This window comes from Pseudorca crassidens, chromosome 16, assembly GCF_039906515.1.
Source record: "Pseudorca crassidens isolate mPseCra1 chromosome 16, mPseCra1.hap1, whole genome shotgun sequence".
Taxonomy (NCBI): Eukaryota; Metazoa; Chordata; class Mammalia; order Artiodactyla; family Delphinidae; genus Pseudorca; species Pseudorca crassidens.
This window is the reverse complement of record NC_090311.1, coordinates 34555715-34684915: the sequence shown is the minus strand read 5'-3', so window position 1 is coordinate 34684915 and position 129201 is coordinate 34555715. Positions and strand designations below refer to the sequence as shown.

Genomic DNA, 129201 nt, shown 5'->3' with positions numbered 1-129201 from the left:
CTCCCAAAAGGTATGAAAGAATCCTAAACAAGTCGGAAATTATCTGTAAAGGGGTAAGAACAGGCTGGACATTCCTGGAATGGTGGGGGCGGGGGCGTCAACGAGAGGACCAGACGTCAAGAATAGCATTAAGGCGCCAGTAAATAAGTGTAGTAATATTGGTGCAGGGATGGATTCATCTGACCAACTGAACAGAGTATAAATGGGATTTTTATATACACCAGAGGTAGCACTACAGATCATGTGGGAAGAGGAGCTGTTCAATAAATTGTCAGGAAACAACTGGTTATGCATATGGGAAAAATTTGTATATCTGGATGCATACACAAAAATCACTTCCAGATGGATTTTATATGGGACTTAATATGAAAATCAAAAAAAAAGTTTTTTTTTGAAAATCAAAATATTTTAAATGTTAAGAAAATACAGAAGAAGACTTTCTGATTTGGGGATAAGAAAGAGCTTTTAACTGAGCTTCAAAGAACACTTAACCCTAAAAGAAAAGATTGGTAAATTTGTATTAAAATTAAGAACATCTGTTCATCAAACGACCTTTGTGAAGAAAGTAAAGAGGCAGGTCACAAAGTGGGAGAAAATATTTGCAACACATTTAAAGGGCAAAGGATTCATATCCAGGATATATTAAACTAAGGGGGGAAATGAGTAAAAAAATAAACAGGCATTTCTCAAAATGGGAGACCCCAGTGACCACTAAGCATTCCAAAAAATGCTCAGCCGTATTGGTAATCAGGGAAATTCAAATTAGGTAACATGGTAATACCATTTTACACCTGCTGGAATTGACAAAAGTAAAAAACTTGAGACAATGCAAACTATTAGAGGATGTGGATCTCTTACACATTGCTGTGGGTCTAAGTGCTTTGGAAAACAATTTGACATTACCAGTAAAATGAAAGAGCCTAATTCTGGGTATATAAAGAGGAAGCAATAAAAGCAATGAAAATAATGTCACGTAGAAACAAAATAGGACTGGCACAAATAGGATACTATATGCTATTCTTGGATAGAAAAGTTCAATATTATAATGATTTTGGTTCTCCTTAAGTAAGTATATAAATTTGCCATGACCTAGTAACATACTGGATTGACATATACACACTACTATACATAAAATAGATAACTAATAAGAACCTACTGTACAGCACAGGGAACTCTACTCAGTACTCTGTAATGACCTATATGGCAATAGAATCTAAAAAAGAGTGGATATATGTATATGTATAACTGATTAACTTTGCTGTACAGCAGAAACTAACACAACTTTGTAAATCAACCATACTCCAATAAAAATTAATTTAAACAAAAAATACCAACCCTTTTGAGGGAAGAGGTGGGAACCTATGCAAACTGATTCTAAAGCTACTGTGGAAAAATAGATATACAAGGATTCTTATAAAAAGTTTCTGAGAAAAAAGTACTGAAGGGCTACTAGCCATATCACATATTAAAAATTTTTTTTTAACTATTAAACAGTAATACTGGCACATAAGCTAATTACTGGAATGGAATAGGGAGTCCAGAAATGGTCTCAGATCTACGGTAGGAAAGGTAGGATATTATGAAACTGTGGGGAAGATAATGGTCTTGCAACAACTGAGGAGCCATCAGGACAAAATAAAGTTGGACCCTTGTTTCATGCATCAGAATACTTCAGTTGAGTCAAGTATGTAATGATAGAAAGTGAAACTACAAAATTACAAGAAGAAAAACAGAACAATGTTACCAATATTGGTATAACAAAGACCTTTCTGATTATAACAAAACCCAGAAGCTTTGAACAGAGATTGATAAATCCAACTTCACACAAATTTTGTCTGCAAAGTTAAAAATGGCAAACTGTAAGGAATATTTGCAGCATGTAAACGAAGAATTTAATTTTTTTAACATTAAAAGCTCTTCAGAATCAGGAATCAAAACACCAACAACCCAATAGAAAATGAGCAGTATACAGAGAAGGAAATTTTTTAAAACGGCATTTAAAGAGGAGAAATGCAGCTTAACTATGTACCGTGGTGCCATTTTCCGCTTCTCCTCCTAAAAGAAAAGATGGAGTGATATTCAGAATATTTAACAGCCAGACACTGACCAGGCAGAAGAGACTGAAGACCGCCTCTTCTGCCTGCTGTTAACCCTTTAGTTGAGGGATGGTGGGAGATTGTGGGGGAAGTAGGGCCTCTGGGCTGTCTTGGAGGCTCTAGATAGCAGGGAGGAGCACTCAGGACTGGGGGCAGCAGGTAGTTACCAGCGGGCGCAGAAGCATGCCGATATTTAACAGCCAGTACAGTCCCACTGGTGGAGGAAAATACCTCTCTTGCTTCATCGAGAAACAGCCTCTAGAAGGAAAACCGAGCAGTACTTGTCCAAATTTTAAATGGGGATACCCTCTGAGAAGGGGACCTGTGGTAAGGAAATACATTACAGCATTATTTGGAAAGACAGAGTTATAAGCAGCACATCTCTCCATCAATAGGGGACTGGTTAAATAAATTACAGCGCATTTATACACCAGAAAGTCTGGAACCATGAAGAGAATGAGCCAGTCCTACATGTACTGATCGAGATACATTATTGAGTGGAAAAAACAAAAGCAAGGTTCAGAACTGTGTATAGAGTCAGTTACCATTGTAAAATATAGAGAGGAAATACCAACACACAGGCATAACTTGTGCTGAGGAAGAGATCCAGGTGGCAGGAGACATAGGGGTGGAATGAAAGCCAACTTTCTATTCTGTATCTGTTATACTTAGAATTTTGTACTTTGTGCACTCATTTAAAAATATTTGTCTAAAGATGAGATTTGAGTTAGGTAATATCTAAGAGGTTTTTTTAAGCTGTAAGTCTGGAAAAGTGTGACCAAAACTGAACTGAGAAATCCCCCAAGGGGGGTTGGGGGGGTGGGATGATTTGGGAGATTGGGATTGACATATATACACTACGATGTATAAATACATAACTAATGAGAACCTACTGTATAGCACAGGGAACTCTACTCAGTGCTCTGTGGTGACCTAAATGGGAAGGAAATCCAAAAGAGAGGGGATATATGTATATGTATAGCTGATTCACTTTGCTGTACAGCAAAAACACAACATTGTAAAGCAACTATACTCCAATAAAAATTAATTTTTTAAAAAAAGAAAGAAATCCCCCAAAGCTGCTGTGCCTTCAGTCTTCCTCTTCGTAGTGAAAGACCTCTCCGTCCGTCCAGTTGTTCAAGACAAAAACCTTGAAAGTCAGCGTCCTCTTTCCCTCACAGCCTACATCAGCTCACCTGGCCTTCCTGCTTTCACCCTTGTCCACTACCGAGCCCTTCCGAACCCCACGCCCAGGTCCCTTAGTCTACTTTCAATTCAGGGGCCAGAGTGATCCTTTTGAAGCATAAGTCAACTATGTCACAAAACCCTGTAGTGACTCCCCATTTCACTTAGAGTAAAAAGCTTAAAATACCCAGGTTGACCCTACTCGATCTGCCACTGCACCCCTGTGATGCCATTTCTCACTCGACCCCTGGCCACTCCAGCCTTCTTAGCATGGGCATGCCCGCACCCTCAGGGCCTTTGCAGGGACTGTTTCTGCAGCTAGAATGCTCTTCCCCAGCATTCTCTGTAATTCGTTCCTCACCTTCTTTCCTGGTTGTTCAGGTATCACCTCAGGACGTTTCTCCAGAACTACCTTATTTTATTTTATTATTTTTTTTTGCGGTACGCGGGCCTCTCACTGTTGTGGCCTCTCCCGTTGCGGAGCACAGGCTCCGGACGTGCAGGCTCAGCGGCCATGGCTCACGGGCCTAGCCGCTCCGCGGCATGTGGGATCCTCCCGGACCGGGGCACGAACCCGTGTCCCCCGCATTTGCAGGCGGACTCTCAACCACTGCGCCACCAGGGAAGCCCCAAAACTACCTTATCTTAAATGCCACTGCATACTCCCCATCTCCCTTAACTCACTCCCAGTCCTCCCTACCCTGCTCTATTTTTCCCTATTAAACTAAAAAGTTCTAAATTCATATAATTAACATATTTATTTTCGGTCTCTCCACAGTAAAAGGTAAACTTCACAAGGGTGGATTCCGCTGATGTAGCCCCAGTGCCTGGAACAGTGTCTGGCACATAGGTGGTGCTTGATAAACAATTGTTAAGTGAGTGAGTGGGCTTATATGATCTTCACTCTGTCCTTTTAAAGTCTACTCACCATTATATGGAGAAATGGTTAGTACTGGCATTACCAGCAGCAACAGTAAAAAGTTGTTTATATCAAATCCACTACCAGCAGTAACACCAATAATCATAGCTGTCATTTTTTAAATTCACTACCGGTAATATCAATAATCACAGTTCTCAATTCACTATCAGTTGGATCAGTAATCACAATTACCATGTATTAAATGCCTGCATCATAAACCAGATAATCCCACATGAAGGGAACTGGAGCTCCAGAGTTAGAAACTTCCCCAAAGCCAAGGCTGGTAAGTCTTTTCCGATTCCCTTTTGCCTGTGTTTCTCAGCCCTCCTAAGTGGTGCTGTGCTCTTAGCGAGCAGTAAATCAGCCCTGGGGAGACAGGAGTCTTTCATATAGGCTCTTTGGGAGTGTCACTGGTTGCCTCTACCATATGGAGATTCAGGGTGGGTAGGTCTTTCCTGGGACGTCCAGTCTCAGATCAGGGGAATTAACGGCCGCGTGCCTGTCCTGGAGCCAGCACTCCTCCTCACCTCAATCGATGTGCAGAATCTGTCAGAGGAGCTTCATGACTCTAAAGGCAGAAAACTGCACTACCATGCTTGGAGGCTTGACCCGAAAAGGAAGTTGATGAAAATCTAACTGCCTGCCTCAGTGCCTCCCCTTTTGACGCAGATGCTGGAAAGTATGCTTTTACTTAGAACTTCTAATCAGCTGAGTTGTAAACTGAACAATTGGAGGAACAGATGGATTCGGGATGGAGCTGTAATCTAGAGGTGGAAACTGATTTCTTTTGATAGTTTCAACCCTACATTTTTGTCAGGAGGAAATAGTGGGAACTCTTCTGGGGGAGTGTTCTGTCCCAGAAAGAGGAGAATGTTTCTGTTCTGACCACTGAATAAAGGGAGAATTAATCTAGGCAGAAATGACCTGCCTGAAGTTTAGTAGATTTCATTATAAAAAGGCTAGCAGATTCCAGTGGAAGCGAATGTAGGCAGTTTGTATTTATAGACAGGGATTAAATAAACCAATCTGACGGGATTCTCTGCAAGCAGTTGTTTGGGAATAAGGTAGATCCATCTGCATGCAAAGAATTGTGAATGAATAAAGATCCATGGCTCAGTGGGCAGGCGGGGCATAGGGGAGACCACCAGTCCAGATAATCAGACATTCACATTTCCCACTGTTTTGTTCTATTGTATCAAAATGTGAGAAGCTGCTTGCCAGGCCCCCACATACAAAGCTCTTTACTGAACTTTACTGAGGCATGATCCTGGCTGTTTTACTCAAACTGCCAACCTCAGAAGGAGCTTTGCTTGATGGCGTCTGACAGCTCAGCTGTGCCCCCAAGTAGATTTATGAGCTGAGAAAGATGGTCAAATTCACACCCTAAGCATTCCTGATAGAATTAGAAGGTCGGAGATATGCCAGCGTTTGTATACCACCCTGATGGAGCACACCATCTTTGTGTCTTCCCAGCCCTCCTGGGTGGGGTTTGGAGAGGGAGAGCAGGAGGTGACACCCACAGCCCTCTCCCAGCTGGCAACACAGAGGGTCACCAGGAGATTCCAGATGATGTTATTTGGCATTTAACATGTTCTAATGGCAGCATCTCTCAGTCAAAAGGACTGAACTCTTTCAGGGCTGAATACCTGTCCATGACTCCCTCTGGAGAGAAAGAGCCAGTCTCTTCTCTGGGGTGGGATTGACTCCTCCAACCGTCCTGACAAGTACTGGGGGTGGGCCTTAAAACATCCATTTCAGTAATATTAATTACTGATTGTTGTGCTTATAACAGTAAAGAACATTCACTGCAGAAAATCTGGGAAAGGCTGAAAGATACAGCTAAGTAAAAATCACCCATCATCCCATTACTTAGAAACAGCTTACCATTAACAATTTTGTGTATTTATTTACAATCTGTTTTCTATGCATATAGACAGGAAATTTGTTGGTTGTAACAAAGCCAGATCATATTGTTTAACCTGAATCTTTTAATATTATATGCAGAGCATTTTCCCATGTTGCTAAATATCTCCTTTTGGAAAAGCTTCTTTTTAATCACTGCATCCTGTTCTACCATATAAAGTATCTCAACTTAGGTTGCATTACCCAAAGTAGTATGTTTTAATTCAGGGGACAATGTGCATGAACAAGTGTGTGACACACAAGCAAGATGCAGTATCAAGACTCTCCCCCCGAATTTGCACTACCTGATTCTAAAACATACTACAAGGCTATAATAATTAAAATATGTGCTATTATTATAAGAAGGGACAGTGAAAGTTATTGAAAGAGAATAAAAATGGTATTTCCAATCAATAGGGAAAGAATGAATTATATAAGTGTTCCTAATAGAAGTAATTAATTGTTTAGGAAAAATTAAAGTTAAATCTTTACATCATAGTCTAAAATAAATTCCATGTGGATCTAAAAGTCAAATATTTTTTTAAATAGAACTAAAAGATGATAAAGGTGAATATTTATATAATCTCAAGATGAAGAAGCATAAAAGCAAAAGTTGTAAATCAAAAGATTGAGATGTGATTACATTTTTAAATTTAAAATGTAAAAAATACATAGATACCAAAAAAGAAATACAAAATAGATCAGAAATATAACAGGAAAAAAGTTCAACACTAGAACTAATAAGATGAATGAAAGTTAAAATAACTTATACCAATTTTATCTATCAAATTGGCAACTTTTTTTTTTTAAGAATGATACTCTGTGGTGGAGGTGCTAAAAATGAGTATTTTTTTAAACTGCTGGTGGGAATGTGTATTGGTGTAACCCCTTTGTAGATTCATTTGTAAATCTGTAAATCATAAAACAGCATTTTCCAGCCTTCCTTTTCAGACATTAAAAGAAACAAATACCACCTACCGTGTAGTGTTACATATCAGACTCCTTACCTAAATGATAACCATTAATTTTCGTAGCAGACCTATGAGGTTTTATCTATAATGATGCCCATTTTATAGATGAGAAAAATGGGGGTTAAATATTTGTCAGCTGGGGACTTCCCTGGTCGCGCAGTGGTTGAGAATCTGCCTGCCAGTGCAGGGGACACGGGTTCGAGCCCTGGTCTGGGTAGATCCCACATGATGCAGAGCAGCTAAGCCTGTGCGCCACAGCTACTGAGCCTGCACTCTGGAGCCCGTGAGCCACAAGTACTGAGCCCTCGTGCCACAACTACTGAAGCCCACGCGCCTAGAGCCCGTGCTCCACAACAAGAGAAGCCACCGCAATGAGAAGCCCGCTCACCGCAACGAAGAGTAGCCCCCACTCGCCGCAACTAGAGAAAGCCTGCGCGCAGCAACGAAGACCCAATACAGCCAAAATATAATTAATTAATTAATTTAAAATATATATATATATATATATATTTGTCAGCTGTATTTCATTGTTCTGACACTAATTCCCATGTGTTGTTATTTTTTCTTTTGGTCTGATTAGACCCCAGTAGAGATAATAAAAGCATTATTCCCCACACCCCCAAATAAAGTTTAAAGGAAAATCCTTATGCATAGTCCTTCACCTGCCTTCTGAAATCTTCAGAGCTGCCCACTAGAGAGGGTGTGGGAGGAGTGATAACTCTGCACTGTGAGGCCCACTGACTGAAGAATCATCATCATCATAGCAGCACACACTTGGGCCCCCAGTCATAGAGACAAGAAATGACTAGACGGTTATCTGTGTAGTTGAAATTCCACTGGAACCCTCTAAGGAATGGATGGAGGCTATGAGAAAACCCTGTGATTTAAGAAGTTTGGAAAATACTTCTTGATTCCCCAGGACTCTTACCACCAAGGTATTCCATCCTGTCTCGTGGATAAGCCCTGATCACTTTATGGCATGTTTTGATATTGTATGCCTGCCACTGGATATTTTTTAAAGCATGTATTCAGGCTTCTTGTCATTTATTTCAGGATTAAAGTGTTGTTTGTGGTATGAAATGGGGTTTCAGAACAGTGCCCTAGTTCCTAGCCTTGTATCTATAGAAAATACATTCCATTTTTATGATTCAATTAAGGACTGTCATCTAGGAGTCATTTAGATTGTATTATCAAGTAGGAAGTTGTGTAACTCTTGTGTTAGGGGTTCTCAGTCCTGGTTGCCATTAGAATCACCTGGGAAGTTTAAAAAATGCTGCACGGTCCTCGCTTCCAGATTCTGATTCAGTTTGCCAAGAGGGGACAATACAAGAATATTGGCATTTTTAAAAAAGATCCCAAGAAATTCTAATGTGCAGCCGGAGTTGAGAGCTGCACTATTTGATCCCTTGTTCAGTTGCCTTTCCAACTGGGCTACTGGCTCCACGTAGACAGGGACCATGTCAGTCTTGTTCGTGACTGTCTTCCAGCATCCTGCCCAGTGCCGTGGACACATGTTTGAAATGAATGCAGTGATATCCTTGGGAGTTCATTGATTCAAGGCCTGAGTGGCTTTTGGGAGGATGCTGGAGGCTCTGAGAACCAGTTTTTGCCAAGCTTGGAGGTAACTGGAGGAAGCAGGTAAAGATAAGCACATGATGGGTGACCAGGGTATGTGGGGGGTTTACCAAGGGTTGGGGGCAGGCTCAGCTAGCCTTGAGTTTGAAATGACTGATTTAGTGTGAAAGGCAATTATTTATCCCTTGAAGGACCTGGGGACGTCAGCTGTGTGAGGACGTTGAGATGTGGTGCCAGTTACGAGCTTGCAACAGAGACAGGAGTTGGCCAACCCTAGGGAGCTGTTGGGACACCCCCGTGTTCAGAGCTGTGCTTCTGCTTTCCTTTAATTCCAAGCACGAAGTTGTGCTGTAAATCAGAGCTCTGGTGGCTACAGGCCCAGGGAAGATTGATGAGACGAGTAAGGGGGACAGATAAGAAAAAGGGGGGATTAATGCTAGCATGGAACAGTTCTGAAGACTAGGAAGCTAGAGGGAAGAGATGCTGCTTTGGATTTTCTGCAAGTCGCTATTTGAAAGGATGAAGGGAGGCCCGAGGACTGGCTTCTTTAAAAGAGTGTGTTGTTCTGGCCCTGAAGCAAAGCCATAATGGCCATGCTGGTATAAAGGAGGGTGAAGCCAAAGTGTAATTTTTATATGTTTGTTTTAAAACATTATTTATTTAATTTGAGGAGGTATTATATTTACATGGTTCAAAAATATTAAAGTATAAAAAGATATTCAATAAAATCTCTCTTTTATCCCCATTCCCGTCACCCAATTCTCCCACGTTAGGTAAATGCTATTATTTGTCTCTAGTGTACCCTACCAGAGATTTTAATACATACACAAGCAAATATGAATGTATATATGTATGTATACATTTTAACCCCCTTTTAAAATTCATATTATACACACTGTTGTGCGTCTTCCTATTTTCACTCAACAATGTATCTTGTGCATCTCTGCATGTCAGTACATTGAGAGCATCCTCGGTGTACTAATATGCACAATGCATGGCTTTTCATTTTGTAGGTGTGCCACAATCTGTTTTACCAGTCTCCTACTGGTGGATATTGACAACGTTTCAAACATTTGCCATTACCCAAAAAAAAAAAAAAAAAGCTTCAGTGAACAACTATATGGTCATGTCATGTTTTGAATGTGAGTATACCTGTTTGATCAATTCCCAGAAGTGGAATTGCTGGTCAAAGGGTCAAAGGGAGTGATGGGGGATGTCCAAGGGTAGTTTAAAAAAGTAAAATGCACATAGTGAAAATCAAAAGGTAAGAAAAGGTATAGCATGAAGAGCAAGCCTCTCCCCCAAACCACTCCCTGCCACCCAGTTCCCTTCATTGAAGTAACCAGCATTATCACTTTTCCATATATGTATATGGGTTCCTTGTTTCTCTTTTCTTTTTTAACACAAATAGTAGTACACAAGACACCTTGCTTGCTTTTCTCTCTACAGCATTTCTCCAAGATACTTCTAAGTCAGTATCGTGTTCCCTCAATCCAAATTGAGGAATTTAGAATTTTCTAATCCTACTCCAGTGTGCTGCAGTTGTAATCATTCTTTTTTTTAATTTCTTTTCTCATCCAGCTAGAAGGCAGTTTAGCTCAAGTCTGAGATTCTCACACCGTTGAAAAAACTCTTAGAGGTTACATCTGTTTTTAAGACGTGTGTGATTTGGGAGTTGGTTTTATTTGCATCTCCATCTCTGTGAGCCATGGTATCAGGGAAGAAGGGTGATTCAAGGAGGTAAAACTTCAAATGAAGCCTCACGTGTGCTCTGCACTCTCTGACTTTCTAAGTCCTGGTGGACACCTGTCATATCAGACTTCCCCTGTTCTACACATTGGTCTCCAGCATAACATATTGTTAGAAATAAGGATTTGGATCTGATATACCTTCTTGGATTTCAGAAGAGGGTAGTGAGGCCAAGAGAGTTTGAACAACTTATTTAAGTCCACCCAACTGGTAGGTGCAGGAACAGAACGAGGGTCTCCCAAGCAAGGTCCACATCCTCCTCTCCTCATGCCGGGACCCTCATCCACCTTCTCAGGACAGCTAGTGTCCTAAGTTGACAGCAGAGTGTTTAACCAGCTCCTCCAGATAACACCTGTGCATGTTATCACCACACCACCCAAACCTGAAGAACTTCCTAAAGAGTGGACACGCTAGGCATTCCAGAAGAACCACTGGGAGGACTTCGGGGGAAGGAGGCAGTAGGTAGACATCTGACCTGTCCAGCAGCACACAGGGCTAGTCGGTGCAAGGCCAAGGAAACACTAGACCCAAGAGCTCATAGGAACCACGAATCAAAGTGAAACACTCCTGGGTCTTGTCTGGGTAACAAGTTACCAAACGTGATTCTTACCAGAATCGCTTGGGCAGTCTGCAGGTTAAAAATAGTCTCCCCGGTGCTGCCCCAGATGGTCACTTTCGGAAGATCCGAGTGTGGTCCAGAAATCTGTATTTTTCATGAGCTCTGTGGGTGGTTTAAGTGGTTTAAGTGTAGGCACAGCTTGCCTACACTTACTTAAAGGAATATTCTTTCGAGTGGCCTCCTCCTTAGGCTGTTCATGATTAATCTACTTAATGTGATTATTAATAATTTTGGCAGATGTTGTGCTTTTTTTAATAAAGAGGGGGGAGCCATTTTCAAGATAGAAACGATAGTCCTTTAGCTGTTGCCTATGAAGCGACAATTACAGCATTTTTTCCCCAGTTTCAAAATGTTGCATTTTACCTTCTCTTTAAGGAAGGACCTGCCATTGTAAGTTTCAGACCCCAGTTAGTCCACCGGCATTCCTTAGGAGGGCCTGGTTTTCTTATACATCCGGATTTTGATTTGCTTTTTCTCCAACTTCAATAGACATTTCCTGAATGTGTCCTAGAGGCAGGCAGCGCAGAGGAGAAGATGGAAACAAGAACAATGACTAGCAACTACTACATGCCTGCTGAGCAAATGTTTTCCTTCAGAAAACGAAAAAACATCAGCTTCCCTCCCTTTGCTTTAGTAATTCCCCCAACTTTGCTATACATTGGGATTACCTGGGTTTTAAAATAATTTTTTTTTAACATTTATTTATTTGGCTGCGCCCGGTCTTAGTTGCGGCACGCGGGATCTTCCTGGAGGCATGTGGGATTTTTAGTTGCAGCATGAGGACTTCTTAGTTGTGGCATGCATGCAGGATCTGGTTCCCCTACCAGGGAACAAACGCGGGCTCCCTGCATTGGGAGCACGGAGTCATACCCACTGGACCACCAGGGAAGTCCCTTAAAATACTTTTAAAAAACGCTGTTGCCAGGCTCTCACCCCCAGACATTCTGATGTACGGGAGTGTGACCTGGGCCACAGGGATTTTAAAAAGCTCCCCAGGTGATTCCAATGTCCACGAAGTTAGGGAACCCCTGGCCTAACTACTTTTCTCAGGTTTCAGCTCAGTATTTCTTCCTTCAGGAAGGCTTCCTGATTCCCCCTCTCTGACACCTCCACACATACCCATGACCCTGACCCAGTCGGGTGTCCCTGCAGCACCCTGGGCTCCTGCAGCACCTGGTACTCACTCTTTCATAATACTGGCCACCTCAATCAACGCTCTTCCTCAGGAATACTGGGAGATTCTGGAGGGCAAGACCGGTGTTCCACACACTCTTGAATCCCTGGGGCCTGGGGCATTGTGGGTTCTCTAAGTACTAGTTAAAGGAGTGATTTAATTTTCTATTGGACATTTCCTTTTACTCATTCTGTACATGCCAATTTACTTTTTCTGGTGATAATGTCATTTTGTATTGCCCACTTAATCACACTTTCTCTAATTTTCATGGTAATTGGATAGGTGATAAAAATAAAGGATTTACATTATTTTATGTTTTATATATTTTATAAAATAGTTTAGGAAATATTGCCAGCTGAAGCTATTTTTAAAATATGGTTTTTACAGAAAGAAGAATAAATTATTAGATTTGGTGGAGCATTATTTATGAAAATAATATATTCTTTTCATTTAGGTTTCTATAAACTTAAAACCCAGTTCTATTATTTAAAAAAAAGTTTATATTTTATGAGAGGTGCTTTATAAGATTAGACAAGGGCAAATCAGGAAAAGTGTCTCTTTTTTGTTTGATTCATAGGGATTTAATGAAAGGGCGTGCGCACACGCACACACACATTTCTCAAGTTGTACCACGCTTTATTTCCAAAATTCAGACAAAGGAACAGATCTGCAAACACAGGCCCCCTGTCACATCACGAAAGGGGTCAGATTACTAGGCTAGTCGACGACGGGGGCCTTAAGAATCACGGTAATTGTCTCCACGTTCCTAGCCCATCATTTCTAGATTCTGCGACGACGTCCATAGACTTCTTAATGTCCCGCTTTGTAACCCCCGTCGGGCCGCGTGAATGGTGGGGAAGGTAACGTGACTGCAGAGCGCAGGGTCGGCCCCGGAGGGGCGCGAGCTTGGCCAGTGGGAAGCTTGGATGCGGAGCCGCGACATCACCCCACCGGCATCAGGCCATCGCCTCCATTCAGCGGCGGAATGTGGGCGGGCAGAGGATGCGCGGGCCCCTCGGCCTGCAGTTAACCCTGTGTGCGCCCGCGGTGGAGCATCACCCGGCGCGCGGAGCACCACCGGACGCACAAAACATCACCCGGGTCGCGGAGCACCTCCCGCTCCCGAGCACCGCGCGCAGTGCTTTGGCTTGCCAAATTCATTTTCCTCTAAAATATACTTGTGTTCGTGGCTCTTTTTTTTTTTTTTTGCAGTACGCGGGCCTCTCACTGTTGTGGCCTCTCCCGTTGCGCAGCACAGGCTCCGGACGCGCAGACTCAGCGGCCATGGCTCACGGGCCCAGCCGCTCCGTGGCATGTGGGATCTTCCCGGACCGGGGCACGAACCCGTGCCCCCTGCATCGGCAGGCGGACTCTCAACCACTGCGCCACCAGGAAAGCCCCGTGGCTCTTTTAGTGTTGTCTTTTTTTTTTTTTTTTTTTTTTTTTCAATCTTACATTTAATCACCACGGTTACATTCCTCAGGACCACATTTTCTCACTACAATTCAAATAATGTAGAAAACATTTTAAGGTAATCGTGGGGCCTGGGAAGCTTCCATTGCACAGAGCCCACAGGAGAGAAGCCAGCAAGGCAATGGCTCTGTCTCTCTTACTCTCTCTGTAACTTTATTATATTCCTAAGTAGAGGCGTGATCAGTTTCCAGTTAGTTTTTCTTCAGACTTTCTATTTAGGAAATATTCAAAGCTACAGAAAAGTTGTAAATGTAATACAATAAGACAGATGAATATTCCTCTACCCTTCATCTACGTCCACCACTTGTTAGCATTTTGCAATTTAGCTTTATCATATATCTGCATAGAGAGATTTCTTTCTCCTGAATTACAAGAAAACTGCGCATCTCATAACAGTTTGCCCTGAAATAATTCACATGCAGGAACTAGGCATAAGGACGTTTTTCTTCATAAACACAATACTGTTATCACACCTCGGATAATTAACTCTGCTTAAATATCATTTAAAATATAGACCATATTTAAATGTTCTCAGTTTTTCCCAAAATGCCTTTTAACTAGATTTTTTTTTTTTTTTTTTTTCCGGTATGTGGGCCTCTCACTGTTGTGGCCTCTCCCGTTGCGGAGCACAGGCTCCGGACGCGCAGGCTCAACGGCCATGGCTCACGGGCCCAGCCGCTCCGCGGCATGTGGGATCTTCCCGGACCGGGGCACGAACCCGTGTCCCCTGCTTCAGCAGGCGGACTCTCAACCACTGCGCCACCAGGGAAGCCCTAACTAGATTTTTTTTAAAAAAATCCAGAATCCAATAAAGTTTCATGCATTGCATCTAGTTATGTTTTTTCTTTTTATAGTAATTTTGTTATATATTATTATTGTTTTTATTATTTTCAGCCTCCCTGGCATATTTCTGGAGTTTAAATTTGTGCACTGTGACCTACAGTGCAATATGGATCTTGAATATAGTTCCCTGTGCTATACAGTAGGACCTTGTTGTTTATCCATATTACACTTTATTTTTTAATCCCTTAGATCACTGAGAATGAGTACTAGTCAAGATTGTAATAGAAAATATCCAAATGGAACTCATAGCAGAAAAAAAGCTGAAGGGAAAAAGGAAACAGAACATTTTCAGAGTGATCTGTTTATTTTTTAAACCCTAAACTGTAGGACATGACCATATAAAATGTGCAAATATGACATTAGAAATTCTTTAATGAATATTTAACTACTTTTCAAAACAATGAAATCCGGCTAGAAAATTACTCTCATCAAATCTACAGCTCGAATAAGTAGATGAAGGTCTCTGCGCCTCCAAAGTCTTTACTAAGTGGAGAAGTAATGACTAATCAAAGCAATGAAAAATTTAAAAGAATTATTCCTTTTAAATCACAAATCAAAAACTTCAAATGCTACTCTGGACTATTAGCTGATAAAGAAAATTACATTTAAAATATAGGCCATGAAATCGGCAAGCCAGATGAAAAAGAGGAGACCTCTGGAACGATTTTGGGGGGTTAGGATCCTGGAAAATGGCCCTCACATCCTTCCAGCATGAGGATGTTCCTAGCGCTACCCCCCAAAACAGGTTAAGTTCAAGTAAATGATTATCCAAGTTTAATATTTCATTGTACATAAAAATTTCTTCAGATGGAGAAACTGACTTTTAAATTCTAAGCACAAATGCAAAGTATTCTGTAGCTCCTCTTACATGTTTCACAATCATGTCATAATTAGCTTTGACCAATGGAGGGACTTGTGAAAGGACACATTTAGATGCTCTATTAGAAGAACATGACTGTCACTTGTGCATTAAAAAAACAGACACACACAGACATGCAAACCCTAGAACTGAAAAAAAAAAAGCTGAATAAACAATTAATAGTATTTCAATAGCTGATTCACTTTGTTATACAGCAGAAACTAACACAACATTGTAAAGCAATTATACTCCAATAAAGATGTTAAAAAAATATTATTTCACAAGGACAACTAAACACCAATATAAAACATCCACATAATAGTCATAAAATAATAATACATATCCAGTATTCAGCTAGACATGATATTTTTCATGGCACTAACAGCACAACATTTACAGAAAATAACAGCAGATTTCTGGATTTGATTAAAATGATTTCAAAAGTTATAGCCAGAACAGTCCAAACTAATGTTTCATTAGTTTCACACCTGTTGTAAAAAGCACAGGTTTTCACTCAAGAATTGAAGAAACGAAAATAAAATGTCAACTGTAGGTATTGATTTAAAAGGTTGTTGGGGACTTCCCTGGCGGTCCAGTGGTTAAGACTCCATGCTTCCACTGCAGGGGATGTGGGTTCAATCCCAGGTCAGGGAACTAAAATCCACCCCCCCCACCTCTCCCACCGCATGCCGCTCCAAGAGGACTAAATAAATAAATAAAATAGGCCTATACCATCTTGGTTAAGGGAAAGATGTGCAAACCAGAATTTTGGACAAAAATCCAGAAGCATTCTTGGTGTTCTACACCAGCACTGTCCAATAGAAATATAATGCCAGTCACATACGTGATTTATTTTTTAATTTAAGGGGTTTTTTTGCCTCACCATGTGGCATGCAGGATCTCAGTTCCCCAACTGGGATCGAACCCGTGCCCCCTGCAGTGGAAGCATGGAGTCTTAACTACTGGACCGCCAGGGAAGTCCCACATATATGTGATTTTAAATTTTCAAGTAGTTATATGAAAAAACATAAAAAGAAACAGGTAAAAGTAATTTTAATAATTTACTTTCTTCAACCTACCTAATATCTCTAAAATATCACTTCCACATGCAAGCAATATTATAAAATTTTTTCATGTAACATCTTACATTTTTGTGTTGTAGGGGGAGGGGTACCAAGCTTTTGAGACCCAGTATGTATTTTATACTCTCAGCCCATCTCAATTCAGACTAGCCACATTTCAAATGCTCAGAACCTCATGTGTCTAATAGCTGCTATATTGGGCAGTGCAGTGCATAGTTTGACTTTATTTCAGGAGACAGGGTCTCAACTGTGCTAGTAGCAATGGCATTCTTTGGAACAATTCAAAGATTATATGCTCTATTTTCTGGATCTGCCCAGAGATGTCACATCTTGATGAAGTACACATTAAAATTGACCTTTCTGACACACAATGTGAGAGCCTATGAAATGGTGCTAAAGCAATGGGACTTAAGCTAGATAAGACAGAACATGTGTGAGATGAGTTAAGTGAAACAGATCTTCAAATGAAGAACAAATTGTAGTTGGTGATAGAAAATGAAATTAATTTAAAATGTGCTCTCTCCGTACTTATTTTTGGTATATCACTTGCTATTAATAAGGTTATCAAAAGCTTATAAGAACAACATATAGATTCAAGATTGCCTATTTCACTTTTAAAAAAATTAAAAATACTTTTTTAATTTTAGTGAAAAGTGGTTATTTAAATTGAATGAAACCGCATGTGACATATGAACAAAAGTGACATTCTAATAAAACATAAGGAAATCAAAATGGAAAAGAATGTTTGCATGACTTTGAAGGAAAAGATTTATTCATAACTGATTCTAAACTAATTTCAATAGAGCCTATTTTCTGGCCTTTGTAGAGCAAGGTATCCTGTCAACTGAAGAGAGATTTGAACAAATTGGAAACTTTGAATTTAATATTGAATGGTTCTAGATATTGCTTTAAGAGATGAAACACTGAAGTATAAGTGATAGCAATTTATAGGATTAAATTAAAATGTTTTACAAATACATTAAATATTTTATGCTACTTTCTGTAATAATGTTAATTATCATTTGCAATTCCAACACCAGTGCTTGAATGTGATTTATAAAATTTCGGGTTCATTTCTGAATCTAAGAAATTCATTGACAAATTCAGTTGCTACTGCCTCAGCAGAATGAAGTTTCTCAAAATCGAAATGAATAAAAAGCCACCTAACAACTAAGATGACTCAAAAATTATTATGTAATTGGGCATTTCTGGCACAAATCTTGCCGTTATAATCCAGACAGCATAATTAGCAATTTTGCTGAAATGAAGACAAAAAATTACAATGTAATAACTTGTGAATTATATAGGTCACTATTATTCATCCATCGTTCACCGGCCCATCAAGAGGACCCCAAACACGCACCATGATCATTAAATTTCATTGTCTTTGACATTTTACCACTTTCAATCGTATAAAAATTATAGTTTTCATACGTATATATTTAAAATTCTGTTGTTCAAAGGTATAGCCAAGATAGGAGGATAGACTATATTCATTAGCTTGCGTTACTATTATTTAATATTTAGACATACCGTATGTGGACTTCCCTCCACTGGAACTCTTGCCACAGGCCCTGCAAATATTGGAGGAGGACCTAAAGAGGGAAATGCGACTTGGAGTGATGTCTCTGCCTAAATAATCGTAGTATTCCCACCCCTATTTCTATAGCTCTGAGAATCAATCCCTTACTCCCAAGGGGTCCCCTGGTACATTTCCAGAGAGACTCTAGTGGGACAGACCTTCTTTCAATGTGCTCCTGGGTTTAGTGCAACCCACCCCTCCCTGGGGACCTGGCACGTTTCCTGGGGGTTAGGTGGGAAGTCAGTTTGAGCAACACCATGTAGTGCAGTGTGCCTTTGATCCCCACCAGCTGTTCCGCCTGGGAGGTTAATAAGCAGCCATTATTCCCCAACACATGCAGAGTTCAGACTTGGGAACAGGCCACCAACACAAGTTCACAAGCTCATTAACCCTTCTCACTCTTAGATCTGAGCTCTCACTTTCAATATTTAACAAGGACCAGGAAGTCTATGAATTTCAATTAGGATCTAATGGCAAACTTTGAGATAAACAACAGAATCGTAAACAAAGGGACTTTTATGTTATTGATATAGAATTTTGTGAAACTGCATTCGTTACCAAAATAACACACCAGTCATGTCTAAATGGTTTTCTAAGTTATTTTCAAAATTCAAGAAGATCATTGACATTAAACAATAGTTATTATTATTTTTTAACGGCAAATGAAACTTCATGACTGTTAAAAGAGAAGGCCTCCTCTACTATTTTGAACAAATTTACCATTAAACAGTAGCCAAATTTCGAGGCTGCAGTCAAAGGGGCTCAGTCGAGGCCCCTTCTGGCCCATCCCCTCTTACATCCTACCAGCTGGTCTCATGAGGCTAATTATCCCTCCTGCAAATAACTTGAGCTCTCCAGCCTTCAATCTGCCCCCAGCCTTCCTAAGGCAGCCCACCTGCTTCTAGGCATACGTGCTGTCCTCTTACACTGAGGTTCTTCATTCTCGGTGACTCAAAGTTTTTGTAACAGTGTAGGTGCCAGCCATTCACAGTTACTCAAAGTGATTTCACCCTCCAGATTTTCCTGAGGGTTTATGTTGTGGATTTTAACAGGGTTTTGCAGGAACATCCAAACCCATCTGAGAAGCTGGTTGCATACCCACATGGTGGAGACTGCTGGTGTGAGCTAAGGAATGAAAGACGTGACTGTCCTAATCAACTTCTTTCCTCTGGGCATACTGCAGGCAGTAAGTTTTCAAAATACTCCAATCCTCTGTGTGTGTGTGTGTGTGTGTGTGTGTGTGTGTGTGTGTGTATGGTGTGTGTGTGTTCTGTTGTGTAGTGTGTTCTTTTGCTTTGCTTTTTTAAAATTTAATCGAGAGCCCTCCCAAGCCTTAAGTAATAATAGGAAGGGAGAAAAGAGAGAAGGTAAAGAGCTACCTCTAAATGCTGGCAAACATTTCATCCTGTGGCACTCCCAAGGAATACTAACACATGATTAAACATAAACTGTGACATCTCACCCTCCTGGGGATCCCACACTGGCCATCTTCCCTTCACCTCTCTCCCCACATCTTAAAATCAATGCATAAGGGCCCTCTCCCTGTCTCGATTTGGAGAAGAATCGTTCTCATTGTGATCGTTATGCCTGGGAACAAAAGAACATATGGATCAAAGGTTTAGGGTCCTCAGCCCCGCCACGATCACATGACCACCCAGCTCAGAGGCGGCAACAGTCAACCGAAGCGCTGGTTGGAAGCTTCTGGCCTTCTATGGAGAGTCCCTGTGGTTACCTAGAAACAGTCCACTCACATCATTTACATTGTTTTGCACTGTGCTGCCAGCAGTCCTTCGGGAGATTCTGTATTTAACCATTTCAAATTGTACCCTTAACCTCAATGAAAGCATCCTTTTTTTCTCTCTCTCTGAAACATACAACCCTGCACCCCTCCAGTCCCCAAATTCGTTTTGGTTTTCCTTTGGAATTTTAGAATCAGTTTGCCCAATTCTCGCACCAAAAAATCCTTTTGGTAGTCTGTTGTTATCATGTTTAAATGTATAGATTATTTACAGATTGACATTTTTAAATGTTAAGGCTTCTTTAATCATAATCATAATCATAATCCACGCATGTTTTCATTTACTCAAGTCTTTCTGTTCTGCCCTCAGAAGTATTTCTGTGTTCTTCACATAGCTCTTGTATATTTTTATTGAGTTTATTGAATTGGATTGCTATTATTAATGGCACCTTACATTATCTTTTTCTAACTGCTGTTGTCTGTATATAATGACCACCTAATAATTTTAATATGGCTGAAGCAGCTGTCTTGCTTTACAAAAGGGAAAGGAAGGCTTTGGTCTGCTTTTATGCCTGCTTTTAAAAATTGAAATGGGGAAGAGTTTGAATGTGGTGAGCCAGAGGTCACAGGAGGGACAAACTTGGGGTAAGTTCATCAAAGCTCTGCAGCTGTAAGCCTCGGGCAGGAAGTAAGGAGAGATGCTCTTTGAAGTTGTAAGAAAACCATGGAGCTGGGAGGGCAGCTGTGGTCCCCAAGCCTCCAAGACCAGAAACATTCTCATCTCCTTTCAAATCGCTGTCATCGAAGGACATCACACATACCCTCTTGCTTACGCGTCAGGGATACGAGCGCTGTATTTTGTTCTCCTCATCAGATAATTCTCCCTTCTACAACTACACATTTCTTGCTTATTTCTTTTTATGTGGCTCCCAGCGGAGATGGAGAGTTTCTGATCACCATTTTGTGTAAGTGCCCTGTAAGACTGAATCCCTTTGGATAATTCCCTGGCAGTCTACTGCAGGGGGGCCAAGTTCGTTCCCTGGTCGGGGAATTAAGATCCCTCAAACCTTGCAATCCTATCTTTAGGGGGTGGTCTCAAGCTACTCTGAGCTTCCTTTCCTTGGCCAAGATGAATTTTATCTAATGGTCAATGTTACTCAGAATGTGATTCATAAACGTGGCATGAAACTATGGTCAATCTGAATGTTTTGCCAATTGTGTGAAGAATGTACAGAATAGGTAAAAGATAGTTTACATTTTCTAGGGGCTGGTCAAGGAGGAAAAAGTTCAGGAGATCTTCAGTATCTGTAAGATTGTTGCATTTACCATTATTTTAAAGGAGAGGAGGTGAGAAAAACAGAAGGTCAGCCAAAAACACTTATATCTGGTGGTGGCTTAAATGTCTCATGGGTTCAGCCCTGTAATATAAATGAATAAAGTCAATTTATAAGACGTGCAGCAGCAGTGGGAAAACCCAAGAAAATATATCTACTCTAAAGAGGTCAGCCAATATTCAGCATCAGCCAGTTGTTGCAATGTGGAAAGATGTGTCCAATGTCATTAGATCTAATTTTACAAGAGAATTCAGAAATCTGGCTTTTTATATGAAATTATCTAATTTTTAAATGCTAGCAACAAATCCCAATTGGGAGGGAGGGAGGAAGAGTGGAAAAATGAGAGAACTGCATGCAGGCCAAACAGAGCAATGATAGGGCCCAGGGTTTGTCAGTTTGTGATTTTTCCCTTATGCAGACTTGTTCTTGTCTTTCCCCAACAATTCAAGATGTTTTTAGGAACTAACTTCAAGGTATACTCAGAACTAGATCAAATGCAGTCAAAATTTCCATTGTCCTGCCAGTTCTTTAAATCTAGCCGTACAGTTTTTATTGAGCACCTAACACATGCAAAGTCTATCATTTCATCTTATTTAAAATGAAATATGTTAACAATTAATTACATGAGACAGAGAAATGACTTCCATAATGGTCCAAATGACTCTGAGATATGTACTTACATTTTAGCTTTTTTAAAAAATACGATCAAATACAAAGAGAATTGTTTTTTAAAACCTACTGGAGCACTCAACTCTTATAATTCACTTCTGAATTTGGAAGGTTAATAGGACAGTTTCAGAACACTAGGCATCACTCTGTTTAAAAGCAGCACTTCTAAAAGAATTCAAAGGCAATCATGCTGAAAACATTTTCACTGGAGTCAGTTTTGAGCTCTGAATGGCTTCAGATCCATTGATCCCCTATAGGGATCATCTATGACAGGAGAGAGCACCCAAGTTCATACTAATTCCTAAAGAGAAAAAAAGTTGGTAATCTTGTCAGCTGAGTAGGTGAGATGGCACTGAAAATTCAACCTGGCTCAGGTTATCAGCTGCTCATGAGTATATTTTAATAGAAATGCGTTAAACAGTGTACATTGTATCCTGCTTCCCACACGAGAGTCACATCATTTTAGTCAACTTTTCCCACTCATTTTTTCAGCCTCTCTCTGTACCCGTCTCTCTCCCCAGTCTACAGTTTTTACACATTTATGGTATGCGTACTTCTGTTTCTACTAGTTCTTCTGCTCTTAAACAGGGTCGACTCTTTATAAATTTTAACTTCCCTGCTGTCTCAGACTCTCCATAGCCTTTATACTCTCATCCCAAGCCCCACCTCCACCCCCCAGACCCATTCTAGAACCTGGACTCTTCCCCACTCTCTATCCAGTATCTTGTGGCCTAGGATACCCTTAGCTTCCCCTCCCGGGCTGCGCACAGATCCCCTCCCTCCCTCTCCCCTTCCCTCCCCAGGCCCGCACCCTCAGCCATTCCAGAAATTGACAAAGAAGTTGCAGAGGGAATGCCACTTCTCAGCACAGTAGGTCTCCGTGAGCTTCGTGTTCTCGTCCAGCTCGTCGGGATCGGGCCGGGTCCCCAGAGATCGCTCCTCGTCTGGGTTCCATGCAGCCTTTCTCTTGCCTCCTTTGGTCTTCTTCTCAGAGGGCTTCCCTTTGGGCGGCGCGTTCGAGGGAGGCGGGGCCCCTACGGTGGGGTTGCGCGCGGTCTCTCGGGGCTGCCCCCGGCTCCTGGCCCGGAGCTTGGGATCCCGGGGAAAGCCCGCCCCAGTAGGGCTGACGAATGGGGATGCATGGGGCACCAGGCGCAGCTCCGCGCCCTGGCCCTTCTTGCCCGCGCACAGGCGGGCCTTGAGCGGCGCGGGGTCGTGGCAGGGCCGCCGCTTCCTGCGCAGCCCACCCAGCACCTGCTTCCAGTAGTGCGAGCGGCTGGCGGCATAGATCGGGCAGCGCCCCGGCTCCCCGCGGTAGGCACACTGGTGGCGCGCCCCGTCCGGGCCCTGGCAGCGCAGCGCCAGCTCGCTGCCCGCCGCGGGCCCTGGGGCGGGCGGCAGGAGATGCCAGCTGCAAGCATGCCGCTCGGGGCTGACGAAGCGACCGGAGGAGCCGCCCGCGGGGCCCGGGGCTGACTCGACCGCGCTGCCGACCGCCCCCTGGTTTCTCCCGGCGCCCTCGAGGAGGTAGCCACCCAGCAGCAGCAGCAACGAGAGAGACGCTCGCAGCCTCAGAGGACTCATGGCTCGTGGTGTCTGCACTCAGGTCGGCTTTCCAGGTACCCCTGAGCGCTTCAGTGGTAGCAGGGCCAGGATAGCAGCATCCCTTAGACCTGGGGACAGAGGCAGAGACGGCTACTGACTGAGTCGGGCGCAGCCCTTGGCCCAAGCACAGGCACCTGCCAATCTTCCACCCCAGACTTTCTGGGCCTCGGTTTTCAGTGGGCAGCAGCAGTTTGCGAGTGGCCCCTCTGAAGAGGTTTCCTGGGAAAAAGCCAATTACTGTCTAATCTTTTTGAAACTATTTGCGCATTGAGGTTTTTCTCCCCATTGCAAATATGATAGCAAAGCGATGCCTGATAATTACCACCTCCACCCCTTCCTCCACCCCCTCCCTTCTCCACCCTCCAGTAAATTATCTACAATGTCATTTCAGATTATTCTTTGGAAAAACGCACTTTTACTGCACTTTGAACTTACCGAGTTCTGGGCGAGGTGGCGGAGCCTTGTTAAGATAGAGGGAATGACTGCAAGAAGGATTAGTCTGTTTTAGCCGGCTTCCAGTGAATGAACGTGTTATCGATGGAACGGAACAGGCCTCCCCGACTATGCCCCTCCCAGACTTCTCTCTCTCTTTCCCTGGGAGACTTCCCACCACCGTGCCACACACACACACACACACACACACACACACACACGGACACACAGACACACAGATGTATGATAGAAGTGGCAATGTAACATGAAATATAAATCTTTTTTGCTTCCAGTGTTTAAAATAATCACGCGAATTTTAACAAATCATTCTTTTCTTTCCTTTTACATATTTTACTTGAATTTTATTTATTTATTTTAATTGAATTATAGTTGATTTACAGTATTGTGTTAGTTTCAGATATACACCAAAGTAACTCAGTTATACATATATATGATATATCTATATTCCTTTTTTAAAAATTCTTTTCCATTATGGTTTATTACAAGATACTAAATATAGTTCCCTGTGCTCCACAGTAAATCTTTGTGTATCTATTTTATGTATGGTAGTGTGCATCTGTTAATCCCATACTCCTAATTTATCCCTCCCCCGCAAACCACTTGTTTTCAATGCTCTTTTAAAAATAGGCATTCATAACTATATTTGCAGTATTAGAAAAAAAGCTTGAATAGTGCTTCCTTCACCTACTTTTTATTGAGATATAGTTCATATACCATACAATTCACCCATTTAAAATGTAAAATTCAATGGTTTTTTATATATTCACACATACGCGCAACTATCACCACAGTTAATCTTAGAACACTTTCATCACCACAAAAAGCAAATCTGTACCCTTTAGCTACTACACCCCCTCTCCTTTTACACATTTAATCATGTGAATATAAAAGTTAAACAGAAAGATCTAAGTTTTAAGAGTTAAATATAATGAAATTAAACAAAACAACTGTCAATATCCTTAACTGGGCACGATTTACACTCTATTTTTTATATCATTCTGAGTTCTATATTTTTACCTACCATTTCTGATAGTTTTTCTCATCCTAATACTCTTAATCCTAATAACTGTTACTACTAATAAAAATGTAATATCCTCATTTACTGATGCATTATAATGTCCAGCATTTCATCCAGCGGTGAGCATTTGGTCTTTTGATTGTTTTTAGGTATTATAACTCAATTACAAACTTCTTACAAAAATTAGAAGTTTAAAAAATTATTTTGATTATAGTGTAATATTACCAATTCAAATGGTTAATCTTTAAGAATCAATGTGTTCTTGAATCTTAAGAATTTTACAGGTAAACAAAGCAATTTTTCTTTTACACTTTAGGATATTCCATTATCTTTTAAAAACTGTTCTCAGTAGTAAATGTGATCTTTTTTATTTCAAGAGTTTATACCTCTGACTATAATTGTTTAATACAAGTATTTTCCTAAAATACTCCCTCAGGACATCAAGAAGTCTCATTATATTTCCTAATGTCTTCTTGTGGGCAGTATTTTCTGTTACTGAACTCCCATTGGTATTGTATTTCAACAGTTACAATTTGATTACTACTATAAAACCCAAAATATTTTAGAATTAGAGTGTACTTAAATATGTTTTAGCACAGAGCAAATATACGGTAGTGTATATTGACCTAAGAAAGGATGTTTCTACTACTCTGGTGAAATCAGAGAGATTAAAGGACTTACCCAATGTCACACATCATTTAGTGGTAAAGCCACCTGACTTTCAATGATAAATGATCTTTACATTTCAGCTTTGTGTTTCACTATCACTTACAAAGTTAGTTATGTCTTAATTACACAAACTCAATTTATAGTGAAAAACAATTAGTACCAATGAAGTTAATAAACATTAACATAAATTTCATGAACAGAGTAGCTTATTAATACATTTCACAGATGGAAACCTTCTCTTTCCCAGAAAACCGTATTTGTATGAGCAAAGCACTATATACAGGCTTTTATCTGATGCTCTGGAATTACTTATAGCTATCGGCTACTGAACCAAATTGGAATAGTTTTTCAGCTAAAGAGTGACATCTAGTGACATTTTTCACTAATTACAGTGAAAAAGTTTGCTACTGGAAAGTCGTAATTATTAAAGGAGACATTCGAGACCATGCTTTCTGTCAGAAACATTGCCCCCAAAACAAACATAAGGGCACACAGATGTGCTATGCCATGTCAGAAAGGGGTAACGTCTTACTAGAAGTTACTTTTTATAAGTTGTGGTTAAATACACATAAAATAAATTGTACCATTTTTTTCTTTTTTGTATTTTGTTTTTAAAATTAACTTTTATTGGAGTATAGTTGATTTACAATGTTGTGTTAGTTTCTGCTGTACAGCAAAGTGAATCAGCTATACGTATACACATATCCCCTCTTTTTTGGATTTCCTTCCCATTTAGGTCACCACAGAGCACTGAGTAGAGTTCCCTGGGCTATACAGTAAGTTCTCATTAGTTATCTATTTTATACATAGTATCAGTAGTGTATAGATTTCAATCCCAATCTCCCAATTCATCCCACCCCCAAATTTACCATTTTAACCATTTTAGGTGTACAATTCAGTGACATTAAGTACATTCACACATGGTTGTGCAACCATCACCACCATCCAGCTCCAGAACTTTTTTCTTCTTCCAAAACTGAAACTCTGTACCCATTAAACAATAATTCCTCATTCCTACCTTCCTCCACCCCCTGGCAACCACCATTCTACTTTTTGTCTCCATGAATGGACTACTCTGGTTACCTCATATAAGTGGAATCATACAGTATTTGTCCTTTTGTGACTAGCTTATTTCACTTAGTATAACTTCTTCAAGTCTCATCTATGTTGTAGCATGTGTCAAATTTTCCTTCCTTTTTAAGGCTGAATAATAATCCATTGTATGTATAGTGCAGTTTGTTTATGCATCCATCGGTTGATGAACACTTGGGTTGCTTCTACCTTTTGGCTATTTTGAATAATGCTGCTATGAATATGTGTGTATAAATATTTGAGTTTCTGCTTTCAGTTTTTTTAAATAATTAATTTATTTTTATTATTTATTGTTTTATTTTTGGCTGCGTTGAGTCTTTGTTGCTGTGCACAGGCTTTCTCTAGTTGCAGCAAGCGGGGGCTACTCTTTGTTGCAGTGCGCAGGCTTCTCATTGCGGTGGCTTCTCTTGTTGTGGAGCATGGGCTCTAGGCACATGGGCTTCAGTAGTTGTGGCACGTGGGCTCAGTAGTTGTGGCTCGTGGGCTCTAGAGTGCAGGCTCAGTAGTTGTGGCGCACAGGTTTAGTTGCTCCGCGGCTGCTTTCAGTTCTTTTGGGCACATACCCAAAAGTGGAATTGCTGGATCGTATGCTAATTTTATTTTTAACTTTTTGAGGAAACTCCATACTGTTTCCCATAGTGGCTGCACCATTTTACATTCCAACCAACAGTGCACAAGGGTCCCAATTTCTCCAGATCCTTGCCAATACTTGTTATTTACTTTTTTAAAAATATAATTTATTTATTTTTGGCTGCGTTGGGTCTTCGTTGCTGCGTATGGGCTTTCTCTAGTTGTGGCGAGTGGGGGCTACTCATCGTTGTGTTGTATAGGCTTCTCATTGAGGTGGCTTCTCTCCTTGCGGAGCATGAGCTCTAGGTGCGTAGGCTTCAGTAGTTGTGGCACGCGGGATCAGTAGTTGTGGCTCTTGGGCTCTAGGGCACAGGCTTAGTAGTTGTGGCGCATGGGCTTAGTTGCTCAACGGCATGTGGGATCTTCCCGGACCAGGGCTCAAACCCATGTCCCCTGCATTGGCAGGTGGATTCTTAACCACTGTGCCACCAGAGAAGCCCGTTATTTACTTTTTTTGTTTGCTCTCTTGCGTGCGCGCGCGTGCGCTTTATAATAGCCACCCTACTGGGTAGTTTTTTTTTTTTCTTTGTCTGTGTTGGGTCTTTGTTGCTGTGTGCGGGCTTTCTCTAGTTGCAGCGAACAGGGGCTACTCTTCGTTGCAGTGCACGGACTTCTCATTGTGGTGGCTTCTCTTGTTGTGGAGCACAGGCTGTAGGCGCGCAGGCTTCAGTAGCTGTGGCACACAGGCTCAGTGGTTGTGGTTCGCGGGCTCTAGAGCGCAGGCTCAGTAGTTGTGGCTCATGGGCTCTACAGCGCAGGTTCAGTAGTTGTGGCGCACGGGCTTAGTTGCTCCACGGCATGTGGGATCTTCCCGGACCAGGGCTCGAACCCGTGTCTCCTGCATTGGCAGGCGGATTCTTAACCACTGCACCACCAGGGAAGTCCTGCCATTGATTTTTGAAGCCACCTTTCTGGTGATAAAAAAAAAAAATAATAGCTACAATTTATTTAGCACTTAGTATTTCTTAAGTGTATCATGTATCAACTCATTTGCTCCTTACAACAACTTTACAAAGTACAGGTTCATGATCCATTATTTACAATTCTGGAATTGAAAAAGGTCTGAATGATACTTTAAAAAAAATGCGTCTGGCAGCAAAACCTGACCTAAACTGCCATGCATCTATTTAGAGTTTCTTATTTAGTCCTCTTAGTATGGCTATTCCTATGTTTTGCTGCAGAACTATAAATGTACTTGACCATGGGGTGCTGCCCTAGAAGCTGCTAGGGTGTGACATAATATGCACTGGATTACCTTTCAAAATCTAAAAAATTCTAAATTCAGAAAACCATCTCTAGCCAGGGTCTCAGATAAGGGTTGTGTACCAGTACTAATATTATCCCCATTTCATAGCTGAGGAAATTGAGACATAGAAGGTAAGTCATTTGCTTAAGGTTGCATAGTTAACAAAAAGAACACTCAATGTAGTTAATAATGTTTTTGAGTGCTTAAAGTTTCAGTCACTGGGTTAAATGCTTTATATTCATTATATCCTTACCACAACCCTATAAGGTGCTATTATTGTCCCCATTTCCCAGAAGCAATTGAAGCTTAGAAAGGTTATACAACTCCCTGGACACACAACTGTTGAGTGTGGTGAGGAAGGATTTAAAAACAAGTCAGTCTGACTTCAATATATTTGATTATTACACTATGCCTTACCAATCTGTAACACCAGCCTTTTCTTCTCTTCTATATGTTCTTTAGAACTATATATCTAATTACCTCTTGGATACTAAAGAGTAAGATTTTTTAAAATGTATATCAGATCATTTTACTCACATGTTTAAAACCCTCCTATGACTTCCTATTGCTTGACTAAAATCCAAATACCTTACAATGGCCCCTTTCTACCTCTCCCATCTTGTCTCCCAAGATAGCCAGCTTCTCTTAGGTTTTTACACTAGATGTATCCCCTATCTGGAAGGCTCCCCAGGTTTTCACATAGCTGGCTCCCTCTTGTCCTTCAGGCCTCAGATTAAGCTCCTTCTTTGTTTCCCCCTAATCACCCAGTCTGGGGTCTCTAATCACCCTCTCTATCCCATCATTCTGCTTTCCATAGCATACAAACATGATATTTTCTTGTTTATCTGTTCGCTCTCTTTCCTCCCATTAGAATGTAAGTTCAACTAGAGTGGGCACCTTATCTGTTTTTGGTTTCTTTAGAAGCCCTAATCTCTAGTATAGAGTTTAGCATGTGGTAGGTACTTAATTTTGGCTGAATAAATGAATGTAGTGTACAATCAGTAAATGTACCTGCTTGTTAGTTTCAGTGGTGTTAGATGAACTGAGAAGGCAGGTGGGAGGAGGCTGTGAAATATGAAGACATGTGAACATCAGCTTAATCAGATATTGTCTAATAGTATAAAACAGTGCTGAGCACAGTGTCTGGCATAAAGCAGGGGCCAAATTAATATTTGTTTAAGAATGAACAGTAAATATTATTAGTAGCTTGGATCTTGGGCAAATTACTTAACCTTCCTGAGCTTAGTTTTCTCACCTGTAAATGAAGATTAAAACTTACTTTACAGGGTTGGCCTACAAATTATATGAGATAATGCATGCCAAATGCCTAACACATAGGTTCTTAAGTTAGTTTCTTTCCCTTTATGCTTTATAAACTCTTGTAAGCTTTTCTAGATACATGACCTCATTTTATTTCTATAGTACTTCTCATTAGCCTCATTTTATAGATGAAAAAGACTCAGGGTTGAGGCAAAGCCTCCACAGATAATAAGAAGCCAATGGATAAGTTTTATAAGCAGAGGAGTGACACGGTGAAAGCAGAGTTTCATGAAGATTAATCTGCTGGAGGCCTTTAAGATGGACTCAGTTGAAGCTGGAGAAATATTACTTTGACTACTATCATAAAAATCAAGTTTAAGGTGATAAGGGCCTGCACTAGGTGACAGAAGAATGTTTAAAAGCCTAATAAATTAAGCGACTGAACAGCCACATAAGCAAATAAATAAATACATAAATAAATGGCTGAGAGTTTTCAAATATGGTTGAGAAAATCATGGTACCAACAACACAAGCAATTAAGAAATCAAACATGGCAAAATGGTTGACAGAATACCTTCCCTCCAATACCTAGGCAGAACATATGGCAGATAGATGGCAAACATTCGAGTCGTGTCTTCAGTGCCGTTGCAGATCTTTCTGGATTTCACCCCTCCCACTGGCATCGCCACCTGGACTAGAGCATGCTATGGTCCTGTGGATTCTGCTTTCTCTAGAAGCAGTCTGCTGAGATGGGGATCGGGGCAGTGAGGAATCAGAAGCAAAGGTTTTAACTCCCAGAACCTTGGCTAGATCGCTTCTTTTCCTTCCCTAGAAAATAAGTGGACTCATTTCTCCTCTCTCGTCTCGTATGAAGACTACCGACCCCCTCCAGATGAGCAAAGACAGCTTTTTTTGGCGGCGCGCGCCGCCAGGCCGTAAGGGCTCATACTCCTACTCAGCGGCGGAGCGGAGCCCCTGGCGGTGAGCTGGCGTCACTTCCGGCGCGCTGACGCTCAGTCCGGCGTGCCGACGCCTGCGTCAGCAAAGAGCGGGGTTGGGGGCACCCGGTTTGAAGTCGTGCGGGTCGGAGGAGTGCTGCCTCCGCCGACGTCTCAGACCCCTGCTCCCGGGCCGCGGCAGGGACGAGCTCTGGTAGGCGGCGGGGCAGATGCCCGAGGGCCCGCGCCGGGACATCCTGCGCTGCACCGGCCGCTCCTATCTGCTCCGTGGCCTGGGCCTGCGCCGCTCCGCTCCCTGGAAACTAGCGCGTCGGTAGCGCGGCGCGTCGCTCGCGGGGAGCTCCGAACCGCCGGCGCCCGGCCATGGCGGTTTCCAGGTGGGTCTAGCTTCTCCCGAGCGGACGGGAAGGCGGCCCGGCGAGGCACGGTCTCCTCTCGGAGCCCCCACTCCTAGAAAGGAACGGTTCCTATTGTCACTGGGCTCGGGTGCCTTCCTCCCCAGACTCCGCGGTTCGCCCCTCGGTCTGCGGGGGTTTGGGCTCGGGTTACCCCTCGTAAATCGGTTCAAAAATGTCTTTTTTGTTGTTGAATAGACCCTTTGGCGCGTTAGGGCTGGTTTTTCTCTTTCCTCACCATGTTTCTCTTCTCTGGTTTCTCTTCCCCCTTTCAGTTCTGGGAGAGTCTCTTCTCTTTCTGAGCATTTTAAGGCCGATCCCTAACCTCCGTTTCACGGGAAAACTTGGTAGCAACTGTCGAAGTCAGGGAGATTTTGAGTTAATATTATCTACGTGGCCTTCTAATTATGTTAAAATTTTGCGTTTACGGCTTTAGGGATATGTTCTTTCCTGAGGACTTTTTCCTTACATTACAGTATAATTCTTCGCTTTGTTTGACAGTACACATTCAGTCGTCAGCATTGTAATCTTTAGCAAATTATTGTATTAGCATCATCTTCCTCACCTAAGGCGTGAAAGATGTATCGCGAGTCTTAAACTAGTTTGAAGCGATGCCCATCGATAGGAAACTGTAGAAAGGCCAGCAAGACATTTATTTGTATAGCTATAGAAGGAAAGTTCTCCTTTCCTCCAATATGAGAGAGTGGGGAGAGTACATTTTGTCAGAGGCTTGAAGTTAGTGGACATGTGTGTGTGTAAGTAGGGGATAGTCCCTCTGATAGCAGTCAGGATTCGCCAAGTTTACTGTTAGTTTTCGTGAGAAATGGGTCCTTCTGCCACATAGACTGAAAGGGGAAAATGATGATAGTTCAGAAAACATAGTTTTTGTTCATTTTTCATAGTTAACACATTCCTGTTTTGCAAATGAAATGATAACCCATCCCTCACAGATTCCCTAGATAACTGATAAAAGAGTTCATGGGAGAAACCCATGGGAGTTGGGTGAAAGGGGTCCTAAGATACCTGTAGTGGGGCATCTAATTTTTATTTCATAGATTAGTTGAATCCGTTCAATGTGAGGAAATTCTTATTTTGTGATATGTAAAATCGCCTCGAGAGTATACAAGTAGTATTTTCAATTTTTGCAAAGGCAGAAAGGTGTACCATCTAATTTGTTACCCCCATATGACTATATAAATACATACATTATAAATACATTGATATACAAACTTAATATGGTATTCTGTTTATAAGGTGGTAAAACGTTTAAGGGAATGAGTAGCTCTTGAAATTTCGTTCCTGAGTAGACGGTATATGTTCACAGTATTGGTTATAGTTTTATAGAGACAAAATGAAAGATTAAAGAGCGCCTAATCTCCTTGGCCAATGTGAATCTATTTACAGAAGTTTAGAGCACCTAAACTTCTGAATGAATGAGTGAGTTTTGAAAGCAAGTGCTTTTTGTTCTTGACATTGGATTTCAAAGGGTGGTGCTCTTTTTTTCTATAGATCTTTTTTATTTAGCTTGCCAAAATTCTATCAAATTCTGCTGTAAAAAGAAAGCCTGTCATGGTTTTATGAAAGAGCTAGTCCTGTGCTTATTTTGGTAATATAATAGGTTCACAGAAAACACTTTTGAGACACTTTCTGGTTTGGGGATACTGTCAGTCCTTGACTTTTTCATCTGAGGGTTCACTTTGGATAGCAAACTTTTAATTTCAAGCTGGTCTTCTCCATGCACTGAGCACCTGTCTTTATTAACTAAATTTCCTTTTGGTGTGGAATACAGACTCATTTTAATACTTTATTGTAGAAAAGGTGGAAGATGGTTCAAGAGATAAAAATCATATTTGCTAGAACCAAATCTAAAATATTTTTTGCACTGTTTATATCAATGTGTGTAACTGAAAAGAAACTGTAATGTTTTTAGAACCTTGTAAGTATTTCCAATAGAAGGGAAATATTAAGTTCAGATTGCAAGATCCAGAAATCTAGGAATAATATTTGACTTTGCTCTCCCTTCCTTTCCCCCAGTCTAGCTAGTCCCCACATCCAATCTTGTCAGTTCAACCTTTCTAATCTTTCTCTGGCCAGTCTTTTTCTTTCCATACTAATTACCACAGTCCTCCTCCATACCACCATCATCTCTAATCCGAGACACCTGTAACGGCAGCCACTCTGCTCTTCCTGCCTCCCATGGCATCTCTTTCTAATTTATTCTTCATTTCAGTTATATTATTGTTTGCTAATATGCTAATTTTAATATGGCCTTTTTTTCTGCTAAAAACCGTTTAGTTTTCTGTTGCCTTAAGATAAAGGCCACATTCCGTAACCAACACATCTTAACAGATCATTTGTGATCTGGTTCCTACTTTACCTTTTTAAGCTTCATCTTGTCTCAGGTTCTCTGCATCTCTCTCTCTCTCTCTTCTCCACTCCCCTTCATTCTGAATCTTTGTTCTCACCTCCAAGTCTTTTTCTCTGGAACATTTTTCCTACCTCCCCCCGTCCCCCCAAGTCTGGCTAATTCCAACCTTAGTTTTTAGGTCTAAACCCTAAGCCTATACATATGTCACTTTGTTTGGGAGACCTTCTCTGGTTTTCCTTCATCTGAGCTCTTTGCACCAATGTGTACTCCTATCAGTCATATTTATCATACTTTGTAAGTGATTGTTTAATTGTTCTCTCCCCTGCTTGAGCATCAGTTCTGTGAGAGAAGGGAATGTCTTTGATCTTTCTATCTTCAGGAGAGTGCCTCGTTCCTGGTAGGTGCTCAATATATTTTTTAAAAAAGGAATAAAAGAGTGCTTTTGTTTCTTGTTTTAATTCCTCTCATGATTTTTCTGTAATATATATATAGTAGGGTATTTCTGGTGTTTTTCAATGAGTGCTTCTGAGTTTTACAGTTTTCCCTGAGGGAGAAAAACTTTATAGCTTTGACTATTAGCCAGAATTATAATTTTAAAAATATAATAAACATTGTCAGAACTAGTTTTTTTTTTTTTTTTTTGCAGTATGCGGGCCTCTCACTGTTTTGGCCTCTCCCGTTGCGGAGCACAGGCTCCGGACGTGCAGACTCAGTGGCCATGGCTCACGGGCCCAGCCGCTCTGCGGCATGTGGGATCTTCCCAGACTGGGGCACGATCCCGTGTCCCCTGCATCGACAGGCGGACTCTCAACCACTGCGCCACCAGGGAAGCCCCAGAACTAGTTTTATAAGTTTATATAGCATGGTCTTTTATAATGCAAATTGGATATAATGTAACCCTGCATTTTGTGTAATCAAAATTTTTAGACCCCACTTAGTTTTATAAAGGCCTAGTTTTAATGTACTTTGAATTATAAGAATGTAGCAGATCATGAAATGTATGGTCAACTCTTGATCCATGGATGAGTTAAATCTTGCCACAAACAAACACCCCCCCCAAAAAAAAACCTTTGTGACTCTCTAAAATTGCAAATACAATTATAGCATTTGAAATTCTCTGTAAAATGCAGTGAAATACTACTGAAAAATGTATGACTCCTTTAGACCCTAAATAAAAGAGAGCATACACATGTAGGAGAACAATGTTGCCCTTAAGATGTGAATACTGGAAGGTCAGCCAAGCTCACTCACTAGCTACTTGACTTGCTCCCATAAAATCAACCTCAGCAAAAAAACAAATTAGTATATATTACAGGCTTTCAGTGTTATTTGCAAACAGTTTGAATTATAATTGTTAAATCTTTGAATACTGTTTTGTAGAGGCTCACAAGAGTCTCTCTCCCTGTGTTATCTGTCATCTAGTTGGGGTTGAGTCACCAATAGTAAAGGCAACCTTAGAGGGATTGTTAAAACTTATGCTCATTACAGAAGGTGTAGGTGAAATGTGTGATGATGTTGGGTTCCATGGCTTAATACAGATTTTTTAAAAAGATTGTTTTTGATACCTTTGCCTGTTTATGCCACAATTGATTGACTGTTGTTATACATTGATTAGCTATTATGAACTTAGTTTTTCCTTGATGATATAGAGAAAATGTAAAAATATAGAGAATTTTTCCTGAGTGATCTCTGCTGTAAAGTTCATGTCTAAAATGTCGAGACGGTAATTATGACTTGACTGTTTTAGAAGTCGTGCCGTAAGTCTGTGACACATATTCTTTGCATTTAAAAATGATGCAGTGTTCAGAAAAGATTCAGGGGAAAAAAGGGAACATACCCTCTTCTGGAAGAAACAAATTGCTACATGTGAGCAGAACTTTGCTCAGTTTTGATAATTCTCTCTGTGCATTGCTGTTACTTCAGAGAAACACTGTTTCAATGGCCTGTTCTGCCAAGTAAAAGGTTTCATGATGCGGGGGCAAATTACAGTGGGTCCTTGCTCTTGACAGGGAAAATGGTAAAATAATCTTACCTATAGGACAGCACAGGTTGCTTATGTTTGCTAGGCCTATTCCTCCATCATTGCTAATTTCTATCCATTATAAGATTGACAGAAGGCACTGTTGTAAATTGTAATGTATCAAATATTTTGTTATTTAAAAAATGTAGGGACAAAAAGCTAGGAAAGGTGGAGGAGGCATTATATAAGTGTATCCATTTTAATCCCTGTGGTAAATTCCTCCCTGTTTTAGTTTATTTCTCAAAGTACTATACACATAACAAAATTCACCGTTTTAAAGTGTATAATTTCAAGTGAAGTTTTAAAACCACAGATATTTTTCCTGCAAAACCTAGATTTTGTCTTTAAGATAAAGTCATGCAAGAGGTGGAGATTAGAAAAAAATATGGCCTGAAGGACATAACGCAACTTGGTTGTCCTTTTTCAGCACTCATTTAACAAGTATTTACAGAGTGCTTTTTATGTTCTAGGTGCTGGAGATACAGCAAAGAACAAAAATGGAGTTCCCATTCTCATGGAGTTTGTTTGTGTTCTAGAGTGGGAGTGGGGGGAATGTAAATTATCTAGCCACACCTGCCCTTGCACCTGGCTTTGGTGTGGTTTCACATCTTCATATTTGTTCTTAGTGTCCTATGTGGTATTTCAAATTAATCTACTTTCTTGTTTAAAAAACATAACATTAACATAGTTTCAAATAACCCACAGTAGGAACTAGAAGGCATACATTTTAAAACATCAGTCTAGACAATTTCTTGGAAGTTGTTTCTTTTGACCATAACTTCCTTGCTTAATGATATTATGTAGGACTAAGTACAGTGTTCATATCATCTATTTATTTTCTTATTCCCTAAGTAACACAGAAAAGTAAAACTTCAAATAGTAAATGTAAAAATGTATGACAAAATGGACAAACTTCACTGACCAATCCCTTTTAGTTAAGATTACAAAGCCATCTGCGTGAAGTATTCTGCCAGTAGACCTTCCATAAATTTTCAGAGTGATTAAATTTATTCTGAGAATATTGAGATTGGAAGTAGATTGAGGAAGTTATATCTTATACTTTTTTTTCATCCTCAAATGGCTTAGGAGTGGAAATGCAATATATATATGTTTATTAATGATGAAGTAGTAATCTAGGACACATTTTATAGTTCAAAATGCATATGATTTCTTTTTATATTTTTACTTTATGAATTATCATAATGGGAACAGCTGAAGTTAGATCACAGTTGCCAGCATAACCTCTACAAACTCCCACGTACTTTCCTTTTTCTAGGCAGTCTTTTTTTTTAACAACATTTTTTTTTAAATTGAAGTATAATTAATTTTCAACATTATATTGGTTTCAGGGGTACAATGTCGTGATTCAGTTTTTTATAGATTATACATCATTTAAAGTTATTATGTGCTGTACAATGTATCCTTGTTGCTTATTTATTTTGTACATAGTAGTTTGTGTCTCTTAATCCCACACACGTCTTCCCATTCCCTCTTCCCTCTAGGCAGTCTTTAGAGCAGTTTTCTGAAATCACAGGTTTGTAAAATAAACATGAATCATATCTTTTATAGTTATTTCTGTGAATTAAAATCCAAATTGAAAATGGGCCAGATTATCATCATCAGTAGATTCATAACCAGTGGATACTGTCAAATATAATTGCCTTATGTTTTATTAAAATTATTCGTCTACAGTCTTTGGTGCCTTCCATTTGGCTTGACATCTGTTACCTCTTTCTCCTCCATCTGTCTATCCTTCGGCGAATGAAGAATGTCATTTTTTTCTATTAGCTGTTATGCAACATAAGGTTTAGCCAAAAGAAGTATCGTGGTAAGTACTGTGTTCCCTCAATCAGCCCTTCTTTTAACTTCGTTTTTCTTTTGATCACCTAGCCTTCAGACCTCTCCCTCATCAAGGGCCCTGTCTGCCCTCCAACATAATACTGACTCTGTCTCATGCCCTTTCCTGTCCCCTACCAGTTCATTATACCAGCCTTTTCCATTGTGGCCTGGCGCTGATGCTTACCCTGCTTGCCTCATAGCTGGCTATCTTGGAGTAACAGGTCAGATTGCCCTCTTGTGAGATCCTGGTCTGCACATCCCTTTGTTCTTCCTTTTGTGTGGCATCTAATCTGTTGTCCTGGAGAGAGGAATGGAGAACTCCAAAAGGGGCTTTGAGTCAAGAGGACTAAAGAAGCATTCTTGGGTCCCCATTCCTCTATTCAGGGAGGCAAATTTGGCTATCAAAAGGTGGGAGATGTGAGAATAAACAAGCCTGGAATTGGATGAGAGGGTGAGCTGATCTGCTACCCTCAGGGCAGTTGGCTGGTGAGGGAGCAGAGCTGACATGACATGGCATTGGGATAAAAGACTTCGAAGAAAGCAGGAGGAACTGTGTGGTTGTGAGGCAGAGTCAGCATTAGGTTAGAGAGGAGTCGAAGGTCTTTGAGCAGGATATGGTTCTAATGAAGCTGGGTAGCAGAGGACTAAAGGAAAGTTTAGGAAGGGTAGAAATTATTGAAGGAATACAGTGCCTACTGTGTGGTCTTTTTCCGCTTGCTCTTTGGCTTGCTCTTTGGAGCAAGTGTAACTGCCGTGATGTTCAGATTGCTAAAGTACTGCTGTGTTCATCTTTTCACTTACTGAAACATTCATTGCCTTAGCATCACTTCTGTTATTTTTATAACTTGTTTTTATGTAATATAGCTATGACAGATTAAGGATATTTCTTGAAGGAAGCAAAAAATATTGTAATATAACACCCTCTTTCTTTGCTTAAAAATGGTGCTTAAACCTGTCCCAAGAAACTTGAACTTTTCTTTATCTATAATTTTAATTATAGTAAATACCAAGTATTCAACAAATATTTGACTACTGTGCAAAGACACTGTGCATAGTATTGTGGGGGACAAAAAAGAATCATTGAAGAAGGTGAAGCCTAACGAGCATAAGACAACATGTGACAAATTAATGTATAATGCCAAAAAATGCATAATAAATGCCAAAATGGTTATTTAAGATGAGAATCCCTGTGGATTTTAGAAGAGGATATAATAGTATAGTATTCTGAGATGGTTTCAAGAAGGTAAAGGACTTGAACTGAACCTTGATGGGTGGGAGCTAGCTGAAGAATTGGACCAAGAAAGGCATTCCAAGTAGCGGAAACAGGGTAGACAAAATTGTGGAAACCAAAATGGACCCTGTTTGGGAGATACTTTTTTGTTTTTGATTGCTATCTGGTAGGTAAGGGTGAGCCATTGAAAGTTTTAGAGTAAGGTAATAATTTGATCAAAGAGTGCTTTAGGAAGTAAATTTAGCAATGAGATCACATTAGTATTGAGTTATGCTCATCAGGCAGTTGAAAGTGTGGCACTGGAGCTCCCAAATGGGCTAGGTTTGGGGATTATTTTTACTGTGTTATAGTTTAAACAAATTACAGTTTCCTACAGGAGAAATGGGTGAGAGATGGGCAGCCAAGGATTGAATCTAGGAGAATGTTCATATTAAGAGTGTTAAAGAGTAGGGAAACCACAGGAAGAATTAAGAGTTCAGAGAAGAACAGGGTAACAGAATGTTGTGAAAACTTCGGAAGGAAAATATTTTAAGAATGGGGTACTTGCTGAAATCACATGTCATAGAAGATTCATGAAAATTGTATTTACAAAAAAACACAACAACATGAGATTTAGAGCTTAGAAGTTCTTTGGTGACCTTCAGGTGTGCTATTTTAGTCGTAAAGAAGGATAGAAACTTGATTTATAGGGATTAAGTTGGGTATGGTGAGGAGATAAAAGAAGTGATTTTAAGCACTTGTTCAAGATGCTTGGCAGCAAAAAGAAAGTGTTCTAGAAGATGGAAGTCAAGCAGTTTATCTTCTCATTAAAGATGGACCTCTGGATATTTGAAGATAGAAGGGAATAGATTACTAAGGCAGTGATTTAAAACATTGGAGAAAGGATAATTGAATGAGGGTAGAAGGAGTTGGTAAAAAAAAAAATAGCGGGACTTTATGTAAGTCTTGAAGAAGAGTGAGGATTGTCTTTTCATCTGAAATTGAAAGAGGATAAGTGTAAAGACCTTTAGAGGTAATGAGTAGAGAACAAGATAGTTCTTGTTCCATAATCTAGAGATCTACTCAGTCCATTCCTTTTTAGGGAATAGGGAATGGCAACTGGGACTTGAGGAAAGTGGAAATGATTGGGGAAAACTATCAATTTTATTTTAACTTTTTACACATGGATTTATAAACAGGTTAGTATTGTCACTTCCTTAGAGTGTTCATTTTGCAGCCAGCTTTGCTTTTAGTCACAAAAGCAGAAACTCCATCATCAAAAAAGGGATTATGGGGACTTCCCTGGTGGTCCAGTGGTTAAGAATCCGTCTGCCAATGCAGGGGACACGGGTTCGATCCCTGGTCCGGAAGATCCCACATGCTGCAGGACAACTAAGCCCGTGTGCTGCAACTACTGAGCCCGCGCACCATGACTACTGAAGCCTGTGTGCCTAGAGCTCTTGCTCTGCAACAAGAGAAGCCACTGCAATGAGGTGCCCATGCACCACAACGAAGAGTAGCCCTGCTTGCCGCAACTAGAGAAAGCCCGTGTGAAGCAACGAAGACCCAGCATAGCCAAAAAAAAAAAAAGGGAATTATGAAGTAGTTTAAGTCTTTCCAGAGGTGCAGTCTAGGGAACTTTGCATCAAATAAGTCAAAGATATGACAAACACTGTGGTATATAAGGGAAGAAAAACCTATTAAAACAAGTACAATGATGTGAAGCTATAAAATATGGCTAAATCTAGTTTAACCCTACAAAATAAGAGGTTAAGCAAAGTTAAGTGAGCTTCTCTAAGTCTTCTAACAAGTGACAAAAGTAGTGCTTTGTCTCCTAACTTCCAGTCTAGTTTGTTTTTCCATTTTACCACTGCTTTCCTGTAAGAAAGTCCTGGGTTTATGTGAACTGTACACATACAAGAGAGCCCGATATTGTTATAAAGAATGCATGCATCATATGCAAATATAAGTCCACTGTTGCATAAATTTGACCTAAGACATAATTTTTATAATAAAACATTTAATCTTTGATAATTTTGCCTGCCATAGAATATAGATTTAACATGAATATTTACCTTGATAGAAAGTTGTTTATAGATTATTTAAAATTTCTTTTTGCAAATTTCATTGAGCAGAGGCATTCAAAATCAGAGTCATGGAAATAGGCATTTATTTGTTGTGAAGGTTCAGAGAGTTTCAGTAACTTTAACATCACAATCAGTTATAAAGATGAAAATACGTCAGAGCATTCTTAGGGTTATGTATGGGATGTATAAGGGAAGTCATTTTATGGGGAAGGGATTTGGGGTCTGACTTAGTGTTAGAACTTTAAGAAAACCAGATGTCAGAAAATTTTTTTTTCTCCCTTTTGTCCCATTATCTGTGAGTCACTGTTCATCAAATCCTGTAGCAAGGCCTGAAGAATGAATGGGTAAAGACAAGTATTTAGATAGCCTTGAATGGATAAGGAGAAATATTGTGTCAAAAGGTGGGGTGTGTCTATGCACAGTGTATAAAATAAATTGATTTTTGCATGTTTTTTAGAAATAATTTCTGTAAAATCACTCTGTGTGCCATTCAGTATATTGGAAGCAAAAAATGTGTTGTATTACTCTTTTTTTCCCCTTTATTTCGCTGGCTTTAATTACCTCAGATATTTTTCTTGAAACATGTCCTTCTTATACATACCCTTAACTGTAAAATTTGAACCTCACCTCTTAGTGTTTTGTTCTGAAGCAGTTGAAAAGTTTTCATAGTACCCTTAGCCTTCTTGACTGAAAAAGATCTATTTTAGTTATATATATATATATATTTTACCAGTTACAGTGATTTTGTGCTTATCAGTGACTGGCTAGTTTTATAAATACTACCCCTTCGAAAAGAAAAAGTAAGAAAAGGAAAAACCCTGCTTATTTCATTTGCCCCCTTATAGCTTTATATTTTCTCGTAAAAGGTTTTTAGAGCTTTGCTTTCTAAGTTTTTAGCTCTTTGTGAAAGAAAAATAATCCCAGAAGTAAGATACGAGTCTCTCTGCAGTTTATTAATACTTAATGCTCATGCTTAACTTTGGGACCTTGCTTGCTTTCCTTTCCTCATTAGATGACATTTAAAGGTGTATTCTCTAAATCTCCCCTCATATAGGATTGGGCACAATTAATATAACCTTGCCCCTTTTCACCCTTCATCTTGTTTGAAGTACCCATTTATTCTGGATATGAAGCCGCCTTCCTTTTATTATCTGTGGCATCCATTTGCCTCATTGAACCTGATGAGTACTGTGGTGGAAGGGCTAGATCTTCTACCATGTGGACTGCTGGTGGTAGTTACTGGTTTCTTTGCCTTTTTAAAATCTTAGGATTTTTCTGTATCTCAGAAACAAGGGACACAGTTTTCCATTTCTCCCCACTTATTCCAGGTATAAGGCATTGTGGTTTTATTCCAAACTGTTCGTTGGATAAGTGGCAGAACTGGGATTTGAATCGTGGGGCTGTGGCTCTGGAATTTGTCCCATTATGCTATTTATCTTTACAAGCTCTTTCCTCAGAGATCTTATTGCTGTATCTGTCACTTCTATACGAATGACTCATATATCTATATACCTTTCGTCTCAAATTTCTCCTGAACGTCAGATCTCTATTTCAACTATCCTTTTTGGTCTCCCCCAGCTTTCCTGTCCCTGCCACTAATAAACTTGTCATCTTTTCTCAATAACATTTCTTCCACTAGTTATTCCCATATCTTTTAATGATATCTTCATTTCTAAAATTCAGAGTCTCAGAATCCTTTCATTTCCTTGACATTTCATGGAATTACTATACCGTGGTGTTTTACTTCTGCAGCGTTTTCCCCAACTTCTTTCTAGTCTTAGATTGTAGTTCAGGTGTGAAAGTTCTCTGAAAGTTTCCTTCCATTTTACTTCATGCTTCACACTGCTGCCAGACTAATCTCTCTAAAGCGTAGCTCCAGTCCCATCACTTTCTTGACCCAAGACTTTCATGGCTGAGCTGTAATTCAAGGGTCTCCACAATATTAGCTGTATCTTCCACTGTTCTCTTAAGTGTACCCTGAATTACAACCAGGCTGTTTTACTCACTGCCCTAAATATAGTCTCCTTTTATTGCTGTTCTCTTCTTATTCCCTCTTCCAGATGTATCTCCCCCTTTTCCTTTTTACCACCTCATCACCAGTATTGAAATTTTTTTCTACCATTAAGGTCCAGCTCATACACCATTTCTTTTAGAAAGTCTTCTCAGTATTATACAGTTGGGGATGTAGTGTTTGTTGCCTCCATTCCCACTCCTCAAAGCACTTTGTATGTCTTTTCTGACATGTGTCTTATTGTATGTATCCATGCATGTACAATACTTGTATTGGACCCTATATTCTAGTTGTGTGTTTGCCTTACCCTTTCACTCCACCTCCATAGCAAGTTCCTTAAGAGTAGAGGTTAGATTATCTCCTGGGACCCTACCATAAATCTTTCTTCATAGGTGCTTAATATGTACATTTACTGACTCAGACTTATACATATGAAGAAACATTTCAGAATAAGCATTATATTTTTGTTATTTTAGGCTTGATCGTCTTTTTATCTTACTGGATACTGGCACTACTCCAGTTACAAGAAAAGCTGCTGCACAGCAACTTGGAGAAGTGGTGAAGCTTCATCCCCACGAGCTAAATAATCTCTTATCTAAAGTAAGAACTCTTTTTTTTTTCTTTTAGTATAATACAATTGTAGAAATTTATCCATGGGCAGGAACATAAAAGTAGAGAAAGAAATTGTCTTATTAGTGACACTTTGTGGTCTTCAAATTCCATTAAATATCTCAATATTTCTCCAGATATTTTAAAATTTTTGCTATTTTTGTTTGTCACAAGGTTTAAAATATCTTGTTTTTTGCATCAAGTTTGTTTGACAATATAGAACCTTTGGCCTGTGGCACAAATTTGAATCTGATCCAATTTGGTAACAAAGTAAGTTGTTAATCTAGTTTTTTAGTGGTCTGACTTGTTCTTAGCAGCTAATAATTATACTAGTTGGCAGTCTTCAAATGGATGAGTACTCATGGGTAATGGTGGAAATATATGAGAAGCTAGTTGTTACATTCTTAGTTATTAGCTCTTTGAAAGTGGAGCCTTTCTGCTTTGGTGGATAAGTATTTTCCTAATCCTAGCCCATGTTCTTTCCCTAAGCAATGCTTTATTTTTACTGAACTCTGTGGGCTTGTAGAAGTGTGACTGTATGATAGTAAGTAGCAAATTCCATGTATTTAATTCTCTGGCATGCAAAGTAAAAACAGGAGTGCTTTGTATCTGTGTTTAGGGGGGTGGGAGCGGTGGATAGAGGATAAGGTGGGAAGCACTATGATAGCCCAGATATTGGAAGACTCAATATATCCCTGTTCCCACCAGTCTTATCTCATCCTTTCATTCTGATTTGTCCCTCCCTGCTTCCTATGAGTAGGAGTTCTAAGCCCTTTGTCATCATACACAAACCTGCACTCTATTGTTCCTATCATAGGGGCTAACAGCGATTCTCATTCCAATGCACTCCCCACTTAGATACTATCAGAACTTTCTAACCAAGATGTCGATGAAGAGGTAGTGATTTGACATCTACAGGCTCCATATTCTCAGAATGGAGAAGGGTGCGTATGAGGCAATACCATACTCATGTGAAAGGTGTGGGGATAGAGAGGTATACCCATTTATTTTCATCCCAAGGGAAGAGATGGAGGACTGAATGAGCTGAAACTGGAAACAATGAACAAGACTAACTTGTGCTGAACTGAGAAAAGGTTTCCAGACTTCCAAGTTAGTTCTGGTCTTCTTAACTCAGACCCCACCATATGGCTGCCATCAAGTAATTCCAAAAGAGGCAAAGTTTGTTTTTAGCACCTTCTGACCTCCTATGCCCTCTCTGCCCTCGTGTTTTCCTATTGCCTTTGGTTTTATTTTTTTAAAAACAGCTTTATTGAAATATAATTTACATACCGTACAATTCACCCAGATAAAGTGTACAATTCAGTGATTTTTAGCATATTCACAGATATGTGCAACCATCACCACAATCTAATTTTAAAACATTTCTATCACCCCTAAAAGAAACTTCATGCCTATTACCAGTCACTCTCCATCACTCCCCCTCCCATAGCCAGTCCTAGGCAACCCCTAATCTACCCTCTGTCTATAGATTTGCTGATTTTGAACATTTTATATAAATGTGTGACCTTTTGTGATTGGTTTTTTCACTTAAAGTATTATTTTTAGGGTTCATTCATATTGTAGCATGTTTTGTTTTTCATTCTTTTTTATCGCCAAATATTGTTCCATTGTATGGATATGGATAATGCTGTATGGATATAGCACATTTTATTTATCTCTTCATCAGTTGATGGACATTTTGGTTGTTTCCACTTTTTGGCCTGTTATGAATAAAGCTGCTATGAAAATTTGTGTGCAAGTTTTTGTGTGGATGTATGTTTTCATACGTGGGTGTATACCAGAGAGCAGAATTGCTGGGTCATATGGTAACTGTGTTTATTTAACTTTATGAGGAACTGCCAGACTGCTTTCCAAACTGGCTCCACCATATTACATTCCCAACAGCATGTATGAGAGGTTGGATTTCTCCACATACTCGCCAACACTTAACTATTAACTGACTTTGTTTATATCCGTACCAGTGAGTATGAAGTGATATTGTAGTTTTGATTTGCATTTTTCTGATGACTAATGACATTGAACATCTTTTCATTTTTTTATTGACCATTTCTATATCTTCTTTGGAGACCTGTCTGTTCAGATTCTTTGCCCATTTTTAAGTGGGATATGTGTTCTTTTATTAATGAGGTGTAGGAGTTCTTTATATATTTTAGATACAAGCCCCTTATCAGGTATGGGGTTTGCAAATATGTTCTTCTAGTCTGTGGATTGTCTTTTCACTTTCTTGATGGTATCCTTTGAAGCACAAAAGTTATTAATTTCAGTGAAGCCGAATTTATCTTTTTTTTCTTTTTTTAAATACATCACTTGTGTGCTCTTGAGATCATATCTAAGAAACCTTTGCCTAACCCAAGTTTACAAAGGTTTATTCCCATGTTTTCTTCTAACAGTTTTATAGTTTTAGCTCTTATTTTTAGGCTTCTGGTCTATTTTGAGTTAGTTTTTGTGTCTTGTGTGAGGTAGGGATTTTAAGTCATTATTTTGTTGCTCTAGTACCATTTGCTGAAAAAACCCCTTTTTTCCCATTGAATTGTCTTGGCACTGTTGTTGAAATCTGTTGACCATAGACACATAGTATTATTTTTGGACTCTAAATTCTATTCCATTGATCTATGTATCTGTCCTTCTGCCAGTACAATGCTATCTTGATTATTGTTGCTTTGTAGTAAGTTTTGAAATCAAGAAGTGTGAGGCTGCCAACTTTATTATTCTTTTTCAAGATTCTTTCGATGATTATGGGTCCCTTACATTTCCATATAAATTTTAGGATTAACTTGTCAATTTCTGAAAAAAAGCCAGCTGGGATTTTGATAGGAATTGTATTGAGTCTGTATTCAATTTAGGGGGTATTACTATCTTAACGATATTAAGTCTTCCAGTCCATGAACATGAGATGTTTATTTAGGTCTTATTTAATTTCTTTCAGTAGTATTTTGAATTTTTTTGTCGTCTTCAATATACAAGTCTTGTACTTTTTTTGTTAAATTTATTAAGTATTTTATACTTTTTGATACTATTATAAATGAGATTATTTTCTTAATTTCATTTTCAGATTGTTGAAAGTGTACAGAAATACAGCTGATTTTTGTATATTGATGTTACATCTTGCTCTCTTGCTGAACTCATCTTTTCTACTAGTTTTATAACTCTTGTATTAAGTAATGGGACTTAATGAATAATATGCACTTTGCTTTTTACTATGTTAAAAACTATGTTATTTTTAAAATGCACTTAAGCATTCTGTTTTGGCCACTTTGAAAAAACAATATTTTTTGTTATATAACTATTTAATTTTTAATTTTTTAAGGTGTTGATATATTTAAGGAGTACAAATTGGGATACTCGGATTGCAGCAGGACAAGCTGTTGAAGCTATAGTGAAAAATGTACCTGAATGGAATCCAATGCCAAGAACCAAACAAGGTGCTTTTAAGTGGAAAAGTCGGTTGCAGTAAAAACTACACATTTTATATTTTAGTAATTTCACTTTTAAAGACTTAATTTTCATGCTTTTTAGGTGCAGTCTTGTCAGGAAATAATAATGAATACTGTGATTTTTCACCATGTTTTAAAAAACATACTAGACAAACAATGTTTTCTCATATATGTTTTATTTATTTTTCTTTATTTTTTAAATTAATTTTTATTGGAGTATAGTTGCATTATCTCACATATATTTTAAATTATTCTACGGTATGCTTGATTTAGAGATTATTACTTCCCTCAAGGATTAATGTTCTAAAAAAAGAAATCAATACAATGTAAATATTTGAAACAGTCTATTTATTCTTGTTGCTGGGAAAATAGTGTAATTGTTTACTAAATTTAAGCACGATTATGTGTGGATATTTGGAGGGGTCAGTGTTTAGTTTTTTTTATGTGTCTTTTAGATGTCTTTTAGTGGAAATTACTTGTTTTCTGACTGCCTATTATATATGACATTTAAAAATGAATGTATGCTTTTACAAATAGATAAAGGTATACATTTTAATTAAGTGAGAATTTAATATGGTACAAATGCATTTCGTTTTCAAGTCACTTTGATAACATGACTTTTATCATATGTCTTAGCTCGTCTAAAATTTTTGCTTTAATTTGCCTCACCTATTATTTTGAGGGATTGTGTTAATTTGTCTTCTCTCATCAAAAGAAATATATAACCAGAAGAATTTATAACTTGTTTTAGAAAAGAACCTTTTCCATTCCAGCCTATTAATCAAATTCTTTTCAAAACACATTTTTAAAAAAAAATTTTTTTTGTCCTTGCTGCGCAGCTTGTGGGATCTTAGTTCCCTGACCAGGGATTGAATTCACAACCCCTGGAGTGAAAGCGTGGAATCCTAACCACTGGACCACCAGAGAATCCCCCAAAAAACTTTAAAGTAGTTACAGTAGCATTAAAATATATAGTAAGGTTACTTGTTATCATTAGAAAACTTTAAGATATTCATAGCAGTTCCCTTTCAGTTTAGCAATTATACTTTAGTTTACAGATGAATTATATGCAAATGCCAGTTAAACGAACTATTAAGTCAGTGAACAATTACAGTACATTTAAAAATTTACAATGCCATAACCTTTTTGGGGGAATACAGAACATTTTATAGATAGTTTTAGACCCCAGTTGGATATTTAATTTTAGCAATTTGCCAGGAGATTGTAATTTGCTTTATATTATGAGAAAAGAGTCCTATTGATTGAGTACTTCCTTTATGTCCTAGATATTCCTCAGGTATAGGGAATGATGATGCTCACTAGTTTTATTTATGAATACATTCTATGAATATGTTTATCTTCCAATTTATCACTATAATAAACTACCTTGGTATTTTTTAACTGTTTAACAGATTGCACGATTTTTAACATACGTATTTCAACATGGGGATGCATTTCTTCATATGACATTGTGCTTTCATAGTCAAAAAGTTATACACACACCCACTGACATTCTGATACTTTGTAGTAAGGGAGCCACCTACTAAATAATTTTTTCATAAATAATAGTTGATCATAAGTAAATTCACAGTAGCTTTTCTACTTCTTCCACATTTTACTTTTCTTAAAGTACCCTCCCCCCTGCTCCCCCTGAAGTGATGCTATTTTCTTTCGTTCTATACTTTGGCTATATAATCAAATGTTTTTAAACCTCATCTAGAAACTACTTCAGAAGGTGCTATGGAAGATTCATCTACTACAGATCGATTGAATTTTGACAGATTTGATATATGTAGATTATTACAACATGGGGCATCACTTTTGGGATCTGCTGGTGCAGAATTTGAAGTACAAGATGAAAAATCAGGTATGTAGTAGTAGTCCTACAGAAAAAAGTCTGAAATGCATGCATTCAGACCAGTTTGTTACTTGGCGTGCTATGTTATCAGTCATGCAAAATCTAACAGATGTCATGAAATGCAAATTCACTGAAGTTTTCAGTTTGAGGTGTGGGGCATGCAGGTGGGGAAGGTAACCAGAAGCACTTTGTCTAAAGCTACTATAGGAATATTTTTCTTCCCTTAGTTGAATATGTACTATATATATATATATGCACCATTAATAGATACATATTAATATTTCAGTATTTCAATATAGAAATTGTAAAGTGGTACCCAAGAGCTTCAGTTGAATAGATTTTAAAAGCCAGGATTAGTACAGATTGTGGTAATGTTTTCACAATTCTGGAAATTTTAGAGGCTATGATAGTTTCCTTTTTATCATATGTTTTAAACATTTATATAATTGGATCTACTTAGGCTGATGACCAAAGCAAAAACTAAAAATGAAAAATAAGTCTTAGATAGGTAATTGTCCCATTATCTTTAAACTTACAGAATCCATCTGGATATAAATAAATGTTTTGGCCATTCAAGATTGATGCCTTGAGTGGAAAAAACCTTGATGTTTTTAATGGATTTCTGTAAGTAAATAAGTTGCTTTTTTGACTAAAACCAAAACAGAACAGTGTTTTGTTTTGTTGCTAATTTATTATTAGTCAAAGCATATCTGTCTAAGTTAATGAAATGATCTTCAATTTGTTTATTTAAAAAAATGTCAAATACCCATTTCTTCTTTCCTAATATACTTTGTATTGAAAGATCTAGTGTCATTATTTATGGAGAGAATTAAGAGGAGAACTTGCTTAGGTTCCAGAAAAGCACAGTTTTTTTTTTTAATAAGGGAGGTAGAAGTCTTCAGAAACTTTCCAATTTGAAAAAGTTATCTCTAAGTTTACTAATTAGTAAGTTTACTAATCTTACTAGTGTACCCATGGACATGATGAGAGATCATTGGCCCTTATCTAAGGATAAAAGTCAGTGTCACTTTTGTCACTTAAAAAAAAGTACGTGTTTGGGTCGTATCTTAAAGATTCTGATTTAATAGATCTGTGGAGAGTTTTGGGAAATTGTATATTAAAAGAAAAAGCCCCACAGGTGACTGATATGTAAGCAGGATTGGGAACCCCAGTTTTCTTGGAATTCAGTTTTTAATGCTGATAAGTCATAGCATGCTGAAGAGTGCTCATTAAAACCCTCTAATTAGGTTTTCTTTAAATATCTGCTCAGCTGTGTTGGTCTCTACATATTTATAAATTACACATATTATGATTTGCATAGGTGCCAGTCTGAGTTTCCTTTGCAGTTGGTTATTTTCCCCAATAGTACTTTCCCTGGAATGAGAGGACCAATTTTAGGCTCTTTGTAAGTGTACTAAACTTATAATCCAGCAGCCTTCATTTTGGATGCCTAGTGTTTTTCCCTCTGGGTAGAGTAGCCTTAAATTTTTTTTTTTAATGTAGCTTTAGAGAGATATAATTCATATACGATAGAAATCCCCATTTTAAAAGTGTCCAATTCAGTGGCTTTTAGTAGATTCACAATTGTGTGTAGTTAATTTTAGAACATTGTCTCAAGAAGAAATCCTGTATCCTTTAGCAACCACCCTACATCCTTCCCTTCTCTTCCCATCCCTAAGGACCATTAATTTACTTCCTGTAGCTATAGATTTGCCTACTATGGACATTTCATATAAATTGAATCATATAATATGTAGTCTTTTGTGACTGGCTTCTTTTTACTTAGCAGAATATTTCCAAGATTTATCCATATTGTAGTATATATATTAGTACTGTTTTCATTTTTTTCGTAAGTAGTAGTTACTACTGTTACAGGGTGTATCAGTTTTTAAATTGTGATAGAATATAGATAACATAAAATTTACCATCTTAATCATTTTTAACTGTACAGTTCAGTAGTATTAAGTACATTCATATTGTTGTACAGCCAATCTCCAGAACTCTTTTCATCTTGCAAAACCGAAACTTTATACCCATTAAACAGCAATTCCATTCCTTTTCCCCCTCACTCCCTGGCAACCACTGTTTTACTTTCTGTCTCTGAATTTGACTACTCGAGGTACTTCATATACATGGAATCATACAATATTTGTCCTTTCGTGACCGACTTATTTCACTTAACATAATCTTTCATGTTTACCTATGTTGTTGTATGTGTCAGAATTTCCTTCTGTTTTAGGGCTGAATAATATTCCAGTGTATGTTTATACCACATTTTGTTTATCCATTCATCCATCAGTGGACACTTGGGTTGCTTCTACCTTTTGCTTATTGTGAATAATGCTGCTATGTACGTGGGTGTACAAATATCTGTTTGAATTCCTGCTTCCAGTTCTTTTGGATTTATGCCAAGAATTGGAATTATAGGATCATATGGTAATTCTGTTTTTGATTTTTTTTTTTAGAACTGCCATACTGGCAGTTCCATGGTGGCTGTTCCATTTTACATTCCCATCAACAATCTATGAGGTTTCCATCTTCTCCACATAACCTTGTCAACGCTTGTTATTTTCTGGCTTTTTTGGCAGTAGCCATATTGGTAGGTGTGAAGTTATTTTATTTTCTGGCTGAATAACATTCCATTGTATGAATATCACATTTTGTTTATTCATTCATAGGCTGAAGACATTTGGGTTGTTTCCACTCTTTTGGCTATTATGCATAATGCTGCCAATAAATGTTCATGTACAGATTTTTGTGTGGGTGTATGTTTTCATTTCTCCTATGTAGATACATAAGAGTGGACTTGGTGGGTCATATGGTAACTATGTTTTACCATTCGAGGAACTGCCAGACTGTTCTCCAAACTGGCTTCACCATTTCACATTCCTCTAGCAGGATACAAGGATTCCGATCTCTCCACATCCTTGCCAACGCTTGCTTGTTATTAACTGACTTTGACTATATCCATACCAGTGACTGTGAAGTGATATCTCATTGTAGTTTTGATTTGCATTTTTCTGATGACTAATGATGTTGAACATATTTTCATGTGTTTATTGACCATTTCTGTATCTTTGGAGACCTGTCTATTCAGATCCTTTGCCCATTCTTAAGTGGGATATTTGTTCTTTTATTAATGAGATATAAGAGGTCTTTATATATTCTTTGTACAAATCTCTTATCTGATATGTGATTTACAAATATTTCCTCCTATTCTGTGCATCTTTTCACTTTCCTGATGGTAACCTTTGAAGCATAAACATTTTTAAGAAGTCCAATTTATCTTTTTCTTTTGTTTCTCGAGCTTTTTGATGTCATATGTAAGAAGCTATTGCCAAATCTAGGGTCATTTACCCCTGTGTTTTCTCTAAGAGTTTTATAGCTATAACTCTTACTCTTAGGTATTTGATCTGTTTTGAGTTCATTTTTGTATGTTGTGAGGTTAAGGATCCAACATCATTCTTTACATGTGGCTATCCTGTTGTCTCAACACCATTTGTTGAAAAGATTCTTCTTTCCCCACTGAATTTTCTTTGCACCCTTCATGAAAACCAGTTGGCGGTAGACATATAGTTTTATTACTGGACTCTCAGTTCTATTCAATTGATGTCTTTCTTTAGGCCAGTACCTCTTTGTCTTGGTCACCATTGCTTTCTGGTAATTTTTAAAATCAAGAAGGAGGGTGGGAGGGAGGGAGACGCAAGAGGGAAGAGATATGGGGATATATGTATATGTATAGCTGATTCACTTTGTTATAAAGCAGAAACTAACTGACTAAATAAATAAAAATTTAAAAAATAAAAAAATAAAATCAAGAAGTATGAGCCTTCAACTTTGTTGTTCTTTTTCAGGATTATTTTGGATATTCTCAGTCTCTTGCATTTCTATATGAATTACAGGATCAGTTTGTCAGTGTCTGCAGAAAGCCAGCTGATATTTTGATAGGAATTGTTTTGAATCAGTATATCAATTTGAGAAGTATTACTGTCTTACTATGAGGTATTATGATCTGTGAACATGGAATGTTTTTCCATTTGTTTAGATCTTTAATTTTTTTCACTAGTATTTTGTAGTTTTCAGAATATAAGTTTTAAGTTTTACTTTTGATGTTATTGTTAGTAGAATTATTTTCTTAATTTTATATACAAGTTGTTTGTTTCTTTAAATCGTTTTCTTCCCCTCCCTGTTCTTTTTTTAAATTTTATTTTAAGAAGATGTTGGGGGTAGAAGTTTATTAATTAATTTATTTATTTTGCTGTGTTGGGTCTTTGTTTCTGTGCGAGGGCTGTCTCTAGTTGTGGCAAGTGGGGGCCACTCTTCATCGCGGTGCGCTGGCCTCTCACTTTCGCGGCCTCTCTTGTTGCGGAGCACAGGCTCCAGACGCGCAGGCTCAGTAGTTGTGGCTCACGGGCCTAGTTGCTCTGCGGCATGTAGGATCCTCCCAGACCAGGGCTTGAACCCATGTCCCCTGCATTAGCAGGCAGATTCTCAACCACTGTGCCACCAGGGAAGCCCCACCCCTCCCTTTCTTTAGATGAGGGAACTTTGTATAGCTTTATCTTTGAATTCACTTATAAAACTATTATAATTTACCCTTTGCAAGTGTATGATTCTATTTTTTTTAATAGTTTCTGTTTCTCTAATGAGGTATTCTATCTTTTCATCATTGTGACAATATCCTCCTTTACATTTAGCATTGTTATATTAGCTGCTTAAAAAATCTTGTCTTCCACTTCCAACATCTGGGTCGTCTCAGTGTTGATCTCCATTAATTGTCTTCCTTTTGGGAATGGGTTACATTTTCTTGATTCTTTGTATGTCAGTTAATTTTGGATTGTATTCCTCACATTATAAATGTTTATACCACAGGCTGGATTCTGTTATATTCTTCCAAAGAATGTTTTGATTTGTTTGGTTTAGTTAGTTGTTTTTGCTTACTTGTTTTAATAAGCATTTAATTTGGTGAAACTCAAACTCAGTCTCCTTTGTACTGGGCAACAACTCAAATCCCAATTCAATTTTTAGCTTTAGTTGGACTGTTTGGAGTCTGCCCTGTGCATGCATAGTTCAGAGGTCAGCCAGAGATTTGGCTGAGTTTACAGAATTTGGACTTTCTCTCTGGTTCTCTCCTTTCTGGGTTTTTTCTCTCTACTTCCCAGTGGCTATAGTGATCTCTGACTCTCCTCTAATTCTGCAACAGACAGACTGGGTTTTTACACAACTTTTAAATGTAGGGCGTGGCTGCCCTACGTACCACGGACTGGGTCTACCTTTAGGCTAAAAACATTCAAAAATGGGAAACTCACCTAATGCCATGTCCTTCTTCCAGGTATTGATAACTCCTCCAAGTATATGCCTACGTTTGATCTCTTTCCAGTGCCTTCAGGTGGTTGTTTATTATATTTTAGCTAGAATTTGTTATCTGTGGAGGAGTAGTTCAATAAGAACTTAATCAGCTATTATTGGAAGTTAATCATTATAGAATCATCTCTTGCAACTTAGCTAGTTTAAGCCCAAATTTTTATTTTTAAAATGATACCTTTTGATCTATTTTCCACTGAAATATTGAGAGATTTTTCTTGGGACATTCAAAATCTACTTTTATGCCTTTGTCTTTGTTATTTGGGCTATCAGGACTGTGTCATCTCAGAATACATAAAGGCCACACTTGGAATAAGCATGTATTTGTTGAGATCTTTTTCTGTAAAATAAAATCTAGATTTTTTTTTTAAAGCCTGGTTAGAGCTCTCAGAGAATGTATGAGATTAGCTATAAAATAATAAGATTGGTTTATTTTCATAGGAATAGATCTCATTATATATATACTTGATAATTGACAGTAGGGCAATGGGGTAATCTCAGTGAATTTTTGTTAGCTAGAGTGTTTCGTTAGCTAGAGTGTTTTGTTAGCTAGAACACTGTTTTCCAAGATCCAGTAAAATATTTACTCTATTAGGTAATAAAGTTTATGACATGTTCAGAGATTGTGAGTGTGGTTTGTTTTATTATCAAGAGAGGTATTCTAATGGTTAATTTTTTTTAAAATTTTAATCGAGTCTGATCTTCATGTATTAGAAAACTGCTTAACTGATTTGAAGAAAATGTATTTCTTCTTTGTTTAAAGGTGAAGTGGATCCTAAAGAGAGGATAGCACGCCAACGAAAACTATTACAGAAGAAACTTGGCCTTAATATGGGAGAAGCTATTGGAATGAGCACTGAAGAACTCTTTAATGATGAAGATTTGGATTATACCCCAACTTCAGCAGCGCTTGTAAACAAACAACCTGTAGGTAAAACCTCTGGTTGGTTGATTGCAAGTAATAATACAGGGGGTTTGCTTTATTTTGCTATGCAATTGGAATTTAAAAAAATGCGTTTTTTAATTCTCATTGTTGCTTAGCGTCACCATAATTTAGTGTCTTCATAAGTTGGATTTCTAGTGATAGATTCTAAGGAGACAGAAGTTGCCACCTACCTCATAGACATTGGACTATTAGATAAAAGGTATGGTACATCTTTTAGGAGACACTGGTGTTGAAAAATCCTAGTTGCATCAATTGCTCTTTCTTTGTTCTTCAATGAAGCACAAAAAAATATTTCAGAGGGTGGGAGATAGTAAGGGCTATCATAGTCAGATATGATGATACTAGAAATCTTTACAGCTATGATTCTTTTATTTGAGAAAGTAACAAACATGGTGAAAACTTTCAAACAATGCAGAAGGGCACACAATAGGAAGCAACGCTTTTTAAGTTATTTGTGCATTTTTCCTGAAATTTTCTCTGTATACATAAGTTCTTTTAAGCCATGTTCACCTTGTCTCACTTCATATGGCTTCATATATCAGTATATACAGATTGATCACATTCTTTTTTGACAGCTTCATGCTATTTATATGGCTGTACCATAATTTTGCTCTGTATTTTTCCTGTTCCTGTGTTTTTCCAGTTCCCAATGGATGCCTGTATGCTTCTTTTTTTTATACCATAGACTCTTTTTAAGCTCCAGTAAAAGCTGTGGCTCTCTCCTCAGAAAAATTCACATACATTTGAGATATTACCTTTCAGGGAGTTTAGTGCTCTTTCCTCCTGCCCCTGCAATATCCTTTTAGGGATCTGTGGGTCCCATTAAGAATTCCTGCTTTACATGAAACCCATATCTTCTCATTCCCTTGGCCTTTCCCTTTGCTTAAGAGGAGAAGGGTTCTATTTGCCTTTATACCAGTTGCCCTCTAAACCATTAGAATTTATAAACTAAATTTTTTGGCATTGAGGGGTATGTGATGATGGAACTTTTGCCGGCAAGGGGGCAAAAAAGGCAGATTCTGGAGGGAAAAAGAAGAGTACAGAGGCAGAAAATATAATAACAACCAGGAAGTAATAGAAAGAAATGGGGTACAAAGGGATGCATAAGATATAAATAAAGAAGACAGGACTTTTCTGGTGGTGCAGTGGTTAGGAATCCGCCTGCCAATGCAGGGGACACGGGTTTGAGCCCTGGTCTGGGAAGATCCCACAAGCCGCATAGCAGCTAAGCCCGTGCGCCACAGCTACTGAGCCTGCACTCTAGAGCCCATCAGCCACACCTACTGAGCCCATGTGCCACAGCTACTGAAGCCCACGCACCTAGAGCCCGTGCTCTGCAACAAGAGAAGCCACTGCAATGAGAAGCCCATGCACTGCAACGAAGAGTAGCCCCCACTCACCACAGCTAGAGAAAGCCTGCGTGCAGCAACAAAGACCCAATGCAGCCAAAAATAAATGAATAAATAAGTAAAATTTTAAAAAATAAGGAAGACAATAGAATAAAATAAAGGAAAACAAAAATGTAGTAATGTGATCACAGTGTGGTATTTCGACATGGTGTAGGGAAATGAATGGGTAGGTGTATTAGAGAAAATGGGCTATAGACAGAATAGTTGGATATGGGATGGCAGCAGCAAATTTGAGGTTTGCAGGATCCAAGTTTGGTTGCTTTAGATGTCGCGGACCTTTGGGAAGAGTTGCTGAGGTTAGTTGTTGCCATAGGGTCATCACTGCTGCATTGCCTTGTGTATATGCCAGTGGTCCCTGGACCAAGTCTGTAGCAGGGCACCCACACCAGTGAGCCTAATTGGTTGTAGAAGTGTAAATTTCAATTGAATCTTAATTGGTTAAGGGCAGAAAGGATTTTTAGTCTTGCACTCAAAGCATTTTTGTTCACATCCTTAATAATGTCTCCCATGAATGCAAAAGAGATCAAAAACAGTATGCAGTGAGTGATTAAGAGGGAAAAAACATATAGGCTAAGTTAACTATAGGACGCTGGCCCAGTTACTAAAACTATATGGCTATAGTTATTTTTATTTTTTTTAGTAGAAGATGATTATCATTGTTTAAAAATTGACATTCTTTATTATAACTTTTGGATGGTAGTATGGTTTTTATTTTGTTTTTGCCTGTGTTGGGTCTTTGTTGCTGTATGCGGCCTTTCTCTAGCTGTGGCGAGCAGGGGCTACTCTTCTTTGTGGTGCGTGGGCTTCTCATTGCGGTGCTTCTGTTGTTGCAGAGCATGGGCTCTATGCACGTGGGCTTCAGTAGTTGTGTCTCACATGCTTAGTTGCCCCACGGGCATGTGGGATATTCCCGGACCAGGGATCAAACCCATGTCCCCTGCATTGGCAGGCGGATTCTTAACCACTATGCCACCAGGGAAGTCCTAGTATGGTTATTTTGAAGTCTCACCTCTTCAAAGCCCTCACTGGGGTCAAGATCACACATTTTTGCCTTATCTGTGGCAAATGAGCATTTCCTGGCAATTGAAAGAATAGGGGAGAAGGAAGAAGAGAGTGAAATTATGGTACAGTCATACAGCAGAATAGCATGAAGCTGTCAAAGAAGAATGTAATCAATTTGTGTATAGTGAAATTTACAGACTTTAGTCCTCTTCTGAGGCTGAGACTATGGGTATATATTCTAACTTAAGAAGTTCAAATTCAGAATTCTTTTATTCTTTTAGACTCTCCAGGCAGCTGAATTGATTGACTCAGAGTTTCGAACAGGAATGAGCAATAGACAAAAGAACAAAGCTAAAAGAATGGCCAAGTTATTTGCAAAACAGAGATCCAGGGATGCAGTGGAAACTAATGAGAAGAGGTAATAATCTTTTTCTGCTTATTTAAAACAGTAATGTTGGTTAGCTTAAATCTGGGTCTGCTTGATTTCTAAAAACATTTTGATGACATTGTCTTTGGCTGTGGAGTACCATTTGGATTGTCTTTCTCAATTGTCAGAGAGTATTTACTATTATTAGTAGACTAGGGACTATTATTAGTTGTCCTAGGGACTAGGACAACTTTCCCAGAAAAATCTACGTATGCACATTTTTTTTTTTCTTAATAATTATGAGCCCTGAATGAGGATTGAAGATCTTCCAAGGGGAGTGCATTCCAGGTAGCAGGAACCAAATGTAAATGCCTTAATCATGGAATATTCAAGAAACAGAAAGAAAGGCTGTATGACTGGGATGAATAGACAGAAGCAAGAGTAGTAGAGAATGAAGTCAGAGAGATGGCCTGAGGACTACAAGTTAAGAATACTACATTTATAAACTGGGTATTATATCACCTGTTCCCTGGCTGGGGGCTAATCCAAATAGTGGGTAATAATCCAGGCTTGTTTACCTAATTCTGTTGTAGGAAAGACCTCTGGGGGTAAAATCACTGTCCTCACTTTCTTAATGAGTTCATAAAAATGATACCTGTGTGGCTTGGAGTAGCATTTCTCAAGGAGTGGTTCAAAACAACCCCCTTCATAAACATTTTGAGAAGCTTGTTAAAATGTAGATTCTTGGGCCCCACTTAACTCTTAAATCAGAATCTTTAATGGTGTCCAAGAAATGTTTGAGGAAATGGTGCAATTCATAAACACATGAGATCCTATGAAAATAAGCTTTTGTTGCAGATAACAGAACTTTTTGTTATTCTTTCCATTCATATAAAGCTAAAAAGTTAAGTGTTTACAGCGTTTATTTAAAAGCTAGGCATATGGTGGGGTAAACAATAAACATCTACTTGGTATAAATTTTTACTTGGAGTTGTTTTTTTAAGTATAAAATCTTTATTGATCTTGTTAACTACAGGTTTTTTTTTTTTAAGTTAACAGCTCATTAGGATCGTGTAGTAACCTAGTAAGTGTTTTTACTGACTTCTATTCATTTAAGACTTTTACCCAAATATCTGAATATTGGAAATAATAGACCTTATTTTTCAGAGCCCATGACTCATTCATTACACAGATCTTTATTAAATACTTTTTATGTGCCAGATACTGTTCTACGCTCTCATGATACAGTAGTGAATAAAATAGGTAGGAACTCCTGTCTTCGTGGAGCTTACATTCTAGAGGGAAAGATAGATGAGGAATAAGATAAATAATTATTTTAATGGTAAGGGTTAATAAGGAAAAAAGAGGTAAAGCAAGGAACAAACAAGTGAAATGTATTGTGGGGAGGGTGTTTTAAATTTTAGATAGGATGGTCAGGGAGAGATTCACAGAGGTTACTTTTCAGTAAAGATATGAAAGAAGTGAGGATGCTAGCCAGCCCTGGAAACATCTTAAAAAGACATTCCAAATAGAGGGAATAGCAAGGACAAAAGCCTGGAAGTAGAAACATGCTTAACAAGTTCAAAGACAGTAAAATGACCAACCAGTGTGACTAGATTGAATTAGAAATAATTAGAATAATAATAGTCTCCGATTTCTTTCATCACCTACAGAAAAAATGGTTGGCCAAGATTGCACTATTAAGGTGGAAGGTGGGGCCTGGTGGATATCTATAGAAAATAATGCTGTGTATACCTTAACAATGCTAATTCTTTCTTTCTGTTAATAATTCAATAAAGCAGTTACTTGTCTTCTCCTTTGTAATATTTTGTTATTAGTCTAGCCTCTGTTTTTGTTCTTTTAGTCATAAAATTTTCCTCAAATTTTCTGCACACATTTTTCATCTTCTAATAGTCTTATCTCTATATTTTTCAAGAACTAGTACGATTATAGTGTGTTGCTCAGTATATTAGTTTTTTTCAGGGTACAAAAGCCTAAAAAAAAAGTTATGCTGGGCCAGATTTAGGTTGTTAGGCCAAAAGAGTTTAAAATAAAAAGGAGAGGAGCTGGTTGTAGAGAGAAGGGGAAAAAAGAATACATTGTTAAATTTGAGATCCAGTCTGAAAGCAAGACGTCTTTGACCTTTTTACATTTATCAGTAAGAGTAGTAGGATAAAGTTTGCTCAAACATTTTTAAGCAGTTAATCTTAGTTATTTGATACATGAAATTGTAAGTAAACCATATAAGCAGAAAATGGCAAAACATTTGTTAAAATGATAGATTCTCTTACATTCATTGTGGTTAACATTATCCTTTATTCACTTTTTTTAAATGGTGACTTTTTTTTTTTAGCAATGATAGCACTGATGGGGAACCAGAAGAAAAGAGACGAAAAATAGCCAATGTTGTTATTAATCAGTCTGCAAATGATTCCAAAGTCCTGATTGATAATATTCCAGACAGTTCTGCCTTAATTGAAGAGGTACTATTGAAATGCCATAAAATGTCCTTTGAAATTGTTTATAATTTTTTCATACTAATGTGTTAGTAGATGGTATATAATAATGTGTCACTTGAGAGAACTTTTATTATTAAAAATCTAAGTATCTTTACTTCATTAGTAAAAATTGTTAATTATTTAAAAATTTAAAAGCCTGACTATTATTATTAGTCCTACAAATAAATACACCGTATTACTTAAATTATTAGCATAAGATAGATCTTTTAAATTAGTAGTAATTCTGTTTTTCTTATTCAGACAAATGAATGGCCTTTGGAAAGCTTTTGCGAAGAACTTTGCAATGACCTTTTTAATCCCTCCTGGGAGGTAGGATTTCTTCATTACAGTTTCTCTCAGCTCTATTTTCTTGGCTAATGATAAGAACCATGTCAAGCACAATCTGTTTTGTCAGAGTTCCTGTTGTTGCCCTGTATCCTTCTCAGAACCACTGGTCAGGGCACTTCATATCACTCGCCTCTTAAATAGAAAGCTTTAGACTGATTTTCACCTTTTATACCCCTTTTGACATATTTCTTCGGTGAATTGTTCATTTCTTTTCATTCTTTTAGCTATGATATAAAGAGTTGCATGTCTTCCAGACAGTAAAAATTTCATCTGGAAGTGCACAATTTTGATTAAGACTAGTAGTTTCCAAGCAGTAGCTTAGGCTCAGAAATATTTCTTCAAAGAAAATCTTGAACAGGTCTCATGTAAAAGAGATGAACGTGAAGTTCCTCTGGTTGAAATTGAGGGTTGGTAGTCTCAAACGATTCTGTCTCACTTCATTTGGCCTCTGAGTAATTTTAAAACACTGTTTTGGAATACCCTTTAGCACTCTTTCTGCTCCTTGATGTACTTCTATTTAAAGCTATTCAAGTCTTAAATGGGGTCTTGAATAAGTGGGTGCAGTGGCAGTGGCATGTTTCCTCCCTTCCAGATGACACTGCAGAAGGCTACAGGGCTACAGTAAAGTATTAGTCATGAGACATTTTATTTGAATTGTCTTCCTTTGATGCTTAACACTGGTAGCTTTGGAACTTAGTATTGATGTATTTATTTCTAAAATATTGGTGTTTGCGCTATAAAGAACATTATATGATGCTTGTCTCTCCTTTCCTGTGGATGATGCTGAATGCAAGTAGAGGTTAGAGGAGTGACAGCCAGGTGGATTAATATCTCAGAAGGAATTTAGAATAGCTGTTTTCTTGCCTTGATTTTTAAAAAAATTCCACATAATCAAAATTGTGAAATAAATATATGTAATTCTTCTTGGACAATAGAAGAAAAACACATTCTTGTGAAGTACTGCTTAGTTCCAATTTCTTAAAAATCTAATATCCCTTTTTCATACTGAAGCAAAGGTAAACACTGTTTCTTAAGCATTTAACCTCTGATATTTGCTTCTTGGTTCTTACTAGGTTCGACATGGTGCAGGCACTGGACTTAGGGAAATCCTTAAAGCTCATGGGAAAAGTGGTGGTAAAATGGGAGACAGCACTTTAGAAGAGGTAAGTGTAAGTGTAGAAAATCAATAATTATCACCAAGTTTCAGTAGGTGGCCTCTTTTTCCAAGACAGGGAAGTAACAGAGCCATGAAGCAGAAATGAGAGGTAAATAATAAGAAACATGGAAAGGTGAACATAAGGAAAAAGATAAAAACGTTAGGAAGAGGTTTATTTATATTATTTATAGACAGGAAGAATGAGTTCAAGGGAAAGATATGTCTGGAGATATTGAGTGGAAAAATATGTAGAAGCATTAGTATTTGAGCAGGATATAAGGGATTAGAATGTAGAGTAAGGTGAATGAAAGGATAGTTTAAAGGTCAGTAAGTAATATGGTGTTAAAATGGAGACACTGGTAATAGGCTAGATAATAGATACATGATAGATATAATTAATATCAGAGCAGCCTTAAGTGGTTTCTTAATTTCTCTTGGAGTGCAAGTAAAATAATAGAATTCATGAATTTTAAAGATTTTGGTACAGTATATCTAATAATCATGGAAGAGAATGTGGTTAATATTAAAGATAGTAATTGGGACTATTCCATATTTTGGTTATTGTTCCTACAGCTAAAATAATCTGTCCCAGTATTTTGTTTCAGTTTACTATAGTATAATAGTTTAGTTTTAGTTTTTGGACCTAATATGTTTCCCTTAATATGTTTTAATACGTTATTAAAAAGTGATCATTTTAACAGATGATTCAACAGCATCAAGAGTGGTTGGAAGACTTGGTTATTAGACTCCTTTGTGTGTTTGCATTAGACAGATTTGGAGACTTTGTTTCTGATGAAGTAAGTATCGCCTAAGGGAGGCTTTACCCAATCAAATTTCAGATTCTTACAAAATAAGTTTTTTTGCAAATGTGAGTTATCTTACTTTCTCATTTGTAGGTTGTGGCACCAGTTCGTGAAACTTGTGCTCAGACATTAGGTGTGGTGTTAAAACACATGAATGAAACAGGAGTTCATAAGACTGTGGACGTGCTGCTTAAATTACTTACACAAGAACAATGGGAAGTTAGACATGGTGGTCTGCTAGGAATAAAATATGCTTTGGCAGTTCGTCAGGTAAACACTTCAGTTTTTGAAGCATGTATGGGAGAGTTTTTTCCCCCTCTTAGTTATTTTCATTAATTAAATGAATTGGCCCTAGATTCTTAGTGTTACAGGTAAGCCAGTCCTTCAAGATTTGCCTTGTTGAGGTAGTATCATAGAGATAGGTGATGCTAATAAGAACAAATTAAAAGATAGGCTTGGAAACCTGTTTCTGTTTCATAGCAAGACCAGTTCTCGGCGAGATTCCTAGTGTATGATCACAGGAGTAGCCTCTGGGAGCTGCCTTTATTGGGACGATTGAAAAGAGGGTAGTTTGGAGTAATGAGAAGCAGGAAGAGATGGCTTTCTTTCCCTCTTCTCTCGTATTCCCTTTGTTTGTCAGTGGTGTTGAATGAGAAATAGAAGTTAAGGTTCTAGCACAGGGGTGTGTATGTGTGTGTATTCACACTGGGAATTCATAGTCCCGCCTTGAAAACATGTTCTGATGTTTCAAGTCACAATGAATAATGAAGTACTTGATACTGTTGTGTTCTTTTTGAAATGAGATTAGTTACATAGGCATCTGTTGATGTTATTTTTCGTTTCCATTTACATGATTCTTTTTAAATAAATATTGGAATTTGTGCTTCCATATGTAAATTTAATAAAAGATGTTTAAGCACAATAATTGTACTATAGAAAATTAATCTGTTTTGATCTACTCTTTTACAGGATGTAATTAATACTTTATTGCCTAAAGTTTTAACTAGAATAATTGAAGGACTCCAGGATCTTGATGACGATGTGAGAGCTGTTGCTGCAGCATCATTAGTACCTGTGGTAGAAAGCCTTGTGTATCTTCAGACACAAAAAGTAAATATTTTTGCATTTTCTTCATGTAGAGCCTGTTTACATTTGAGGTGTAGCATGTTAGGAAAAACAGACTTTTTTCGCCATTCTCCACTTTTCTTATGACAAATAACCCTCTGATGCATGGAATCTCGATTATATATTATCCTTGGGAAGAGTGAACTGTGTCTATTGATCTTTCCCTTTCATGTACAGAATATGTAGGGAACTTCCTTGAGAAGGAAGCAACCATCCCTTCTTCATTTCATTCCCGGTTTTTAGGAATATGAGATTTTTGTTTGTTTTGATTTTGGTTTTGGCTTTTGGTTTTTTAATCTGGTTTCATCTTTGAAATGCCTCTTTTAAGATCTATCTGACTTCCTTTTGAATTATCAAAACTGGAACACATGTATTTGGGAGTGTGGCAAGCAGTACTTTGAAAGCTCAGAAACTAAATTTGTGCTTCCATGATGATTAGGAATGTATTAAATATATTAAATTACTTTACTCAGAGAGTCCTGACATGTGTGTCTACACTGTATTGGTTTCAAAGTTTAGTTTTTTACATAAAATAGAGTATTGGATAACTTATTTCCTGAATTCTCCATCCCATTATGAGCCTCATTAGAAAGGGCAGTGCCAAAGTAGAGTTGAGTGGCATTAAAAAGAGGGGTAGAGAATTGTTAAAGGCTTCTTAACTTTGCTCAAAACTGGCATTATCCAGGGTCATTGGGATTGTATATGTTGTTGAATCAGTAGTGACTCCTGAGATACAATTTGGCATGACTCGGGAATATTTCTTGCAAAATTAATAACTTTTCTTGATAACTAATCTTACAGGTACCCTTCATTATAAATACATTATGGGATGCTCTTCTGGAACTAGATGATCTAACAGCTTCAACAAATAGTATTATGACTCTTCTTTCATCCTTGTTAACTTATCCTCAGGTTCAACAATGCAGGTAATTATTTCTATTCAGTGGAATAAAGTAAAAAGTGTTTACATACATTTCCAGATAATTAAGCCTAAAAATACAATAGCCTAGCACCGTTTAGAACAGTACGGTAAGTTGGGGATGCCAAAGACAGTTATTTCCAGGAGGACTTTTCTTCTTGACTGTCTAGCCACCAGCTCTTTTGGGGCAGGAACTTAGGTCATATTCTTGGGTTAGTTTATTTATATAATTCTTCGATTTGTTCATCCTGTAATAGTTAACTTTAGAAATACAATTATTACATATTATTTTCACCTCTAGCCCCAGACTATGGAATTTTAGCCTTTGTGACATTTAGTTAATAGAATTACTGTTGAACATCAGTTTTACTTTTTCCAAAATTTGCTACTCTGTAAACTTTTTCTTTGTGATGTTCACTTCAACTCTTGTTCTTGATTTCAGTAATCAGTCATCAGGAAGGGAATACATAATAATGTAATATAATGTCCAAAGTCAGAGTCTGGGTGAAGCCAAAACATAAACCAAAAATTTAAAGTGTTGTTTATTTTCCTATCCTGATATTTGAAATGAAGCTCAGCTAATTAATGTATTCCCTACCTTTTAGACTGGCTCCTGAATATTATTTTCTATTAATAGTATCCCTGGAGATAGAGAAGAAAATCGTATGCAACTTAAAAAAAAAAAATCACAGATGAGAAAGTTATTCTTCTTAGCCTAGTGAGAGTGTTCAATGAATGTTTATGTGGTTATGATTATAAATGATTTCTGGTTCTGTGAGTGCGTCTGTTTCCAATGAAAATCATCAATGTGTGAAAAATGTTTCAAATAATACTGACCTGCTGATAGTCCTTCAATGTTAAATTTAGGCTAGTAGGACAGCTCACAAATTGGAGTAGCAAAATAAATGCCTATAAAATGAAGAAAAAAGTTGAAGTGGTAGTGCATATATGGCGTTTCCTAATTTTCAGATGCTTTCATTGGTATAGGGATTAAATCAGTTAATCTATATGAAAGCCCTTCTCAAGCTTCAAAATGCAAGAGTTCTTAATTACTCTATATCAGGGGTTGGCAAACTTTTTCTGCCCAGATAGTGATGTTTTGGCTTTGTGGGCCATATGATCTCTGTCAAAACTACTCAACTCTGCCATTGTAGCACAAAAGTAGTCATAGATAATACATAAAGGAATGAACATGCCTGCGATCCAATAAAACTTTATTTAAAAAAACCAAGTAGAGTGAATTTGAACTGTGAGCCTTAGTTTGTTGGCACCAGCCCTAAATAAAGACTTTGGACTTTTAAAAAAAAGTAATCAAGTGGACAGTGTCTGGAAAGCTAGATAATGTAAACAAAAATGAAAGAATATAGTGAAAATTCTGTTAATTCAATGAGAAATAATGTAGTTTTTGATTTTTTTTTCAAAATTGCCTTAGAAAATTTGCTTCATATGTTTTGATATTTGGCAGATACTTTCCAGCTTATGTAAGAAGAAATGCAGCATGTATTTGGAGCATGAACAGTTACACTATTAACAAGACCTGTTATAATGCTTTTATAATACATATTTGACTGTTTTATGTCCGTGTGTGCATGTGTTTTAAGTTATAATTTTATAAGTAAATTTACTAAATGTGTAAATAAATTTAAGAAGTGATGTTCATACAAACCTGCAAGTAATGAAAATAGCATTAAAAGATGGACCTCCTGAGAGGAACTAAAAGAACAGATAAATAGTTACAATGACATATTCTTTTTTCCTCATTTCTTTTTCTACAGAGGTATATATTTCAAGTGCTAGTTATAAATAATTTCCTAATTTGAGGTAACTTTTATAAATGACTCACGGATGTGACAGGAATCTTAGTGCAAGTTGTTAGCCTACACGTGGCTTTGCTTGCTTTCCCATTTAAAATCTAATCTGTGAGGGGCTTCCCTGGTGGCGCAGTGGTTGGGAGTCCGCCTGCCGATGCAGGGGACACGGGTTCGTGCCCTGGTCCGGGAAGATCCCACATGCCGCGGAGCAGCTGGGCCCGTGAGCCATGGCCGCTGAGCCTGCGTGTCCAGAGCCTGTGCTCCGCAATGGGAGAGGCCACAACAATGAGAGGCCCGCGTACAGCAAAAAAAAAAAAAATCTAATCTGTGAGAAGGAAGATAATTTGAATTTTCCTAACTTAGTAATGCTAGATCAGGATAACAAATTTCAAATCTACTACCATACCATCTCTTGTTTCTTTTGATATGTGATAGAGATGGCCCCAAAGGGGGTTGTAAGTTATGTGCACCTATTGGTTACCCATTGGGGTTAGCCATGGGAAAGTAGTAAGGATTAGCAATCCTGATTTTGTGTAGGCTGACTACCAGCTAAGATACATGCCCCCATTTTCCTGAGTAAGAACAGACTGAGAATAAGTGCAGTTATATTGGAAAGTTCTAATTTGATAAAGGTTAATTCATGGCATTAGTGCCATAGAACAACCTAATGTTAATATTTCTCCTCTTCTTTATGACTGCATTTGCTCTGTCTGTACTGGTACTATATAATAACGGTTTTGAATGAGGGTGTTAAGCGAATGTTCATATGAAAATTGTATTGTCTTTTTAGAATTTATTCATCAAAAATGATGCTAGGTCCACAAGGAATTGATACTTAGATAATGTATCAATAGAGCTTCAACTGAGAATGAGTAAGATTAATTTGTGTCTTCTTTATTAGTATTCAACAGTCACTCACAGTTTTAGTTCCACGAGTCTGGCCTTTTTTGCATCACACTATATCATCAGTTCGAAGAGCAGCATTGGAAACTCTGTTCACTTTATTATCAACTCAAGACCAGGTAAGAACTAATAACCATAGTAATCTTGAAATTTATATAAATTAATTTTGTAAAATAAATATGATCACCAGGTTACCCTTGCTTCACATAAAGATCAGGAGAATGCTAGGCCTAGTAAAATTGTATGGTGACTCTGTAGACACATAAGAATGTAATCACCATAAGGGCAGAAATATTTTAATATTTTGTTGTAGGTTGTATTCCCAGCACTTGGAATATTGCTTAACACATGGATGGCCCTCAGTGAGTATTTGTCGAATGAAAGATTGATTGAATATTCCCTTCCTGTCAGAGACTTGTTGTTTATTCTTTTCTTGCTCTGTGTGGTTGACAGTTGGATGATTGGCAAAACTCATCCCAGGTTAGAAGGCTACATTTGAAGCTCTGCGGTATGACTCTAAAGACTGATAATAAAATTGCTAGGCACTTACCTTCTCTTAAGGATTACTCAATCTTAAGAGCATGATATTTCAAAGGATATTATACTTCAGGAATAACACAATGAAATGCCTACAGAGAACCTTCAGGTAATATCACTGTGTGAATGCAATCTGTTAATGAGCTGAGGAGTCCTTGCCCTGTCTGTAAAAGGCTTCACATTCCTATTTTAAAAATAGCCCTAAAGGTCAAACAAAATACTAGAATTTAGGGAAACACCATAAGGAATCTATTCGTCTATCATGCTGTTATTTATAGATAGTGCAGTTTGAGACGGTGGTCTTCAAAAAGCAGTGATTAATTTTTTAGACAATATCGTAGGGGTAAATGTCTCTTTTGTGTTCACTAACCATGCATTCATATGTGAATTAGGAATATTCCATGTAGACCTACTTTAATCTACAACATGATGTTGTGTTGCACTACCATGAATCAATGTTTGTAAAGTTTCGTTTTACATTATCTTTTTTGTCTAATCACAGTCTTCTAAGGAAAAACTATCAGGTCTGTTTTATAATCCTTAGTTGATCAGGCATGGGTTCATATGACAAAACCGGCATGGGTTGTTCTGAGTTTTCACTTCATTTTTGTTTTACTTTTGTGAGTTTTGCCTAAATGTTTTTGATGTAAATATTCTTAAATTCACTTTCGGTAGACCTCTTGAAGTTATCAAATTTCTTTCCTTCATGTTGTTGTTGTTGTTGTTGTTTGGAGCAGTTTTAAGTTTATAGAAAAAGAGCAAAAAGTACATAGTTCCCATATGCCCCTACCCATATGCACACAGTTTCCCCTTTAGCTAAGATCTTGCATTAGTGTAGTACATTCGTTACAGTTGATAAACCAATATTGATATATTATTAACAAAGTCTACAGTTTACATTAGGGTTCACTCTTTGTATTGTAGATTCTATGGGGTTTGATAAATGTACGGTGTTATGTGTCCACCATTAGAGTAACATAGAGAATAGTTTCACTGCCCTAAAAAATGCCTGTGGCCCATCTATGCATTTCTACTTTTCCTCCCTTCAGAGCCTTAGCAACCACTGATCCTTTTACTGTCTTCATGGTTTTGCCTTTTGCAGAATGTCATATAGTTGGAGTCATGTAGTAAGTAGCCTTTTAAGAGAGGCTTTTTTTCATTTAGCAATACAGAATTAAGGTTCCTCCATGTTTTTTTGTGACTTGATAGCTCATTTTTTTTTTATCACTGAATAATGTTCCATTGTATGGATGTAACACAGTTCATATATTCACCTATTGAAGGATATTTTTGTTTCTTTCTGTTTGGACCATTATGAACAAAGTTTTAAACATTCACGTGCAGGTTTTTGTGTGGGCATAGTTTTCAGTGAAATACCAAGGAGCACAATTGCTGGATCATATAGTAAGAGTATGTTTAATTTTATAAGAAAGTGTCTTCCAAAAGTGGCTGCACCAGTTTACATTTCCACCAGCAGTGTGAGAGTTTGTGTTCCTCTACATCATCTCCCAGCATTTGATGTTGTCAGTGTTGTGGATTTTAGCCTTTCTAATAAGTGTGTAGTGGTATCTCACTATAGTTTTAATTTGCAGTTCCCTAATGATATATGATGTTAAACATCTTTTCATATGCTTTTTACCATCTATATTTCTTCTTTAATGAAGTGTTCAGATCTTTTCCCCATTTTTAAATTGGGTTGTTTTCTTACTGTTGAATTTTAAGATTTCTTTGTATATTTTGTATATGAGTTCCTCATTGTTCTTTTAAGCCTTTCTGTTCTTTATAAGGTGACTAAGCCACCTGCAGTCTCTTTTAAACTTAACTTTTGTGGCATTATTTCTTAATAATGTCAACTTTATTTACATTATTAGGAAATCAGGTATTTCATATAAATCAGTTTTCTAAATAGTTGAAACATACTTTTTTGCCACCAAAAATAGTTACCCATTAAAATCATTGACAAACCTGGTTATCGTCTTAAAGTATATTAAACATAAGTTAATTTTTTTTTTTGCGGTACGCGGGCCTCTCACTGCTGTGGCCTCTCCCGTTGCGGAGCACAGGCTCCGGACGCGCAGGCTCAGCGGCCATGGCTCATGGGCCCAGCTGCTCCGCGGCATGTGGGGTCCTTCCGGACTGGGGCACGAACCCGTGTCCCCTGCATCGGCAGGCGGACTCTCAACCACTGCGCCACCAGGGAAGCCCATAAGTTAATATTTTTTGATGAATGAGTCACCAAGATGATTTATTGGTCAATAGTGTGCTTGCTTATTATGGTATACCGTGGGAATATTGAGATACATGAGTCGCACTGCTTCTTTTTCAGTTGCTTTTTCCTAGGTGTTTTTTTTTTTTTTTCCTCTCTCAGCTGTCAATTGTGATTTCTCACTTTTGTCCATCTTAAAATCTGGCTCCTCCTCTCATGTTTCAAAATTTTTTGATCCCAAAATTGCTCCAAATCCCCTTCAAAATTGTTTTAGCCCTTCAGTGATTGGTTTGTTTTTTTAATAAATTTATTATTTATTTTTGGCTGCTTTGGGTCTTCGTTGCTACGTACAGGCTTTCCCTAGTTGAGGCAAGTGGGGGCTACTCTTGGTTGCAGTGCACGGGCTTCTCATTGCGGTGGCTTCTCTTGTTGCGCAGCACAGGCTCTATGCACGTGGGCTCAGTGGTTGTGGTGCATGGGCTTAGTTGCTCCGCAGCATGTGGGGTATTCCTGGACCAGGGCTCAAACCCGTGTCCCCCGCATTGGCAGGCAGATACTTAACCACTGCGCCACCAGGGAAGTCCTCAATGATTGTTGATATTGGCTATTAAAATTATGTGGTTGTGAAAACATCTCTACGGTGTTCTGTGATGTTGATTTCTTTTTATTCGGGGCTTTATTTATTTATTTATTTAGGTCCTTTGACCAAATTTGAATTTGCCTTTACTGGCTTGTAAATGAATGCTTTGGCCTTAGCATGTGTAGAAGATTGATGATGATGACTGTCATTTCTTATACCAGAACTCTATTGTGTTTGTATGTGATTTGTGGTACGTCAGCCAGCACTTATGCATAGGTCCTCAATATTTGTTAAATAAATTTATATAAAATTCAGTGCAGGGTGTTACGGGAAATTATCAATAAGAAAAAAATCCTACATGGTTCTTACTTTGAAAAAATTTATGATATGATTGTGATAAGACTCTTACGTAATAAGTTTAATAAACCTCTGCAAATAAATAATGGAAGACCAGAATATGATAGGTGTCAGGAAGCAGCATTGAAGGCTAGACTAAGTGCTGAAAGATCAGGAGGATTTGGGTGATAAGGTTAAAAAAAGTCATCTTCCCTTACTTCTTCCTATTTAACATCTAGTATCTTTAATACATACTTCTATAAGCATCTCATTTTTCTGAAAAATATGTCAGTTTCAAATTAGGCAAGTTATACAGACTGTATTGAACAAAAGAGCTTTTCCAAAGAGTCTCCTCCTTTTAGACATTTAAATCTATCCTGCTTCCATATCTTCCGTCCAGTTATTCTGATATGTGCATAATCCTTTATTTTTCTAGGTTTTAATGTTTATTTTATTTCCTATGTCCTTTTGTGTTTGTTATCTATGCCTCTTCTTTTTCTCTTCTTAAAAAAATTTTAATGGTGTCACTAATGAAATTTCCCATTGTTACTATCTATCCTGTATCTTCAGAGTGTCTTTTTACTGAAAGCATTGCTGTCAGTGAAACTTAATATTGATGCATGTAGATTATTTTGTGCTTCGTCACTGCCCTGAGCCTTGCTCTCCAGTAGCCTCACCATTGGAGGCTATAGTTATGGTGCATATCACCCACTCTTAGTACATTCCACTTTTTGGCCCCCACATATATCCTTTACTATTTTGTTTGATTTTTTGTTCTGTTTTTTCCCAAAATAATACTATAAAGCCAAACCCTTTCAGATTACTTTTTTTACTACCACCACCTCTTTTTCATTTTTTTAATTTTGGGAAATTATTTAAATAGAAAAAAGAGGGAATTATAAAACAACATTCATCTATCCACTAGCCACACTTGGCATTTGTTATAATTCTTACTTGCTTCAAGTTTTTTTCATGAAAAATATAAAGAATAAATGGTAACCCCCTTAGAACATCACCTATTTTCTAATTTACCCATTTTCTTTTTTCTGTATATTTATAAAAAAATATTATTGTCCTTTCCCTAATAGTTGGCTCTTTAAGGTTTGGAATCAGTCTTTGTATATTTAGTTTCTACACAGTCATAGTATTTCTAAAAGGGGAGAATTTGTGTTAAGTCTCAGGATAATTTGGGGGACCATAGCCTCATTTACTTGCAAACTTGTTAGTAATTTGTCATTGCCTACTACATTAGAATTAAATTCCTGTCTTTCTTGTTCTTCTGTTATTTGGCTCTTGTCAGCCTTTTCCTCTGCTATTCCCTAATATTGTCCACGTCTACCCCTATATCGCAGTTGTAACCATGTTACGTTCTTTTGATGAGAGTATCTTTGTACATGGCTCATCACCAACACTACCTGCCCCCAGCCACACACACATTTTCTCTCCTAAATATTCGCTTCGTTTCTTCCTCACTGTAACTTTCCTTCAGGAAACAGGTCAGATTTCTAGGGCCATAAAGTTATTCTGACTTATACAACTCACTATGATTTTTCTTTATCTAAAACATTATTTAAATAAAGTCATTATGCAGTGAAGAGCATTTATTTAATGGTTATGGTTAATCTTGTGATTTTGGCAACATTATTTGCTTTCTGAGAAGATAGCAGAGTAAACCATGTATGATGCTTTTATCTGTTATTGTGTTCCTCCCATGGCATTACCTGATAGTTATTATAGATTGATTAATAGCTATGCACAGACTCTTGTAATGCAAGCCCATGGTCTCTTACCAGCAATTTTGAAATCCAGCACTTTTGTAAGTTGGGTCAACTTATAAAACTACTTATTTGGCAGAAAAACCTGACCATTCTGAATAAGTCTTTATCCTACTTAATGTGCCTATTCACAAATTTTGCTGCAGAAATATTAATATATTTTATTCAGATGCTGCCTCAGACTCTATTGAGGATATTACATAACATATGGTGTATACAACCTCATTATTGTTCTAAAATTTGAAAATATTCTGAATTTTAAAACATATTTGGCTCCAGGGAATTTGGACTACAGATGTTAGGCCTGTTGTGACAATAAAATATACCTTCATATAGCTTGCCTTACTTTTTTCTGAGCTGCATTCTATCACTGTTGTTTCCTCTTCAGTGGTTTAATGAAAAGATCCCTTAACTAAACAGAGAATCTGGGTTCTAACCTTAGCTCTACCATTTGTTAGCTTTATGACCTTGATCAAGTTTATTTAACCCTCTGGTGATAATCTCTATTGATCCTTTTTCAGAGTAATATATTGACCAAGTAAGATAATGTATATGAAAGTGCCTTAATTCTGTACAAATACAAATTATTAATAGTACAGACATAACAATAATAATTAACACTTACACTTCTTGGAAATCTTTCCTAACAATTTCAAAATCTTATTTGTATTCTAGGGTGTAAGAATGATATGTAATTTTAGTAATAATAATCCAGGCTATTATTGAGAGCTTAACTTTATGCTGTGAATTTCAGTAAGCACTATAAATGGGGTGGCTATTGCCATTCCTATTTTGCAGATGAGGGAACTGATGATCAAAAATTAAGAAACCTTCCCAAGCTCACAGCTACACATCTCATAGTAAGCGACTCAACTCAGATTTAGATCCAATTCTTGCTGACTTCAGCTTCTAGTTTTAGAAGACAAAATGGAATGTGTCTCTTGAATTACCTTCCCATTTCTGAATATGAAGTCACCTTAAGTCCAAAGTGAAAAAAACTTCAGAGCTAATTTACCAGTTAGCTCTGTTTTGGTTTCAGTTCCTAGTTTCTCAACCTATTCCCCTCAATAATTCCAAGGTAATTTGGTGTGGCCAAACCTCACTGTAGCTCAGTGCATCAGTACCTCATAAAGACTGATGCCTCTGTTCCATTGGAAGTATTTTGATTATCTTTAGTAATCTTGTGTTTTGTTTTGCTTTGTAAAACCAGAAGACTTTATAAGAAAGATATCCTAAATCTTAAAATTTATCCGATCATAAGTGTGTATACATAGCACAGGGAGATCAGCTCGATGCTTTGTGACGACCTAGAGGGGTGGGATAAGGAGGTGGGAGGGAGGCTCAAGAGGGAGGGGGTATGGGGATGTATGTATACATACAGCTGATTCACTTTTGTTGTACAGCAGAAACTAACACAACATTGTAAAGCAGTTATACTCCAGTAAAGATGGGAAAAGAAAAGTGCATATGCAGATATGCTCATCTCTAAAATGTTTTTGTGTAGAATCACAGTTAATACAGTTATTTATGAAATAATAAACTCTCATTTCTTTTATTTATTTATTTGGCTGTACCATGCAGCTTGCGGGATCTTAGTTCCCTGATGACTGATCAAATCCGGGCCCCCGGCAGTGGAAGCGCAGAGTTCTAACCACTGGACTACCAGGGAAATCTCATTTCTTTTACACTTCCATGTGACATACCTTGGCATCTGTGAAAATAAATTGTTTAATCCCCGTGCCTTTATCTCTGTTGTTAACATATGAAAGTATTGGCAAGCCTGGCTTCTCAGGGAGTATGAAATAAGAACTCTTAAGCAAACCAAATTAATTTCGTTTGGTAATGACTTAAAATCAAGATGTAACTTTTTTTTTTGCTGAACTAGGAGCTTGACAAAGTGAAGTAATTGATCACTTGCTTTTCCTTTTTTTAAAAAATTATTTTTTATTAGAGTATAGTTGATTTACAATGTTGTGTTAGTTTCTGCTGTACAGCAAAGTGAATCAGTTATACATACCCATATATTCACTCTTTTTTAGATTCTATTCTCATATGAGTCATTACTTGTTTTTCCTTTCTATAGACTATTTATTTATGCGAGTTTATCTATGAATGTATATGTCTATCAGCGAACTACTTTACTGGAATGTCTAGATTAATTAGTCTTGATAACCACTATCTGTTTTAACCAGAACTCGAATTCACGATCTAGGAAAATATGCTTCTGGACATTAATCTCTAGTTTAGCCATGTTTTGTTGACTGGGTCAACTTTTCCATTCCATTTGCATCAGTCACTTTGTGAGTCAATCCAGAATTTCAATACATACAGTATTGATTTTTGTTTGAAAGGCAAACATTAGCATGACGCTTATATTTAGCATGAAGACATACATGAGATTGAGTTGGAATCTGGGGCATATTTAGTCCAGGATGTAAGAAAAATTTAACATATGCATATGTAGAGAAGGAAAGAAAGACCAAAAGAATAGAGCTGACTAAGACTTTGGCATTTGAGAACATTAGCATAATTAGGTATTGACCAGGTTTTATAAAGGTATGAGAAGAGGAGAGCAAATTTTATATATTTAGTTGACTTTCAATAAATATTGGTTGGACTTATAAATAAAACAAGGCATTATAAATTGTCTATATATAGAATTGGGTTTGTTTTTGGCAGTGGGCCAAAATAGGATTTCAGACCAAATTAGTGGAAGAACACAGAATTCAGTATGATTCATCACTTTGTTGTAGCTTCTTTCCAGATTTTCTTCCCTGCAACCCCAGATCATTTGATATGGAGATAGAAATGATGATGCATTTGCCTGCAGGCAGGAATCAGGTGTTCATGGTAATGATAATCAGATCGCTGCTTTTTTTTCCACATCTGCCCACTTTGTGGGTGTGCTTGGGGGAAGATAAAAGAGGGGGCATAGCAAAATGGTACTGGCAAGATCTTATCCCACCTAAGATGCCAATTTTGCCAGTTAGGGATTTATTGCCAACTACAGTTGTGGAAAATTTTGCATATTACCAACTATTCCCTGTGACTTTGGACCATTCCCCTAAGCAAGGTAGATTTATTCAACAGATATTTTAGTGCCAACCGTGTGCCTACAATTTTCTAGATACTTATTGGTAAGAGACAAGGTCTCTGCCCTTCTGTTGAACTTAAGACAGGAAACTAAGCAAGACAGGAGAAGACAACTAGACAAGCCCTTATAATTATATAATGGTCATTTCATAAAACTATCAATACATAATGAGGTAAGTATCTGGTAGGGGAAGAAGACAGTGCTACTGGATCCCCACTAGCTAAAAGTGAAGTTGAAACTGAGACCTGAAGGATGAGTGGAATTTAACCAGGTGAAGAGCAGGGTAACAGAGGAAGGAACATGTGTTAAACTCTGGGAGTAGGAGTGAGCATGACGGCACTAAAGAGGAAGTGAAAGGAAATTGGTCTGGCTGAAGGATAGAGTGTAAGGGAGTATAGATGGCTAGAAGTTTAACCTTGATTTTCTGGTACAGTGACGTGTCTGATAGGCTTATTTTTGTTTGTCATCAGCTTTCCTTATTAGTTCCATGAAGGCAGAACACAGGAGGGAACACCAATCTGAATAAAGGAGCTGGAAAGAGACTGCCCCATTCTCATCAAATTAAATAACTGTCCTTCATTCCCCTGAGTAATTCCCATAAATGCCCTCCCCTCCACCTGACCCTCACTATAGAAATGTTGGGGACCACATTTAGCACTAACATAAAGCGCTAGCGCTAATATCATATTAATTATTTAACACAAAACAAAAGAATATTTTTAAAAGCCCTCTTAAAACATGAATTTACTTATAACTTGAGTTGTAGTAGTCCAGGTTATAGTTGATTTAAACCTGGTGAAGTAAACAGTCTGTGGTAGGAATTTTTCTGTATTTTAGATTGCACTCTGCTAGACTAATACTAAAGTCATCAGAACTTTCCAGACTTTGCCTAAGATTAGGAGGGAAATTTTTGACTAGTAGACTCCTAGTTAGTAGCATACTAGAAGTCTATTGACTATTTTTTAAAATTTTGGAATGGAAAATCCCAAGGTGGATAATGTCTGAAAGACTGAAAGTACTACACCCCTCACTGTACCCTACTCCCCAACCAATTTAATAAACTATAAATAAAAACAACATTAGGTTACCTGCCTAAATCATTGTCTACTGGAAGACAGGCACAAAATTAATGAAAGCAGGTGGACGAACTTTCAGATTTGCAAGAGGCAAGTTGACTCTGGATGGGCCAAATTGTACTTAGTGATATTTTGAGAAAATACTAATAGTGAGCTAAAGCATGTAACTTTTTGCAACCATATCTAAAAGGAGATGCTTGCACAGTTGTTTAGATGGACTGAATTTGGCCTATGGCTGTTTTCCCAACTTGTATTTTGTATCTTGTATTTTCTTCTAGGCAGACTTTATGTTTTGCTACTGGAGAATATGTGTTTTTTAAAATACTGGTTCCTGTGATGATGGTGATCTGCGTATGCTGGGTCGGGTTTTTTTTGTTTGGTTAGGTTTTTGGTTTCCCTTTATTTTTTTAATTTATTTTTTAAAATTGATTTATTTATTTATTTTTGGCTGCGTTGGGTCTTCGTTTTTGTGCGAGGGCTTTCTCTAGTTGTCGCAAGTGGGGGCCACTCTTCATCGTGGCGCGCGGGCCTCTCACTATTGTGGCCTCTCTTGTTGCGGAGCACAGGCTCCAGAGGCGCAGGCTCAGTAGTTGTGGCTCACGGGCCTAGTTGCTCCGCGGCATGTGGGATCTTCCGAGACCAGGGCTCGAACCCGTGTCCCCTGCATTAGCAGGCAGATTCTCAACCACTGCGCCACCAGGGAAGCCCTCTCTATTTTTTAAATTTTATTTTTCTGTTTATTTATTGACTTCACTTTTTAGAGCAAAATTAAACAGAGTGCCCATCCATATACCCCCTACCCTCCCCCAAACACACCTTCTCCTACCATCAGCATCTCACACCAGAATGGTACATTTGTTACCGTCAGTAAACGAACGTTGACATTATCATTATCAGCTAGTCCATAGTTTATATTAGGCTTCACTATTTTTTTTTGGCTGCGCCACGCAGCTTACAGGATCTTAGTTTCCCAACCAGGGATTGAACCCTGGCCCTTGGCGGTGAAAGTGCGGAGTCCTAACCACTGGACTGCCAGGGAATTCCCTAGGCTTCACCCTTGATGTTGCACGTTCATTGTGCTGAATTTGACAAATGTGACATCTCTCCGTCATTATTGTATCATACAGAATAGTTTCTCTACCCTAAAAATACTCTACCCTGTGCTCTTTCATCCCTTTCTTCCCCTGGTCGTTTTTAATAATTATAAAGCAGAATTTACTACAGTAAGAAAGATTATAGCCTGAGAAGGCTACTACAATTTATATTATATTCATTGTTTGTAAATATAGGGGAAAACTCTTCCTCTATAGGTGTGGCTTTGGGATCTACAAGCAACTATTTGGATTTCCAGTGATGGGGTTAGGGGAGAATTAAGAGAGTTGGTAAATATGGTGGGGAGAAATGAGAAGAAATTATGGGAGAGTAATATCAAATTATTTGGTTATTGCTGTTACAGCTTTCCTAATTCTGTTAAGATTGTCCCTAATTCTCTCTGCTGAGAAAAGAAAGAGAACTTTTCTTCTTTCCAATTTCCCTTTCCCTTTCAATGGAAAGTAGTTAAGGCATAGCAAATCAGTGAGTAGGCTCCCCCAGCTGTTGATTTTGCAGTCTGTTTTAAACTTCTTTCAAACCATTTTGAGAAACATATTAAAAAGATAGGACCAGGGTTGTTAGTTTTCCACTGGCTAGAAAATTATAGGTAGCTTTCTGAGTTATACATTATCCCTAGATCTTCTCGCTTTCTGGAATTTCAGTTAAATTTTTCAAATTTCTCTTCAGTCTCTTCCAGACAACACAGTTTTTGCTTTAAAAAAAAAAAATTGTGGAAGGAGGTAGTGTTAAGTACTGTGAACTAGTTAATAGAATTTTTAGCTCTCAACAAGCTTTTAATTTTGAACAATAGACAACATGTGAGATTCCTTTTCTTAGAATTTTAGGCACACAATAGATATTTAATTAAGCACTATTTGATTGCTTGATTTGGGTTGGCTTTTGAATTGCTGAGAAATTCCTTAGATTAAGGTTCTAAACCTGGGCTTAAGGAAATCCCTGAACCCCCTGAAACTGAAAGCAAAATGTTACACCTAAGTGTGTATATAAGTGTATTTTTCTCAGAAAAGGTTGCGTATAGTTTTTTGTTGTTGTTGTTTTTCAAAGATATCTGTATTATCAGTGTCTATTTTCTCCATACTTTTCTTTTCACAGACACACACACTGTATTTTATTTCTACAAGAGATAAATAGACTGACATCAAGCATTGTAAATGGATGACCACAACAAAAGCAACAATGATTGCAATTACCAAACATGAAACACACTCATACTATGTCATAATATTGACATTCAGTCCAGTAATCCTCCACTGTAACAGCTCCTTTACTTTACAGTGAAAATTGATTTGTATATTTTTTGCCTCTGAGTCCTTGTGGGATTTTTTTTTTTATTCAAACAGAAAGTCACAAAAATTATAATCATCCTCATCAGTTCACTCAGTCCCATGTAATTTTTTTTATCTTGATCTTTTGTTAGCACTTTTATGAGTTCATCAGTTTTCCATTAGAGTCCTGAAAATGCTTATTCATCCAGTTTAGCAGTATAGTCAATTACCAGAAACCTGTACTTGTCAGAGTCTTTTCCATGAATCCTTGAAGACGAAACCCTTTTATAGAAACATACTTGCAAAAGCATCAGAGTACACCCAGAACTGTCTGTAAATAACAAAAGACTTAAAAATGACCACGGTTAAAGATTTGATGAAAGTTCATAAAATGCAATTGACAAGGAAATTTAGTTATTTCTGAGATATACATTTTAAAGTAATAACTACAATTATGACTTATAACATTATACCAGAACATATAAGATTTTTAGAAATTTCAAGTAATGCCTGAAAAATTTATATTAACATATGTCCATACAAATAACCCAAAGAAAGTTTAGTATTAGTTGTTTTTTGTTTGTTTGTTTTTTTATACTGCAGGTTCTTATTATTCATCAATTTTATACACATCAGTGTATACATGTCAATCCCAATCGCCCAATTCAGCACACCACCATCCTCACCCCACCGTGGTTTTCACCCCTTGGTGTCCATACGTCTGTTCTCTACATGTGTGTCTCAACTTCTGCCCTGCAAACCGGTTCATCTGTACCATTTTTCTAGGTTCCACATACATGCGTTAATGTACGATATTTGTTTTTCTCTTTCTGACTTACTTCATTCTGTATGACAGTCTCTAGATCCATTCACGTCTCAACAAATGACTCGATTTCGTTCCTTTTTATGGCTGAGTAATTCCATTGTATGTATGTACCACAACTTCTTTATCCATTCGTCTGTCGATGGGCATTTAGGTTGCTTCTATGACCTGGCTATTGTAAATAGTGCTGCAGTGAACATTGGGGTGCATGTGTCTTTTTGAATTATGGTTTTCTCTGGGTATATGCCCAGTAGTGGGATTGCTGGATCATATGGTAATTCCATTTTTAATTTTTTTTTTTTTTTTTTTTTATGGTACGCGGGCCTCTCACTGCTGTGGCCTCTCCGTTGCGGAGCACAGGCTCCAGACGCGCAGGCTCAGCGGCCATGGCTCACGGGCCCAGCCGCTCCGCGGCATGTGGGATCTTCCCGGACCGGGGCACAAACCCGTGTCCCCTGCATCGGCAGGCGGACTCTCAACCACTGCGCCACCAGGGAAGCCCCCCATTTTTAATTTTTTAAGGAACCTCCATACTGTTCTCCATAGTGGCTGTATCAATTTACATTCCCACCAACAGTGCAAGAAGGTTCCCTTTTCTCCACACCCTCTCCAGCATTTGTTGTTTGTAGATTTTCTGATGATGCCCATTCTAACTGGTGTGAGGTGATACCTCATTGTAGTTTTGATTTGCATTTCTCTAATAATTAGAGATGTTGAGCAGCTTTTCATGTGCTTCTTGGCCATCTGTATGCCTTCTTTGGAGAAATGTCTATTTAGGTCTTATGCCCCTTTTTGGATTGGGTTGTTTGTTTCTTTAATATTGAGCTGCATGAGCTGTTTATATATTTTGGAGATTAATCCTTTGTCCATTGATTCATTTGCAAATATTTTCTCCCATTCTGAGGGTTGTCTTTTCATCTTGTTTATAGTTTCCTTGGCTGTGCAAAATCTTTTATGTTTCATTAGGTCCCATTTGTTTATTTTTGTTTTTACTTCCATTATTCTAGGAGGTGGAACAAAAAAGATCTTGCTTGATTTATGTCAAAGAATGTTCTTCCTATGTTTTCCTCTAAGAGTTTTATAGTCTCCGGTCTTACATTTAGGTCTGGAATCCATTTTGAGTTTCTTTTTGTGTGTGGTGTTAGGGAGTGTTCTAATTTCATTCTTCTACATGTAGCTGTCCAGTTTTCCCAGCACCACTTATTGAAGAAACTGTCTTTTCTCCATTGTATATCCTTGCCTCCTTTGTCATACATTAGTTGACCATAGGTGGGTGGGTTTATCTCTGGGCTTTCTATCTTGTTCCATTGATCTGTTTCAGTTTTTGTGCCAGTACCATATTGTCTTGATTACTGTAGCTTTGTAGTATAGTCTGAAGTCACAGAGTCAGATTCCTACAGCTCCATTTTTTTGTTTGTTTTTTGTTGTTGTTGTGTTTTTTTTGTGGTATGCGGGCCTCTCACTGTTGTGGCCTCTCCCGTTGCGGAGCACAGGCTCCGGGCGTGCAGGCTCAGCGGCTGTGGCTCACGGGCCTAGCCACTCCGCGGCATGTGGGATCTTCCCGGACTGGGGCACAAACCCGTGTCCCCTGCATCAGCAGGCAGACTCTCAACCACTGCGCCACCAGTGAAGCCCTCCAGCTCCGTTTTTTTCCCTAAAGACTGCTTTGGCTATGCAGGGTCTTTTGTGTCTCCATACAAATTTTAAGGTAATTTGTTCTAGTTCCATAAAAAATGCCATTGGTAATTTGTTAGGGATTGCATTGAATCTGTAGATTGCTTTGGGTAGTATAGTCATTTTCACAATTTTGGTTCTTTCAATCCAAGAACATGGTATATCTCTCCATCTGTTGGTATCATCTTTAATTTCTTTCATCAGTGTCTTACAGTTTTCTGCATACAGGTCTTTTGTCTCCCTAGGTAGGTTTATTCCTAGGTATTTTATTCTTTTTGTTGCAGTGGTAAATGGGAGTGTTTCCTTAATTTCTCTTTCAGATTTTTCATCATTAATGTATAGGAATGCAAGAAATTTCTATGCATTAATTTTGTATCCTGCAACTTTACCAAATTCATTGATTAGCTCTAGTAGTTTTCTGGTGGCATTTTTAGGGTTCTCTATATATAGTATCATGTCATCTGCAAACAGTGACAGTTTTACTTCTTCTTTTCCAATTTGTATTTCTTTTTCTTCTCTGATTGCCATGGCTAGGACTTCCAAAACTATGTTGAATAATAGTGGTGAGAATGGACATCCTTGTCTAGTTCCTGATCTTAGAGGAAATGCTTTCAGTTTTTCACCATTGAGAATGATGTTTGCTGTGGGTTTGTCATATATGGCCTTTATTATGTTGAGGTAGGTTCCCTCTATGCCCAGTTTCTGGAGAGTTTTTAATCATAATTGGGTGTTGAATTTTGTCAAAAGCTTTTTCTGCATCTATTGAGATGATGATATGGTTTTTCTTCTTCAATTTGTTAATATGGTGTATCACATTGATTGATTTGAGTATATTGAAGAATCCTTGCATCCCTGGCATAAATTGCACTTGATCGTGGTGTATGATCCTTTTAATGTGTTGTTGGATTCTGTTTGCTAGTATTTTGTTGTGTAATTTTGCATCTATATTCATCAGTGATATTGGTCTGTAATTTTCTTTTTTTGTAGTATCTTTGTCTGGTTTTGGTATCAGGTTGATGGTGGCCTCATAGAATGAGTTTGGGAGTGTTCCTTCCTCTGCAATTTTTTGGAAGAGTTTGAGAGGGATGGATGTTAGCTCTTCTCTAAATGTTTGATAGAATTCACCTGTGAAGCCATCTGGTCCTGACCTTTTGTTTGTTGGAAGATTTTTAATCAGTTTCGATTTCATTACTTGTGATCGGTCTGTTCATATTTTCTGTTTCTTCCTGGTTCAGTCTCGAAAGGTTATGCCTTTCTAAGAATTTGTCCATTTCTTCCAGGTTGTCCGTTTTATTGGCATAGAGTTGCTTGTAGTAGTCTCTTAGGATGCTTTGTATTTCTGCAGTGTCTGTTGTAACTTCTCCTTTTTCATTTCTAATTTTATTGATTTGAGTCCTCTCCCTCTTTTTCTTGATGAGTCTGGTTAATGGTTTATCAATTTTGTTTATCTTTTCAAAGAACCAGCTTTTAGTTTTATTGATCTTTGCTATTGTTTTCTTTGTTTCTACTTCATTTATTTCTGCTCTGATCTTTATGATTTCTTTGCTTCTGCTAACTTTGGGTTTTGTTTGTTCTTCTTTCTCTAGCTCCTTTAGTTGTAAGGTTAGATTGTTTACTTGAGATTTTTCTTGTTTCTTGAGGTAGGCTTGTATAGCTATAAACTTCCCTCTTAGAACTGAATTTGCTGTATCCAGAGGTTTTGGATCATCGTGTTTTCATTGTCATTTGTCTCTAGGTATTTTTTGATTTCCTCTGATTTCTTCAGTCACCTCTTGGTTATTTAGTAACGTATTGTTTAGCCCTCACATGTTTGTGTTTTTTACGTTTTTTCCCCTGTAATTTATTTCTAATCTCATAGTGTTGTGGCCAGAAAAGATGTTTGATATGATTTCAGTTTTCTTAAATTTACTGAGGCTTGATTTGTGACCCAAGATGTGATCTATCCTGGAGAATGCTCCATGCGCACTTGAGAAGAAAGTGTAATCTGCTGTTTTTGGATGGAATGTCCTATAAATATCAATTAAATCTATCTGGTCTATTGTGTCATTTAAAGCTTATGTTTCCTTATTTATTTTCATTTTGGATGATCTGTCCATTGGTGTAAGTGAGGTGTTAAAGTCCCCCACTATTATTGTGTTACTGTCGATTTCGTCTTTTAGAGCTGTTAGCAGTTGCCTTATGTATTGAGGTGCTCCTGTATTGGGTGCATATATATTTATAATTGTTATATCTTCTTCTTGGATTGATCCCTTGATCATTATGTTTCATTCCTTGTCTCTTGTAACATTCTTTATTTTAAAGTCTATTTTATCTGATATGAGTATAGCTACTCCAGCTTTCTTTTGATTTTCATTTGCATGGAATATCTTTTTCCATCCCCTCACTTTCAGTCTGTATGTGTCCTTAGTTCTGAAGTGGGGCTCTTGTAGACAGCATATATATGGGTCTTGTTTTTGTATCCATTCAGCAAGCCTGTGTCTTTTGGTTGGAGCATTTAATCCATTCACGTTTAAGGTAATTATTGATATGTATGTTCCTATGACCATTTTATTAATTGTTTTGGGTTTGTTTTTGTAGGTTTTTTTCTTTTGTGTTTCCCACTTAGAGAAGTTCCTTTATCATTTGTTGTGGAGCTGGTTTGGTGGTGCTGAATTTTCTTAGCTTTTGCTTGTCTGTAAAGCTTTTGATTTCTCCATCAAATCTGAATGAGATCCTTGCTGGGTAGAGTAATCTTGGTTGTAGGTTCTTCCCTTTCATCACTTTAAGTATATCATGCTACTCCCTTCTGGCTTGTAGAGTTTCTGCTGAGAAATCAGCTGTTAACCTTATGGGAGTTTCCTTGTATGTTATTTGTCGTTCTTCCCTTGCTGCTTTCAGTTATTTTTCTTTGTCTTTAATTTTTGCCAATTTGATTACTATGTGTCTCGGCGTGTTTCTCCTTGGGTTTATCCTATATGGGACTCTCTATGCTTCCTGGACTTCGGTGGCTGTTTCCTTTCCCATGTTAGGGAAGTTTTCGACTATAATCTCTTCAAATATTTTCTCAGGTCCTTTCTCTCTCTCTTCTCCTTCTGGGACCCCTATAATGCGAATGTTGTTGCGTTTAATGTTGTCCCAGAGGTCTCTTAGGCTGTCTTCATTTCTTTTCATTCTTTTTTCTTCAGTCTGTTCCGTATCAGTGAATTCCACCATTCTGTCTTCCAGGTCACTTATCCGTCCTTCTGCCTGTTGATTCCTTCTAGTGTAGTTTTCATTTCAGTTATTGTATTGTTCATCTCTGTTCATTTGTTCTTTAATTCTTCTAGGTCTTTATTAAACATTTCTTGCATCTTCTCGATCTTTGCCTCCATTCTTTTTCTGAGGTCCTGGATCATCTTCACTATCATTATTCTGAATTCTTTCTCCAGAACGTTGCCTATCTCCACTTCATTTAGTTGTTTTTCTGAGGTTTTATCTTGTTCCTTCATCTGGTATATAGCCCTCTGCCTTTTCATCTTGTCTATCTTTCTGTGAATGTGGTTTCTGTTCCACAGGCTATAGGATTGTAGCTCTTCTTGCTTCTGCTGTCTGCCCTCTGGCAGATGAGGCTATGTAAGAGCCTTGATGGGAGGGACTGGTGGTGGGTAGATCTGACTGTTGCTCTGGTGGGCAGAGCTCAGTAAAACTTTAATCCCGTTGACTGTTGATGGGTGGGGCTGGGTTCCCTCCCTCTTGGTTGTTTGGCCTAAGGCAACCCAACACTGGAGCCTACCTGGGCTCTTTGGTGGGGCTAATGACAGACTCTGGGAGGGCTCATGCCAAGGAGTACTTCCTAGAACTTCTGCTGCCAGTGTCCTTGTCCCCATGGTGAGCCACAGCCAACCCCCGCCTCTGCAGGAGACCCTCCAACACTAGCAGGTAGGTCTAGATCAGTCTCCCCTGGGGTCACTGCTCCTTCCCCTGGGTCCCGATGCGCACACTACTTTGTGTGTGTCCTCCAAGAGTGGAGTCTCTGTTTCCCCCAGTCCTGTCGAAGTCCTGCAATCAGTTCCCACTAGCCTTCAAAGTCTGATTCTCTAGGAATTCCTCCTCCTGTTGCTGGACCCCCAGGTTGGGAAGCCTGATGTGGGGCTCAGAACCTTCACTCCAGTGGCTGGACTTCTGTGGTATAAGTGTTCTCCAGTCTGTGAGTCACCCACCCAGCAGTTACGGGATTTGATTTTAGTGTGATTGCACCCCTCCTACCATCTCATTGTGGCTTCTCCTTTGTCTTTGGATGTGGGGTATCTTTTTTGGTGAGTTCCAGTGTCTTCCTGTCGATGATTGTCCAGCAGCTAGTTGTGATTCTGGTGTTCTCGCAAGAGGGAGTGAGAGCACATCCTTCTACTCCGCCATCTTGGTTCCTCCTCTGTGTATAGTTTCACCAGATTTTCAAAGGGTCCCTAACCCAAAATAGATTAAAAACATTGGCCTTGGGGCTTCCCTGGTGGTGCAGTGGTTGGGAATACTCCTGCCAGTGCAGGGGACACAGGTTTGTGCCCGGTCCGGGAAGATCCCACATGCCGCGGAGCGGCTAGGCCCGTGAGCCACAACTGCTGAGCCTGCGCATCTGGAGCTTGTGCTCCACATCGGGAGAGGTCGCGGCAGTGAGGGACCTGCACACCGCGATGAAGAGTGGCCCCTGCTCGCCGCAACTGGAGAAAGCCCTTACACAGAAACGAAGACCCAACACAGCCAAAAATAAATACACACACAAAAAAATAACAGTTGCCTTAATTTTGTAGTGAACTCAAAGTTGAATTTTCTAGGTTGGATATCATCTTACAGTTCATTACTTGCATTAATGGTGAGCACATAGAACTTAAACTGTTTATTTAGCACAGCAGCAGTAATCTGATCATTTGTCAAATTTCCCTGACTGAGCAGTGATATATAATGTAACCAAAGAGTTGTTGCTGGTTAGAGCTTGCTCCCGTATAGAGGATGATTTCAATTTATTAGAAGCACAATTTAGTGTTGTTAATCATAATCAGACTTTCTCCAGCTTCCTAGCGATTGTGTGCCATTTAACTTCTCCAAACCATTGGAATAATAAATGTGGTATTGTTGCTCCAGAATCTTGTCAAAATTTATCACCAGTTGAACATTATTGATGAAGTCATACAGTCTTTTCATGGTAGTACTTCTGTTATTTGACTTACAGCTTTTTAAATAAGCTAACACCAAAGAATTATATGCTATAATTTTGATTTTGTTTTTGTTTTTAGAACTCTTCATCTTGGCTTATACCTATCCTTCCTGATATGCTTCGACACATTTTTCAGTTTTGTGTTTTAGAAAGCAGCCAGGAAATTCTGGACCTCATTCACAAGGTATATGGTGAATATATCTGTACTCCTTTCCCAGTATCTTGGTAGATGTAAAAAAATTTTCATAACTCTGTACTGTTGTTGATCAGGGATTTTAAGAAATTAGAAATCATCCAAGAGATTTGAATAGTCTGGAGATCTGCAAAATGAGACAAGGAAATAGGCTTCTTATGGAATATAGTAAAGTCCTGGTTAGCCCTGCTGCTTGTGTCACCTACCTGGCAAACGTTTTAAGCGCTTTCTTTGTAGCCTCAATACAGAAAATAAAATGAAGGAAAGGCTGCTTTTCTCCATCCCTCATTTTGCTGTTTATCAGCATGATTATTGATCCTGCAGAGTATCTTTGGGATTTATTGGTCATATATAGAGTCTGATTGTCATAGTGTAGACTTGTACTTTTTTATTACTTAGCAAAATTGGTCATATGTGTTGGAACCTTTAAAGAATAGACATTTGATGTATTTAATAATATTTATGGGAGGAAATGGCACTGTTGTACCTTTAAAACCTGTTAAGTTAGTCTTGAATCACTGACCTCTGAGGTGGCTCATTGTTAACAGCCTTGGGTTAACATTGGTATTATTTCTACATGCTGGCCCTAGCCCATTTAATGCTAGGCATCAAAAAAGGTGCTTTATTGAGTAAGATCATGAATCAAGACTTATACTTTTCTTAATTTATACTAGGATATTACTACCTCTGAATTTAGCAGAGGTTATTTATAGGCGCTATTATATATTGAAGCGGTGTTGAATATAGGACTGCATATTGAGCTTTATGATACATACAAAGGATTTCAGAGACTTACTGAGATTTTGATAACTTATTTTTATGGGTATCTTTTTTTTTAAGTGATTTTCATAAAATACTGAGGAAAATACTTTGTACTCCTTTTTTAAAAAACTTTCTCGTGTATTACTTTTTTTTAGTATATGAACCTACCTACCCAAAAACAGTATTTAAAAATAAGCCTCTATATTGAATTTTAAAATTAATCTCTGTGCTATTTCCTACTTTTTTTTTTTTTGATTCAGTATCCCTAAAAGTAAGTATTAGGTTTTTTTAGGCCTTGCTAGAAAAATTTCACTTTCTTGTTCCCTTTTCATTCTGCAGGTTTGGATGGAATTGTTGAGCAAGGCTTCGGTTCAGTATGTGGTAGCAGCTGCTTGTCCATGGATGGGTGCTTGGCTTTGCTTAATGATGCAGCCTTCTCATTTACCTATTGATTTAAACATGCTGCTGGAAGTAAAAGCTAGAGCCAAGGTAAGTGTAGAGGGACATAATGTATTTGTATGTTCAACTCATAATTATTATTTTTTTTTTCAACTCATAATTATTAATACAGTAACCATGTAAGAAATCTGTATTGCTTTATTATAAGCATGATACCATTATTGTAACATAAGGAAAAATTATATCATTAGAACCTTGACAAAATGCATAGCAATTTTTATCCATTAAAATTTTGTGAAAAGAACTGTATTTTACTGGGATTATAACAAATGAGAGTGTTTTTGATGTTGTCTACTAAATTTTAATGGTTAATCTTTAATTACTGTTTTCTTCCCCCTTATTCCCTCTAGGAAAAAACAGGTGGTAAGGTGCGTCAAGGCCAAAGCCAGAGTAAAGAAGTACTTCAGGAGTACATTGCAGGTGCAGACACCATCATGGAAGACCCTGCCACCAGGGATTTTGTTGTTATGCGGGCTAGAATGATGGCAGCCAAGTAAGTATACATAAACTCAAAAGTCATTTAACCAAAAGATTCCTCTGATGTGTCTGTCAGTCTTTCCTCCATCACACTAGTTACAGAGTAGGAAAAAAATTAAAGCATAAGAAAAAGTTTCTAATTTTTTTGAAGTTTTAAAAGTAAGATTTATATATCTTTATGAAGATAAGATAGGAGTTATGTCTTCCTTGGGAAAAGTTATAGCTTCAATAGGGGAAACTTCAAGCAATTCTGTAGTAACTTCTTTTTTTCTCCCTCTTAGGTTGTTAGGAGCACTTTGTTGTTGTATTTGTGATCCAGGTGTAAATGTGGTAACCCAAGAAATTAAACCAGCTGAATCCCTTGGCCAGTTACTACTCTTCCATTTGAACTCCAAATCTGCCTTACAGAGAATTAGTGTAGCTTTGGTAATCTGTGAATGGGCTGCTTTACAGAAGGTAAGATTTTGCCCAAAAATAAATGAAGACAATTTAAACCAGTTTCCTTAGCTGTTAGGATTATTTTCATTATATTTTGCAAACAGAAAAGTGAAAATTTTCTCTGTATAAAGATCTAACATTTATAGAAAAGTATTCAAATTATATTGCAATATTGTTTCTCATTTGCCTTTAACCCTAGACTTTTTTCTTAGAACCCCCAGTCTTGTACTTGAGAACTACAAAAGATAAGAGGCTTTGAGTGATAGAAATCCATTTTTATGACTAGTAGCAAGGGCAGATTTTTGGTCACAGGAAGAATAAAATCTCCACATTTAAACCCAAATCTTTATGTTTCCAAATAAGCCATTCCCTTACAGCCCCTTTAATTTTTAACTTCTAGTAAGACGTATGATTTTGTGTAAGACTTGCTTCTGTAAATCAGAGAAACTTCCTGCTGGCTTTGTTTATTCCATTGACTGGAATTCTGGAAATTTAACTGTCTGCACTTGCTGTGAGAGCTGCTTGTTACTGCCTCTTAGCAGTTTGTCAGAGCTGTGTCTAAAAGTAATTGAGCCATGCTCTATTGCAACTGAAACCCCAGCTTTGCCTCTGGAAAGAAGCAAGGCTCATCTGTTTTTAGGCAGGACTCGGTGTGCTGGAGAGGCAGTGATGCTGTGTTTTTGTGCCTCTCAGACTCAGCAGCAAGTGTTGACAGTTCGGTTTCTGGACCCTCACAGAGCTTCTCTGGACTTACTCTGTGAAGCCCAGGCTGATCACCCAGATCCCACAGAACCCCTCATGGCTCACCACTGAGGTCATTCCCCCTCTGGTTGGGGCAGGCAACAACCAGAGAGAGTGGGAAGGGTTAGTTAAATTTGGGGGCAGGTAAGTAGCCTTTAAATTATATATCCATTTCTACAGTATGGCATGTGAAGCTATGGGTTCAACTGTTAAGAAATCTAATGAGTTTTTAAATAACATTTTTAGTGCATGCTAAGTGTTCTTTTCTGACTGATTTCTTTTTACAGTTGTATATTTTAAAATCTGTGGTATATAATATATATGTAAACTTGGAATAAATTCAGAATAAAGTAAGAGTAATTAAGTGGAAAGTTTAATGGAATTGTAATAGTTCCATGTGCATGTGCTATAGTCATTCATATTAAAATTTTAGAGTAGTTTGGGTGTGATACCTTTTCTCTGTGCAACTAATAACTATGTTGTTCTGGGAGATAAGAGAATATAGGTTCAAAATCAATAGAAATTTAGACTTGGTAGTTTGCAAGTGAAGATTTATGCATTTCTGGAATTATGTTTACATATTTGCCCTGAATATTTGTTGTCTGTTGTATTTTAGGAGTGTAGAGCTGTTACCCTAGCTGTGCAGCCACGTTTACTTGATATCCTTTCAGAACATTTATATTATGATGAAATTGCCGTTCCATTCACACGAATGCAGAATGAGTGTAAACAGCTTATTTCATCATTAGCTGATGCACATATTGAAGTTGGTAATAGAGTAAACAACAATGTTTTTACAATTGATCAAGCTAATGACCTGGTGAGTAAAGAAGTAACCTTAATTTTAGAGCATGAAATAAGGATAAGAACTTTGTCATGTCATGTTTACCACAAAAACACTAATTTGTTGAATCTATTTATGGCTTGGTAGCCTGTCATCACTACCCTTTAGAAAGGTTATTTCATTGTATTGACTTTTCTTGAAATAAGAGAATGGGGAAGGGATTTTTTTTTTTATCTCAGCTTTGACAAACCAATATACCTTTATTAGAAAAAACTGTTACATTTTTGTCACTTCTCAGTTTTGCTTAAGACTGGCAGAGTACAGAAAAAATTGATTCTCTAAGTTCTTGAGTACTTCTCCTCCCTTTTGCCAACTTACAATGAAAATATTCAAACATAAGAGAATTACACAATGAAGTCTCATATACTTACCAACTAGATTACACAGTTAACATTTTACTAAATTTGCTTTATCACATATATATGCAACTCTCTACCCCTCTATTCAACCATTAATCCTTCTTAATTTTTGGTGCATTTTTAAGTAAGTTACAGACAGATATCAGTACACTTAAACTAAAATTCAGTTTTTATGTTTTTTTCTCTTTTTTCGTGTCATTAACTAAAATTGAGTTTTTATGTTTTTTTGTTCTTCTTTGAGGTAAAACTTATGTACTATGAATTGTACAAATCTCCAATGGAACATATGATAAATTTTAACAGAAGCAAATACCTATGAAACCCAAACCTCTATCAAGATACAGACAGTGCCGTAACACTTCCCAGTCAATCCCCTGCCCTCAAATAACCATTGTTCTGGTTTTTCCTTCACCATAGATTACTTTTGCCTGTTCTAGAATTTCATATACATGGAATCATACACTCTGTGCTGTTTGGTGTAAGGATCTTTTTCAGCATGATGTTTTGTAAAATACGTGTTGTTATATGTATCACTAATTCATTCTTTTCTATTGCTGAGTTTTCTTTCATTGTATAAATATACCACAATTAGTGTAAGCCCTTCTCTGCTTGATGAACATTTGGGCTACTCCAAGTTCTTAGCTCAGAGCTGCTATAAACATTTTTGTACAAGTTTTTTAAAGACATATTTTCATTTCTCTTGGGTAAATACATAGGAGTGGAATTGCTGGGTCATAGGGTGAGGTGTTTATTTAGTTTTATAAAAAATTGCACTTCTCCCAAAGTGGCTGTATCATTTTACCTTCTAATCAGCAATATATGAGAGTTCTGGCTGCTCTACATCATCACCAACATTTGATGATGGTCACTCCTTGTAATTTTTGCCTTTCTGGTGGTTGTGTGATAGTGTCATTGTGGTTTTAACTTGTGTTTCCTTGATGACTAGTATGTTTAACACTTTTTTATGTCTTATTGGCCATTTGTTGATCTTCCTTTCTGAAATGTCTGTTTAAATCTTTTGTCTGTTTTTAATTAGGTTGTCTTTTTATTATTGAGTTGTAGGAGTTCTTTATATATCCTGGATACCAATCCTTTGTCAGATAGATGCTTTCCGAATATTTTCTCCCACTGTGTGGCTTGCCTTTTCATTTTGTTAATGGTGTCTTTGGATGAGCAGATATTTTTAAGTTTGATGAAGTCTAGTTTATCAGTTGTTTTCTTTTATGGTTATTGTGTTCTGTGACCTAAGGTACCTTTTCTTATCTCCAAGTGGTGAAGTTATTCACACACATTTTCTTATAAAGCATTGTAGTTTTAGTTTTTGTTCAGTCATCCATATTTATGTTTATATATAGTGTGAAGTAGAGATTGTGTTTTGTTTTTCATATAGATACCTAATTTTTCTATCATCATTTATTGAAAAGATTTTTCTTTGGCAATGGAATTTCTTTGACACCTTTGTCAAAAATTAATTGAAATGTAAGTGTGTGTCTGTATATGGGCTCTATTTGTTCAGTCTATTTGTCTGTTATGCTAGCACCGGTGTCTTGATTACTGTATCTTTGTACTTAGTAAGTCTTTGAGGTTAGGTGGTGTAAATGAGTTCTTCCTTTTATGAGTTAAAGAACCAGAAACTCAGCTGCTTCACTTGTGTTGATTGCTGTGAAAGAGCGTGCTTCATTTCTTATCCCCCTTTCTTATTGAAAAAATAATATAGTTGAAATTTTTTTTGTTCTCACCTGTGAAAAAAAGCTAAAATTGCTTCAATTTTTTTTTCTGAGTTTTTCTGATTGTTGTTTTTCTATAATTTCTCCTTTTTGCTTCCCCTCCCCCATATTTTGCCTTCCTGGAATAAAACCTCAAATTTTCTTTAAGGTCTGGGTTCCCTTCTTACTGTTTCTGACATTTCTTTCTAAAGCTATTACATGGACTCTTAAAGCTTTTCTTATACAAACCTCTCACTCCCCAATGAAACTCCTATTCTGTTTCATCAGCTTCCTTAGTCCAGTGGTTTTGACCTGGGATATCAGAGTCTCTAGAAGAGCATATTTGAGGGAAGAGCAATTTTAAAAGATTAGTCTTGGCCTTGGCTAAGAGCCACTGCTATTTGTAACTTTCTTTGCATCCCTATTTTATTCTTACCTGCAAAATATAGGCGTTTCCTGAAGGTCTTCCTTTGTCACCATTCTCACAATTTAGTTCTTAACCATGTACTGTGCTATCTTCTCTTGATCTTTTATGTTCTTCAATTAGGCATTTTTGCTTGGATATCTCACTATCATTTCAAACTTAACACAACCAAAATTGGGATTTATTTTTTAACAGAAAATAGCCCTTTTTAAGCACCGTCTCAAATCTTGTTAACATTTCCTTTCAGAAAGTTTCATATGTTTATCCTTTCTCTGTTTCCATCACCACAGCCCAGTCAAAGGCCTTAGTACTTTATGACTAGGTCCTGACTCATCTCTAAGGCTGCAGGCAGTCTCTGGTTCATTCTATCCTGCATGCTGTGCCACACTAATAAAATTCTTAGTGCCACTCCGAACACATCCCTCCCCTACTTAAAAACATGATTTTCTTTTTCCTTGATTTTAGTTTTTTTCTTACTTTCAACACCTTCTCTAAATTCCCCATCTCTTTTCTCCTCATTATTCTCAAACTTCCTCCACTTAAGCCTAGTTATTCTCTTGCAGAAGTACACCACCCTCACCCACTTTCTTTGCTTCACTCATTCTCACTTTGGTGTCTGAGCTCCTCTTTCCTTTGCCAGAAATTCCCTGTCCTCCAGCCTCTGCTCATCCCAAGTTCATCTCTTGACATTCCTTCATCGCCTTGTGCTCAGGCCGTGGTAAGCTGTTGTCAGTTCCTTGGACAGTGCCTCACTTTGCACTCCCTACCTCACTCTGTTTGCCAAGATGTCCCCATAACTCCAGACTTATCCATTGTTTAAGAACCTAGCATAAGTGTTAACTGCCTCTGGCAAGCCTTCTCTACTTTTGTCTCCTCTAAGAAGAGTTAAGCTATCCTTGTGCTACCACAGCAACTTGCACTTACCTTAGTTTCATGTTACATTGTCTTGTTTACTTATGTATCTGTCTCCCACATTATTTTCAACATTTTTTGAGTGTATGAAGACATTGATACTCATCTCTTAGTATTACTTATTAAATATTTGTTGAGTGAATGAATTTGGGGTAATTGGAAAGCTTTTCCTAAATTGCCTAGAATCATTGAAAATTGACAGAAGCATAGTGTATTTAGGACAATGTTTTTAAACTTTTAGTAATGAAACCTGTTTCAAATAATCTTATGCAAAGCTTGAACACATAAAATAGACAAAGCAAAGTGGAAAGTATAAGCTAGAAGTGGTATGTGATCATGTTCCTTTGTAGAGAACAGATCAAGATGAAGCAGATACAGCTCAATTTAAAGTCTTTGGTATTTTATAATGATAAAAGAAGATCTTATTTGTGTGCCTATTTTGCTTTTTATAATAGAGGTTGGCATTATCAGTCTTGTCCATAAGGGAATTGATTATTTCTAAGTCTGAAAAATTGGGTTCTCCATTAAAAAAAAAGGTAGGTTCTTTAATGTTACAGGCTTTTCTGACCAACATTGATCAGATTGGATTTATGGAGCCTCTTCATGATTGCAGTTACCTATCAAACAAGAAGACTATTTTTGTTATGTAATCCATCACAGTCTTTAAATGGTAATTTAAAAAATGTGTGCACAGAAACTTGTACATAAATGTTCATAGCAACATTATTCGTAATAGCTAAAAGGTGGAACCAACCCATCCAGTCATCAACTAATGAATGGAAAAATGCAACTGATATATCCATATAGTGTAATATTATTTGGCAAAAAGAGGAATGAAGTAATTATACATGATACAACATCAGTGAACCTTGGAAGAATTATGCTAAATGAAAGAATCTAGTCACAAAAGATTACACATTATATTAGTCCATCTATATGAAATGTCCAGAATAGGCAAATCTATCAAGATAGAAAGTAGATAAGTGGTTACATGGGGGTGATGAAAATGCTCTAAAATTGTGGTGATGGTTGTACAACTCTGAATATAATAAAAACCATTGAATTGTACACTTTAAATGAGTGTATTGTATGTGAATTATATCTCATAAAGTTGTTTTAAGAAGATGTATTGAACAGTCTTTTAACGGGGCTTGTAAAGTAGTCTGATGCCACAGTCTTACAGCTTTAAGCAGCTCTTGGTAATTAAATAATTAATGACTATTGTACCATCCTCTCTTAACTGTTGGTTTATATTTGCTTACAGCGTTCTCATTTCACCAAAGTACTGTGTGGGTATTGTGTGTGATTTTTCACTCAAACTTATTAGATATAATAAGTCTCTCAAGAAACTGTCTTTCTTAAACAATATAATACTAATGTTAAATTAAGTCAGATTAAAATAAAGTTTAGGGCTTCCCTGGTGGCGCAGTGGTTGAGAGTCCACCTGCCGATGCAGGGGATGTGGGTTCGTGCCCCGGTCCGGGAGGATCCCACATGCCGCGGAGCGGCTGGGCCCGTGAGCCATGGCTACTGAGCCTACGCGTCCGGAGCCTGTGCTCCACAACGGGAGAGGCCACAACAGTGAGAGGCCCGCGTACCACAAAAAAATAAATAAATAAAAAATAAAATAAAGTTTACTTGGAAGGTTTTAGACATTTATTTAGTTTACTGAATACTAAAATAGTACTAGGTATCATGGAACTTAAAATTGAAACAGAAAGTTTGTTGTCTGCCCTTTAGGAGTTTACAGGCTATTTGGGGTTGATGTCCTTAATGATTTTTGATTTCTCTTTTTTAATAGGTCACTGCTGTTTTTAATGAAGTCACATCATCTTTCGATTTAAATCCTCAACTGTTACAGCAGTTAGATAGTAAACGACAGCAGGTCCAAATGACAGTTACAGAGACCAACCAGGAGTGGCAAGTGTTGCAGTTGAGAGTGCATACTTTTGCTGCATGTGCAGTTGTAAGCTTGCAGCAACTTCCGGAGAAATTAAATCCTATTATAAAACCATTAATGGAGACAATTAAAAAAGAAGAGAATACTCTAGTGCAGAACTACACGGCTCAGTGCATAGCCAAACTACTTCAGCAGTGCACAAGAAGGACGCCCTGTCCCAATTCAAAAATTATTAAAAATCTCTGTAGCTCACTTTGTGTGGACCCATATCTAACTCCTTCTGTCACGTGTCCAGTACCAACACAAAGTGGCCAGGAAAATTCTAAAGGTATATATCTAAAGTTTTATTTGGGGTAGAGAAAGAATTAACCATTTAAATTCGTTTATAGTCACTTACAGGTATAATTTAAGCACAAATCCAGTTTATGGTGGAGCTTTTTCCCATTTTGAGAGAATTTGCACATATTGCTAATAAAATCACAGTCTCTTAACTTAAATAAGTTATTCATAAAAGACCTGATATATAAAATGACTGAATTCTATGAGACAGGTGTTAACCCTTAACTTCTCTTTCAAGACCATAATTATAGGGTTTACTGTTAACAGAGCTAGAAAACTTAATTATATCCAGTGGTGAATAAAAGTTCTTCCTGTAAAATTCTGGTTTCTCTAATTTAGTACATGTCTTATGAGATAAGTGGGCTCTGTTACCTTTAGCAAATAATGCTTAAACAGCTTTTCTATTTTCATCCAGAAAATTTATATGGAAAGTAACTGCTCTTTGTAGGCTAATCTCAAGGACCAATGTTTCTTCACATACCTTAGTCCTAAATTCCCCCCATCCCTGTCCCTGAGAGCTATGTGAGGCAGCAATATTTTGCAGTGGTTGGTGTTTCTGAATTCATGGTAACTATGGACTTTTTTTTTTTTTAAAGAAAACTTACTTGCATTGTTTTTTAATGTTTCTTTTTATGCCTGGAAACATTCATTTTTAAAGAATTAATGTACTTTTAACTGAAGGTACATTCATTCTTGCATGTAATATTTCTTGTTAATATGATGCTGCAAATTTGGTTGTATTAAGTATGGTCCTATGCAAATATTAAAGCATTCAGTGTTATAAATTATTGATTTTTGTTACCATTTCATTGTCTAAAGAAAATACCATTGGCCTATAAAAATTGAGGCTTAAAAGACAATTTTAAAATGTGTTGTATCTCTTTTGGAGCAGGAAACATTTGGTCACCTATATTATGCTTTAAAAGTTATTTAACTTTTTTCCTTAATAGGATCCAACTCCGAAAAAGATGGAATGCATCATACTGTCACCAAGCACAGGGGTATAATTACACTCTATAGGCATCAAAAAGCTGCTTTTGCTATCACAAGTAGGCGAGGTCCTACCCCCAAAGCAGTAAAAGCTCAAATAGCAGATCTTCCTGCAGGAGGTGGTGGAAATATCCTTGTTGAACTTGATGAGGTAAATAGTTTTTTTCTTTGAATACTCTGATTTTAAAACAAGTATCTTACAGATTGAGAGCTAAATTGTCTATCAGCTTCTAGAATTGTTATTTTAATATTTTTAAGTGAAAGAACTGGGGCTAATAACTTTTTGGAGTACTGCAGCAACAGGGTCCAGAAAAACGGAAAACTTCTTCAAATTTCTCATGCCTCTTATTATTTTTACCAGCTTAACTTGATGATTATCTTCTAGGCAAGAAACCTTCTCAGTAGTGGGTACATAAGTCATTCATGAATATAAACTAATTCCTATAACAGTGACTACAGAGATGTTAAGTAATAGTGAAAGCTAACTTTTCTCAGTCCTATCAATGTCAGGAATTGCTGTTGATATTCAGAGGATAAGTTTATACATGTCAAAGTTTTACCTATCTGACTTTTAGTCAACTTGGAATTTATTAACTATGTGATGTGAGGTAGGAATCTAAATTTATTTGCCCACATGGACAGCCAGTTTATCCCACCGTTGAATCTTTTCCTCCCTGGTTTATAATGGCACCTCTGTTTTATGTCATGCTTTGTATATATAAGGATCTCCTTGGGCTCTCTATTCTGTTTCATTGGTCTACTTATTCTACAGTACAGTCTTCTTTAAAGATGATTTTAAAAAGTGTTTGCTTTTGGAAAATCTTACAGTCACATTGTTAACAATGGAATGAATGCTCTAGGTAGCTCTTTTGGTTGCAAGACATAGGAACTTAACCTGAGTTCAGCAATAAACTATCAATGCTAAAAGACATGTGTTTAATATATTTCTATAAAGTATAGGCCTATTTTAAGTTTCTTTTTTTAAACCAAAATCTTAGCTTATTGTGTATATTTCTTTTAAAATATTCTGTGAATGAAGGTTTTTTCACTATCTATATTCTTCCCATAATTTTAATCAAAAATTTACTGTGGTTTTAATATTTATACTTACATGGTTTACATAGTTCCTTCATTTAAAAATATATATGTATCTTTCTGGGGGGACAGTTTCTTTTCTATTTAATTATTATTAAATTACTGGGCTTCCCTGGTGGCGCAGTGGTTGAGAGTCCGCCTGCCAATGCAGGGGACACGCGTTCGTGCCCCGGTCCAGAAGGATCCCGCATGCCGCGGAGCGGCTGGGGCTGTGGGCCATGGCCGCTGAGCCTGCACGTCCGGAGCCTGTGCTCCGCAACAGGAGAGGCCACAACAGTGAGAGGCCCGCATACCGCAAAAAAAAAAAAAAAAAAAAAAATTACTGCTAAGTAAGAGGTTATTAATCTTGTGGTTAAATTAAATAGATGTTCATATTCTATCCCTTAAGCAAATATAAATAAGGGCCCATCATTTTATCTCCTTTTCCTCTCTCTACCTGTTTCTTTGGAGTGGAGAGAAGAAAAAAACATGTTACTTAGAACTGTCTCTAGAAACAGCACATATTTGTCTATTCCTTATCTCCAACCCCCCGAAAGTATTTTACTTTGGATGTGAAAATCTAGTTTGGGATTTTATGCCCATGTAAGTTTAATTATTGAGAAATGTTTATAGTTATGGTAAATATGTCCAGTAATTGCTTAATTAGTTAATGGTAACACTGTGAATTCTTAGGTAGTGACTTTTAAATTATCTTAATAACATTTCAAATGCATTATACTTTTTTCTCAAATTTCGTTTTCAACTAACATTTAATTTTAGGCCCAGAAGCCTTACCTGGTACAACGGAGAGGAGCTGAATTTGCCTTGACAACTATAGTGAAGCATTTTGGTGGTGAAATGGCAGTGAAGTTGCCACATCTCTGGGATGCTATGGTTGGTCCATTGAGGAATACAATCGACATAAATAATTTTGGTGTGTACATATTTTTCCGAGTTGCATTTTAAACAGATTTCAGTATATATCCATTACGTATGTCCTTATAAAATAACAATGCCTATACCTGTTTATCCCAGGCCAGCTGGTAAGTTTTTAAATGGAAGGTTGGTAAAAACATTTATTTTCATGTCATTTTGCATACTTTTTGCTTTTTACTTTTTCTATTACATATTTAGAAACAGATACTTGAAATGGATCATTATGTTAAACACCTTTAGTTGCTTTAGGTGTAGTACCTCAGCAGTTAAATTAAGGACATGGTATTTCATTTTACATTATAAAGCAAAATAGACTCTCCCACAGTACCTGGGGGAGTGCTAAAACTTTTTGTGGGCTCTAGATTTTAAAGAATTATTTGCAAGGTAATATGCACTTAAATCAATATGTTTTAATAGATGGAAAGTCCCTCCTGGAAAAGGGAGATGGCCCTGCCCAAGAACTGGTGAATTCTCTGCAAGTTTTTGAAACAGCAGCAGTGTCAATGGATTCTGAGCTTCATCCCTTGGTAACTAACTAATGCAAGTGTAGTTTTTTCTCTAGTAAAACAAGTAGTCTTGTTAGACTTAAGGCTTGAATGAAAAGTGCAACTTTGATGTCATCCCTTATAATTGCATTTTCTTTTATATGCTATATCTAGATTCCTTCTTTCCTGACAACTCAACTCTTATGGGCTTTGAGGCAGAGCTGGGTGCATGAATGATAGAAAACCCACTCTGGGAGCTTAGAATACAGGGCAGTAGGGACAGGGCTCTGATGACGCAGAAGCCAGGTATAAACAGGAAAGAAAGCCGCATCCCTATTCATCTATACCATCTTAACAATATAGTCTAGGAAAGGAAGAGTACAGGTAATAAAACCTCTTTCCAAGATAAATGTAATGGTAGAAGGAAGTTACCTCTCAGAGATGAAACTAGTCAGTGGCAAAGATAGAACCTGGGTTTATTTTTTGACTGTTAAAATATCTCTTACCAAAAAATTGGAACAGAGGGAGGAGGAACATAGACTAGAGAATTAATTGTCTGGTTTTTCCATTGAAGAAAGTATTACTCTTTCCGCATAACTGCAATAGGAAGCTCTCTGCAGTTTATAACATTGTGAAGGGTGCTATCTCCAATTCTCTATTCACATCTAATATAAGAGGGAGAATCTAGGAGAGAGTAGAGAAGAGTGAAATTTTTCTGTTTATATAGTAATAAAGCATATTCTTGTTAAATTTTGCGGATTTATCATTAGTAAAGAAGGGCAGAATCCTTTATATGCTCACCCTCCGTGATCAACAGCATGCATTCAGCTGAGCTGTAAGGCTAGTCTGTTGAGCAAGTACCTGGATCTCATGAGCATTAATCCTGGCTTCCATGCAGCAGACATTTAATAATGGGATATGTTGTGGTCTTGTGATCATATTGCCTTCGGTAAGCCAGGAAGTTAAAGTGGAAAATACCTACCAAAGTATAGTGCCCAGAACAAAATCGAGATCACTCAACCCCGTGAATAAAAAAGTACGTACCTAAAACTAAGCCATATTGGGAGGGGGCTGATGATGTGTGGTGTCATTTTCCCACCCTCAGTAGGAGATTTTTGCAAGTTCCTTTGATGCGTTCCCTGCTAATTTTGGAAAGAATTGAGTGTTCCCTGATGCGTAAGAGGATATTGAACAGGGGAGAAGTTCTGCACCTTTCTATTCTTTTTAAAAGCATTATAATAACAACTTAGATTTAAATTTTTATTGAGGATGTTTTGACAGTAATGGTTTGAGGTAATTGGAGATATTCCTGGATTTAGAGTTACTTAGAATATTGAGAACCTCTGAGTATGGGCCATTATAGTTATATTTTGAACAGTAGATTCCCTAATGAGTGTTCTGATTATCTTAAACTTTTTGTTTTTAGTTGGTACAGCATTTGCCTCATCTTTATATGTGCCTTCAGTACCCCAGCACTGCAGTGAGGCACATGGCTGCTCGTTGTATAGGCGTCATGAGCAAAATAGGTACCATGGAAACAATGAATATTTTTTTGGAGAAGGTTCTTCCATGGCTGGGAGCAATTGATGACAATATCAAACAAGAGGGTGCAATTGAAGCACTTGCCTGTATCCTTTTTTATTTTGACAAACTATTCAGAAATTATATTCATTTTATTTAAGGATGACTAAAATAAAATTTATTCAAATGTGCACAGGGAATTCCCTGGTGGTCCAGTGGTTAGGACTCCGTGCTTTCACTGCTGAGGGCATGGGTTCGATCTCTGGTCAGGGAACTAAGATCCCGCAAGCTGCGCAGTGCAGCAAAAACAAAACAAAACAGAACAAAAACAAATACGCACATAACCTGCCTTGTTCCAAAAAGAAACCTACTTTTTTAGATTTTATTTTGAAGTGTATTTTTATTACATTATAATACATTATAAATATATTTACATTTGATTATGAAAATATTCACACAGAAAGTCTGAAGAATTACTATTAATTTTAAGAGATCTTTTTACAGGCAAAAATTTTATGTACCTCATGAACTATTTATCTAGTAACTAATCTGTTTATTTGGTTTATAATCAATTTTTTTTAATATTAATCAGATATAGGTAGTTCTTATAAACATTATGTTCGCTTTGTTCATTACTTGGGTAGAAAATGACTAAGTATATACTAAATAACTAGAAATATACAGGCAAGCTTATTTATTTATTATTATTATCATTTTTTGCGGTACACGGGCCTCTCACTGTTGAGACCTCTCCTGTTGTGGAGCACAGGCTCTGGACGTGCAGGCTCAGCGGCCATGGCTCACGGGCCCAGCCGCTCCACGGCATGTGGGATCTTCCCGGTCCGGGGCACGAACCCGCGTCCCCTGCATCGGCAGGCACACTCTCAACCACTGCGCCACCAGGGAAGCCCTACAAGCAAGCTTTTACCAAGGGTATGGCATCCACTGACATTCTTTTCTCGAAATAACCCGAAAGATATTTCGGTATAAGAGCAAGAAAGACGGGTGGAGATTAAATCAGTTAGAAACTCTGGCTCAGAAATGCTAAAGATTACAGGAGGACTGAACTCACTGGGCCTGCTATGTCCAGTTTAAGATTGTTGAGATATTGGTGGGAAATTTGGAATTAATCTTTGACGCTGAGTTGTGCTCCCTTGCTTGCAATTGTAACTCAATTTTGGTATGGGAATTCTAGAAACTTGTAGGAATTTCTCTATGGAAAAAAGTCTTATTAATAAAGTTACCTCCAGCCTTCCTCATGATGAAAATGATGAAAAACATCATTTTATCTTAATCATGAGAAAGTTACATAATGTTCACAAAGAAGTAACATTGTACAAATGCTGTTATAGTTGAATCATAGACCTTGAGGGACAGTCAGTTCTTCATAATACAGGTGAGAAAATGAGGAACTGTTTTAGAAGTCATGGTCTTAGTTTGTGAAAACATCTACCTTGGAACCAGTTGGAAATTTCCTTAATAACTTACTCAGGTGTAATGGAACAACTGGATGTTGGTATTGTTCCATATATTGTCCTTTTAGTCGTGCCTGTGTTGGGAAGAATGAGTGATCAGACGGACAGTGTAAGATTCATGGCTACACAGTGCTTTGCAACACTCATTAGACTCATGCCACTTGAGGTAAGTTGAAGATACTTGGTTTATGGACTTAATGTTTTCAGTAACTTCATAGTAATTGTAACCCTTTTTAAAGAACATGTCAGGTTTAAAAAAAGATTTGAATATGTTTATGTTATAAGTGTTAAGAATTTTATGCTTTAATGGGTAATTTTTTTTTTAATACAGTGTTTTAAATAAAACTATGGTTCTGGGACTTCCCTGGCAGTCTAGTGGTTAAGACCCCACTGCAGGGGGCACGGGTTCTATTGGGGAACTAGGATCCCACATGCCACACGACATGGCCAAAAATTTAAAAAACAAACAAACAAAAACTATGGTTCCTAAAAGAATGATAATTCATTGATGCTATTCTAGAAATAGAATTGTTCCTAAGTATCCCTGGTAACATCTATGTAAAGACTCTGTTCTGAAGTTTACGTGAAAGGTAAATTTGAAAGATGGTAATTGAAAGTGTAAAAAGCAAATGATGTCTCTGTTGGATTATGGAGAAAGCAGACTAGAAGGCTGAAGTTGGAGAATTTTGGAGTATATTCATGCTACAGAAATAATATATGTGGCCAGTGTGGGAAACAGAAGTGGCTTGAAGCAAGGGAAAAGCCAGGACCCTTCCACTTAGCCACTTATATATTTTTATGGGATTTTTGTAATTCAGGAAGTAAGTATATATGCAGTTCATCCGTGGTGTAGTATGTCAGTAGCTCCTTTTGGGTGTGTTTAGAGTATTACTGGCCAATAATACTCTATTTCATGGAGACACCACATTTTGTTTATCCATTCACCAGTTGATGGACGTTTGGCTTATTACCAGCTTTTGGCTATTATAAGTAATGCTGCTATTAACGTGCACTTTATGCACTTATAAAGTCTTTCTGTGGATGTATGCTTTTCTTTCTTTCCTTTAATTTATTTGTTTTATTTATTTATTTCTGGCTGCGTTGGGTCTTTGTTGCTGCGCGCAGGCTTTCTTTAGTTGCGGCAAGTGAGGGGCTACTCTTCGTTGCGGTGCACGGGCTTCTTGTTGCAGTGGCTTCTCTTGTTGCAGAGGACAGGCTGTAGGCACACAGGCTTCAGTAGTTGTGGTGCACGGGCTTAGTTGCTCTGCAGCATGTGGGATCTCCCTGGTCCAGGGCTCGAACCTCTGTCCCCTGCATTGACAAGTGTATTCTTAACCACTGCGTCACCAGGGAAGCCCCAGAACATGGATTGTTAACCACTGGACCGCCAGAGAAGTCCCTGCTTTTATTTCTTTTGAGCAGATATTTAGGAGTGGAATTACTGGATCATGTCATGTTTAACTTTTTAAGAAACTGCCAAACTATTTTTCCCAGAGTAACTCTACCATTTTATATTTCCACCAGCAAAATATGAGCGTAAGTTGGATGATAGCCTCTCTGAAAAAAAAAAAATTGGCTATATCTGGTAAAGTTGAAGATTCCCATCCTAATGACCCATCAAATCTATGCTAGGTATATATCCTAGAGAAATTCAGAATACATCCAAGACACACCTTCAAGAATATTATTTATACCATTATTTATAGTAGTCTTAAAACCACTCAGATATTCATTATCTGTAGAGTAGGTATGTTAACTGTGGATTATTATACTGCAATAAGAATGAACAAAGTACAGATACATACGACAATTAGTGAATCCTTAACGTAAGATTCTATTTTTATGACGTTCAAAAATAGGCAAAAGTACATGGGATGCATACTTAGGTGATAAAGGTATAAAGAAAGGTAAAAAAGAAATTGCCATGAAAAATCAGTAAGATGATTACCTCTTGAGGAAAGGAGAGTGGGTTATCACTGGGGGGAGCTTACAGGACCTTGTAGGATGATGGCAGGGCTGTTTTCTTTTCTTTTTTTTTTTTTTTTTAACATCTTTATTGGGGTATAATAGCTTTACAATGGTCTGCTAGTTTCTGCCCCATAACAAAGTGAATCAGTCATACATAAACATATGTTCCCTTATGTCTTCCCTCCTGCGTCTCCCTCCCTCCCACCCTCCCTATCCCACCCCTCCAGGCTGTCACAAAGCACCGAGCCAATATCCCTGTGCCATGTGGCTGCTTCCCACTAGCTATCTACCTTACTACGTTTGTTAGTGTGTATATGCCCATGACTCTCTCTCGCCCTGTCACAGCTCACCCTTCCCCCTCCCCATAACCTCAAGTCCGTTCTCTAGGAGGTCTGCGTCTTTATTCCTGCTTTACCCCTAGGTTCTTCATGACATTTTTTTCCTTAAATTCCATATATATGTGTTAGCATACGGTATTTGTCTTTTTCTTTCTGACTTACTTCACTCTGTATGACAGACTCTAGGTCTATCCACCTCATTACAAATAGCTCAGTTTCGTTTCTTTTTATGGCTGAGTAATATTCCATTGTATATATGTGCCACATCTTCTTTATCCATTCATCCGATGATGGGCACTTAGGTTGTTTCCATCTCCGGGCTATTGTAAATAGAGCTGCAATGAACATTTTGGTACATGACTCTTTGAATTTTGGTTTTCTCAGGGTATATGCCCAGTAGTGGGATTGCTGGGTCATATGGTAGTTCTATTTGTAGTTTTTTAAGGAACCTCCATACTGTTCTCCATAGTGGCTGAACCAATTCACATTCCCACCAGCAGTGCAAGAGTGTTCCCTTTTCTCCACACCCTCTCCAGCATTTATTGTTTGTAGATTTTTTGATGATGGCCATTCTGACTGGTGTGAGATGATATCTTATTGTAGTTTTGATTTGCATTTCTCTAATGATGAATGATGTTGAGCATTCTTTCATGTGTTTGTTGGCAGTCTGTATATATTCTTTGGAGAAATGTCTATTTAGGTCTTCTGCCCATTTTTGGATTGGGTTGTTTGTTTTCTTGTTATTGAGCTGCATGAGCTGCTTGTAAATTTTGGAGATGAATCCTTTGTCGGTTGCTTCATTTGCAAGTATTTTCTCCCATTCTGAGGGTTGTCTTTTGGTCTTGTTTATGGTTTCCTTTGCTGTGCAAAAGCTTTGAAGTTTCATTAGGTCCCGTTGGTTTATTTTTGTTTTTATTTCCATTACTCTAGGAGGTGGGTCAGAAAGGATCTTGCTGTGATTTATGTCATAGAGTGTTCTGCCTATGTTTTCCTCTAAGAGTTTGATAGTTTCTGGCCTTACATTTAGGTCTTTAATCCATTTTGAGCTTATTTTTGTGTATGGTGTTAGGGAGTGATCTAATCTCATACTTTTACATGTACCTGTCCAGTTTTCCCAGCACCACTTATTGAAGAGGCTGTCCTTTCTCCACTGTACATTACTGCCACCTTTATCAAAGATAAGGTGTCCATATGTGCATGGGTTTATCTCTGGGCTTTCTATCCTGTTCCATTGATCTATCTTTCTGTTTTTGTGCCAGTACCATACCATCTTGATAACTGTTGCTTTGTAGTATAGTCTGAAGTCAGGGAGCCTGATTCCTCCAGTTCCTTCTTTCGTTCTCAAGATTGCTTTGGCTATTCGGGGTCTTTTGTGTTTCCATACAAATTGCAAAATTTTTTGTTCCAGTTCTGTGAAAAATCAGGGCTGTTTTCTTAATCAGGCAGTAGTTAGAGAGCTGTTTGTTTTCTAATTTATTGATCTGTACCTTTGTTTATATATTTCTCTGCATGAATATTTTTTCCACAATATGTTAAAATAACCACCGTGACTAAAAAAATACTAGACTACTGTATCAAAAGACCCAAGTGACATTTCCTGAATTGTTTCCATCCTCTGCTTCCTAGGTCTTATTCATATCCTTTAACTTTTGGGCCTTGCATCATCTTATCTGTAAACTAAGTTGATTATGCTTTGTCCCCTTGGTCTTTTTTGGCATTGAAATCAATGAGTGATGAGAAACCATCATGTGTTCTTTGAGCAAAGGAGTAGATGATGAAAGCAGTGTTTTAGGAAAATCAGTTTAATAGCTGTTTGAATGTGGATTAGAATGTAAGTGCCCCCAGAGCCCAGATCCACTGTGAGGTGATAAAGAGTCTAAACTACTTTTTTTTTAAGGGAGAATAACAGTACTTGATAACAAGTTGGCAAAGAAAAGAGATTTTGAACTTTAGAGATTGAGAAAAGATTGATAAGATTCCCTTTGATAGATGTGAAAATTACAAGGATGTGATGCATATTTTGCTTCCAGCCATGATAAAACAGATTTATCCTCCTACCTTAATGTAGAAAACCAGACAAAATGAATCAAACAATGGATTTCAGACATTGAACAACAAGGGAACAAATGAAATGCCCTAGCTTACTGCCTGGAGTGAGTTTCCAGACCATAGGACAGGGAAGTGAAACCTAAACAGAGGCTAGCAGAGTCAGAGTGCAGGGAGGACAAGATGGGTAGAATTTGCAAGGCAGAGTACCTGAGAGGAAGTAGCTGCACAGAGAGGAAGCTCCAGAGGTCCACACAAAGGCTAAGTATTCATTCATCTGGGCATATGTATGAGAATATGTTTGAGACTGGGGGGAAAAATCAGAAAGGAGTAGGTGGAACAATTCCCAGAGCTCACACAGGGTCAAGAATAGGTATTTCCCCCAAGCTGAGTCAGAGGACCTACCATATAGGGCACTGAGTACAGTCCTTAGAAGTATATTGCCTGAGTAGCAGGGCCAAATTAACCCTTGACAGAAGACTGATTTGAACCCACCTTAATAAAGCTTAAAAGCAAGCCTGAAAAGGATCAAATTGGTTTCAGGTAATTTAACTATATCCCCAAAAGAAAAAACTGTTTAACCCCGAAAAGTTCAGCACCCAACAGCGTAAAACTTAGGACGTTTAGCACCCATCAGAAAATTAGCCAGAGGGAGTTCCCTGGTGGCCTAGTGGTTAGGATTCCAGGCTTTCATTGCCATGGCCAGGTTTCAATCCCTGCTCAGGGAACTGAGATCCTGCCCCCCAAAAAAAAGTTAACCAGGAGAAAAGTCAGTCAATAGAAGCAGACCCTGAAATGACCCAGATAATAGAATTAGTATACAAGGACATTAAAATATGCTCCATATGTTCAAGAAGGTAGAGGGAAAGCATGAGTGTGATGAGGAGCAAAATGGAAGACATAAGAACAACCCAAATTGAACTTCTTGAGTTGAAAGATATAATTACAAATAAAAACACACTGGATAGGATTAATAGCAGATTAGATGCTATGAGTTTGAAGATGCAGCAATAGAAACAAGAATGTCATGCAAGTTAATTCCTGTTTCACTTTATCTTGATTTGCTCTGTCCCATCTTCATAGGAAGAATCATGTACTTTTCAGTCAAGGATTCAGGGAATATAAACCAGTGGTTTTGATAGAAGCTTTAATTCCTTGCACTATTAGTAACTCTTGCTGCTTTTATAGGAATTGGGGTGAGGAAGATACTCAAAGGAAGGGTTCCTGGCACTAAACAGTATTTATGAATCCTAATCGTTGTTAGGAAATGTCCCTATTGTATGGCCTTATATCTGGTTGTCATTTATTAAAAGGGCCATGAGGATAAATGTTTGAAGATTTGTTACTTAAAAAGCACTGTGCAGAAAGGCTTCATTTTGATGGTTGTCATTATGGTATTAGATGTGTTAAAATGTTAGTTTCTATCTTAATTGACAAAGTTGTTAATTCTAAAACCTTTTGAGGGAATTCCCTGATGGTCCAGTGGTTAGAACTCCACGCTTCCACTGCAGGGGGCACAGGTTTGATCCCTGGTTGGGGAACTAAGATCCCTCGAGCCCTGCAGCGCAGCAAAAAAAAAAAAAACCTTCTGAAAATATAACAAGCAATCATCTTAAGACTCAGTGTATACACCTCACTCCTGATACTATTTCTGGTATTATAAGGAACTTATATTTTAATTGAATTTAATTGAAGTTCTTTTCTGAGAATTTTACATTTCTTAACTTTCACTTTACATTTCTTTTTTCTTTTTTTTTTGTGATACGCGGGCCTCTCACTGTTGTGGCCTCTCCCGTTGTGGAGCATGGGCTCCGGATGCGCAGGCTCAGCGGCCATGGCTCACGGGCCCAGCCGCTCACGGGCCCAGCCATGGCTCACGGGCCCAGCCGCTCGTGCCCACGGACCGGGGCACGAACCCGTGTCCCCCACATTGGCAGGCAGACTCTCAACCACTGTGCCACCAGGGAAGCCCTCAAGGACATTCTTAAGTGAAACCAACTTTAAAAAAAAGCTGGTGTTGACCACCTAGAGGGGTGGGATAGGGAGGGAGGGAGGGAGGGAGACGTAAGAGGGAAGAGATATGGGAACATATGTATATGTATAACTGATTCACTTTGTTATAAAGCAGAAACTAACACACCATTGTAAAGCAATTATACTTCAATAAAGATGTAAAAAAAAACCTACAGCAAAAAAAAAATTATATAGTAAAAAAAAAAAAAAAAGCTGGTGGATGGCTGTGAGGAATACTGCAGTGAGTACCAGTACACTTGGTGACATTGCCTTGATTCTTTCTGAGGCACAGGCAGTTTTGCCCATTATTTTTGTGCATCAGAGCAAATGTCAACACAGTGAAAAAAGTAATGTCTTTCTTTTGTTATGAAATAGTTGACGTCAATAACCCTTTGAAAAGGTCTTAGAAATCCTGAGAGGTCTGCAGACCACATTTTGAGAACCAATACCCTGGGGTATCATAACACTAAAATTGAGAAGCTCCAGTAACAGGATTTCACTTAAAATAAACTGTACAATTTTATTTGCCTCTTCATCAAGTAATGCCATGGTACTGGAAAAAATAAATTGTAGCTGTGTTCTTTAAAATATCTCAAATGTGTTTATTTAGTAGTCTCATTATAGCACTTTTAATACCTGTCAAATTCTTAAATATTTGTTTTCCAGTCTTTAAAATCATACTATTTTTGAATTGCTTTTTTCTCTGCATTTTTATATATATACATATATATGTTTTATTTTTGGTATTTTTTATAATTGAAGTATAGTTGGTTTACAATATTGTGTTATCTCTGCATTTGTATTTTGATAAGATGTAAAATGATTTCATAATCTGAGGATGGAAAAATTAATAAATAGTAGCAAATAGTTTTAATACACTTTAAAAAACAATTTTAGGCAGGCATTCCAGACCCTCCAAATATGTCAGAAGAATTAATCCAGTTGAAAGCCAAGGAACGACACTTTTTGGAGCAATTGTTAGATGGGAAAAAATTAGAAAATTACAAGATTCCAGTACCAATCAATGCTGAACTCAGAAAATATCAGCAGGTAAAGTTTTATACTTATAAATAGTGACTATTCCTTGTAAATGTGCCTTAAAGAGTTTAAAAATTGATATAGTAATTCAGTTCTTCTGTCTAGTGTCTTATACCCATTTATTTCTCATTGCCTGTAAAAATACAGATATTTTGGTCTGTGTAAACATGTTCTTTACAAGAAAAAATTTGTTATGATCTGTTCACATTTATCATTTTTCTTTTTCTCCCAACCTTTCAGGATGGTGTGAACTGGTTAGCATTTCTTAATAAGTATAAGCTTCATGGAATTCTGTGTGATGACATGGGTTTAGGAAAAACTTTACAGTCCATCTGCATTCTAGCAGGAGATCATTGTCACAGGTAATTTTAAATGTTATTTTAAAAGAAGGCTTTCAGATGCTGAGCAGTTTAAACGAACTGGTTAATTCATTGTGTTTTGCTGTCTAAAGGGCCCAGGAATATGCAAGATCAAAATTGGCAGAATGTATGCCACTTCCTTCCTTGGTGGTTTGTCCGCCAACATTAACAGGTCATTGGGTGGATGAAGTAGGTAAATTTTGCTCCAGAGAATATCTCAATCCATTGCATTATACTGGACCTCCCACTGAAAGAATAAGGTAAGAACTGTACAACCAAAAAATGTTTTATCTTTTGCTTTAAGTAGTTTGGAAGAATAAAATCGATTAAAAATGAATTCTAGTTAGCTTTTTTGGTTGTCAGACATAGGAACTTACTTATTTAAGAAAGGTGAGTGAATAATAAAGATATAATCAGTGAGACTCATCAAAATTCAAGGACTTTAGCCATTGTTAACAATCAGTTGGGCTTTCTAAGTTTTGGAGCCAGGAAACTGTCAGGAACCAAAACCATTCTCTATGCCTTTCTTGGAAGTCTTCTGATCATAGTATCTTCTAGGTGCTTCTGTTGTATCCTCATTTTCTACTCAGTTTCCCGAAGTGCTCCCTCTTTCTTCTTCTCTCTCCTCAAAAATGTTTTTTGGTCCACAGTGGCTTGCTCTAGTTGCCCTGATACCACAGAAACACTAGAGTTCTATTAGTTTTACCTTCTTTCTATCGACTAGTACATCTCTGTTCCTAAATACAAATGTTGAAGAGTGGTATATCATTGATTTCAGTTCATCTTTTTTTAAAATAAATTTATTTATTTATTTTTGGCTACACTGGGTCTTCGTTGCTGCACACGGGCTTTTCTCTAGGTGCGGCGAGCAGGGGCTACTCTTCGGTGTGGTGCGTGGGCTTCTCATTGCTGTAGCTTCTCTTGTTGCAGAACATGGGCTGTAGGTGCACAGGCTTCAGTAGTTGTGGCACACGGGCTCAGTAGTTGTGGCTCGCGGGTTTTACAGCGCAGGCTCAGTAGTTGTGGCACACGGGCTTAGTTGCTCTGTGGCATGTGGGATCTTCCCGGACCAGGGCTCAAACCCGTGTCTCCTGAATTGGCAAGCGGATTCTTAACCACCGTGCCATGAGGAAAGCCCTGATTTCAGTTCATCTTTTAAAGCTTGGATAGTCATAGATTGCTGATTAGTCCATAGATTTGCTGCCCTTCTGTTAATAATAGCTAACATATATTAAGCACTTACTGGCTAGGCATTATTCTAAGCAGTTTTATTTACATTTATGTAAAATTGTGTATTCTCATAATTACCTTATGAGGTATGGGTACTATTATTCCCAGTTTGCAGATGAGGAGTCTAAGACATGGGGTCTGGGAAGAAGGTCACTCAGCTAATTAAATGAAGATTGGAACACAGGCAGCTCAACAGCTTGTACTCTTAAAGAATTTATTGTAAAAGAATTCATCCATTTACAAGTGGTAGAAGCTCAGCTCAGACTAGCTTAAGCAAATGGCAAATTCATTAATTAAATTGAGAATCTCAGGGGGTGAATTCTTGCTTCAGGTACATCTAATTTACTATTCTTCCCCACGTATAACTTGTTCTGTTGATCTCTACTGGACTTCAGTCTACTGTTGGTAGGTAAGATGACCATGGGCATTCTCCTAGCTTGGCAACTATAATAAACAGAAATCTTTTCTCTCCCATCATGAATATATCAGTACTTGAGATGACTGACTGGCCTTGACTGGGTCATGCCCCCAAACCAGTCTTTGTGGTCAGGGGATAAAATATTGTGAATGGCTTGACCTGATTAAAATGCTTCATCTCTTTGGTGACTATGAGGATGTGTGATTGATAGCTCCCCCTCTACCCCCCAGCACAACATGGAATGGTGAAGGAATAGTGAGTGCCTCCAAGGAAGAGGTGTTGGCAAATAAAGTTAAAATGACCTCCACATTTTGAGTCAGGTACCTGTCTCTTTTCTAATCAGACTGAGTTAGGGCAACAAGGCCAAGTCATAAGAAGAATGGCCTTCAGGTATCAGGGTCATGGATGTAGAGTAAGCAGAAGGGAATATTGGGCTTAGTAGGTAGATTGAAAGCACTTTATACAATGGCATCTGTGGTTTTCCCCTTGAAAGCATATTATAAACTTTGCAGATTCCCCATTTTGTAATCTTATGTATTTTTAAATACAGGTTACAGCATCAGGTGAAAAGGCACAATCTGATAGTGGCTTCATATGATGTTGTGAGAAACGACATAGATTTCTTTAGGTAAGAATTAAACTTTCTTACAGAAAGACTTAGTATCAAATTCAGAGAGACTTAGTATTTTCCTGCCTCAAAGACTTCATATTGTTCCTGACATATAGTAAAAGATGCTAACATTTTTTGTTTTTCTTCAGAAATATTAAATTTAACTACTGTATTCTTGATGAAGGCCATGTCATCAAAAATGGAAAAACAAAATTGTCAAAAGCAGTAAAACAACTGACTGCTAATTATAGGATTATTCTTTCTGGAACACCAATCCAGGTAATTATTTACCTTTTTTTTTTTTTTTTTTTTTTAATATTTGCCATGTGGCGAGAAGGCTTGGCATTTGACAGTGAATTAAAGAGGTTTTTTTAGTTTATAGGAATGATAATTTCCAATAATTATCTTGCTTTTATAATGGTTCATTTGGTATGTAGCAGTATGTGAGCAAACTAGGTTTTAAATCTCATATTTAAAATGTAATTTTAGGCTATGTAAACATAAGTCTTATAAGTCTTATAACATAAGACATAAGTCTTCCACATTGGCCATCTTCCTTCTGCAGTATAATACAATCTGATTTAACATTGAAAAGCTAGAGATGATTCAGAGGTGACTCATCATATAGGAGAGGTATGAATACCTGAGATTAGGAAGCAATTGAAGGAAAGAGATTGTAACAGTTTATCTTAGAAAAGGAAGGAGATGGCTGAGTATGTAGATGCCTTTAGATATTTTTGAGAGATTCTCTTATCTTCCAGAGGAATTGGTTGCAAATGTTCACATCTAGCTTGGATAGCCAAGTCTGATGGGAAGATACCCTCCATCATTCTCCAGTTGGTAGGAGGGTAGACACCAAGTGACCTCTAAGATTGCTTCTGACTCTTAAAAAAATGGTGGTTCTTTATGTATTTGTTACTTTTCTTTTAAATTTATTTTTGGTGATGGACTGACTACTAAAGTATTATGGTTTTGTCTATTAAGTAAACACTTCAGATTTTAATAACCACAAGAGAGAACGTAATTACAAACATATGAAAATTTAATGGAAGTAAGAAAAAGTACATTTAAAAGGGAAAAAGGGACTTTCCTGGTTGTCTAGTGGTTAAGACTCTGCCCTCCCAGTAAAGGGGGCATGGGTTTGATCCCTGGTTGGGAACTAGGATCCTGCATGCCACATGACACAGCCTAAATAAATAGATAGATAAATAGATAGATAAATAAATAAGAGGAAAAAATCACTCTTTAGGTTTGTTTTTTTGTGTGTGTGTGGTACACGGGCCTCTCTCACTGCTGCAGCCTCTCCCATTGTAGAGCACAGGCTCCGGACACGCAGGCCCAGCAGCCATGGCTCACGGGCCCAGCTGCTCCGCGGCATACTTTTTAGGTTTGATATATCAAGATTTGTTTTGCTTATATGGAAACTTCACAGTATTTTAAAATTGATTATAGCTTTCACAACAAAAGAAGTATTTGTTTGCTTAAAGGCTCTCTTTTCCCCTTCCACACCTCAACAGTTTAGCTCTGAAGCTGTAAGGTGGGTGGGTTTCTGCACCAAACAGCCATGGTAGCCCATGAGTCATGGGGCAGAGCCTAGGTGGGATTAGAAGGGTTTCAGTATAGAATGGCAGCCCAGCATGGTGAGCCACTGCTTGAGCCTGGTGAGGAGGCCTTCTGGAAGGGGTAAACAGATGGGATGGTACCTTAGGATCCACACATACTGGGAAAGCATCTAAAATGAAAAAGTGTTGATTTCTTTTTTTCTTTTTTCATGAAACTCCAACAGAATTGGAAAGAACCTGTGCCTGTTCCTCATGCCCCATAAATACTGGGTAGACTTGACCTATAACCAAACTCTTCTAGGTTTTCCTGTGTTGAAGAAATGGTGGTATTGGCCAAATTTCTTAAATCTTGCTGCTAATCTGAGTCTCAAAGTTGAAAGAATCAGACATGTATTCATCTTTCTCCTCTTCTATTTACTACTTGATGGAACCTACCAGTAGGATTTAAATACCATGGACCAAGGCTTATTCTGGTGGAAGAGACTTGAAAGTTTCCTCCAAATAGGATAGAGTATTTTCTCCAAATTTTACACGTTAAAATATAGACTTATAGAGACTTCCCTGGCGGTCCAGTGGTTAAGACTTTGCCTTTGCAGGGGGTGCGAGTTTGATCCCTGGTCGGGGAGCTAAGATCCCACATGCCTCATGGCCAAAAAACCAAAACAGAAAACAGAAGCAATATTGTAACAAATTCAATAAAGACTTTAAAAGTGGTCCACATCAAAAAAATCTTTAAAATATGTGTATATATAGACTTATACCCAAAAATGTGGTGATAATCTATGTCATCACAGTGGGCTTTCATTAATGTTCCATTTTTAAGTATAAGGAAATAATCCTAGTACACAAGATAACTGGTGTTCCTTTCTTATATTCAGAACAACGTTTTGGAGCTGTGGTCATTATTTGATTTCCTCATGCCAGGATTTTTGGGGACTGAACGCCAGTTTGCTGCACGATATGGTAAACCTATATTAGCAAGTAGGGATGCTCGAAGCTCCAGTCGTGAACAAGAAGCAGGTATGAAAAAGAGATACAGTTATATACTCTGTGCAAGTGAATATAATTTATATCTAACTTTTGGGAAGCCATTTAATCTTATTATTAAGAGAAATTAATAATAATAATAAATAGAATTAAGTTAACTCTCTTATTATTAATAGGTGTTCTCGCGATGGATGCACTGCACCGCCAAGTCCTGCCATTTCTTTTGAGAAGAATGAAAGAAGATGTTTTGCAGGATCTACCACCCAAAATTATTCAAGACTATTACTGTACTCTTAGTACTCTCCAGGTTAGGAATCTGGTGATCGCAATTGTGGTTGGTGGTGGTATGTTTATTAGGGGAATGTTTTGAACAAGCCACAAAAGTATTGAATAAAGGGGATTTAGCCTTTGGTTTGTCACTCTAATCTAGCTTCTACTTCCTTAGACTTCAGGAATACTCAGTTTCAAACAGGTGTAGATAAAACCTAAATGAATCTGTTTGGATATGTAAGTACACATTTGGGTATGTGCATTTTGAATATAGCATTAAAACAAAATCCAGTATCATAATTGCTTTGTTATATATGTCTAGTTAATTGAAAAAGTTGGAAGGCTAAAATGATACAGAAGTAAGCCAGTGTTTTATAAGGGCAAGAAGTCTGCCTATAATGTCATATCCTTGCAGCAGCATTATAGGTGTATACATCAGGGCTGAGTTGGGAAGTGGGACCTTGTCCCTTTTAAAGTATTGCCAGTAAATTTCCAAAATAAGTATTGGCTTCTGCACAGTTCTGATTTCGTACATAGAGACCATTATCAAAGGAATTTATTGTATGCCTTTCCTTGTGCAGTATTTTTGTAAGGGGAAACTGTCTCTTGTCTTAGTAAGATATGGCCTATAAGCAGAATTTTCTGTTTGAACGTTTACTTTGTGTTCTAGGTTAGTGAGCATCAGTCTGTCAGTATTAGAGTTGATTTAGTATGGTCAAATGAAAAAAAGATATACAGACATACCTGGAAAACTGCTTCTTTCCCTCCAGTGTATAGACATTTAACCTTTTAGTATTTATCTATACAACCTGAGTTTAGTGGACAGCACACTAATTTAGATGCTAAGAGCTCTGTGATCATTTATATTATCTACCTCATCTCTCTGAGCCTCCATCCCTCATTTGTAAAAATTGGATTAATATTTCTTGAAGGAAAAATTTTTAGAGGTAAGGAAATCAAGACTTTTTAAAGTTAAGTATAATAAAGAGAAGGTGCCATGTGAAGAAACCTGAGATGATATACTGGGGGTGGCACTGTAACACTTCATGAAACACGCTTAAGCAGTCTGGAGGAAGGGGGCTGGGGAGGGAAGTGACATTTGGGTTCGTTTTGCATCTGCAGGTTTTTATTCTCTGACTTCTGTTCTCTAGCACTCTAGATTCTCTTCCCTTTCACATTGTTTTAGCATATACAAGGCAGGAACCCAGACTTCAAGATAATACTTTGAACTTGGTATGGGTTCTGCAGTTAGTATCCTTTTTTAAACTTGGTCTTCTGAAATATACCTATTAGGGTCTTGACCACATAACTTCACTTAAGGAAGATTTCCTCATTTACTTGTAAAGGTTAAAGTTCTCTTTTATTGGTAATGTATTTCTCTTCTTGAACAGAGTGGAAAAATAGGGTCTAGGACTATTTGACTATTTATTTAAATATTTTAGCAGCCAAACAATGTGTTAAACTTGTTTTCTAAATGTAATTTAAAAGGAATTTACCAAGATGCAGTGGATCATCTGTAATCAAGTAGTGAAATATAGGTATCATAATTTATCTTCTTTGATGAGGGCTGATTTAAATTACTGCTTTTATTGGCCTTTGCTAGTTATGTGGGGTATTTTTGGTTTTTTTTTTTGCGGTACGCGGGCCTCACCGTTGTGGCCTCTCCCGCTGCGGAGCACAGGCTCCGGATGCGCAGGCTCAGCGGCCATGGCTCACGGATGGGCCCAGCCGCTCCGCGGCATGTGGGATCCTCCTGGACCGGGGCACGAACCCGTGTCCCCTGCATCGGCAGGTGGACCGTCAACCACTGCGCCACCAGGGAAGCCCGCTAGTTATGTTTTGAACAATTGAAAATAATTATACTTATTGCTTTCATGGGGGGAATTTTACAGGTTCAGCTCTATGAGGATTTTGCTAAGTCTCGTGCCAAGTGTGATGTTGATGAAACAGTTTCTTCAGCTGCACTTTCTGAAGAAACTGAAAAACCAAAGCTTAAAGCTACAGGCCATGTATTCCAGGTATATATTACAGTCCACTTTTTAAATGTTGTTGAACAATGTTCTTCAGTGCAGCAATTTTTACATGGAACACTGAAATACGGATTTATTTGGTTTTTTTCAGTATTGTGTATACATTCTTGAAGATAGGTAAAAGTACCAATTTAATTTATTTTCATATTCATAATTAGTAATTAATAAGTAATTTAATATTAAAATTAAAGTAAAACCCACAATATATGTTTGTATATTACATTAAAAGAAGGGTTTTAAAATAGAGAAACTTTTATTTTCTATTCAAAAAATATTTGAACATCTACCACAAGGCAGTAATTTTTCTATAACCTCAGGGGTTAATTAAAGCAGTGGACAAAACAGACCCCTTCCCTTGTAGAGGTGAAAATTGATTAAGTAAGTAAAATATATATATCATGTAAAAGAAAATAAAGGCAAGTATGGGGTTATACAGTATAGGAGTCACGGTAGGTTGTGGTTTTCAATAGAGTGATCAGGGATGTCACTGAGAAGGTGACATTTGAGCGAAGATCTGAAGGAAGATTGAGGCATGCAGATATGTGTGTGGGGGGGGAGTGATTCCAGGCAGAGGATACATAAAGCACAGAAGTCCTGAGACACGTGATGAATGTGCTTGAGAAAAAAGAGTATCAACTCACTTTTTTTCTTTCCCTTTTGAAATATTCCACTGTAGAATACTTTCCAAACCCCCTTGTCACCAATAAATTAAATACTTGTAGCAGTTTTAAAGATAGAAATGGGGAAAGGTGATTTTGAAGGCTTATACCTCTCCCACAGTTTCTGTCATAGTGCTTACGGATACAGTTGAGACCCAAACTATAAGCCAAGTAAATGACAAAAGACAAAGGGTATGGCTGAATCAGAGAAAGAAAAAAAAAGACCTGAGGGGGTTCTGATTCTCAAACACAACCACTTGAAACACAACCACCTAGTTCCACCTTACCTTTCCCACCACCAGGCCTGTTGAATCAAAATACTGTGTAGAGGGGAGAGATTTACAGATTTATAAGGTCCTCAAGAAGTTTTTATACCCACTGAAGTTTGAGAAACCTTTCTTTAGAAAATGATGTCTAGTTCTAGAATCATCTATCAGCATTATCAGGCACTTTGAGTGGGAAAGAGTTAGCTAGAAGCTAATAAATAAGACATTCTTTCACGAGAAGCTCATTGTCTAGTGGGGGAGACAGACATAAACAGTACAATTTATACAAGTTATAAATGCTGTCACAAAAATAAATACAAGTCGTGTAAGAAACACAGATGAAGACATCACAGATGAGGTACTTGAACTGTTTCTTGAAGAATGAGCAGAGGAGTAGTGAGAAGGAGAAGAAAGGCATTTTAGATAGATGGACTAGCATAGGAAAGATACTGACATGAACATTTGTGGCATGTGAAGGAGACTTGTGTATACTTTCTTCCCCTTTCTTAAAGGCATTACAGTACCTGCGTAAACTGTGCAACCATCCAGCATTAGTCTTAACACCTCAACACCCAGAGTTCAAGAGTACTACTGAGAAACTTGCGGTTCAGAATTCTTCTCTCCATGATATTCAACATGCCCCTAAACTCTCGGCTTTGAAACAAGTAAGTAGGTCTTCTAAGTGTTAGATGTGTGTTGTACATTCTTGGTCTGTAACAGTAGGTAAATTTGCTTTTCCAAAAGATTACTGAGGTGTTTACTATTTCTTTTATTTTAAAATTTGGTTTGTTAAATTTTTGATACAGCTTTTTAAAAAATTGTGGTAAAATATATAACATAGTATATGCCGTTTTAACCATTTTTAAGTGTAAAATTCTATGGCATTAATAACATTCACAGTGTTATGTAACCATTACCACTATTTATTTCCAAAATTTTTCCATCAACCAAATAGAAACTCTGTACCTGTTAAGCAATAACTTCCCACTCCCTTTTCTGTAACCCCAGGGAACCTCGAATCTACTTTCTGTCTGTATGCATTTGCCTGTTCTAAATATTTCATGTACGTGGCACCATATTGTTGTTCTTTTGTGGCCGGCTTATTTCACTTATTTTCAAGGTTCATTCATGTTAGAGCACATATCAGCACTTCATTCATTTTTATGGCTGGATAATAGTCCTTTGTTGTTGTTGTTATTACCACCACCAGTACATTTTGTTTATCCAGTCATGTGTTGATGACACTTGGGTTGTTTCCACCTTCTGGCTATTGTGAATAATGCTGCAATGAACATTGGCTTGTTTGAGTCCCTCTTTTTAGTTCTTTTAGATACTAGACCTAAGAGTGGAATTGCTGGATTATATAGCAATTCTATGTTTAACTTTTTCAGGAACTGCCAAACTGCTTTCCACAGTGGCTGCAACATTTACATTCCCAAGCTATGTGCCAGGGTTCTGATTTCCCTACATCCTCACCAACACTTATTTTCCTTTTTTTTAAGTATAGCCATCACAATAGGTATGAAATGGTATCACATTGTTGATTTGATTTGCTATTCCTATTGACTAATGATGTTGTTTTTCATGTGCTTATTGGGACATTTGTATATCTTCTTTGGAGAAATGCCTGTTTAAGTCCTTTGACTGTTTTTTCATTGGGTTGTCTTTTGGTTGAGTTTTAGGAGTTTATATTCTAGATATTAAGCCTTTATCAGATACATGATTTGCAAATACTTTCTCCCATTCTGTAGATTGTCTTTTAACTTTCTTGGTCATGTCCTCCATGGTGTCTGATGAGAAAAGAGGTGTTCATCTCATTGAGAATCCCTTTTACATGAAGTCACTTTTGGGAATTCCCTGGCAGTCCAGTGGTTAGGACTTGGCGCTTTCACTGCCGGGGCCCGGGTTTGATCCCTGGTCGGGAGACAAAGATCCCACAGGTCGTGTGGTGGTGGTGGTGGGGTGGTCACTTTTCTCTTGCTGTCGTCAAGATTTCGCTTTTTGTCTTTGTCTTTGAACAGCCTGATTATATGTGTCAGTGTGGATCACTGGAATTAATTTTTCTAGGAACTGCTTGCTCTGCCATTTGCTCATGTCACTCTTGGTATAGCTTTTAAAAATGGAGTTTTAAAAAATTCTGGAATTTGGAAAGGTTAAATTAAAGGAACCAATTTCAAGTTAATGTAAATGTTAATACCATTTAGTTTTTCTAGCCTTAAAAATTAAGATCTTATTGTAAAACCTGGACTTTATTGTTTTAGCTTTTTGTAGTTATTCTGGCTTAAATTTTATTGAGAATAAATAACGGATGAAGATTTTAGATTTCACATGGGCTAGTGTAGAAAATGTTATAAATGAGAGCCCCAAATGCTAATCTGCTTTTCAGGTCACAGGTAAGTTAACCTTTTCTCACCACAAAGAGAAATATTTATTTTGGTGAGATTGACTGCCTACTTTTATTGGACATCTGTGTAACAAGTGATTCTTTTTTCAAGTTGCTGTTGGACTGTGGTTTGGGAAATGGCAGCACTTCCGAGAGTGGCACAGAGTCTGTTGTAGCCCAGCACAGGATACTGATCTTCTGTCAGCTTAAAAGCATGCTTGATATAGTAGAGCATGATCTTCTCAAACCTCACTTACCCTCTGTCACTTACTTGAGATTAGATGGTAGCATACCTCCTGGTCAGAGGCATTCTATTGTTTCACGGTAAGTGGCTTCTAAAAATCTTACAAATCAAGTTATAGTCAATTTATTATTATTACTTACATAGAAGTTTGCCTCATGAAGTATCTTCTTTGGCTAGATATTTGCAAATGTGGGTTTTTTTTTGTATAATTCAACCCAACTAAATCTTTACCTTTTTAAAATACAGAACTGCAGAAATATAATTGAATAGTTTGTTTAGTTAGGGGGAAAAAAGTGTGACTGTATTAGGAAAGCACTCCTAAGAGCATGAAAGAAATTTAAGGCATCAACAAAAAATAGAGATAACTACTTTCCCCTCATCTGTTTATGGGAGTTGGGGCAGGAGGAAGCAAACAAGTGGCTTAACTAAGCTCTTTATCCTGATCCCTCTGTCTCTGCTGAAAACAAGTTGGAAGCTGGCCTAGCTTGGAAGCAGAATCACTGAGTACAGTGTTTCTTACGTGTGGTCTGCTCCCTCTGCTTTGGAAATCGCAGGGGTTCATTTTTTAAAATGCATATTCCTAGGTTCTGTCCCAGGCCTGCTGACTTCAAGAGTGAGCATTTTTAACGAGCATCCCTAAGAGATTTTTAGGCACAAAACAGAGACCCACGAAGGGACTTTGAACCCAGGTTTGACTCTGACTCTACCATTGAGGCAGTGTTCTCTTGGGCCTGTTTATTATCCACACAGCCTGAGAGTCTCTCAAATAACAATAATAATATCTTATAGAGCTATTGTAAGAAATAACATAAAGCATATAAAGTACAAAGCCCATTGCCTGACTCAGAGTGAGTAATAAATGGTAGCTTAGTAATGTTAGTTTTTCTTTTTCCTAGAAGCTACCAGATGTCCTTTGTCAATATCTTCTAGGACTAGTACAATTTTAGCAACCCTCAGCACGCTAATCTTCTACCTTCCCTGACTGATCTAACCTTTCTCTACACTCTTCTGTCTCCATATGTTAAATGTTCATAGTTGGGTTTTGTCTTAATTATAATTAGTGTTCCATTTTTGTATCCATTTTGCAATTGGACTTAATTGCTAGGTATGAAATTTCTGACATGTTCTAGAATACCTTCTTTCTACTACTAAAGATGTTATGTATATTAAAAGAAGATAGTCTGAACTCAGGTGGTCACAGAAATGTCTATGTCGTGGATTATAAAGCAGTGTTCTCATTTGTGCTCTTTAATTTTTATTAAACAGTTTCTGTTACTTGAACTTTAGGAAGAAATGTACTAATTTTATTTTTTAATATCTATGTTTTTAGGTTTAACAACGATCCATCCATAGACGTTCTCTTACTTACAACTCACGTTGGTGGCCTGGGGCTTAACTTAACAGGCGCTGACACAGTGGTATTTGTGGAGCATGACTGGAATCCCATGCGTGATCTACAAGCCATGGACCGGGCCCATCGCATTGGGCAGGTAAAAAGTCAGCACTCACAAGTGTTAACTTGTGCACTGGGAAAAATAACTCCCCCCAAAAGACAGGAAGCCTTGGTTTAAGTTCCTGCTCTTACGTTAGTAAGGGTTGTGACGTTAGGCAAGTCACTTAATTTTGTGGCACCATTTCCTCATGCGCTAAATGAGGTGCCTGGGCTAAGAAAACCTGGGAAACTGTCCATTCCTAATATTCTGTGATCGTCTACAAACATTTTAAGGTCATGGGCACAGATAAAGAAAACACAATCCTAATTCAATGGTAGTTAAGTACTTAGTACAAGTATGCAAGCCCTCTGACTTGGTAAATCTCAAAACTTACTTACCCATTTATTCATGCTACAGTTGCTTAACTTCTTTTTCTCATTCAGAAACGTGTGGTTAATGTGTACCGATTGATAACCAGAGGAACGTTGGAAGAGAAAATAATGGGTTTGCAGAAATTCAAGATGAACATAGCAAATACTGTTATTAGCCAAGAGAATTCTAGTTTGCAGAGTATGGGGACAGATCAACTCCTTGATCTGTTTACTCTTGATAAGGTAAAGAACTTATACAATTTGTTGTATCTTTAATGTATTCACAGACTTCCTGGGACTGCTTGGTAAAAGTATTAAAAGGAGCAGCAAAAGTCATTCACTTTAGTATCACCTAGACAACCCTTTGAGGGAATTTTTGATGTCCAGATAAAACTCTCCAGGATACTAGGGCATGTTTGAAGGTCTGACTTTCTGATTGATGTCTCCAGTGTCTTCCCCAGGTTTTCTTTCCTTAGTCCCTACCTGCTAAAGGATAGCTGTTTCTGGAGTCAGCTAGACCTGGGTCTGTGTTTCTTGCCCTGCCTCCTATTAACTGGCGACCTCAGGCAAATTAACTTCTCTGACCATCTTCAGCCTTGGCAGAATAACAATGCCTATATTACTAGAGTTATGAAAATAAATAATAAATAGTAGCTGTTGTTGTTAATGTGGATGATGGAACTAATATATATCAGATAACAATCCATTATCAAAGGGTGCACCAGCTGGAAATATTGGTTGGTCTAATAATGTAAAACTAATAGGGTTGGATTTAAAGTCCTGTGTAGGTTCAGAAAATCAGCTGTACACTCAGTATAAATTAGGGTGAGAAATGGCCTTATATAATGCAATTAAACTAGCTGTAATAACAGAATTATAGTGTCCAAATGTGAGAGAAAGTAGTTCCACTCGACTCTGTGTGTGTTAAGCCACATTTAGAATACTGTCTGGTTCTGGGTGCTGCATTTTAAACAAACAGTAACAAATCAGTGAATCCCCAAAAGATGGCCAGAATGGAGAAAAGTTCTTCAATCATGTCACATAAGGGAGATTGAAAGAACAGGATCTGTGTAACCCAGAAAAAAAGGCTCAAAGAAACATGGCTTGCTTCAAATGTATTTTATTCCATTTGAAAGAATATTCTTATGGGTGACTTTCAGTGAGCAGAAACTGGGCTCAAGGGGTGTTCCAAGGAAGCAAGAACGACTGCCATAAAGGATCTTATTGGCAAAATTTGAATATGGCCTACATATGAGATCATGTTAATATACCAATATTAAATTTCCTTAATTTGATCTTTGTATTTGGGTTATGTAAGAGAATGTCCTTGTTCTTGGGATAAAGGGGCATACTATCCACAACCTACTCTCAAATGGTTTTGGGAAAGGCTGATAATTTATATATCTAATACTAACATATACACAGGTGTGTGTGTGTATATATATATATATATATACACACACACACATAAACACACACAAGGGGAGAAGAATGACAAAGCCAAATGACACAGTTAACAGTGAATTCTTTGCAATGTTCTTAAAATTCTTCTCAAATAAAAAGCGTAAAATGATAAATTATTAGGGCTGTGGGAAAATAGGCTATTTTATGAGTTCACGAACTTCCCCATATTTTGAAGTATTTAACTCTGTTGAAAAAGTGCAATGTTAGAAACAACTATGATATTTTAAAGGAAAATAAAATTTCTGAAATTAATCTTTCATTTTATCTTTCTGCCAATTTTTCTTAAGGATGGCAAAGCAGAAAAAGCTGACACCTCTACTTCTGGAAAAGCAAGTATGAAATCAGTTCTTGAAAACCTGAGCGATCTGTGGGATCAAGAGCAATACGATTCAGAGTACAGCCTGGAAAATTTCATGCATTCTCTCAAATAACTATCAGATATTGTAAATGCAATTGCTGCTAGTTCAGTAACATTTCTGCTGATATTCAGCAAATTTCAAAGTTTATGGTGAACTTTTTAGCTCAATGTGTAAATAGATCTGAAGAATATTCAGCATAACGCTGGTTCTTGTTTCACTGGGGGGGAAACAAGTTATTCTCAAACATTTGCACTGTATTAAATTTAAATGTTAATGTGAAATGGTTTAAATTTTACATGCTGAATAGCTGCAGAGCAGAGGAACCAAACCAGGTTTACATGTGCTACCATGAGGTGTTCTTACTGGGAACAAGCCTCCTATCTTTACATAGTAGTCACTTTGTACAGGATAATATCCATGAGTACGTTAGTGTTCATGTACATTTTTCCTTTTAAAGAGAACTTGTTTTTATAAATGATTAAAACTAGGGCTTTTTTTTGTATAAAAGCCTTTAATGAGCCATAATTTTAAGAATAATGACTACAATACTGGTCACTCTTGGAACATGAAAATCTTAGACAATTAATTGAACCAAACCTTTGGTGGAAACCTTTATATATTTAATGCAAAGGCATAGTGTTGTTCAAATCTTTAACATCATTTTGTTAACTTTTAAAACATCAACTATTCTAAATACAGGTAATGTTCTATTTAAGGCTATCATAACATCCTATTAAGAGGGTGTTCTTTTAATTTATCTAAGGGCTAGGATATAGCCAGATTCTGAGGACATATCTACTCAATAGGTTTCAATCGTGTATATATATATATATATATATATATATATATATATATATATACATATATACATACACATATATATATATAAAATATATATTTTTTGTAACTATGAACCTATACAGTTTTCCAGAAGTAGATTTTACACTGTTTAGAATTTCAAAACCTATGGTGAAAAGACTGTTTATCGTAGTAATGCATGACTGTAGCATAAAAGGGAGAAATGATTCCTTTATACACACAAACATACATAAATACACATATCTATATGCACAGATGTACCTATCCTGCATCCGAAAGGGTGCTTGGTATTGGCACTAAAATCATGTAGTTATACTGGGCAGCAGTAATTGGGCATGAAGCTGATTAGTGTTAGAAAAGTGAGCTCAATAGTGAGGGTGGGTATATGTATATAGATATGCATGTATGTGTATGTATATAATTTTATATATTTCACACATAAATTAATACATGCCTGTGTGCATATATATGTATGGGATATATTTGTATATACATGTACAGGAAATAAACATCCCCCAGGTTTGTGGCTGGCCATACACACACATAGGCATTGGTTTCAAAACCATCAGACCTCAGCTGTAAAATAACTTTTTGTTAAAATAAAGTTATACTGTTCTGCAGCATTTAGACATGGATATGTGTCACATTTCAGTAGCTTTGACAACCATACTGTAACATTAAACATAGCATTCCACAAGAGAATAAAAAAAGATTTAACTGTAAAAATATGTGCAACTGTGTGTTATTTGTAGGAAGTGATCACTAGAAAAAGCAAAAGATTATTAGTTTAGATATGGTCAAAAAATGCTCAAGATCTTTGTTCTTACTAATTAAATGGTTATTTTTTCATTATTTAGGACTTATAGTCAAATTTGGTGGAAGACAAAAAGGAAATTCTTGACTTTATATAGACTATCCACTGTACATAGCACAGAGAAGCTGTCTGAGAATGTGACCACTCAGAGGCAAAAGTGGGGGGACTATAAGAGCATAATAGAAATTACAGAAAAGTAACAGCGTTGCATCACATATCTGTTCCAAATATTTAATCCCAGTACAATCGTATACCTCCCGATTAAAGGTAGACCTCCTAATTTCCCAGAACACATGCTGGCATCAGTGGACTCTAAGTGAAATTGATTGCAGGAACATCTGTTATCAAGTGTCAGAGTACTCAGTGTGAATCTACGAAGCAAAAACTTGAGTTGTGTCAATAAACAAAATATTTGCTAGTCACACAAATCAGTGTCAGACATCAAAAACTACCTCCTGCTTAAAGAAAGGGTTCCCACCGGTCTCTAGTAAGTTCCCTTAAACCAGTGAAGTTCTGTTGAAGAATATAGGGGCTGATATCCTACTATCTGTGTAGGGACAGCAGCCATGGTTTCAGGCTTACAGGAGAAGGTGGAGCTATAACTTAATCCTCTCCATAAAGCCACAAAGAGTTCACGTATTGAAACAGGACTAGTAGAACTGTCCAAGAGCCCAGAATCACAAAGTCATCTGTGAGAAATCAGAATCCCAGAATACCTGTACCAAAGGTAAGTAAGGTTGGGTTATTTTAAATGTATAGCTATAAGAACCACAAATTAAGAAAATAACATATCAACTCTGGGACCCTAGCAGAAGCAAACAAAACTGCCCTATAGGAACAGTTTCAGATAGGGTCCCTTAGGATTGCCACAGGGAAAAGCTTCTAAGATTAAACTCACACACACACAATCTACAGGAGGCAATGAACTACCAGGAGGAAGAGTCAGCAGATGCAAATAGGAAAATTCGTTATTTCAAAACTGCAAATAGGGACTTCCCTGGTGGTCCAATGGTAAAGAAACCACCTTACAATGCAGGGGACGAGGGTTTGATCCCTGGTCAGGGAACTAAGATCCTACATGCCACGGGGCAACTAGGCCCGCGCCACAGCTACTGAGCTCACACGCCACAACTAGAGAGCCTGCGTGCCACAAACTACAGAGCCCACGTGCTCTGGAACCCACGAGCCACAACTACAGAGCCCATATGCCCTGGAGCCTGCACGCCACAACTAGAGAGAAGCCCACGTGCCACAACAAAAAGCCCACGTGCCACAACGAAAGATCCTGCATGCCTCAGCGAAGATCCTGCGTGCTGCAACTAAGACCCAGTGCAGCCAAGAATTAAATAATCTTTAATAAAGTTATTTTAAAAAATAGAATAAAAACTGCAAATAGAATAATCTGAAAGACCATAAAGTAATGATTAATTAGATATGAAAATAAGGAAAACATTATTTAAAAGTTAGGCAGGGCTTCCCTGGTGGCACAGTGGTTGAGAGTCCGCCTGCCGATGCAGGGAACACAGGTTCGTGCCCCGGTCTGGGAAGATCCCACATGTCGCAGAGCGGCTAGGCCTGTGAGCCATGGCCGCTGTGCCTGCGCATCCAGAGCCTGTGCTCTGCAACGGGAGAGGCCACAACAGTGAGAGGCCCGCGTACTGCAAAAATAAAAAAATAAAAATAAAAAATAAATAAAAGGCAAATTTGAAACATTCATAAATGAAAAAAGTCACAAATTGAAAACTTGATAGTCATCAATGCAGATTAGACACAGGTGAAGAGAGAATGTGAATTGGGAGACTGATCTTATAAAATCATCTATGATGGGACGCAGAGATGGATTGATAGAAATTATGAAAGGGCAGGCAAAAATGGGAGATGGAATGAGAGCACCTAATAATACAGTTCATAGGAGGGTCCAGAAGGAATGGGATATGGGAAAAGAGACGAAGTCGTCTTTGACTTAACTCTAATTATTACACACCCCTGCATCCAGTCTATCAGCAAGTTCTACCATCTCTGGCTCCAAAATATATTCCAAGTCTGTTCACCATTCTCCATCTCTACTACTACTGCTATAGTTCCCACCATCATCTTGACTCTTCAGGACTACTGTATTCTAACTGGTCTTCCCTCTTGCCAAGCCTCCCATGACTTCCTATAACACTCATACTGAATCTGAACTCCTTACCATGGTATACAAGCCCTACATGTGCTGGCCCCTGCCCATCTCTCTCACTTTCATCATATCCCACCATATTTACCCCAGTCAAGTCAGTCTGTCCCCCTGCTAATGCCTCAATGTAAAACCAAATGTGTTTCCATCTCGATTTTGGTTCTTGTACAGCTTGGTGAATGGTGTCATGAGGAGATACAGAATACTGAAAAAGGAACAGATTGGGAAGGCGGAGAGTAGGAAATCAAGAATTGTCTTTTGGTTGTTAAATTGAGATCCTTGTTATATCAAAGGAGAGATGTTGAATCTAGAGCTCAAAGGAAAGGTCAAGACTAGAGAGATAAATTTGGAAGATAGTATTTTTAAGGAATGTATGGGACTGAGTGAGGTCTCCTGTGGTGTTATTTATATAGTGAAGTAGTATACAGCAGTGAAAAATCAATGACTATGGTAAAACA

General features: G+C 37.7%; 2 protein-coding genes and 1 long non-coding RNA gene across 4 annotated transcripts; 1 reads left to right on the top strand and 2 right to left on the bottom strand.

Moving 5' to 3' along the window:
* Positions 1-22583: 22583 nt before the first annotated feature.
* On the bottom strand, positions 22584-23932 carry FGFBP3 (fibroblast growth factor binding protein 3). The gene is made up of 2 exons (XM_067710014.1): positions 23811-23932; positions 22584-23443 (listed from the first exon to the last, which is right to left on the bottom strand). Exon 2 carries the CDS (start codon positions 23352-23354, stop codon positions 22584-22586), a length of 771 nt encoding a protein of 256 aa, XP_067566115.1. The 5' UTR covers positions 23355-23443; positions 23811-23932.
* A 222-nt stretch (positions 23933-24154) lies between these two features.
* LOC137208998 (uncharacterized) lies at positions 24155-30819 on the bottom strand. Its single transcript, XR_010935858.1, has 2 exons — positions 30318-30819; positions 24155-28148 (listed from the first exon to the last, which is right to left on the bottom strand). It is a non-coding gene; the product is annotated as an uncharacterized lncRNA (long non-coding RNA).
* On the top strand, positions 30774-126479 carry BTAF1 (B-TFIID TATA-box binding protein associated factor 1). Of its 2 annotated transcripts, XM_067710012.1 has the most exons (38): positions 30774-31079; positions 43109-43232; positions 46570-46684; positions 48417-48563; positions 54682-54845; positions 57557-57693; positions 59996-60125; positions 60402-60470; positions 61562-61651; positions 62346-62441; positions 62541-62717; positions 63417-63557; positions 64374-64498; positions 67204-67324; positions 86931-87035; positions 88146-88295; positions 88616-88758; positions 89024-89198; positions 90538-90741; positions 95968-96394; positions 97356-97546; positions 99250-99403; positions 99823-99932; positions 101317-101518; positions 102904-103052; positions 110149-110301; positions 110530-110651; positions 110741-110908; positions 112847-112924; positions 113056-113185; positions 115347-115488; positions 115632-115762; positions 117618-117743; positions 119193-119345; positions 121176-121387; positions 122638-122797; positions 123184-123354; positions 124863-126479. In XM_067710012.1, exons 1-38 carry the CDS (start codon positions 31066-31068, stop codon positions 125004-125006), a joined length of 5550 nt encoding a protein of 1849 aa, XP_067566113.1. In that variant the 5' UTR covers positions 30774-31065; the 3' UTR covers positions 125007-126479. The 2 variants fall into 2 exon arrangements, with proteins under 2 accessions (XP_067566113.1, XP_067566114.1); XM_067710013.1 differs by lacking the exons at positions 30774-31079; positions 43109-43232; positions 46570-46684; positions 48417-48563 and adding an exon at positions 49154-49178.
* Positions 126480-129201: the final 2722 nt, after the last annotated feature.

Bases quoted from the DNA above. Each gene is read 5' to 3' on its own strand.
- FGFBP3 (XM_067710014.1), bottom strand. From the start codon at position 23,354: ATGAGTCCTCTGAGGCTGCGAGCGTCTCTCTCGTTGCTGCTGCTGCTG.
- BTAF1 (XM_067710012.1), top strand. The intron at 110,652-110,740 runs GTAATTTTAAAT...TGCTGTCTAAAG, and splicing joins GCAGGAGATCATTGTCACAG to GGCCCAGGAATATGCAAGAT. The intron at 115,489-115,631 runs GTATGAAAAAGA...TATTATTAATAG, and splicing joins CAGTCGTGAACAAGAAGCAG to GTGTTCTCGCGATGGATGCA.